Source organism: Strix aluco, chromosome 2, assembly GCF_031877795.1.
Source record: "Strix aluco isolate bStrAlu1 chromosome 2, bStrAlu1.hap1, whole genome shotgun sequence".
Lineage (NCBI taxonomy): Eukaryota > Metazoa > Chordata > Aves > Strigiformes > Strigidae > Strix > Strix aluco.
Window position 1 is genome coordinate 118,208,120 of NC_133932.1, and position 111,183 is coordinate 118,319,302.

General features: G+C 39.9%; 2 protein-coding genes across 9 annotated transcripts; both read left to right on the forward strand.

The window, feature by feature from the left end:
* Window positions 1-5,194: 5,194 nt before the first annotated feature.
* XPO4 (exportin 4) lies at window positions 5,195-91,300 on the forward strand. Of its 8 annotated transcripts, XM_074816041.1 has the most exons (24): window positions 19,122-19,344; window positions 20,722-20,805; window positions 30,571-30,676; window positions 34,315-34,456; window positions 34,718-34,856; window positions 46,602-46,718; window positions 47,485-47,638; window positions 56,031-56,143; window positions 58,575-58,732; window positions 59,005-59,179; window positions 63,841-64,017; window positions 66,189-66,331; window positions 66,447-66,592; window positions 67,872-68,049; window positions 69,768-69,927; window positions 71,588-71,757; window positions 72,700-72,874; window positions 73,973-74,266; window positions 75,148-75,328; window positions 76,271-76,389; window positions 77,339-77,469; window positions 78,209-78,326; window positions 79,584-79,676; window positions 83,072-91,300. In XM_074816041.1, the coding sequence occupies exons 3-24, from the start codon at window positions 30,583-30,585 to the stop codon at window positions 83,267-83,269; spliced, it is 3,375 nt and encodes a 1,124-aa protein (XP_074672142.1). In that variant the 5' UTR covers window positions 19,122-19,344; window positions 20,722-20,805; window positions 30,571-30,582; the 3' UTR covers window positions 83,270-91,300. The 8 variants fall into 8 exon arrangements, 7 of the variants coding, with proteins under 7 accessions (XP_074672141.1, XP_074672147.1, XP_074672142.1 ...); XM_074816040.1 differs by lacking the exons at window positions 19,122-19,344; window positions 20,722-20,805 and adding an exon at window positions 5,195-5,293; XM_074816042.1 differs by lacking the exons at window positions 19,122-19,344; window positions 20,722-20,805 and adding an exon at window positions 20,497-20,597.
* Window positions 91,301-94,856: 3,556 nt separating this feature from the next.
* Window positions 94,857-108,093, forward strand: EEF1AKMT1 (EEF1A lysine methyltransferase 1). The gene is made up of 5 exons (XM_074816047.1): window positions 94,857-94,955; window positions 102,350-102,503; window positions 103,421-103,503; window positions 104,165-104,445; window positions 105,918-108,093. The coding sequence occupies exons 2-5, from the start codon at window positions 102,354-102,356 to the stop codon at window positions 106,043-106,045; spliced, it is 642 nt and encodes a 213-aa protein (XP_074672148.1). The 5' UTR covers window positions 94,857-94,955; window positions 102,350-102,353; the 3' UTR covers window positions 106,046-108,093.
* The last annotated feature ends 3,090 nt before the right edge of the window (window positions 108,094-111,183 follow it).

The window sequence follows — 111,183 nt, forward strand, 5'->3', positions numbered from 1 at the left end:
ACTACAGACAAGCTGGTTCTTTCACAGACTTCTGATTTTGAGTTGGATCTTAATTTATTCACAAAAAAGACTTTGGGGAATAACAGGAGTATCATTCTCTGCATCCTGAAGGAAAGCAAGAGTAAGGGAGAAATGGATGGTGATTGCAGAGAACTCAGCCAGAAGCAAAAGCTGTGAGGGGCCGGGGCATGCTCTGGAAGATCAGACATGTACAGTCCAATCATGTGTGAGAGCTGTGAGGGAAAGGACTGTTCTGAGATCCTCCGTGAACATTAAGATGAATTGTCATTGAGAAGGGAAATCTGCAGGCTACATTTGCTTTATAAAATCAAGTACATATAAGCCTTCTCAGTTTATTAGTTCAAACATGGCCAAACACAAACCGATTATCAGGTATGGGAAGAGATATTTTCCAATCAAAATCTTAATCTTTCTCAAACTTTAACCCCGTTTTCAGGAAAAAAAAAAAGTGTCTTTCTGCAAAAGCCTCAATTCAATCTTTCAACTTTATTTTTCCCTAGCTTTGTTCTCAGAAGCAACTACCATTTTAGCACAAATGTACACATTCTCTAAGCTTGTAACAGATAACTTGCACAGAAACCTACATTCCCAAAATTTTAAACTTTGCCCAACTTCAAATGCAGTGGAGAACTGGGTTCATAATAGGAAGTACTGACCAACAGCACTGGGCAGAGCTACCAACCTGCTTACAATAATTTTGGCAGAAGCTTTTCCTCAAGAGGGTAACAGTGACTTCTGTGCCTATGTAACTTGACTGAGGTCATTTGTATGGAAATCTAGCCAGGGTGTCTGAAGGAATTAAGCAGAATTGTTTGAAGTCACCCTGTCAAGTAGTTCACACCAGTGGGAGATCTCCTGTGTCACTGGAGATGGGCATCACAGACTACCACAACTGGAACAGCTAGTACTGGAAACACTACTCTGAACAGACTTCTGCTAGGTGCTGGTGAAAAGTCAGCAACAAATCGGAAAGTACTGCAGGAATTTACTGCAGAATTTACTGCAGGATTTGTTGCAGAAATCCAGCCAGTGAAGTTGGATGTTTGGAAAAAGGTGCCTGGGAAAGGAAGCAAACTGGATGTCCTGGCCAGAGAAATTAGGTCTACTGAAAAAATAAGTGCAGGCTATATGGGAAGAGATCTCTTCAACACATTTGAAAAACAGGAGGGAAACAGTCTTAAGAACACCAGGAAATCAAGAACAGGAAACAAATCATGAAGCATGTCCTGATAGGAGAGGACGGTTTTGAAAGCTTCTACCTAACCAACAATGAAAGATTAATTCCTCCCGAGCTTACCACTTGCAAGCTTGCAATTGTCATTGCTTTTTCATACTAGTGATCCACTTCCCTACTGACTTTGATTTCCTCATCTCATCTAACTTAGTGCTCGGTCACTTTTATCTCCTTTCCTTAGACTTTGTCAGATGCTCCTGACAACAAATCTTTCCTAGCGTTACTGTGTGCACGCATAGGACTGTCTGATTAACACATATTAAAACAGAACAAAAAAACTAATTCACGACTGTTTTACTAACAACTGTTGGCCATTTTCCTTAACATTTTAATCTTTAGCGAAAACTAGCACTAGTTGGATGTTGGATGCTGTGGAAGAAAGCAAGCTAGAGAAGGACTGCTAAAGCAGGAAGCACAGGCTCCACTACCGACAACACTCTTTCTGGCAGCGAGTCCAAAAGCTTTGAACTATTTTAAGAGTATTAACACCACAAAAGAGGGAAGCGTTAAGGAAGAATGTGACGCATCTTTTTTAGCCAACAGCAGAAATAGCTTCAGCATTCACTCTGACAAGATAAATGAACAATCAGCTTTTCTAAGCCTAGCCGAAAGAGAGAGAGAGAGAATGTGACTACTTGAACACGTTCATTTTTACTGCAGATTACTCCACTCAGTACTTCCACTAGAAATCAGGGCAAGATGCACCTGACAATGATACGGTAAAATGCAAGATTTTGTCTGCACATATTGTATACATTTGTGAAAAAAGAGTGGATTTAATGAGCATGCTACTCTTGAAGTATGCTCAAATAGATAGACAACTTCGGGGGGAGAAGACAAAGATACAGATTGATCAAACCACTATGACTATTCAGGGAGCTGACAGATGGATCCTAAGGTGTCATAGCTTAACCGAGGTGGAATAACCACCACAGCAGTATAGACTGAGGACTGACCGAAAAAGGAATCTGGAGGTCCTGGTGGACCGTGTCATGGAAAACAAGAGCAGGGCCACTCCGCTCAGGAACCGAGGCTGACCACAGGACAGGCAGGGCAGCGTCCTCATCAACCAGGGTGCAGTTCCACAGGATCTGGGCAGGGCTGGCTTGGTGACAGGTCTTCCTGAGAGTCCAAGACAAGGCGAGATAATGAGTCAGGTCCAGGGTCCAGCCTGAAAGTCCAGCCAGGATCAGCTGAAGACAGAGTCAGAGACGAGGTCCACACAGGAGAAAGGGTAGGAGACAAAGCTATGTATTACACAGGTCTACCCAGGAAGGCTAAACGATAAGCCAGACAACAGGAGATGAGACTTGGAACTTGTAAACCTACAGTACTGCACATGCTAAAGTCCCAGGTGAGGGTGTCAGGGCAATTAAGGCCCAGTTGTGCAATTTACTCGTCCCTGACAGGTACCAAGCTAAACATAAGAGAGCAGAATGCCACAGCAGCGAGCAAGGCTACCTTTATAAAGACATACTAGCTTGTTTTTACAGGCATGAAGCCAGTAGATCAAGAGAATTATTAGTCCTCTTTACTCAGCGCTTGTTAGATCATGTCTGGAAAAGTATGAGAAAGCAGTATGAGAATGAAGTCGACAAATTGCAGTGAGTGCAGCTGAGGGCAATCAAGACGGCGAGGGTGATGGAGCACATACCCTGTGAGAAGAGGTTGAGGGAACTGCATTCAGTCAGAAGGCTTAAAGGGGAACCCATGAGCTTCCTTCTAGTACCTGATATTATCAAGCAAATGGAGCAAAACCGTTTACTGTGGATGGCAGCAGGATGAGAGGCAATAGTCACATAGGGCAGTTCTGATTTAAGGGGAAAAAACTTCACTGTGACCACAATCAAGTATTGGCACAGGTTGCACAAGTTGTGCACTCCCCTTTCTTGGAGGTTTTCAAGACCCTGCTGGACAAAGCCCTAAGCAACTTTGTGAGAAGGTTGAAGAAGCAGAAGGTTGGTCTAGAGACCTCTTGAGCCCCCCCAGCCTGAACAAACCTATTCTATTTCTATTGCTCCCGTGGTTATTCAGGTGTGCTGCTGAACACACAAGTTCACAGGAGAATGAAGGACCTTTGAGCATGCCGAAGAAGTTGTTGAAGAATCTCATTTTGAATACAAGCTGTATGTACAGAAATACTCAACTGAAGTAGCCCTTCACTGAACACAGAATTCTTTAAAATAGCTTTTTTTCATGCTCTTCAGGTTTTTTTGACATTACCTCTTTGTACACAGACTTCTAAGTCTTTAGCTCTTGTTCTGCTGTTCTTTAGAGCAAGACTCATTGAACATTGCACTTCAGGACCTAAGTGTGCTGTCACACTTCCACTACCTTTGAATTCCTCCACCTCTGACAGTTGGTTCAACTTTCCTTATACTTATCTCTCCTTTCAGCGCAGTCCTGCTCATCTCCCCACATTCTTCAACTCTGAAACTGAACGGTACCCTGAAATACACTTAACTTTTTAGCATGAATGACATTACCTCCTAGGTAAACCACAAAATCAAACTTTTACATGGTTCTGTTGCTACTCCTAATCTTGTCTAGTAGTGAGCACCGCCATGTCCCCTTCAGCATCAAAAGCTGTCATTTCTTGGGAGAAAAACACTTGCATTCTTCTTTCGAATAGGAAAGGTGTATTTTTTTGCTGTCATCCCATTTCCTTGATCCTTTCTTCTGCCTTTGGCTATTACATTGGAAATGCATGGAAACATTGCACATTGACACTCAGTTTATGTGAACAGTCTGTGAGTGTCCAAGACTCCTATTAGCTGATATGCTCTGAACTTCGCATACATTCAGCACTAGCGGTCAGCTAATGTCTTCTCAAGGTTGGGAGAACTATGGTTGGGAACACCCAAGTGCTGTTAAGAGTAGAGTGGTCTGGCAGGCTCTAGGGAACAAAACAGCAGATGCTGCCCAATGGTCTGCACTGGGAGGGACTTAGTCTGAAGGAGACCTAGCCTGGTCCTATGCACTGAACACTCTTTGGCAGTGGCGGATCTTCCAATCTAGTTTCATCTGAAGGTATCAAAGCTCCAAGTCTGCTCCAGTGTGCAAACTGAAGTGGAAACCATTAGATTTGTTTAAAAGGCAAACTCCTAACCCAGAATGAAATGCCAGTGAAGGCACAATCCAAGAGTCCTTTTGCTCCTGCAGGTGTACGATGTTCTCTCCAGCATATTTTGCAGAGGTGATGCTGTCTTGTAACTGACATCCAATAAAGTGAACTCCAGATGGAGTTACGTGGAAAACAAATGCATTTTAGATCAGTTTTAAACCTTGGCTGTTTGTCTGCCACAAAGCAGTTCCATTTGTAAAGACGCTGGCCACCTTCTCTAGTCCCCACCGCTTTCTAAGCTGTATTTTGAAATCCTTCTCACCCCATTAAAGATCTGCAAGCACCGCCAAGCACGAGGAACCGCAAGCAGCTAGCGCCCGCGGTCTCGCCAGCGCCCGCGGTCACCGGTACGCACCAGGTACACGACTGAACCGAGCAGCGCCCAGACAAGGCGCACACCCCGGTCTCGCCCTGCCCCGCCCCGCCGACGCGACCCCCTCAGCCAGCTCCCCCTGAGCCGGCCCGGGAGGCCCCGCAGCGCTCCTCCGCCCACACGCGGAGCGGGCGCAGCCGCGGGCCCCGGCAGGTGCGGCGGCCTCGAACCGGCGGCGGGCGGTGCCGGGCCCCGCCCCGGGGCTCCGCCGGGCCCGCCTCGGAGGGAGGCGGTCAGCCGGTCGGTCGGCGGGAGGAGAGGGAGGGAGGAGGTGCGCAGGGGTGGGGGCCGTCTCCGGCGGCGCCGCGCAGCACCCCTCGGCTGGCGGCCGGCGGTCACGCTGCGGCGGCGGCGCCGCTTCGCCTCCGCGGCGGGGCCGGGCCGGGCCGCGCCGCGCCCGGGATTGGCTGCGCGGCCGCCTCGTCCCAGAATGCCCCGCATGGCGCGTCATTGAAGAGAGACCATGATGGCGGCGGCCGCGGCGGCGGGGGGGGCCCCCGAGGTGATCGCCCAGCTGGAGAACGCGGCCAAAGTGCTGATGGTGAGGCGGGCGGCGGCACGCGCCGCGCCCGGAGCGGCGCCCCGCGGCCGGGGCGCCCGCGCCGACCACCCCCCTCTTCCTCCCTCCCTCCCTCTTCGCCTCCGCTCCCGCCGCCCTCGTCGCTCAGGCGCGGGGCTCGGGGCGCAGCCCGCCGGGACGCGGCGCCTCCGTCGCCCCCTCCACACCTCCTCCCGCTCCCCGGCCGGCCTCCCGCCCCCGCCGCGGGGCGGCCGCCGCGCCGGCTCGTCCCTGTCACCCCGCCGCCGGGGTCGGCCCCCGCCGCGCACGCCGCGCCAGTCCTCCATGTGCCGCCTTGCTCGCTCGCCCTCGCCCCGGGCAGGCTGCCGAGCTGCCCGCGCCCCGAGCTGCCCGCCCCGGCGGGGCGTCCCGTCCCCTCACGCCCCGCACCGCCATTGCCCCCCGCGGAAACCCTCGCCGAAGTTGCCGGTGAGCAACTCTCCCTCCCTCCCGGCGGCGGGGACCGGGGCCCCGGGTCGCCTCCTGCGGCAGCGGCGGGGCGGTGGGAGGTCGCGCCCGGCCCCGGCCCAGCGCGGGCGGTGGGGCACCGGCAGCAGCGGGGAGGCGACCTCGGAAGTGCCGCGGACCGCGGGCTGAGCGCCGCTCGCTTCCAGAGTTTTCCTTTCGGTGGAGGAGCAGGGAGCAGCCATAGGCTCACGGTGCTGCTGCGGCGTTGAAGCAAAGTGCTTCGCGCCCTGATCTTTTTATTACCAGCTAACTGCTCCTGCTGACGGGGAATGCGCTGTGTGTTACTTTCCGTGTTTGTGTGGAAGAGAAAAGCCCACACGGCAAAGATCAGAAATGGGATGGAGCTGAATACCTATAGCCACCGCTGGTGTTAAAACATCCTAGTCACGCATCCTTGTAAAAGTTTTTTGTTCGATTCAATGAAAAGCTGTATATTAGCCTGTCTCATTTACAGGTCTTCCTTGCAGATCTAAAAATGTCTAGCTGAAAGCCTTCCCCACAAAATCTGCCTCACCAAAATGTGATTCAAACAGAAATATTAAGTTTGTAAGTTGTTGATATTAAAGGGATTTCAAAAGAACCAAGCAAATAGTAGGAAAGTTTGCCTGGTATCGGTAATTGATCAACAGCCAGAGCTGGAACGTTTGTGGTTTAATGTCTAGCTGAAGTGGCCTGACTAAAGCAACTGGCTGTTAGCTTTACTTGTGGGTGTCCTCATCGTAGTACTTGTGTGTTACTCCTTGTGAAATCAAAGCCTGAAAGACGTTGACTATGTTTCCAAACAGGAGAGTAAAGGTGGATAGCTTACCAACAAGTAGTAATCCTTTCAGAAAAAAAACTTCTTAAAGTATGCCAACAGTGATGAATTTTAAGCTTTGAGCTGTTTTTGATTGATGCATGCCTTTGCAAAATGTAACTGCATAGATTATTGGATGTTCTCATGTCTGTGTATCTCAGTTTTAAAAATAACGCAGTTGCTGTAATTACCAGAAGTGTTTGACTACATAGCGGAAATATGTAATAAGTATTATTATGAGACAGAACACATGTGTGGAAGGAAGCTGGCAGTTAGGTAGCTTTCAGTAACATGGTAACATGTGGGGTGGCATCTCCAAAGTTTTGCATCTGTACTAGAAAACTGAATGTTACTTGTGTTGGCATTGTTTCCTTAGCATAGCCCTGCTATCATAGAGAGGGAAATGCAACTTAATGTGGACTTAAAGTAAATAAAAATGTTAATACAGGGAAAAGATACGAGCCTCTTACAGTAATGTTTGTGCTTCTGTTGAAGGATAGGTGCTAAACTTGCTGGTAAAGACATGTTTTGGGTCTCCAAGCATATGTTTGTTAGGATCCTTGTTGAATTTTTAGCTTCCTCCAGCCTCTGACAGTATAAAAGCTGACTTGTTGCAGTCATTAGCTTTTTCTTGTTCTTCTTTTTTCTTTTCTGCAGCTGCTCTTGGAAGTTTCGTAGACAACACTGAACTGACATGAACTAGTTAGAGGCGCTTCCCTAGGAAGCTGCATAAAACAGATATTCACTAAAGCTATGGGTGAGACTAAGGACCCAGAATCAGGCTTTAAGCTGGATTGGCTGTAGAAGAGCTGTGAGAACTGTTTACGGTTATTGTTCTGTGTTTCTTTTCAAAAATCATCAAGTCTTTGGAGTGACGGAGGAGAGGAGGAGTGCAGCTTGCCAGGTGCTTTACAGCGGTGGATGTGAGACCCCAGAGACTGGAAGGGTTATGCACTCTGCTCCTGCTCTTTCTCACTAACAACTGTGGAAAAAACAAGGGCTGAATCGTATTTCAGGACTGCACCTGGACAGTGATGATCTTAATTTAATTTAACCAGAGGACTACACTGTTTGTTAAAATCTGGTGAAAGGTCTACTTGGGAATGAGGTCAGGAAGTAACTCTGTGTGGCAGCTGGGAGGTGTGAACTGATCAAGCAAACTGGGGGGATCACTCAGAAAGGTGTTTATGTAAAAATCTGAGGACTTGGGTGTGGGTGGTAAACCTGGCCCTAGTAACGGAGGTCCTGAGTAGAGGCTGGCATCTTGCAGTGGAGCCATACCTGAAGCCATGGGAAAGGGCAGAGCTGTGAATGGTCTGACAATAGATGTCAGCAAGTTTTAACTGGGCACGGAGTTGTGGAGGGATTCAGCCAGGTTTTCTTATGGCAGTCTGTGGCAGCTGAGACAGTAGCAATCCTTGCAAAATACAGTTGGCTAGGGAGGCATCAGAGGTGGAACAGCATATCTGAGGATGGAGCAGGGAGTGGTGGTGGTTTACGCAATACTTGTCTTGATTTCACATACTGAACCTTGGGGAGAATAATGGGCTAGAGGAAATCAGACATACTAATAATAAAACCTGAGTGTGTTTAACTTTCCTTGAGGGTCAGTGTGGATTACCATGAGCCCTCTAAATCTTTGGTAAGTATTTTCATAATTTTTTTTTTTTATTGCTCTGGGTTAGTTGAGTTTTCCTTTGGAAAACTACTTTTATATGTCAGATAATAGAGATGTTAGTTCTGATCTCATAAATTGCTGATCTTTATGGACTTTACAAACCATGGTGTGCAGTGTATGAAAACTGGAAAGATTCAATCTATTCGCTCACCAGGCTCCTCTACAGCAGTATAGAAATGCTTTTCTGTTGTTACCAGTAACGCCTTTCAACAGGTTCTAGGTAGCCCACGTTCAACAGGCTTAGTTTGGAAAATGATTGAAATTTGGTTTAAGTTGAAGAGTTGTTATAAAAGATGAAACTTGAATCGTCATTAGCTGCCAAATATGACTTTGAATGCTGGTCCTATGACAGTTTTCTTTGCTGTGTGTAAGTGTATTTGCTACATGAAAAAGTACGTGCTTTTTGGGTACTTAATTCCTTTCCAACAAAGCTAAATGGTGTTTACTTGAAGTAAGGTTCCCATAGGGCCTTGTAACTTAAAGTGTAAAATGCTGTGTGGTTCTTCATTGCCACAGGCTGGTATATACCTTTGACCCATGTGACTCTGGCTTGGTGAAGACTGTACACCAGCATCTGTATGAACTGAATGAATTTACTGCTCCTCTATTTCTAGCTGGCATGGCATCCTCTAACCAAATGTATATAGTTCACCAAATGTATATAGTTCCTATCTGTTATGTTCTGGTTAGCTCAGGTGGTAATTAATGCTGAATATAATTAGTACCAGTTAAGCACTGTTTTAATATATGTCTTCACAGATGAGAGAAGACATAGGTTGTATTATTAAGGAAAGAAATGTAAATGTTATCCCATAGGTGAGATGAAGTAGGAAGCATGCAAAAGACTGTTTAGTTATTGCTGAAAACTTATTAAAGCAGGTTGAAATTTTTTTAGTGTATGCTGTTCTGTGACACCTGAATGTAAATTCACAGGTTATAGCTTGTTCTTCCTGCCCCCCCCTCCCCACAAAGGGGTGCTCAGTTCCTACCTGCAGCTCCACTTTCTCCCTTGTAACCCTGTGCTGAACATATTAATATTGCTGAGATGACATAGGAATTAAACAAGGGAATGGATTTCTGTCAGGTTAGCAAGATGAATTGGTTATCTGTGCAGTCATTTAAGTTGCAGAGCTAGCATGGTGGGGGTCTGAAATTAGATTGTTGCACATGGGCTGGTCTGCCCCTATTAGCAGTCGTGAGCTGTCAGGTTGGCTCAAGTGTGTCATATACCTTCACTGTACAATTTACTTGCTAACTCAGGCTGTCTTGATATTGGAAATGCCAGAAATGCCAGAGGTGCACGGTAAAAATACAAGAGGTTACAAGTTTCAGAAAGGGAAATTCCGTCTTGAGAGAAGGCAAAAAACCACCAAAAATCACAGAAACTGTGTTTGGTGAAGGCAGACCAGGCTACCTGGAGGGGCTATGGGATCTCCAGTCTTTGGAGATATTTAAAACTTGACTGTACAAAGCCCTGAACAACCTGGTCTAAGCTTGAAACGAGTTCTGTTTTGGTCAGGGGATTGATAGATGTGAGATCCAGAGGTCCCTGTCATAGAATCATAGAACACTTCCAGGGAGGAGGCATCCACAACTTCTCTGGGCAACCTGTTCCAGTGTCTCACCACCCTCACAGGAAAGAATTTCTTCCTTTTATCTAGTCTAAACCTACCCTCTTTCAGTTTAAAACCATTACCCCTTGTCCTATCATGACACTCCCTGATAGAGCGTCCCTCTCCATCTTGTCTGTAGGCCCCCCTTAAGTACTGGAAGGCCACTATAAGGTCTCCTCAGAGCCTTCTCTAGGTTAAGCAACCCCAACTCTCTCAGCCTGTCCTCATAGGAGAAGTGCTCCAGACCCCTGATCATCTTCATGGCCTCCTCTGGACCTGCTTGAGCAGGTCTATGTCCTTCTTACGTTGGGGGCCCCAGAGCTGAACACAGTACTCCAGGTGGAGTTGCACGAGAGCGGAGTAGAAGGGGACGATCCCCTCCCTCGACCTCCTGGCCACACTTGATGCAGCCCAGGATATGGTTGACTTTCTGGGCTGCAAGCACATATTGCTGGCTCATACTCAGTTTTCCATCCACTACTACCACAAGTTCTTCTCCGCAGGGCTGTTGTCAATCCACTCATCGCCCAGCCTGTATTTGTGCATGGGATTGCCTCAACCCACGTGCAGGACCTTGCACTTGGCCTTGTTGAACTTCTTGAGTTTTGCACAGGCCCACCTCTCGAGCCTGTCGAGGTCCCTCTGGATGGCACATCCCTTCCCTCCAGTGTGTTGACCGCGCCATGCAGATTGGTGTCGTTGGCAAACTTGCTGAGGGTGCACTCGATTCTACTGTCCACATCACCCACAAAGATGTTAAACAGTGCTGGTCCCAGGAGTGACCCCTGAGGAACGCCACTTGTCACTGCTCTCCACTTGGACATCAAACCATTGACTGCAACTCTTTGAGTGCGACCATCCAGCCAATTCCTTATTCACTGAGTGGTCCATCAATCAAATCCATGTCACTCCAATTTAGAGACAAGGGTGTTATCTGAAGTTATTCTACATGGTATGGGTCTGGGTAGCATTAACAAGTTCAAGAATATTTGAGCAAAGGCTTTTGCAGAAGAATTCCCTTCTTTAAAAGTTTATAAATGTTCTTGTTTCACTGTGGTCTGTTTTGCGGGTGGTGGAGTATTCACACATTACTGTCTTCAGGGTGTACTATTTAGTTTGTGGCTTATCTTGCCTTTCTGACTCAGATTTCAGGCTAAAGTTGGGTAGTCTGACAATGGTCATACAATTGTCTCTTTCAGAGGTTGAAATAAGCTTATAGAATAAAGAGCATAAGGGAGCACATTAATATCCTTAAAATCCAAGAGCAAATTTTTTGTGTCATCTACCCTGACAATTTGTATGGTCGGCTTTTCTTGGAGGGTCCGGTCCATGACAATCCTCCTTCCATGGGGAAGTTCAGTTTCTCATTGCAACTTGTCTTCATTGCGGGGCAGTTTTTCAGGCTGTGAAGCATGACTAATAGTAAGGGTGAAAGGGAGAGATGGACTAGCTCTGATTTTGTTATGGGCAGGTTACCTGTTAATCATTCCAGTGCTGAGAAGATTTGTTGGAGTCTTCCAAGTCATCACCCAGCCAAACAAGCTGGGTGTGTGCTATATTATGGCGGGATTAGACCAAACATCTGCCCAGCTGATTTCTGTTTCCAGTGATGGCCCCTAGATGCAGATTTAGAGAAAGGGTCTGAAAAATAAGGATAATCCTTTCACTAGTATATACTTTACCTTATTTGAATTAGCATTTTCAAGAGCCTGAGGTGGCATAGTTGTGTTTAATGATTGTTGATCAACTTTTCTTCCACAAATGTGTCCAGTTGTTTCTAGAATGCATTTCTATTTTTTATTTTCTTAGTTTTTATATTATACTTGGCTGGTAGTAATGAGTTTCACCGGTGTTTTTGGAAAAAACCCAACATTATGTTATTTGAGAGAAGCCTGCTGTTTGATCATTTCATTCATTCTTGAATTAGGAGAAATACTTGATCATTGTTATGATTTTTCTTCTACGGTATCCCTTGTGATAGCTCTCTATCATACTGCATTCTCCAGTTATCTGTTAGCTAAATTGGAGGGTCTTGTCAGTTTTTCATGTGGGAGGTTCCCCATACATCTAATCATCCCTGTACTCCTCTGTAACTTTTTAGATTTATGATAGAATTTTTGAGATGGACTGACCAGAACTGCATTCTTTTGTGATGTGGGTACTTGAAGATTTTAGATGGTTGTGAATTTTTGGTATTCTTCTGTATTCCTTTCCTAATAATACTTAGCATTGTGCTTTTCTTTATTACTTCAGAGCAGCAAGGTGATGTTTTCAGAGGACTATGCCCAAACCGTCCGGATCTTTTTTTTTTTTTTCTGGAGTGGTACTAAGTAATTTAGAGTCCATCATGTGTATGTATAGTTTTTCCTCCTTTTGCTTAAGAACTGGTATGGTTGGTGCATTTTACAGGCACATGGTTCAGATTACAGCTTGGGAGATAAGTACGTGCAGTGTGCGGCATGCTAATGAAACTTTCACCTGGGAGCTGAGAACAAATGTGCATAGAGCATACCCCAAGCACACAGTACTACGGGTGAGGAGTTGAGAACAGGAATGTGAGGATTGATAGAGATTCTCCTGTCTTTAAAAAGCAAACATAGTGTCTGATGAAATGAAAATCTAGTGAAATGGGATTCTTCACGCCTTGGGTTTATTTCCCCTGACTGTTTCACAGAGGGATTATTCATCTTTTTGAATCAAGATTGTGTTTCACACGCATTTGACATGTCACTGTTGCACTGGCATATTTCTGTATTTTGTTCTGAGTCATCAATGAAATACTGTGTGTCTGGTCGTAGATTCATCCGCTGGGGATCTTCATTAGTCCGTAACTCCATCTGGATAATTCTTCTTCAGGCACTACCTACTGCTGTCTTCCCTTTAATCTGCTTCCTAAGAGTCTTATCGTTGTTATGCTAATCTGTGTTCATTAGTTAATTAACAGCTTTCCATATGGAGGGGTAGAAGAAATCCTCTTGATTATTAAGTTGAGCTGATGCTGTCACAAGCAGCTAAGTAAAATATTCCTTTTCAGCAATTTCTGACACTGTTTTGACACTAAAAACTCTGGATCAGGTATACATAAGATCTTCACTTCTGTGTCCCGTCTTGATGTAGGGGTGGAATTCTGGATTTTGATGATCATGTCCTTTTCCATTTTACCAGGGGAAAATGTTTTCTCCATGTCTAGCTCCTTTTCTGCTTTCCTTGGCTTCCCCAGAACAAAACAAAGTGGAACTGATGCCTGTGTTGGGGCTGTGACCTGGTAGAGGGAATGTGGTAACATTTGAAGCAATTTTGATGCATAGTGGGGCATATGAGTGGCATAAAACCACATATGTATTGGGTGATGTGGTGTGGAAGGGAGGGTGTTCAGATCTGAGCTGTAGGAGATGTTGATACGGGTCTTCAGTTCTTTTTCATCCCTTTAAAGTCTGTCTAAAACATCCTGTTGAATAGGGAGTAGTTGTTCAAATGGGGGTTTTAAGAAATGGAGGAAAACTGGCAGGAGGGTATATTTTAAATAGTCTCTCTTCTTCCCTCTCCTTGTCTTCCAAAAATGAAAACCCCAAACTTTCCTACTTCTGAGACTTAATGATGAGTGGCAGCTGTATAGTGCTGCCTTTTGCTCTACCAAAACATAGAGTAGTAGTACACCCACCTGAGTGGCTGCATAGTGAACTGGATTGGGAAGTGGATGCAGGGAGAAAAGGTTTTTTTAATTCAGGTAGTTTTCACTGTGTTGCGTTATAAACCATTTGCTACCTTGACTGAGATGAAAAAGTTCACCTAGGTGCCTAAAAGAAACTTTGGTCAAATTATGCTGTTAAACCACTTTGGAAGTAGCAGATATAATTCTTTTTGTCTTCAGATCAAGACTGATATTTTTTTTTAATGGAAAATACACTTAAAGTTATTTGTATTAATATAGGAGCAAGTGAATAAAGTTTTATTGCTTTTGTTACTCTAGAAGTCAGAAAAGTTGGTTTAGTGGTGCCTACCAAATTCAAAATTTACATAACTATAAAAGTGAATGTGAAGAAAGGCTAAAGATATATCATGATTTGTGCTGAAATTATGAATTTCAGTATTTATCATTGTGCAGTCCAGCTGTGTTATGTGCAGCTGTGCAAAATGGTAGAGGCACAGCTGTAGTAGTGTTGAAAATATGCCTTATGCCAGGGTCTCTTGAAGGCTTTGTGTAATTAATTTGTGGCTGTGAAATCAATAAAATGGCAAAACACCTTTCCGCACGAATTTTACTGTTTATGATGGTGGTCCCTGGGATTTCAAAAGGCTTGGCAAAGGTGAAGAACATCTGCAGTCCCAGGCTTGTAAGCGTGATGCAGACCTAGGGTAGGTTTTCACAGAAGCCTAAACTAGCCTAACAGCAAGTGGCTGAGGAAAACTATTACATGTCTTTTTGCTGGATTGATTATCGGCTAGTTTAGTGAGCTGGAGTGGCTTACAGAAGGACCTGCCAGTTGCCAAAGCTAGCAGCAGATAATAATGTGTGTCTAGGAGTGGAGAGGAATTAGTGTGGTTGGGAGGAGAGTCTCTGTCACTGCATTGCCTCTCTGGGAACCACAGCCTTGGAGTTCTGGAGTAGTTCACTACTGTCAACTTAGACTAGGATCCTCTTGTAATGAAGGAAAAGAATAATACCAGCATCCTTCACAAATGTGTTTTGAAATCATGAGAAGAGCTGTAGAAAAGTTACATGGTATTTGTCTTTTTGTGTATTTTACTGAAGTATTCTCTTTTTCTGGTAAGAGTGGACTGTAATGCTTAGAGTGTTGATCTTTTGAGGGGGTTGCTGTAGTATGGCATTTTGACTGTATGGGATTGGGTGGTATATTCCTTGACTTTGTATTTCCAGTTTTTCAGAAATGAGTAACTTGATAGCTTTTAAGACACCAAGAGGTGGTTGAGCCATGTTCAATCAGTTCTTCTGCTTTGGAAGGACCTTGAATTTGACTTTTTCACATCACAAGTAAATACCCTGGCTGCTGAGGTTTTTGCTCCGACAACAGGTGAAGGAGGGCAGAGGCAGTTCACAGAATTCAAAAAACAGGTTGCAGCATTATTAACGCAGAGTCTGAAAATCCAGTAGCTGGGTGTACTGCAGAGCCTGCTACATTGGCCTGCGCCACAGGGCATCTGTGACTCTGGGACTTAAGCATCGGTTTGTACAGAGATCAGTGGTGCAATTGGATAACAACCAACATTGAGTTATACCATCCTTTATTATAAAAGAATATTCCAACTATTGTTAATTGTGGCATTAGTGATGATATGCAAACAGTGTCAAAGCTAACAAACAGCAGAAACAGTTGTACAAACAGAAACCATACTGGCTCATTTACGTGGTCGTTTATGAGTTACTGCAGAACTGCCATGTTGCTGTCACATTGTACCGGGTCTGGCTGGGCCGGAATTGGTTTTCCCCTGTAGCAGCCCTCATGGTGCTGTGTTTTATGTTGGGAGCTGGCAGGGTGTTGATAGCACACTGGTGTTGTGGCTACTGCTGAGTAGTGCTTACACAGCACCAAGGCTCTTTCTGACATTTCCCTCCCACAGTGGAACGGGGTGGGCAAGATCTTGGGAGGGGACACAACCAGGACAGCTGACCCGAACTGACCAAAGGGATATTCCAGACCATATGACGTCTGCTCAGTATAAAGCTGGGAGAAAGGAGGAAGGGGGTGGGGTCACCCTTGGTCCTCCGAGGCAACCACTACGCGTATGAGAGCCCTGCTTCCTGAGAAGGCCCGACATCATCTGTTCATGGGAAGTAGAGAATAAATCTGTTTTCTTTTTTTTGCTTCCGCGCGCGGACCTTTGCTTTGCTTTGCTTATATTAAAACTGCTTTTGTTTTACCCGCAAGGGTTGGTTATTTTCTTTCCCCTCTTTGCCCTGTTGAGAAAAAAGGGGAAGGGAGGGGAAGTGATAGAGTGACTTGGTGGGTACCTGGCATTTAGCCAAGGTCAAACCACCACACACATGGCAGCACAAGAGAAGCTGTACCTCCATGCCCTGCCTGGCTGGGGCCTGGGGGAAGCTTCCCACACTGGTGATGTGGGGGCAAGCGTCATCCTACCTGGACCAGGATCTACACGTGTAGCTTCTCTGCCTTGGGCACGCAGCAAAGGCAGGTTGTCTTCTCTTTTTGCTGATTTTGTCTGGCTCTGCAAATAGGTGGTCTTCAGGGTTTCGGAATGAACTTCCTCAAACTCAATCTGCCATAGCTTGGGCTTGTATCAGTGATCTTGGCATCATATGGGCCTTCAGTCAGTTCCTCACTCGCCTGGGTAAGGTCATGGCAAGACATCGTTGGCGCTGGCGTACCCTGCCTGCCTGCTGTGGGTTTCGCCTTACAGCTCAGTTAGTTTCCTCTTGTATTACACCCTTGTCTTAAAGCTACATTTTACGCACTTGTCACTTGTAGATTTCATGAGGACTCCTCCACAGCATCTATCTGTATATATGTGTATACAGTAACTGGAGATCCCCAAATGGGAGACCAGATCTGTACCTCTGTTGCAACAGGACTGCAGCCCTGTTGGGGACAGGGGAGGGCAGAATATGTTTCCCCTTGCAGCTATAGATGCTGGTTTGATATTAGGTGCCTTAAAGCTGAGTTTGTGTGCTTTTAAAGCAGTGGCCGAGAAGCATTGCTTTAAACGTTCACCAGTCTGTGTGCAAACAGAGCTTTTGGTGTTATCTGCACTGACCATAATGTTGGGGTTTTTTTTGTTAAGATTTTAACCATTCACATTTAGCTTAGCACTATCATCTCTTCAGTCATTGACTTATATTTGCTTTGCTAATAATGTTGCTGCTACTTGACTTTTCTATCACCCATACTTTTTTGGTAGCTCCCCAGATGGCTGAAGTCTGGCATCTTTACTGAGAAAATGTGTAAATTGAATAGGTTTACAAAACATGTACACTCTTTCCTGGTGAAGAAAACATGAATAGTGCTTTCCTTACCTGTCAACAACAGCAACAGAAGCCCAGCCCAAAAAACAAACATACTTCTTCCTAAGAGAATTAGGGAGGCTTAGCTGCAAAGCCTTTATTTTGTGAGGTTGTTTTAAGTGGGATTAAGAACAGATGTTGGGTAGCTTTGGGATAATGAATTGTTTAGTGGGGAATATATAAATATTAAATTCTAATATCAAGAGAAATGACAATATTGTTTCTGGAACTATTCTGTTCATGTTACAATAACATTCCCTCTAACAGCGCTAAGAATAAAATATGTAATTATGACCACATTTCTTCACAGTCATTTTTCAGTAAGTATGTGGAGCCCTGTGACTCTTCAGAGCTTGAGACTTAGCTAATTTATGCAGGTTCTTAGAGTGAACTCAGGCACTTAACTTTAAGGGAGTCTTAAAAATTGCCTCTTCGAATCAAAACCCAAAAGTATGTGTATATGGAATAAAAGAATAATTTTCTTCATAAAATAAATGCTTTTTAGAAGAGTATTTCTCAAAATATGTATCATGTGTCTGCTTCTTTGTATATTGGACAATGAATACAGAGATGTAACTTCTTTGGTAACTTGGTTCAGGCTGTATCCGCAGGAGCAGGACAAATCAGTGAAACAAGGTAAAAGTGACATCCTACCATCTCAAATATGTACAATTCTAGATATATTTTTGCCATTTCTCAGTAATGGTCAAGATGTTAGGGAAAGGAGCTTTTTCTAGGTGTTTGGTGAAAGTCCAGAATTTTTCCTGGTTTTGAGTGAAAGAGGTTATTCACTTCACAAAATCATTTTCAGTTTTGCAATTCCTCTTGGCTTCCTTATCCTGCAGGCTGGCGTAGGTGATGAGCTTCCTCCTCTGGCCTCTATTCTGTTGCTTTCTTTTTTGCTAAATCTTGGTTTCATGTTCCCTGTAGTTATATTTCTGTTTGCTTACATGATTCAGGTATTGTTTTGTGTGTACTTCACTTGTGTCTGTAAGTTTCCATTAATGTGCTAACAGCTAAAAGCTGTTAATAAAGGTAGGTGTTTTAGGCTGTGCCATTTTGAAAGTATGCTAAGCACAAGGAGTTTTTCATGTCAAATTTAGATAAACCTTGAAAACTTAAAAAAAAATCCTTATCTCGCTTTTAATCAACTCCTTCCAAATAAGTATGCTGGGACAAGATGATTTTGAAATTTTAGCAAGATTGATGGAGGAGGAAGTGCTAAAGCCTGAATTTTGGCAGAGAAGCTGACTGCCCTGTGTGCCTGCCTTTCTTCATTAGCTTGGTGGGAGGAAACACTTTTTTGATAGGAGGCAAAGCCTAAAACTCTTAGAAACCAAAATGCATCATTATCTCAGTTTACATCTTTCACAGAGTGATGGCTTTCAACGTCTCTGTTGGGGGAGAGGTATGCTTGAGGCAGATGGGGCGTTACCCCTGTGATGTCCTGTTACCCCAGTGCTGTCCTCCTCCATCTGCATGTGCTTACTGTAGAAGGCTACCTGTAAGTAAAAGTAATGTCACCTCTGCAAACAATGCGTAGTTATAGCTGTAGTTTCAGCAAGTTTAATTTGAAATTGGACACCAGGAAAAAATAGATACTACAAGATACTTCTTCAGATGGGGTAATACTAAAGTTTCTCTTGCGGTAGGACAGCAGTTAATGAAATATTTGATGTACAGTGAGTCTGATAAATAGGTTATATATCACCTACATCTCAACTAGTGAGCTTTGGAAAATGAGTCTGGCCATTACCAGCATTACTACGATCTACTGTCTAGTAGAAGAGTTGTCACAATGGTTCTTCCTTGACTTAAAACTTCATTTTGAAATTCATGGTCACAGTCCCAGCTTTTTTTGTTAAGCTGTGCCTATACTGTTGTGGTGGTTTGACCTTGGCTAAATGCCAGGTACCCACCAAGTCGCTCTATCACTTCCCCCCCTTTCCCCTTTTTTTTCTCAACAGGGCAGAGAGGGGAAAGAAAATGAGATAGGAAAACAAAACAACCCTTGTGGGTAAAACAACAGCAGTTTTAATATAAGCAAAGCAAAGGTCTGCGTGTGGAAGCAAAAAAAAAAAGAAAACAGATTTATTCTCTACTTCCCACGACCAGGCGATGTCGGGCCTTCTCAGGAAGCAGGGCTCCAATACGCGTAGTGGTTGCCTCGGAGGACCAAGGGTGACCCCACCCCCTTCCTCCTTTCTCCCAGCTTTATACTGAGCAGACGTCATATGGTCTGGAATATCCCTTTGGTCAGTTCGGGTCAGCTGTCCTGGTTGTGTCCCCTCCCAAGATCTTGCCCACCCCGTTCCACTGTGGGGGGAAAATGTCGGAAAGAGCCTTGGTGCTGTGTAAGCACTACTCAGCAGTAGCCACAACACCAGTGTGCTATCAACACCCTGCCAGCTCCCAACATAAAACACAGCACCACGAGGGCTGCTATAGGGGAAAACCAGTTCCGGCTCAGCCAGACCCGGTACAACTGTCTAATAGGTACAGAAATGGACAGTATTGAGATGAGCTACTTGAATCTTGTGATAGACTAACGATTGTGATTTCAGGGGCTGTGGATGGGCTAGGGTCCTATCTCTTGCTGGAGAACCAGGACCTTTCATGGGGATAGTCTACCCTTCGGTGGAGGCTGTAGTATGAGTTGATGCTGAGACCCCTCTCCTTCCCACCCTCTAGAATAACAGACTCAGGACCTGAATTTAGGACCCGTTTATCTTCCATGCCTCCTTGTGGGGGAAAGAAGGAAGCACCTGTAATTTGTAGGAGCTGAGGGAAAATTTGGTCCATTTCCACCAACCCTTCTCCTTGCTGCCAGATGAGGAGGCCAAGTTCATTCCAGCTCCAGGAGATGATCAGAGGAAGGAAGCAGCAGAGCAGGACTCAAGACTAGTGCAAGTGCAGTTGTAGTAAGGGCACTTTATGACTGTTTATATTCCTTTAGTAACATACATTTTTAGGGTTCCAGTGCTACTGCAGTAGTGATGTTTCTTTCCTTCTGAAGTCAAAGCAAGCTGATTTTATTTGTTAACATTAAATGGTTTAGAAAGGTTTGGAACAATGAGGTTTTACATAACTGTTCTGTGTAGTTATGATGTTTTTCTTATATTTGTCCTCCTCTACTGAGTTTCACTTGTTCTGTCTTGACTGAACTTTCTCTGGTCTGCATGGGTTGACTTCTTGTTGCTTCGAAGGTTCATATGACTTCAAGGGACTGTGCATGGATTTGCCTATCGCTATCAGCCAGGCATTTTACAGAAATTACTTTGCTAAACAGAACTGCCCATCAGACCTTGCTTGCGCTTTGAAACATTAGAACAGTGAATGTGGAGATTAGGAAATAAATAACGTTTTATTTAAGGGTCTGAACTGTAACCTCATGTCAGCATTCATCCTCTGGCTGTCCACAGCCAAACTACCATAAGCTAAATATCCATTATAGGACACTTCTCAGATTTATCTGTTGTCAGTGTGCTTAAACTGATGTCCTAACTGCAGTTATGGAGGATACAGTAACAAGTACGTATAAAGCACACACATAATTTTCTGAAGTGTTTTGTTTTAACTGCTATGTTACACTGTATCCTGGTTTTCATTACCTAAATTTACAGAAGGGAAAGACTATTATACACTGAATTTTCTTGGAACCAATTTGAAACATTTTCTTGATCCTGAGATTATGAAGAAAGCATTAAGATTTAAAAAGAAAACCAGATCTTGATCGTAGTGTATGTAAGGTATGTGATAATTGTGTGTGTTTCTATTGTGATTACTTTATATGGGGCTCTGAGTTTGGTCCAACACTAACAAGTTTAAACTTGTAACCCTTGTCTTATGCAAAATTTCCCATGTATGTTTCAGTCACTTTTCCAAAACCTGCTGGAGCAATCCTCCATGGGATGGATGGAGTCTAGGCTGATCCTGTTCACCTAATGCTACCAGAAGGTTGGCACAAGTCAATGTACTGTTAGTTGAATTTGTGGATTTTCTTGTTGAACAATGTGCACAGTGGTCAGGAAAAGAGAAAGTCCTAAATGAATGCTGCAAGGAGACCGACAACAGTTAGAGCTGATATTGGATGGACAGCTTGCATAGATACATAGACCAGCTACAGACATCTGTTTGTCAGGGTCCTACCACAGCTAGTTGAGGGCTATGCCTTCAACGTCCTCTGTTCTTTTCTCTTGCTCCTCTCTGGTCCTGCTTCCTCAAACAAAAATTCCACTCCACCTTCCTCCCTTTTGCCTTTCAAGTCCTACCTGCTCTTCTTCAAGCAGCAGGTCTTGGGTACCTGTTTTGGTGCTGAAAAGTAGACATTAACAGTGGAAGCTGTACCCTCATGCAGTGAGGACAGTTTATGGGCTGGTTACCACAAATTGTATATCTGAAGTGTATTATGCAGGTAAATGAATGTAATTTCAGTGCAGAACCTATAATATTCTATCTTTGAGGGTCAGACTGTTAGTAGAGAGGTAAAATCTTGGTAGGTTGTTTTTGTTAACTTGAAGAGGAAGTCTTATCTGAAAACATTTTGATATTGATGGTAATGATTTACTTTGACTCTTTAGTCAATTAATGTGTATATATAGTATGTTATATAAGACCATTTCAAAACTGAGAACAGATCTTATCAGAAACCACAGTTTATCTGCTCTTTTACTTGCAAAAGACTTAATAAAGTACTTCAGCTCCAAAATACAAAGCAGATTTGATATGAAGAAAAAAAAAAAATCTTTTTTTTTTTCCTATTGTTAAACCTCTGCATGAAAGCAAGACATGAGTGAGTAGATGTGTAGGAGGTAATTCCTCCAGCAGTCACGCATTTGTTCCAAATATATACCGAAAAATACCGGGCACTCTGGGGTTTAAATAATTCAAATCATAATCACTTTTGGGAAAGATTTTCTTATTTTTTTAAATCAAATGAAGTTTTTGTTCAGAAAGTCTTAAATTTTCACCATGTTGTCTCTGTTGCAGGTCTGATTGGAATCTATTGCATCTTTCTTACCCAAGATTATTTCTGAAGAGTTGTATCTTTTTAGTTAGAAGATGAGTTACAGCTGTAATTTGAATGATTATTCCAAAAAGAAAGTGCAAAGGAAGTAATTGGAACATAGTTGAAATTGTTTATTATGCAGGCTAGGTTTTCTGTAGTAACTTAACTATTACTCAGGGCTCTGGCAGTCATATAATGACAGATCTGAATTGGACAGCAGAAGCTGCTATGGATACCAGTTGTCTGAACTGCCTTCTGGCTTGGTGCCTGAAGTGGGAACCTCTGATCCACTTGTGAAGCGGTTGCTGAAAGCTGTAGAGCTGAACATCTTCATGTAGCCTGAATTGTTGGCTGGTAGCATTTGCTTCATGAGTCCATCAGACATCCCTGCATTTTTAGGTGTCAGTCTCTGTTAGAGAAGTAGGGGGAATAGCTGAGAAAGAAAGTGTGGCTAATCATCCAATTCTCTGAGTCTGACCACTGTATTTGATCTCTTTGATTACCTGTTTTAGTAAGACAAGTGACAGTTATTGAATGTGCTGTGATACACTGTAGGAAGAATAAAACACTTGAAAAGTGTTACCGGTAAAACTGTGATAGAAACTTGTTATGGCTTGACTCTACAGAAGTCAGGGTAATGCAGTCTTGGGGCATGTTGCTTGATGTGGCTTTGGTAGAGTTAAACTTGAAATCTCCTTTTCCTGAGAATCTGAGTCTTTTGTATAACTCACCTATATAGCAGAACTGTGCTGGGGACTAATTCTCTTAAGGTGTTTCTTGTTATTTAAGATACAGAAATCTGTTTTTAGGGGGGGTTGAGCATCTTAGTAGAAGAGCACAGTAAGTTAAATTTCATGACCTTTAGGTATGTTTTGCAGCTCTAACAATTGCTTACATGGATAGAGTAATATATTTAGCTGTCCTAAATGCGGTATGTGCAGTAGTTAAAAATTATTGCTTGCCCTTGTGTTTGATTATTTTTTTCCTTTTTTTTCTGTTTCTCCTTCTATTTTTGTCCATACTCCTCTGCAACGTTACCACTATCACATGGTGTTCCCCTGCACATGCTTCTCAGGTTCACTCATGATCTTTCTCCTTTCCATATGCCTCATTGTTACTTGGCTTCCTTGCCTGCTGGGACATGTTGGCGAGCCATCTGGGCTTCCTTTATTCCTTGCTTCTCTGAGCGTGTCTTGCCTGATGGTGGCTGTCAGCAAGGTCCAGACCCAGTGGTGCCACTGCTGTCTGTGGTGGCTTTTGCTTATCCTTGTGTATTGATAGAGATTCAGTTTCTTATTCTTCTCTCTCTTAGGCTTCCAGACTCTCTGCAGCACAGAGTCTAGACACCATTCTGAAGAACAATTAATGTGTTTAATTGTTTTTTCATAAGCTGATAATGGCCCGCAGACCAGAGTTGGGGGACAGTTTTTTGTTTTACCTTTTGACCACAGGGAAGGCAAAATTCCCCTACATATCTGGGGAGGCTCAGTTTGTAGAGTTTGTGATGAATTTTATGAAGTCACACTTCAGTAGAAATCTCAGATTTTTGTTTCTACCCTTGTCAAGTTCGTAATGTACTTTACTTGCAGACATAAACATTGCCTTTGGCAAGAAAGTTCCTTCTTGGCTTTAGTAGTAGCAGGTACAAGCAATTTCATCTTTTTTTTTTTTTTTAAACCCAGGAAAATTCTCTTAGTAGGCATGTTTGCCTTTCCATAATCCTACTAGTGTTTAGCCTGTACTGTTCATAGGGGACCTTTTTTGTAGGTGGGAATACTGTGGGTGTCAGCTTAAAACACTCTGGTGCACTCTCTCTGTATTCTCTTAAGCAGCAAAGTCTGGAGGAGTGCGTGACTGTTCTTTGTGACATGCTAATTTGCAGATTTCCCCCAGTGTAATTGTAGAATTCGGCTGTGTTCAGTGCTGTCTTGCCATAACAAAAGTCTGTGAAAAATCAGAATTTGTGTCTAGCAAACTTCTCTGTCTGCAAGGAATGAACACTGTTCATCCCATCCTTAATTATGTTTCTACGTGATCACGAGTGGGATTTTTCTGAGCAAAAGTATGATGCAGACTTAACAGTGCAAAGTGGTTAACTAAATTATACTAAATAAAAAACTATTCCATTATTGATTTTAATAATAATATTGTCACTTGAATGTTAGAAGTTGTTAATTTTAAGATACTATCACTGTCCACAAGTGACCAATAAGTAATATTCTTTGGCATCAAGAAAATACTGTCAATTCTAATATACGATCAGAAAATGTTGTATTTTGTATGTCTGTGATTATCAACATGAAACTGCCTGAACAGAATCACTTGGGGGAGAGGGGGGATTTGATACTTTTATGAAAAGTGTTTTCAGAAATAAGGGGAAGGAGCTAAAAAAGCAGACATGACTTCAAATGTGGATGTGGTGTAACTTCTTCAGCCTGTTATTGACAAATACATGATTATTTCAGTCTTAGGAAGAGAGCATCTGATATTTGCAACCCATTTGCTACCTTTCTCATGGTTCTATTACCTTCATTGCTTGGCACTCCATCCTGACAAGTCATAATTATATATATATTTTTAAAGGTATGTTACTGAGGTAGGAAATGCTTGTACTAAGCATGTTGTTCTGAATACATATGTGTAGCTTCAGATCCTCTACCTGCATCAACTACTTCTTCTATTTAAAACAAAACAAGACCCTCAAGCCCTTTGTTGTGACCCCTTATGTTTTTCGCATGTACCTTCACCAGATATTTTCTAGTAATGTGTGTATTTTCCAAATGAGAGTTGGTCTAACCCTTTCTCTTATCTATGTCTTTCCTGTTCCAAGTGTCACTATGAATGAATAGTTTAAATTATCTGTATTAATCAATTTCTGCCTAGGTAATGTATGCCAAATTTTTAGCCTTTTTAATCGTTACCAGTTGTGCTTTCCTTTCTTGTAGCATCAGTGAATAATATGATATGATTTAAATTGATGGTGTACCATCAAGGGAGGAGCAGAAAAAAAAGATGATCAAAGTTAGAAATGAGAAATCTGTGTTGTATAAGAAACAAATATGGGTTATTCTGGAGAGGAAAAAATAAGTGGTAATATATAAACTTATGGAATTAAATGGTGCCGCTGTATCAGGTGCTCTTCTTTATCTTTCCATGGTACAAAAGGATGGTTGCAGGCAGTAAGAATGGGAAAGCTAGTTAAAAACCTACCAGTACTCTTGTGGCTGTTTGGGAACCTGGGCTGTTTGGAGGGTTTAATATTGTTAGTTTGTTGCATTTGTGACTTCTGCATTTTTCAGAGCAGTGGATTGCTTGCACCAAGATTGCCAGAGGTAAACAGTTGTACGAACAATGTTGGTGCGCCTCCTGTTTTGTTAGTAGGTAAAGGGGCGATGGAGCTTTGTCTGTGATATGGTTTCTTGTAACATTTTCATAGTGGTAAGAAAGGGGAGAAGGAGAATTTAAAGGAGTTGTGCTGACCTCGAACTCATTGAGGAGAAACTTCTATTTCTCATGGAAAGCTGAATCCAGTTTTGTTTTTATCGGGTTCCACACTGGAAAGAAAAGGTAATTGCATGGAAGTTATGTTTAGATTTTTGTAAAGTTACCTGGTTTAATAGTCAAGGAAGGCAAAATCTGACTTGGAATTAGTTTTACGCAATAGTTCCCATCCTTCCAAAATAATTGTCTCATTGCTGTAACGCCCATGTAAGCTGTGATAGGTTATCTCCTGAGAGTGGGTTGATTTTACTGTTTTTTTAATGTACAGAAAGTGAAAAATCAAACGTAGGGTGATATGTGAGTCGGCGAAAGGAAACTATTAAGAATCTAATCAAGGATATAAGAGCCTAATCTCTGTCTCTTCCTACTGTTGAAGATCACTGCCTAACTTTTGAAAGGCTTGCCTGTATCTGAGATGCAGACTGAGGGACTTGCTCTTGGTAAAACTGATCGTTATGTACAGAAGGAGCTGTAGTCATTCCCTGTGCATTCAGTCTTCATAAAGAAAGTTGGAGCATGCTTACGCTACACCAGAAAAATGTGTTTGTACCTATGATTTGGACTGTTTGGCTCATCTGTGCCAACACATTCCTTCAAACTGCATCTGTCTGCCTGTATCCCAAAATATTAGAAAGATGCTGACTGCTGAGGACTCAGTGCTGTATTTACCATAATATGGAGAACCTCAATTTCCAGCTCTTTTCCTTCTTCTCAGTCCTATTTTCTGACTGTGAGGTGTTAAAGGTGTTTTCTACTTTTGACTTTGCAGGCTCTATTTCCTCCTAAAGTTTAGTGTTTCTGCTCTTTTTTTCCAGTGGCTCATATACTGTTGATGGCCTGAGAATCATCACAGTTATTTGTGTTAAGAGTGAGAAGGGATGCAAAGACCTTGGCTTTCTCATGCTTTTTCCTTGAGCAGAAAAACCACAGTAAAGGTTTTTCACAACCACGCAGAGAAAGTATAGCATTTCTGTAAGCACTTAGATCTTCTAACATATGCTTATTGGCTTTGTTACAGTTTTGTCATCAAATACCTTAATTTTTTTATCTTTTTTGTTCAGATTAGTGATAGCAGCACATAATGAAGTAGAATGAACTAGGTTTCTTTTTTTATAAACTGGTTGACATGAAAGGGAAGGGGTTACATTACTTTCTTATTAGTTGTGCAGGCTTTCAGAGAAGTTTAGTGGTTGTGCTAGTCTGCCAGAGTGTTTCTAGTCTTGTCTTTCTTCAGTTTCTCTTTCCCTTGTGTGAGTAACTGCCATTTGAGTCAGTCCTGCTGTTGCTGTTCCTGTTCTGTATCCAGACAGCCTTGGTAGCTAAAAGGATGTAATTTTATTTATAATACTATGTTATATAGGAAATCTATTCTTATGGGGCACTATCTTACTATGCTGAAACCAGGAAGATGATCGTTGTCCTAGAGAACTTTTTATAGATAACTTGTAAGACAGAAGAGAGCAGATGGGTGTTAGCTGTAACATCAGACAGTCAGAAAGTGCTACAGCTGGAAATAGTTTCAGTGTGCCAAAAGACCCTGGTCGTTACCACACTGGTGTTTAATACCCTGTAAGCTGGATGGTAGAGAAGAGTTTGAAGGAGGCAATTAGAAAACAGTGAATGTGTAGGTATTTTTGGTGAACCTTCCAAGCACGATCAGTACTTGGGGTATGTTTCTAACCCTGTGGTGCCAAAGGGATGCTGGGAACCGGCTTCCAGGGCTCACGGACTAACATAAGTCAGTGTTCCTTTAATGTGAAATTTGTACACAGAGTATGTATATGCTGGGCTTTCCTTTAAAGCCTTAAATTAGTTGGACTTTCAGTCTACAGGTAACTAGTGTTTGAATGCAGTGAAGGCAGTAGACTGTGAGCTTTAAGCTCCCTCTGGTGGCTATATAGCACAGTTTAAAGCTTACCTGTTGCGCTTGACTGTTTTGGACAGTTTTGAGAGTCTTAAGTGTGTAATGTATTACTAAAGTATTGTGATTTTTAAAATTAATATAGGAACATCATGTGCTGTATGCCTTTCCAAAGTGCCAAAGGTCTTCTGTAATCAGACTTCAGAGAAGAGTTAAAATAATGTAGTTAGAGGTATCTTTTCTAGTTATTGTAAGCATGAGGGGGGAATTTCCCATAAAACTTTAATTCTGTCTTTTTTTAATGGTGCAATAACTCACTGCTAATGTCCCTGCAAGTGCCCTTAAGTATTACAGAACATTGAAAATAGATATGATCTCTATATGACAAACTCAAATATGCTTTGTTAATGCAAAATTGGTTCAATATCAGGTAGCCCTAACTTGCTGCTCTTGCTTTAAGAATGTGAATATAAATGACCCCAGACATGCAAAATGTTATGCTTTGTCACACCTGAAGGATTCTTTCTATCCTGGCTGTAATTAGTGAAGCTTCATGAGACTGCAGAGCTGTGAGCTGCAAGGTCAGTACTGCTGAAAGGGCAATGCCACTCCACTCCCTTTCTCCCCATTGTTGCACTGACTTTGGCACTTGTCTGACTTTTTGATGCTTATTAAAGTAACAAAAGAGTGTTCATTCTCCTTTCCCTCTCCTTGCCCCGGGCTAGTTCATAGAAAGGATAATGCAAGGAGGTGACAAGACCATGCAGGTGAGAGCAAGAAAGGAGTGGAACCTCTCCTTCTGGTAGCAGAGACTAATTAAAATGTCACTTGTCTCAAGAAATCTGATTCTTTGTTCTCACAGAACTTCATTGATTGAAGCTGTGTGTTCCTTGAGACTTCAGAGTATTCCCATGGCATTGCATAGCCTACAGAGGCTGTAGATTAAATGCACTTTAAATGGTAAAAAGCAGCCTATCACTAGCCATTAGGTCCTCTACTGTGCTGGCACAGACTTCTGTGCTGGCTTATGGTGAACCAGGCTGGGGAACTGATCCAGATGAAAATAACCTGCATTTGGTGGGATGCTTTTTGGAGATCACTTCCCCAATCTGGTTCTCTGTGCGTTTGCACAAATGCTTGCCCATACAACAGGGGAAAAAAAAGTGGGGACTGCGTTTTTGTTTGGTTGGTTTATTTGCGATAGCACTGACTGAAGTGCATGTCAGGCTGTTGCTGTGTAGGTCATTCCTGCATTTTTGATAACCTGCTCCAAGTATTCTTCTGGCATTCAGAACGGCTGGCTCTGTTGGAGTGAATATAGCTAGAGTCCACATGGAGAAATATTGTCCTTCAGACCGCAGAAAGCCTGGGTGGTTGGGAACAGCTCCTGCTGATGGCTGGCTGCATGCGGGAGAGTTGAGGTTTGTCACAGAAGTGTCATGTGCCCCAGTTTGGTGAGGCTGCTTCTTTACGTGTTCACATTTGCTTAAAAAGTTGTTAAAGTTTGGGTTTCTGCATTGGATTGGAGTTCACTGAAGCTCAGTGTCCTGGAAGGACTCGGGTACTGTCATGGAGCTTACTTCTGTCTCAGTTGTTTGGCAGTGCACGAATGCCCCAAATATCGGAAAGCTTTTCTGTGTCATGCATCTGCCTGCAACCTGCTGCCTTAGCCCTTGCAACGCTGCTCTGAGCACATGGAAGTGCACCAAGGGCACGCTGCTGTCTGTGCATGTGCACAGCCTAACACCAACTGCTGCCTGCCCAGGAGGGAGCATGGACAAACACTGTGGTCTTGTCCCCAGACCTGGTAAGAGCTGTCCTGCATACATTCAAATCGCTGTCCTAGGAGGTCCTGTCCCCAGATTGGCTGTAGAGCAGAGCAGGTTTGTGAAGGGACAGAGCATTTATTCTGCATCCAGGAGGCTTTTTTGCAGCCACCTTCCTCCACTACTTATTTTGCTCCCCTCACAGGCATTTATCATATCTGCACAGGAAAAGTTGTGAGAGTCAGAAATTTGTTGTGTAAGAAGGAACACAGCTGTTTATTAGGATCCCCTTGATCCAAGCATCAGCAGCCTGCTTTCCTTTGCTTCATTTACTCAGATTATTGAGTTTTAATAGGTGGTGTTACTTGCTCATATTTAAATCTTCTGTCATCTTGTGTTTTGTCAAGGATGAAAGATATGTGGCACACACATTCTCCTCATGTTGCTAGGGACAGGACTGGAATTTGGAGTTTGGAAGATCAGCTGAAGTTTAATAACCTACGCTGTCACCTTGACCCAACTCTACAGTTTGTATGCAATCTTGCTACGTGCGCACGTTCCTTTCTCAAAGGCGCATCAGTTCAGCTTACGCTGCCTTGCGGTATCAATCCCATGTAAGAGTGTTTTGTGCCATGTGCTTGTTCAGATAAATCCCAATGAGAGAATATTAGTGGCAGAAGTGGAGAGCAACGTGGTGTTGTGAGCAGCTGATGTTTTTTGCAGGGCTGTTTTTTACCTTCTGGGGCAGTGGGGAGATCTTGGGGTTGCTCGATGAGGTGAGGCTGCAATGCAGGCAGTCTGTAGGTGATATCCCACCTTGCAGTGGTCCAGGTTACTGCGTTGCATAGTTTCATGCTTCACCTGTAGTTGATTTTCAGGTAGAATCCACCGTGGAGCTGGCTTTCAGCAGTAGTGGAGCAGCAGGTGTTGCCTGAGCAGCCAGGGTGCCCATGATGTAAGGGGAGGCGTATATAAGGGGATGGGCATAGGCAGCTGGGGAGCTGCTGTAGCCATCCCCAAACAGCTTACCTGTCTCTTCAGTCAGAGCCCTCATGCAGTCTTTAGGATGTCAGCTTTAACATTAAACACTAGAGGGTAGTATGTTGCTGCCAATACTTTATTTTAGAACGTAGTCATTTTTTAATCCCTTGAATTTATTATACAGTTCAATATTTTAAAACAAATATAAAACTAAAGAAAAAATAGTGCTTTGTTTCCATGACTGTGAGCGTGTGGAGCAGCATTTAGTGGTGTGCAATGATATTTTTGGTTTGAGTAGAAAAAGGATTGGGTTGAATTTAGATCTGACTTCAGAAGCTTCATTAGGAACACAATACTTAAAATTATTCACACTCTGCCTAATGTCTCAATGTTCACACTTCTGTGCACATGATGTAAGTACACAGTGGTATATAAGAAGAGGCCATGACTGAGAGAGAGCAGGCAGTTTTACCAAGAGATACTTGGTTTTGATGTTTAACAATGCAAATATTTTTAAGTTCATGACATTGCTCATATGTATTTACAATTGGGATGGGGTCTTCGTGCTTGACTAACTTTTTTTTTTTAATTCTCTTTTCTTCCAGGCACCACCCTCCATGGTCAATAATGAACAACGCCAACATGCTGAGCACATATTCTTATCATTTAGAAAATCAAAATCACCATTTGCTGTTTGCAAACACATTTTGGGTAAGTTTTAATAAATTAAGTTAAGCATGTACCTATTTTTGTAACTGGAACTGTGCTGTTTTTCTGCAGCTGGGAATACAAACATCAGTTTTGATACTGATGAGGGGAGCTTTTTGATGGAGGGTGAAGCCTATTGCTGCCCTTTTTGGTTTTGTTTCTGGCAGTTTTAAAGCTGTAAGGTGTAGCTTCATGTAGCTAAGTTCCTAAACTGATTTAATAAATTCGGATTTCATCTGCAACATGATTATTGTAATACTGTCTAATCTGTGGAGCTTGTAGAACTGCCTGTAGTCTGATTGCTTGGCTTGATATTTCCCATTAAACTGACCAGTGATGCAATTTTATACACTTTTGCCAGATTTTGCACTGATGCTGAAATTTTCCATAATGAGAATTTATTTTGGGTTGAATGTCTTAGTAAGTTGCTGTTAACAGCCCAACTGTTGTGTTTAAAAAAAAAAAAAAGTTTCTGTCTACCTAGTAGAAGCAATAGAGTATTGATTTGAAGTTTTGTGTGATTATACCTGCGGAGAAAGGAAAGAGATGGGTAGGTATTGCCTTTTATCAGAAATTTCTTGGGTTTTAATGGAAATACTGTAAATCTGGTTGTGTTACAAGTCTCTGAAAATAAATCTGTTTTTACAGGCACTATAGAGACTTATTAGAGTTTGGCAGCTAAATAATCTGAAAATTGCAGGACCAGTAAGCGTGTAAGATTCCTGCTCAGCATCACTGTACTAAGTGTGAGTGTTGCGGGGAGGTGAGGGGGAACTTTTAGTGAAAGCTGACTATGAAACCTGGTGAGGAAAACCTGGAAATTTGTGGAAAAGAACACATGCCAAAACCACAAAAAAGCAAATTTTCTTTCAAAGGATTTGCCAGAATGAGCAGAGAAATACTAGGATTATGTTTAAAAAATTATTATTTTCATACTTAATTCATCCCACAGTATTTTTTTAACAGTTATTTCTAAATTTACTGGATTAGAGACTTACAATTCATGAATATTAGGATTTCAATATTGCAGGCCTACTGCTGTGTTGTTAAATTATACTGTGATATATAGAACAGGGTGTGGTTACTTTCCTATACCTACTCCCCAACCAAAATTTTTTCTACAAATTAGATTCTTCTGGTTTTAATATATTGTAGTAGTACTTCATCTGGCACTGAAGACTCTAATCACACTTTTTGCTTTATGGGTCAGCAAAATTGATGCTTTTTATTTTCACATTGATTTTTAGAGAATTTTAAGTGGCAAAAGAACATACTTAAGTAACTTTGCAGACCATTTTGAGCTCTTAGAAGTGATATACTTGTCACTAATCAGAAATAAATAATGAGAATTCATTAAATCACTATATTTTCTTCTTAAAGAAGGAAATTCAATTTAGCATTAGTAATGAGCTATCACTGCAGACATTCTTTTTTTTTTTTCTTCTGTAATCTGTGTGGTTGGAAGGAATGTGATCCTGCTTTTAACATCTTTTGGATGTCTGGAAGTATTACATCCTTAAACTGTTCATATGCTACCACCATTGAGAAACCAGCATGATTCTGCATGGGGCAGGTTTTTACTGGCAGTGTAGGCAGTTGTGATGCTGACATCTGGAACTGAGACTTCCAAAGCTTCATGCTTCTTAAATAAGTGTCTGGACAGAAGGAACAGCTAGTTAAGACTTTGGAGTTGAGAAGGGAGAGACAGCGAGTATGACATCAGGAACCAGGGAAGGGAAACAAGCTGTTCATGATGAAGAATAAAAGAGTTGAAGTGTACTGAAGGTATATGTACAGGTAAGGATGGGCCGGAAACCAGAGGATTAGAGTACATGGCTTTAAAAAGAAAAAGAAAAAAATAGTCAAGGCAAGAATTGGAGTGGAGGTAGTGATAACAAGGATGTTGATGGTGTTTGTGAAAAGAAGGGTGTACAAGTGATATAGGGAGAGCAGTGGAGATGATGAGCGTAAGGAAAAGGGGAACAGCCACTACTATGCGTTTCTTTAAAAACCTGGAGTTGAACCCATGAAGCATGAGGCTCTTCGTTCTTCTGTTGTAAGCTTATAGCTGTTAAACATACTGGCCAAACTTGTCCTGCCTTTCTTTAGTAACTTCATGTAGAAGATAATGGTGCTCTGACTAGTTATGAGCTTAACACTGACCGCTAGAGGTCTGTGCTGTTAATGACTGCAGTTGTGCATTTGTGGTACTTGGCGCAAAGGAGAATTTCCATCCTTCTCTTTTTTAATATCATTCTCTTTTTGTGTGAGCTTTGTACAGTTTGAAAAGCCAAAGACCCAGAAGTTAACAAGTGCCAGAATTAAAATTCCCATGCAGGAATAATTTGGCTCAGTTTTATGTATGTGTTAGACATACACATTAATCTTTTAATTAAGTGGTTACTTAGTTTTCCAAATTAAACCAAGTAGATTTAAAGGTGGTTTGTTTTGATTTAAGCATGTTTACCTGTATAGGGTTTAGATTTGGAGCCTGACTAAATTAAAAACATTTTAGAAAACTGGTTGCTATCTTAGATATAGAACTTGCATATGAATGAACTGTACGTTATAAACCTGTGTGTATATAATCAAGGGAAGAAAGTTTGATTTGTAGTCATTTAAAGCCCATCATCTCATGACCGAGTTTTCTTTCAAACAAACCCAGTTTTTCTAGTCCTGGCAAGTTGTGCACCATAGCTCAAACTCTGTTTCTTGTTTGGGAATTTTGTTTCACCATTTCATATTTTATGCTTTTGCCACCCTGTGGCTACACCCTTTCTGAATATTCTTTCTGTGTTTTCTATAGAGCTCAGATTGTTTTGAAACTGGCTACTGAGATACTGCCTGCTATTTCTAAGTTAAAATTTTTAAAAGCAAAGGAACCAAAAAAAAAGCCTCTGTAGCCTTCTATCATCATATAAACTAAGTTCAGAGTCTGCTTTTTCTCTTTAAATTATACTTTATAGTCACCCAAACTGTTACCTTTTCCCGTAACATCTTTTTCTATTTCCTTTAGTGCATCTATATACAGAGCAATCAGATATTCAGATAATAAGGGCTAATGATTCCTACACTATGGTCAGAAGTTATATTTTGATTACCTCAAGATAAATATGAAAGCTTGAACGTGATGTAGAAAACGTTAAATACACCAGTCTGTAAAACTTTTGCTTTGATAATTAATGTTATCTTTTTGTGTAAGTGGACTTGCTTCTCATTATCATCCATAAAACACATGTAATTTTATGTACTGTTGGTTCCAAAGGCAAGCACCCAAATAATAGAGGAGTCTTCAGTTCTGGTGTGCCTGTCATTAATCATATCTTAATATATTGGGACTAAATCTGTCATATTTTGTTCCACAGTCGTGTTAGAATTCTTATTCCTGATCTTTGGCCCAGTCTGTTTACACAGTCAGATTTTCTTCATCTGAGTCACTGAGTCGAATAATACTGGACAATTTGGTAATTGGGTTATTGATTGTTTTTACCCCCTCTTGAGTTGCAAATTCTTTGTTTTCATAGCAACAAAATTCCAGTTAATAATAGGTAATAGTAAATTTCCATTAACTTTTTTGTTGGAAGTACATACAAGCTAAATACATGTTTTCTGATACTCAAGATGCCTTTTTTCCCCCACAGAAACTAGTAAAGTGGACTATGTCCTTTTTCAAGCTGCTACAGCAATAATGGAAGCAGTTGTAAGAGAATGGATTCTCTTGGAAAAAACTAGCATTGAGTCACTGCGAACATTCCTTCTAACCTATGTCTTACAAAGGCCTAAGTAAGTATAGAAAAAATACCTCTGAACATCTAGGAATCTGCATAAAGTCTGGGTTATCCTTTTGTTTCTCAGGGTAGTGGTGGAAGCCTATTTCAACAGTTACATATCTTCCATTCTTAACACTTAGTTGACTGCTGTAGAGTTGTCAGCTTTCCTTCATGAATTCACACAAAACGTTTGAAAAAGAAACGTGTTTAAAATTTTATTGAGCATTGATGTTCAGAATTATTTGCAAATACATTTTTGCAATGTTGTTTACAGCCTTCAAAAGTACGTTCGGGAGCAGATTCTATTAGCGGTAGCGGTGATAGTGAAACGGGGATCATTAGACAAATCAATCGACTGCAAAAGCATTTTTCATGAAGTTAGCCAGTTGATCAGCAGCGGTAACCCCACTGTGGTAAGTATCTTTTTTTTCTTCAAAGTTTAAGCAATCTGTATCAGCAGTGTAAGTTATATACTTAGTGACTATAAAATCTTGTATACTTCTCTCGTGTAAAAGTTAAAATTAGTAATTAAGTTGATAGCTGCTCAAGCAATCATTTACCAAAGCGGATATTTTTGAATAAGAATGTTTTGTGACTAGGAGTAGTATGTGTAGTTCTCTGGTACACAATGACACCGTATTTTTTTAGGGAATAGGTTTCTCTGAATAGCTGCTTTAAGTGCCATGGCATTTTTTTTTTTTGTTTCTCTAGGTTTCTTTAGTAAAACAGCATGATCTAAAATGGATTTTCCATTAGCTGGCAGGTTCTTTACACACTCTGTTCCTGTTCCATCTGTGCAGTGCTGCACCCTCCTGTGGCTCAGCTGTCGGAATAGGCTACTGAGCAAGAGGCATAGGCCTCTGCTGTTCTCTGGGAGACGGGTAGGTGGAGAGAAAGGGGTGTGAGGAAGTAAAACATGGAATGGAAATACAAAACTTACTCTAGATTTAATGTCATAGTACTAGGGGTAAGTGTTACCTTCCATACTGAGCTCAAAGTGGAAACAAGGTGTCCAATATCTATCTATGCATTTAGTGAAATTCCGTTTGCTATGCCAGGAGATAAGTTTAGAATAGGTCATAATAGAGGCATGTAACTAGAGATTAAAGAGAGGTGATTTTTCTCCTAGCAAATGCAAATCGAGGAGTATGTAGATTCCATGCTGAAACTTTAACTGAAGCTTTTCTCAAACAAAAAGCTTGAGGGAACTGACTTATAACACTGCTGAGCATTCAGAACAGCAGTTGTACTAGATGTGAGCAGCAAGTGTTTAACTCTGAAAATTCGATCAAAGTGTACTAGAAGTAATGCAGCTCATGTCATGGTCCTAAAAATAGTGTGTCACCTCTGAGCACAAGTGATATCCCTCCAGGGTATGGAAATTTCAGTTACACTTGTAAACCTTAATTTCACAGTTATTTAGCTTAAGGAGAACATTCCAGCCTTTTGGTTATGCATGATTTGGATAGAAATGGGTATTTGTTTAGAACAATGCTGAGTTCCTGCTTTTTTCCAGGAAACATAGCCTTGTTATTAAAATGGAGTTACAACTGAAGTTTTCAAGTCTTATGCATGCCATTGTGTATGCTTATGTAGTTTATATGATCTTTCCATAAAGATACAGAAGTGGAGTAAATAGAAACGTGGATGTTGACAGAGAAGTCTGCTTTGAATTAACTCTTGCACAGTCCAACTTCTACAGTTGTACTCTGTGCATGCACTAACATACAGATGCACTACACTGGCCACAGCATACAGCAAGCTAAGACTGCTTGCTGTAAGTATATCATCCCAGGCTTGCCGCAGAACAGAGCGTGTTGCAGAGGAGCTCTGGCTGGGGGAAAGGGCAATATTTCACTCTTCTCCAAGTTCTGCTCACTGACACCATACAGAGACCAAGTTTGGCTCAGTTTATTTCCCTTTATCCACCTGTCTTCACAAGTTTTTCCAAAGTATTTGTGCTCAGGTTTTAAGAATGGTATTGAACATGTCTTGAGTATATAATTCCTATATGCTAGTATGATTTACTAGCAAAAAATGACATATGATGGAACATACTTTCTGTAAGGTGCAGTATATATTTGTTAGTCTTTGACAATCTGGTTATAAACACATGCCCCCATGTATGTATGAGGTTTTATATTATAAAATAGTTGTCATTCATAAAAATGTTCTTGTAATCTTCTGAGACTTTGCTACAAGACAAACTTTGGTACTGGCACAGCTTCACATGACCCGGGACTTGGCATATGCAATAATAAGCATTAATAAAATTATGTGTTAGCACAGTACCTATCACAACTGAGCTCTGAGAGAGTTCAGGGCATGCCTGTTGTATAAATATATAATAACTTTGAAAGGTTGTGTGAATTAATTCATACAATGAATTATCCACTTACCTTTTCAAATACGATATTTTCAAATATCATTAGTGCCGTTGTAGTATTCACTTGTACCCATCAGGCCAAATGGAACCACAGTGCTGCAGCTGCCTTGCTGCTGTGTGAAGTCTCAGCTCAGGGTGCTTCAGGGTACCGTGTGAAGCTAAGGGAGTGGTACTGATTTCAAGATCTGAAATGCACTATGAGGACAGTGCCATGCAGTGTCACAGGTGTTTCTGCACTTCACTGGAGCTCTGTTTATATTATAAAAACAGGCCTCCATCCACACCAGGGAGAAGGTTAGGATATGGGTGTTGGGAGAGATCGGCAGATATTTTCCAGCACTCCGACTCCTACCACTTTTTTTAACATGTCTTTCCTGTGATGTGATGTGCACTCTTGCCTCCAGCTTTGTACACTCAAGTTTCAGAAGTCTGTCATACCTTTGCAACTCCTAATTCTCTGTCGAGTCTCTTGGTCACTTTCTGTGTCCTTCACAGACTTCTGCTGCATGTTTCCTCTGCCCACCCATTTGTGTCCTCCTATCTGAGGCTCACTTCATCAGCTGGGAATACAACATATGGAGTCAGCAGCAGATCACTTAATATTTAAAAATGTTTAAAACTCTCAAATATGGCTCTTAGCTGTTGATAATGGCTTTCTACAGCTGTTTGTAATTGAGAGAAAGTACTTTTTTAAAAAGTAAAGTGGTCTCTTGCCTGCTTCCCGCTTGCTTTCTCCTCTCTGCTGGCTCCAAAGCTTCCTGACCCTTTTTTATCTTACAAGAATAAAGTAGGTACTTAATCTTTTCCATTCCCTGCAACCCTCCACCCAGTTCCTGTCAGACATTTGTACTAGTTTTGTGTTTGTTAGGCACTCCTGCCCCATGAAATCTTTGGGACTTTTCAGTAACATCTTGTCAGGGTCAAGTCCTGAAGATCAGTGTAATAAGGACAGCAGTGAATGTAGATAGTACTGTGTCTTTTGCATGTGTCCATTTACAGGATTTGATATGCTTAATACCTTAACTTCTCAAGTATTAGTGAAAAATATCTTTAGAAACAGGTGGGTTTTGAGGATGGAACTTGAAGGTATGTTGAGTAGTGTGGCAAACTGACGTGGGAGCAAGACTCATGGATGAACTGTTGCAAATGAAAATATGAAAAGGAGACTGGAAGGAAGAGAAGGGAGAGTAATAATGATGAGAGGAAGAAATTGAGCAGGAGATGAAAAAGATGGCTTTAGTGTCCTAATAGTGGAACACAGCATATGTGTTAAGGAAATAACAAGGCACTAAGGAGAGTGAATACTACAGGGATGGGAAAGATGCACGGTTAGAGACAGGGTTTGGACCTGGAGTGTTGGCTCTCGCTGACACTTCTCTGCCGTATGAGCCTTTATGGGTCTTGTGGGAAAAACCTCTGTCTGAGGAGGGAAAGCAAACCACAGAGAGTCTGGCTGCCTGTTACCTTATAAATGAGTTTAGGTAGTAGTCCTCTGGGAGGACAAGGATTAGCTTTGGAGTTCCTGGTTTTGTTTTTCCTGGCGCTTCCTGTAACATCAATACAAGCCACCCTCCTGCTCATGAAGAAGAACCTGTAATCTCCCTCCAATAGCAATTTCAGGATCTCTTTTAAAAATCTTCATCTCTGAGGGCCAGAGCTTCTGGCAGTAGACCCAGTATCATGGGCCAGTCTTAAAATGCTAAATGCATGTTTTCTATCACTGATTTCAACATTTTGAAGAACTATGTGGGCCAAGTTCCTCTCAACTATAAATGCCTTAAATTCCTTGGCCTTTTCTTTTTGTGTTAGAATATTGTGCTTGTGCATAACTGAAAGATTTCATTTGTCCTTCATGCCTGCCAGAAGGACAGGAATCCTGGCAGGTAAGGTGACTGTTTCTCAGGAGGAAGAATTGGTCTGCATGTGAACACAATCAGATGGACTTTGTTTAAAACTGAACTAGGATATGGGTCACACCTCGATTCCTTCCAGAATATGGGTAGGCAGATGCAGAGGGGTCCAACTGCTGTAGACCTTACACAGGACTGGGAAGCAACAGAATCTGTGTTTTTTTAAGATTTACAACGCATACAGTAAAATATATTCTAATATAAAGCTCCATACCTGAAGCCTAAATTTTTCTGTATCTGCAAGATTTATCAAACTTACTGGAAGAGCTCTGGGATCCTAACAGTTCCTTCTTTTTAAAAATCTGTAAATCTGTTGGTCTGTTTCCCAGTGTTCATGGTTGGGCTAGAGAGGAGATTCAGATACTTTAGGTTACCTAAAACTGGTGAGGAATGTGCTGTGGATGGATTTCATGTGAACAGTGGGAAATATTAGTAAGCAGAACTCTAGGCATTCATCTTCATTTAAATTAATCTATCAATAATAATGGCTGCATAGATAACTAGTTACATTTATTTAGCATTTGTGGTTCTTACTTCTGTTCTTTAAGAGGAATTTTACTTCTGAATCCCTGTTTAGCTGTTGCTGCCTCATGGGGTAGGGTAGGAGTTGGAGAGGCTCTCATGACTTACATTTTGACAAAAATGTGTATATTATTTTCTCCCTCTGCTCTCATGACTTACATTTTGACAAAAATGTGTATATTATTTTCTCCCTCTACCCTCAGCTGTATCTTCTGGTCTAATAAAATTATTACCTTGTCCTGTGAACCTTACTGCCCTTGAGACATGTTGAGTATGAAAACCAGATGGTAAACCAGGATATTTAAGCTGTTTCCTTCATGCTGACAGGTGTTCTATAGAGGCCTAAGTTAGTGTGTTAAAGATTGGTTTGGGAATTTTAGGGATCCAGAAACTACTCCAAATATGAGGTTAAAACTGAGTAATAGAAATGTAAGAGAACTTTAAAACATAAGTATTTTTTTAGTAGTTGTATTAACCAGGGTGCCTTTTAAAGTTTTACAGTTTTTCCTTTGAAAGAGAGCCTACTTTACTGGAGATGCAGTACAGCAAGACTCCAGCTTAGGTGCTTAATAACTGTAATATTAGAATTGATAGCTCCCAGTATTATCATTTACAGTAGAGCCACAGTTTCAAAGATGGGGCTGGGAAGTGAGGAGGCATGATCCAGAGAAGAGATGTGTGCCCCCCTGTTCTATATATGGCATCCACAACTCTTCGTTTCCTCAGTTCTGCTGTCTCAGGAGATGTGCAGGTGTGGAGACCCTTACCTGGAGACCTCAGACTCACTGGGAAGGAAGAAATGATGCCTTTCCATGTGTCACACCTATATTTCTTTTATTACTGTGGTGACACACAAATAAACAGGCTTGAGGGGGAAAAGCCTCTTTAAGAAGTTTGACCGTAGCTACTTGGTCTTTAGGTCCTCTTCCTCTCAGAGGTACTACCCTTCTGAATATATATGTTCAGTAATAAACAGGATCTGTGTGGGAGTCTACTTAAAAACAATCAGCCTTCTCCCTCCTAATATCTTTTTTTTTTTTTTGTCTCTAAGAAGATCTGCTATGGAGCACAGCCGTGTAACACAGCTCATTTGGCATATCTGGCAGTATGGCAGGCAGAGGCAGGCAAAAAGCACCAAGAATGAGTACTGGGAAAAGTGGGGGGAGAGGGGACACCTTTCCTACAAAGAGCACTTGCCAGGATGATGTGTATTTAAGTCTGGATGATATTGATGGAGAGCTGCATGACTACTCTTACTATTCATATTGTGAATTTAATTGGAAGTCTTGGATTTGTTCATGCAACTACTGTGGGAGTGAAGATTCAACTGGTGCCTTTCAGACAAGAACCTGGAGAAGGATATGTTGCCTCTAGATAAATGGTTTTCAGACCTTCACTTTTTTTTAATGAGATTAATTTTATTTTTTTTCTCCTCCTGATTTCTGCTTCACAACTTCGTCTGTCCCCAGAGGAACAAAGAAAAGCATGTTTTGCACCCTAAGCTCCAGCAAACTCTGCCTGGACCTCTTCCATTATTAGTAGAGGCTGCTACTTCCCGTCTCTCTTTGGCCAAAGCCTGCATGCTTCACATGCCACAAGATCATCTTCCTGTGGCCCCCAGTGATTCGCAGAGGAATTGGTTTTCTCTTTCTCAGCTCAACCCTAGGGTTTTCCCTTGCTTGGTTTGTCTGGTTCCCCCTAAAGAAGGGAAGCAGGGTCTCACCTGTTGTGCCGCTGTAGGTGTGGTGTGTTAACCTGGTGCTGCTTGTTTGTCTTTGCACGGTGGCAGAGGGGGAATGGGAAGAAAGGGGTGCGCTGCCCAGGCAGTCCCTTACTGCTGACAGCACAAAACTGCAGCTGTGGGTCCTATTCCTATCATCCTGTCCCTGCTCTACAGCTTTTTTCCACCAGTTGGCTCATCTGGGAAGGAATAAACAGATAAAATCCAGTGGGTTCTTCCTGGTGCTTACTTATTTCTTCAGCATATATTCTGGTTTTCTTTGGTTGGGAACTACTACTTCAGCTCCTGGGTTTCCTGCCCCCTGCCCACTGCAGTACTCACAAATTGAAAAGCTGGAGTGGCCCCAGTTACTCTGTGTACATAATGGTATTTCTTTTGGTCCTGTGGCCATCCTGTTAACCTTTCCATTTGGAGTTGCAGTTTACATTCTGGGGATTTAGATACTCTGAAAAAAATTAGCAAATGCAGTTCTGCTGATTCAAGGAAGTTCGGGAAGAAATATATTACTGCCTTTATCAGGGAAGCCTGGCTTTAAACAATTTATTTGGTAAAATTGCATTTGACACTTTCTCAGTACAGAATTTTATCATCTAGAAGCAGCACAGCAAATGCTACCTCTGATAGCAGGAAGAATCAAAGAGTAAATCTCCTGTGCAAGTTAAATTTAGCTGGTTTAGGGATATTATTAAATGCTTCTTGTGGCTTCCCTTTGGTTTCAGTAACAAGAGTTTACATTATACAGATAGAGACAGTGTCCTCTAAATGCATATTCAGGCTGGCTGTGATCTAATATAACAGAGTAGATGTTATGATTTGCTCTGTTCAGGTGAGACCTTTATTGTTTTAAATATACTTGCTCATTTTTTCTGTAGGTATAAATGACACTTGCAGGGGGTGGGAGGGATGTTGCTTGATAGTTTAGGTTTTGTAGTAGAATGAATGATTTAATCAAACCTCTGACAACCTAACTGTATCTCTGCTCTGAATTTCAGAACAAAGGAAACGGTGGTGGTGTTGTTCATTCTGCTTTTTCTGTTGGCTTTTCTGCCTCAGAGCTGGTGTACCACATGTCCTTTTTTTCCTAAGCTGTATTTGAACTCTTCTTCCTTTCAGATGCTTTGTAACCTAACTACCCTCAAATGAAGCAGTTCACTTATTCCATGGGCAGTCCAGGCACAAGTGTGAAATCCCTTCAAACATTATGGCTTTAACTTTTGTTATAGGGGACATTCCATTTGGAGGAATAAGTTGCATTTACCTCCTACATCTGAGTTTCATGAATGATACATAAATGTTGTTTACTGTTAAAATGGTGCATGGTCTTTCTGTAGTCTGTGTTTTATTAGAGTAATTTAAAAAGAAAACCACTAAAACGATGTTACTACTGGGTGTCTGATTGCCAAGTTAATCTCTTATCACAAGTCCCATTGATCTTCTGTTTGAGCAGCTGAGAGTCTATTTTATGTATAGCGATCTTTCATAAAGTTTATTCCTGGTAATAAAGCTAACTGGGGTGAGTGCCAAGCTATTCTCAGAGGCAGTCCGCTCTGAACAAGAGAAGTATTTTATTTTGTTAGATGGGGTTATTGTTTGGGTATGTACTTGTGGCAGAACTAGTGAAATTGCTAGCGAGCGAGTCAAACTAGGTTCAGAGGTGTACTCTTACTGGTATGAACTTAATGGCATTACTGTGCAATAGACATTCAGATCTGACTTTTAATATGATGCCCAGAGTCACGTGCATTTTCTACTTATGGTATTACTAAATTGGATTGTTAATACCTTCTGTGGCATGGCAAAAACCTTAAAAAAAAAAAAAAACCCACAACAAAAAAACCTCTCTGCCCTAGAACTTTACATGTATTAAGTGCAGTCAATTTTATTATGTTGAAGAGGAAGTAATTTTATTTCACAAAGCATAACTGTATTGGTTTATCTGAAATTATGTTGTTCAGATTTTTGAAATCTTTTGTCTAGTAGCCTGCATTTTTGTTGAGGTACTTAGTGTCTTCATACCAAACATACATGTAAATTTAAAAAATGTATTTCAAAATATTAATAGTTAACCTTCAGTAAAGTTACTTTTTATAAAGCAAAATTTTACTTTTAGGAAAGTTTACTTAAGCTTTATTCCAGACTTTCTGAGGTGTTACTGTGTATTCAGAAGAGTTCAATAGATGGCAGGGCACATGTTCTTTTAAGCTAATTAGTTTGTTAATATTCATATGAAAATTATAATCTTACTGCTATACACAACAATCTATATAAATTCCTATAGCCTTATGGCAGGTTAGGGAAGCAGTTGTGGTTTTGTATGCAGCTTTATGCAAATGCTTGATATTGCAAGGACAGGTTACAGGTCTTGATATGTTCCTCTGCTCTTGTCTGTCAGCTAAACTCCTGGGGGTTGGCACCTACCTTCTAAGAAACCAATCTCAAGCAATCTCAGCCTGTTGTTGCAGCAAATTTTAAATTACTGGCCAATATCTTATCTTTGGTCTTCTTCTGCTCTAGTGACCTGGATATATGGGAGTGCTTCCAATTCCTCATGGGTGCAAGGGGTAAGCGCAGATGCAGGTAGTGACAAGAGGGCATGGATGTGCCCATAATGCACATGTTGCCCTTGGGATGGTGAGGGAATGGGGCAGGATGTGCACCCCATCTATTGAAATACCAAGGTGAAGGTGTTGGTGGGATGCTGGGAATTCAGTGGGAGGGAGGAGAGCGGCAGGATGCTGTGTGCCCTGGTGTTCACTGTGAGCTAGGCTGCTGGAGGGAATAAAGTGGGTGAATCTCTAGTAATACCATGCTTCTCCTTTAATGCTGAAAGCAGGTGCTTATATCAGAACTACCTGAAATAGCTTTTGTTGAAGTCAGGGAGGCAGGTCACTGCTCAAGCTGCTCTATCAGGCTCTTAGCAGATTCAGTCAGCCTAGCTGCAACCATTGCTCTTGACATCTTTGAAGAGATTTCTTTACCATCAATTATAAAATTTAAACTTCCTTTTAAATTTCTCCATGAAATCAGGAGAAGAGCACACAAAAAAATCTGGAACAAACTTTTATCATGCAATAGCACGTTACTATCCAAACAGAAAGGATAAATTATTATATACCATATAAACAAACTGGAGAAAATATCTGTTGTTTCAGCTAATACTAACTATAATCACAGTGGGAACAAACTTTTTTTTTTCTATTTCTCCTTACCTGTCATTTGAACTTTTTTTTTCCAATTATTTTCCAATAATTGGCAACCAGCTGCAAGTGATGGGTGGTCTGCATCACTGCCCCGCTTGTCCTGGGGTGGTCTGGATGGTGACTTGATGTGGAGATCTTTGCGTGATAAAGCAGAAGCAGCTCAGCTTTAGCCAGGCTGTTGTACCATTGTAGTCATCAATACCACATGGTATGGTGTGCTGTAGCGTATCAACCTGTACAGATTTGTAATTGCAACTAATGATGTTCTTACATCATGGCTTCACTGAGCTGAAAAGTATCAGTGTGTCAGTAATTCAAGCATCAAATAAAAGCCTGCATTTTAAAGTATTAGAGAGCCTTGTGAGACTTCTGCATCTCCTGGCACATAATGAAGTTAGACAGTGTTCTCTGGCAACTTTGCATTATTCCTTTAAAAACATGTATTCTTATCTCAAGCATTGTTCTAGAGCCAAACTTTGGGAGTTTTTTTAGTTTGGTTTTTTTTTCACCCAGATTAATTCTTTTCATATGGAACTCTTAATGTTGGATTTAAAACTCAGTGTTAGCCTGTACTAATTTTTTTATATTGGATCAAATCTGGGTTTCCTCTAAATAAAAAATTTATTGTGTAAAACTTAGAAATTTGGAAATACTGAAATTTTGAGCTAATCAGAAATATTTCTAAGTCTAGTATAGAACTGACAAAATTGCACTTTTGCTGGAGTAGTTTAAAGTGTGATGCTGTGTTTCACTGGCTAAATGTTGCTTTTATCATACATGATGTTTGACAGTGGTGACAGTAGAAGAGAAATAGTCCACTTGAAATAAATAGTTATTTCTTTAAAATGGGAAAGCCTGGATTTAGCAACTGATCAACAATATGCTGGTCCACTGTACAGCTGTATTATACTAGAAGAGAAAATCCGTATCTTATCACAAAGCTACTATGTTCAATCTGTCTGGGACTTATTTAGCAAGTAAGAATGTTAATTTAGTGTATACTGGCTAAGATAACTGGTTGTCTGGGGGGTCAAGGTACTGACTTCAGAGGCATTTCTGAACAAAGATGTTGCAGTTGGTGGGTGGATGGCACTGGTCTCAGCTGTTGTATGAGCTTGCATAAATAGTATCATCTCCACTTTAATCTTTCGGGTGTTCAGAGGTAGTGTGCATATTTCTGTTTAACCCCTGGACACTTGCTGGCATGCATGACCCTTTAACAATTCCTATCCCTCTGTCCATCCCTGGCACCTTGGCTCCAAACAGTCTGGGGGGATAGCCAGTAATTTTGAAGTTTTTTGTTAAGAACATCTCTTTAACAAAAAGTGTTTTCATCAGTATACAGTTTCTATTGTGCTTGTTACAGTAGTATATGGCACACTTCTGAAGTACTGCTTGCATCTCCACTGTACAATATTTACTCCCCTTTGTGTGTAATGATCAGTTAAAATTATATTTAAACTGGTGATGATGGTTACTGGACTTTGGCATCAGGAAAAAAAGGGTTTTTTTATTTAAAAATTGGCATCAAAGGCTGGAGCATTGTGTTTCATAAAGGAAAGTTGGCTTTTAAGTTGTGTTTTAGGATAAGCGTTTGATTTACCTTAAATTTTCAGAATGGAAAAGATACTTAAACCTTCAGTCTTCATGGATCTGTCTCTAAAATTAACGTGCCTTTTTCTCACCAATTCTTGTATCACTTCAGAGACATCGTTCTAATAGAGTAGTTTTAAAGATTATTTCTGAGGCTTGTGAATGTTGTGCTTTGGAGGGAAGTATCCAAAAGCTTTCAAGCATCAGAGCTTTCTGTGTATTCCTCTACTTTTTTGGGGGGGGTGGTGGGGGTGTGTTTGGGGGAGGGGAGATGTAGTAGATGGTGTATTGCAGGTGTTGTTTTTGACTGGCTTTTATCACTTTCAGTGGTATAAAGTTAATCATGATCAAATACCAACACGGTAAGTGTAGCAAATGCAGAGAAGGGCCAAAACAAACTTCAGTGACCTTATCTATTGGATCAATAGAAATAAGTAGAAACTGAATCTTCCCTGAAACTAATACCTGTAAAGGCCTGTACACAGGGAGAGAAAGTAAACAGCAAGATTGGGAAATGGATTGCAGAAAGTTTGTTTCCATTTTGTAGTGATGATAGCACAGGTGCTAGCTTTTACATTGTTCAGATACTTCAATTTCGTTTGTAAGGATGGAGCCTTGATGATTCTAGAGATGGTTCACCCAAGGATCTATCCGCCTGAAAGTTTGACTTGTTCTAGTTTTGTGTTAGAAGAAACTGAAGTAATAGTCATAGAAAAATGCTAATAAAAAAATTTCAGGACAATGTAGGTGGTATTACGTTACTGAACATCTTTTAGTTATATTATTCCCCCTTATTTTTTTTATAGCAAACTTTGGCCTGTTCCATTTTAACGGCGTTGTTGAGCGAGTTCTCAAGTTCAAGTAAGACCAGCAACATTGGACTAAGCATGGAGTTCCATGGTAACTGTAAACGTATATTTCAGGTAAACTAGTTCTATATCAATATGTGCTATCTGTCTTTCTAAAATTTAAACATTGAGAAGCAGAAGTACTTTCTTGTGCCAGGTGCATTCAGGTACAATGTGTGCCTAACAGTGTTTAACAGGACAAATATTGTATTGTTAATGCAGATTCTGGCTACTTCAGGAAGGTTGATAATGTATTTTTTTAAAAACTTGTATCAAAAAGGTGCAATCCCTTTTTGCCCATTTTACGAATGTAGCGCTACAGATCTTTATGTGGTTGGACTCTTTAATTCCTTGGCTACCAATTGCAAACAAAACGAATACTCCGTGGAACAATGATAGTCTTAAATATAGCTTTGGTTTAAAGCCAAGGAGAGCTATGTATTTAAAAATATTATTGCAGATGGTGTAGTCTGGTTGTCTCAGATGTATTGTTTGGCCAGGCAGAAATGTTTTTGTGAAGGCATTGCTTTAAACTGACTGTTGTGGAACAACCAACTTTTTTTCATGCCAAAGACCAACCCTCTGCTCCACCAGTTGCTAAAAACATTTTAAGTTTTTCTTTTAATGACTAGCATTTATGAGAAGATTTTTTTTTTTCTTATTCTTTACAATCACAACCTGTTAACTTTGGCAGAAGAGTGGGGGGTGCCTGACAGACAATTTAATGAAAAATAAGGTGAAAACAGTAAATTATTTTCTTTTTAGAAAAGTATTTCTTTTTAATCAACATTTTAATGACTGAGAGACTCTGTTAATAATATTGTGTTCGTCCTGACTACAGGAGGACGATCTGCGGCAGATCTTCATGCTCACAGTAGAGGTACTTCAGGAATTCAGCAGACGTGAAAACCTCAATGCTCAGATGTCTTCAGTGTTTCAGCGTTATCTTGCACTAGCCAATCAGGTCTTAAGCTGGAACTTCCTTCCTCCAAATTATATCCTTTTAATGTCAGGCCCTTTATTTCAACTGACTTTGGTCACTTCTACTGGGTGATAAGTGTGAGGAGAGAAAAATGTGAAACTTATAAGCCTTATATTTAGTCCTTGATTTATGTTTTCTTCCATTAGTGTTCTTGATCACCCCTGTGCTTGCTAACAGATGCTTACATGCAGAAGCTGCTGTTGCTCTTCATTAGATTTTTAAAGTATGTTATATAAAAGGCAAAACTAGTTCAGCAGAGCAGCTCCCAGTTATGAGTGGTGGTCTATCTGGTGGGGACAGGGGAAGTGTAATATGTTGCTTTAGTGCAGAACCAAATAGTGAAGAGGTCTAAACTCTGTTTAATTTTTATGCGGAGATCTGATCTGTCCTACTTTTCTCCCTCAGAGAAGAGGAGGGGGCAGGTAAATGATCTTTGTGATGTGTGCTGATTATGAAAGTCCAGAGAAAGAAATTGAATGTAGAGGAGAAAATGGGAATCTTTAGAAAGAGTCTTAGTGAGGGAGAGAAGAAAGATACAGAAATTCTCAGCCCAAAAATGGACTAGAAGAATATTGTAGAAATAATCACATTCTCTATTTAACAGATAGTTAAGACAGCACTTGCACTAAAACATTACAATGCCTCTTTTAATAGCTAGACCATCTTCAGGATGCTCAGCAAACTTTCCAAGAGCTGGTTTATAATTTTTTTTTTTTTTAAAACCTTTTGAAATTGCCACTAAGTTACATAAACTGTAGGAATCTTGACATTGCCTTCAAATCCTCTGTAAAGGATTTTATTTGCTTTCCTGGTTTGATGGTCAGAAGGCAGTATCTGTGTGTTTCTGTTGTCTTTGACTCCGTTCATTATGCAGCAGGCAGCAAAAGTGAAATTTATTTGAAACTGGATATTCCTTGGTTCAGATCTGTAAAGCAGAATACCAATTATATTGTCTGTATGGAAAGTGCCATGGATTAAAAGTAAATATCCCACTCCTATTAATCACTGGAGTGATTTGACTGGGTTCCAGAGAGGAATTTAGTGCATGTGTCTACAAGACTGAGTCTAGAACCAAATTATTGCATCTTACAAAAGTTTTTGGAAGAGGATTTGGGATTTGTAAGAATTCAGATATGTGAACACTTTTTTTTTCCTCTAAGCTGTAATCTTAAATAGAAAAGAAAAATGCTCTTGTGTTGTGTAGTGATGGTTCCCTCTGAATTTTAGTCTTGCTGTGTGCAAACCTCAGATGTAGTCCTAAATACTGATCTTGTTACAGTTTGAAAGTGAAGGCTCTAGTTCTTAAAGAGCACTTTATCCTAGATTAAGGTTTGCAGTGGTGGAACTAGATATATGCAAGCAAGACGTGAAGCCTTGGGAGTTCCAGCTTTCATTTATACCATGATATAGTATGAAGTGATTTAGTCTATAGGTGCTAGTAAATAAGTGTTAATTGAAATAGCTAAGCAAGCCATACTGCTGATTAAGGTTAACAGTGTTTTCTGCTACTTGGCCTACTTTAGATCCTACAGCTGTTAAACAAATTCTGGCCACTTCTGGATATTGGTTGGACCTTTAGTCTGAAACACCACAAGTTCCCTTCACATGGCTCTATTTCAAATCTTTTCATAACTTCTGCTCCACTTGATACCATATTTTTATTTTCTACCGTTGGACATCTCATTTTGCTGTAAGAATTACAGCACCAGCTTGGGTCTCCCTCTTCTGTGTAGCAACCTGTTTTCACAGAAGTTGAAAAGCTTTAGTCATCCTTGAGAAATGTGGGTCTTAGCTGACGAAGATTCAATAACTGTTGGGGTTTACAGCACCAGGTTGATTGCATTGTGGCATAAATCTCTCTTCCTTAAGAAGACTGGTTTAAAAGTAACTGTTGATTCTTAGCTCATGGGCAGTGAAACTTTAACTTGGCTGCAGTTTCTAAATAGATAGTACATTACGTAAGAATGTAAGAATTGCTGTGTTGATTGATCAGTTGGTATCCTTTTGGTATCCTCTTTCCAAATCTTGACAGTACATATGCCGAAGTAATGGGCATAAATTTAATACTCAAAGCATGGAGTAAAATGATCCATTGTATCCACAGATATGTCTTTTTTCCTTTAGTTGGTATTTCCCCTGGCAAGATAGTATTGATTCTCAGTATTCCCTGCAGCATAACAGTAATCTGCAGCATTTGTATATAATCTTTTAGCAAGAATCTTGTATCTCCAAAGAAAGTAGCATAAATATGCCTTAACTCTACAGTGATCGTCACCAAGAGGCATGTTACTTAAATCACCAAGATGTGAGAGTTGCATCAAAAAAATATCACTTCTCAAGAGTTCTTGTGCTGTTACAGGATAACTTAGTGTGTTGTGTTAAATGCAGTCTTGGACAGTGCTGCCAATCATAACAGAAGAGTTGTAGTAAGTCTGCATTGTCTATTGCTAGCATGAAAGATGCATTCTGGAATAGCCGCCTCATTGGAACAACAAAAGAAAAGAGGCTGGGACCTACTTACTTGCAAGTTGGAACTCTGTATTTTTCAAGCGTCTTGGGATGTAGTGCCTGCAATAGGAAGGGCAGGGCATGATGACCTAGGAGACCTCCTTCCAGTCACGTGCAGTTTCTTCCATTTCATTTTCTAACACCTAGGCAGTCGTCTATTGTTATTTTCATCTCCTACCTCAAGGTATTAGTTCACCTGGTGTTTGCGGACGCTTCAGAGGTTTTTGGCAGTACTGTTGGAAATGACAGTAACATAGGGTTCCTATTTTGCACTAAGAACGTATGGTAGCCTGTTGTGGCATGTTGGCCTCTGTAAAGTTTCTTTTTTCAGTGCTATTACAGCACTGTTAAATATTGTTTACTCAGATGTAACTAGCTTTAGCTGCATCTTTTCTTAAATGAATGCTTTGACTGATCAAGGAAGTGCACGTGATCAGTACCAAGAGGTGCAACCCTCTCCTTTACGATATTGCCTTCAAGGTTCTTGCTCCTAGTACGTTGTCACTGTCAAAAGTCTCCAGTTCAGGTGCTGAGTGTTGCTGGGCTTTAATGCACCTTGCCATGGACATATGTCCTGTGGAGTCAGGATGTAATTGCAATTTTTATTATTTTATTTCCAGAGATGTTTCTGTTTCTAATTTTTTCTTGACTTCGGGATTTATCTGTTCTTAGCAGCCACATTCTAATGGACTTCAGATGAATGTCCTCAAATGTAAAAGTTCTTAAACAGATAAGATTTTTGTCCAGCTGTCTCCCATCTACAAAAAGGTGTCTAGGATCTGTCATTAGGAGCTGTCATAGAAGTACTTACCCCTTATTCATTAACATATAGATTATAGTACGTGAATAAAGAGGAACTTGAGCTTTAGTCCTTGTTTTGGATTTGGTGCCTGTACTTGCTTGGAGGCAAGCTGGCAAATTTTCAAGTGAATGTAGAATAGGGGATTGAATTTAAAATAGAGGTTACGTAAACCTAATGGGATGCACTCCACTAATGTGCATCATTGCTGTTCCATTGAAAATGGTGTGATGGCAATTGCATGAACTGACTGAAGCTTTTGTCTGATCTGTACACTACTTTTTTTTAACTGTGTGTTTCCTCGGCCACACAGTTAAAGGAACTAAGCTCTTAATTTCTGTTTTGAAAATGTCTTTTAAACCTCAAGCCAGAATGAGACACCTTTCTGGGAGATCCTGTGAACCATATAGTTCTGCAGGCTTTCAGGATTTGAACTCTGTCCAACCCAGATTTGTAGCATCTGTATGAATAATGAAAGTGCATGAAAAACACAGAGAATGCTCCAGAAAACTTGAGGTTTGTTTTGGGGAATGATTCAGGTTGACATTGCTGTTGAAGAAACATCCTGCCCTGGCACCTCTGATGAGCATGATACTGAGCAGGAAACCACCTGGCTGAAAACTTTTTTTAGCAGGTTGAGGTCCCCAGTTTGATTTGTTGCACAGCTACAAAAATGATTTAACCTGTACTGAGGAGTGACAACACAGATTTTCTTCAGCAGCAGCGCTGCTTTCCTTAGGCCTTGTGTTTGTTAGCAGCCTGGGATTATCCTGAATTTACTACAGCAGTCTGTCCTTATCTGAAAGATGAAGGGTTGGTGTACTACCCTGGCTATTGTTTGGGATATAAAGAAAAATTCATTGTAACTAAAATTAAGAAATTTAAGAAAGTGCAAAAGAGAGCTGCATTTTACTTTATCAGACTTACCACTCTTAGGTGAAAACTGACCTGACTTTGAAATCCCTGATGTTTGGAAATTATTTCTAGGGTACTTATGTGTTTTCTTGACAATCCTTTTTAGCAACTTTTTAAGACAAAATTGAGCAAAACCAAGAAGATTGGCAGATCCCTGGAATTTGTTCATGATTGCACTAAGCATGTTTGTATTTATGTTGAACTTTTCAACAATTAGTGTTTCATCATTTGGGTTTTCCTGAATTAATTCTGAAATCAGTTTGCAATGTAAGAACATCTTAAAAGCATTAATAGAAGAGGAAAAGAGACCAGTAATGACCCTTTTTATGAAGCAGAACTGATAAAATATATAGATTTTTTCCTCTTCTGGTCTCTTGCCCCAGTGGTTTTAATTTTCCAGTTTTGCAGTGATTTGTCATAGATGGCAGCCAGTATATAGTGGAAAGTGATTCTTGAGCTGTATCTGCATAGGTGCTTTAAGTGTAAGTTAGGCTTGAAGTGATTAGCTTGCATACTATTAGGTATATAACCATAGCAGCAAAACCTAGCAAGAGCTGCAGAATTGACTTGGGTGGTCAGCATGAGACTTGGTACTGGCATGGCTACACTGCTAGTGGCTCCGGAATTGGCCAGTTTTAAAATTAGCTTGGGTCTTCCTACACTTCCTATGCCTGTCGGTGCAATCAGAGTCCAGTGTCTCCAACACAAAGTAGTTGTTTCATTTTCATGACAGTTAAGAATACTTGTGTTTAATGATTACATATTTAAGCATACGTTCCTTCTCCTGAACGCTGGATATGTTTGCTGGGAGTTTTAAGTTGCAGAAAGATCTGTGAAGCATTTCTCCATAGGGGGCAGCAAGCCTCTGCATCAGTTTTAGGCAGTTGCTCATAGACTCATCCCATGTGCTTGGCTGAGTAGCTAGCAAGCCAGAGGAGGTCTTAAAAATCCAAATAAAATCAGTATGTTAGCATTATAACACTGGATGGCAGATTTCAAGCAGTTACCTTTCTAATGCAGTTTTTTATTTGTAAAATACAAGTCTAAGACTGACACAAAGCTCTCCAGGAATGTTCCAACAACAAGGGTAAAGTGATTAAAATAACTTCTAAGAAAGATACTCGGTGCTTAGCACTCCAGGAGTTTTCCCTCCATTTCTGAGTTGTTCTTCACTCCTGTGGACAAATCTGTGAATGGAGTTCTGGCAGAAGAAATCTCAGCTTGGATTTTTTTTTGAGTTGCTAATTTAGTGCTTTGTGGGAGGGCAAGCCTTCCATCTCTGAGGAAGACCATGGGATTCATTCTCAGATACTGGAACTTGAGGGAAGTCCTGAAGTGAACTCACTGCCTTAGGGTATGAAATACTTTGATACTCATCTTCACCCATCAGTCCCTTCCTGGGATAGAGGCAAAGGGTAGGAGGAAAACTGCACATTTGTTTATCTTTTACTTTCTTTTTTAATATGTTCCTCCAAGAAGCATATAAAACTTCAATTTTTTTTTTCCAAGTTACAATTTTAAAGTTACAAATTTATAACTTAAAAAAATTACTCTTATTTCTCTAGCTCATGAAACAAAACCAAGCATAGGGCTAATGTCTACATATATCAATTTAAGCAAAGATAAAATCTGTCTCACACATTAGTCTCCTCCTCTTCCTCTCTAGGCACTAATTAGTGAGCATATGAGCCTTATCATACACGAAGGCATCTAGTTATACTCTTACACTGTTTAGTAGAGCTTGGTACATGTTATTGAATAATCTGTTCTGATTCAAGCAGAAGTTTCTAGTCTCTATAGGAATCAGTGTCCTAAGTCTTGTGAACTTGGTGAAATATTGCCATGCTTCTGTTTCCTAGCTTGGATTTCTGTGTCTATGTTTTATAGTTGAGTGCTTACAAAAAAATACCGTGCTAGTTCTGTACTTTTTGTTTCCTCTCAACTATTGAGAAGTAAATTAATTTTGATAAAAACTGCATTTATCCTGTGTACGTCCATGTGCTAGGTAATTTACTGCCCTTTTTTTCAGGTTTGGCATAACTGGACTGCTGCTAATAAGGCTGAACCATAGCACAGAATAAGTTGAGGTATTTCATGGCAGCAGGCACTTCCACAGCCAACTTACTCTAATGTTTGCATACATCTAGTATGTGATGGAAAATGGGTGTAAGATCTCCATAATAGGTGCAGGCGTAATTTGTATTGTTCAGTGAACAGATATTTTACCCACAAATCTGCTATTGTCAGATGTGTCATCAGTCCGTTAGCGTGAGAAACAGTACTAAAAATAACAGGATAGGGCTGCTAAATACTGAGGCTTGTTAAAATAGTGACAGCAAACTAGCCCTTCTTTCATTCCACATGAAAAGTGTTATGTAGCTGGTCCCCTCTGTAGACTCAACCTAGTGAAGAGCAAATTGGTTTTCAGAGATTGATAATGTATCTATGATCATCTCCTGATACTGATGTATTTCCAAGCCAATCATTTATTGGAGAGTTACAGCAAAGGACGGTTGTCAATAAACCATTTTAAAATAGTGTTTTTTCTAAAGCATTCTAAATGAAAAAAAAAAAAGCATGGCTTAATTTGACAGATAAAATTAGTTTTAATTTTTAATATTACTTCTGATAAAGGATGCTTGCATGTGATAATTTCATGCCTTTTTAATCTGGGAGAACTGAAGCATTTTTGATTGCTTGAATTACATCTGTATTTCAGATGGAAGTAAAATAGACAATTCTATGATTTTTAGTTTTTCCCCATCTGAAATAATGCAGATTTGATATGGTTCAACATCCATTGATAACTTTGAAAATGGTGAAATTGGTTTTGTTTTGCACTAATGTAAAAATTCCTGATTGTTCTTATGCGTTATAATGTGCTGACAACAGTTCTGGACACATACCACCACAAGGTCTGTGCTGTGGAAAAAGTCGCCTTTTTTGAATGTGGTTCTGTACACTGTTGTTAGGAAATTCTGGTTTTGGCATAACTCAGAAGACAAGCGTAAATAAACTAAAATTGTGCATCCTGCTTTGTGCCACAATTCATCATATTAAGCTAGCTGTTTGTTTTATATGTTGTTCTCTTAAACAAAATCCATCAAAAGTTAAGGGGTCTGCTTTCTTGAATGATACCATTGTGAAATTTATTTTCTTCTAGACCTGTAAATACCTTGATACATGTTTTTTATAATACCTGATGACTTTACAGTACAAAAGTTAATGCAGTTCATTACCAGTAAGTAAATTACGTGCAGCTGAGCATGCTGTTACTTATTCTGATGGTTGGGTTCGAAGGGGATCAGAGAGGATAATGAAGGGTTTAAAAAAGGCAAATGAAAACGTAAGTTGCTGAGCTAAAGCAGTTTTACCACTACTTGGATTGGGGGGTGTCACAGAAGGAAGCACTTTCAAAAATCTTTGAAAAACACTCTTCTGTGTGATCAGACTGACAAAGAATGTAACCTTGTTTAAATGATTTTTGCTCATGCCTCTGCTTTTTCTGTACCTTTCTGTAGCATTTACAAAATTCTGCAAATTATGTTATGCCAAAACACATGGTAGGAACTGAAACGAATGCAAAATTATGGCTTCATGGTGTGCGCATTTTTCATGCGCGTCTCGCGTCTCTTGCAAACATGCGTTTAATATGATGATGCCTTGTGGCGCCTTACGCTTTTGTTCTTCACAGTGTGATTAAAAAATGTAGATTAATGCAGGGCTAACATATCTGCATTCTGTGACGCATATTTGGCTATTTAGAAAAATAGGATATAGATTTCAATGAGCTATCTTTAGCTATCATAAGGCCTTTTAAAAAGCTGCCAGGAAAATTTTTTAGAAAATGATTTCCTATTTTGCATAAATTTTAACACCTGTTAATTGCGGTTGCTTTTTTCCCTTCTCGCTGTGTCACATTAGACACCCTGGTTATCAAAGTGATCGTATCACTATGGTATGTCTCATAATTATGATCAAACTGTTATCTAACATTCCTGGAGCATTCTTTTTTTCAATACTTAATACCTTTTATTCCTTGGCCTCATGCATGAATTATGCTGTGTATGTGAAGAGGCTTAAAGTTTGTTTCCATTACATTCTTTCTGAATGGATCCTGTTGTATCTAGGATTTTTTTAAAGCCAAGTAGGAATGTTATTGTTGACCTTGACACCAGATAACTGGGCAGACATTATATAGCTATGTTTGAATCCTCACAAAATGTGATGCTAAAGCCAACAGAATCCTGGCGTGAGACCCTCCTGGACAGCAGAGTTATGGAGCTTTTCTTTACAGTAAGTTTCTTTCTTCAACTTTCATAGTCCAGACCACAGGGAAAGCAGCTCCTTCCTGTTCTAAAACTGTATTGTTGGACTCTTCCTTTTGCATCAGGTAGGACTGATTCTGTTAACTTCAGCTTGCTTATCAAAGCAAACAGAAGAATTGTTTTTTTCCTAGGTTACCAAATATGTATTTTGCCTATAAATTGCTTTGAATTAATGAACATTAACAAAACAAGAAGTTGTATGTTGTGTAGTTATCTAAACTTTTATACATTTAATACTTCTGGGCATGTACTTGTCAAAGAAAACCAAGCACGATGAGCAGTAGTAGAGTGTATCTTTCAGATAAGGTGTAACGTCTTTCTAAAAAGATCAGATGAACAGTGTGTGTTTGCTGATCATAAAGCACTTGCTCAATGGAACAGCTGAAAATAAGTAATGTAGTTGCAGTTTTCTAGCCAGTTTCAGCACACAGAATTATGCATCTCTTTCCTCAGCACAAAGTAAATCCAAACAAGTTAAAATAGATTAAGCTAGGAGGGATGGGGAAGAGGTAGAGTTGGGAGAGGAGAATGTAATACTTTATTTCTGTAACTTAAAAACCCCATTGTATCAAAACTGGATAAAACCAGTATTGTTTTCTCTCAACAGTTGTAGAAAGAAGTTTGTAGTTGCTCAGCTAGGAGTTACTGCAGCAGCAACATACATTGGCTTATAAATTCGTTTATTGTGCTGTTTTATCTTACGGTACATCCCTTGGGACATGAGAATTCTGTATTCTCAGGCTATTTTCGTTTTTGCAAAGGAGAGAAATAATGTGCTCAAAACTTGGACAAAGTTGTTATTAGACAAAGTAAATGTAACTCTTCAGTGCTGTTTGAGAGTTGTCCGATATGTGTTTGGATCCATGACCTTACTTTATGGGGTTTTTTGATAAATTAGATTTTTAAAAAAATTTTTTTTTACTGCAAGTTTATCTGTTCCAGCAGTTTTGAAAAGGTGAAAAAATCGCTGGCAGAACTCTTAGCAGCTATACACAATCTGAACAGCTGTCTAGACTATCCAGACAGTTGCTACTGTCAGCTGTGAACCTCCACATGCAAATAACTTTTTGGCTTACATGTTAACCCTTCCTGGTTTAATAGTATGAAGTTGTCAGAGCTAGATATCTGTTTCTTTGGTTGCTTTGCAATTGCTTATTCATTATAAAAATAATGGTTTTAATAACATGCAGAATTGGTTTAATACATTTGCATTTTACTTAATAGTAATCAAAACTCGCCTGTATTTGATTATTTTTGAATGAATGCTAGCCAGGGCAGTATGCTGTCAGTTTTGGTTTTAGATTCCTGATTTGCAATGGTTGAGGCTTGTAGTATTAGTTTGCTATTTGAAGTAATGTAAGTGAATGATAGTAATTTATATTCATTTATCTGATCTGAGAAATTTTAATAACCTTGCAGAAATTGGCAGGACTACCACATTAAAGAGAACCTTCAGTTCTAATCTCAGCCTAGTGTGGGATGTATATTAGGAGGGGTATTTCTGTTGCAGAGTTTGTTTCTCCTGCTAGCTTGATCTTTCAGAGATTAACTGTGCAGCTAATCCAACTAGTTAGGAGTTGGGTGAAGTTGCAACTGTAATGCCGCAGAGAAATGGTTAGTGTTTTAACTGTACTTTCATGTATAATATTGCTGAAATTATTTAAATTTGCTTCTGGGTGAAAAAGCTACCCTGTATTTATTCATTCAGTAAATCTTATGTGGAAAAACAGGAGGCATGAGCCTAAGAAAATTCTTTAAATCCATACTTGACAATTAAAATAAGTATGTGAGGATATGATAACTGAAATATTAAGATTTGAATCTAGAAAGTCTCACCAGCAGAAGTAATGACATAACAGTTCACAGAAATGCAGGAAGGTTACTGTTGGCCTTGTATAATGTAAGGGTGTGCCGAGGAAGTGATGCATTCATTTTAGTATATGTCTTCAGTGTTTACCTCTGCTAAAGAAGCATCTATATAATCTTGATTGAACTTGTTGACTAACTTTAGCAAGACTCTGTAGCCTAGGCATAGTTAGCATAATAGAGATGACTGTCATTATTGCTGTTTTTAGAAGGAGCAGTATGTCTGACTGGCTGGCATCTGTTTCTCTCTTTAAGACATAACATTCAGTAGACAGTTCAATTTTCAACATGTAGGTGAGACTTAACTAAATATTAGTTTCAGTGAGTTAATTCAAGCCGTGCGATTTTGTGAGCTGAGTCACAATCTTGACATTTACTGTGGTTTAGAGAGTTGTAGAAACCCTTGCATTTCAGACTGAATGGAAGTTATAGTAAGCTTTTTTTGGTGTGTGCTCTTTTGGATTGAGAGCCATGTGACTGTTGTAAGAACACCCTATTTTCCGCGTATTATTAACTATCTCACTTCCTGAAAGGTACATCGAAAAATCAGAGAAGATACAGATATGGCCCAAGATTCATTACAGTGTCTGGCACAGCTGGCATCTTTGCACGGGCCAGTCTTTCCTGATGAAGGTTCACAAGTTGATTACCTGGCACACTTCATTGAGGGATTACTGAATACTATCAATGGGTATGTATGCCTGCTCTCTAAATTTAGATGGCATCTTTTAATCTTTAGTTCGGAGTATAGCGTATCTGTGTGGCGAACTGGTATGGCTTGCTTATTTCTGGATATAATTTGTGTTTAGTGTTGGATTACTGAAATTAAGAAAAGGCGGTTGAAAGCAGGTGGTGCTTAAGTAATATGAAATAGGTTTATTGATTGAAAATGTATCAACAAAATCAATTCACTTTTAGCATTTTTCTTAAAGGCAAAAAACTAACTGCTATTTCTATCTGTAGAATTGAAATAGAAGACTCTGAAGCAGTGGGAATTTCCAGTATTATCAGCAACCTGATAACCGTATTTCCTCGCAATATTTTAACGGCCATTCCAAATGAACTTTTCTCTTCATTTGTTAACTGCCTTGCACACCTCACTTGTTCTTTTGGAAGAAGTGCTGCCTTGGAAGAAGTGGTAAGTATCACTCTCAAATTGTTGTTTTTTGTTTCTCTATTTGTGATAAGCATGAGGGACATGAGAATTTGGCTGTTTTATTAATAACTGTTGTGGATTCAGTGGTTTTCTTCTAGATATTTCTGAAATCACATCTGAGAAGATTTTGTTTCAAACAACATAACGAACATAATTGCACACTGTATGCATCTTTCAGACTTTGTTTGGATTTAAAGCACTTGTCTCATATTTTCATTTTAAAAAGAATTGATTCATTTAAACATATTAAAGTCTTTAAATATGGCTGGCTTGCTCTTGTAGAACTTCTTTGAAAACTGTTGTAGATAATGAATGAGCTACAGTCCTGAAAGCTTAAAATGACTACATGAGCATATGGACAGACTGAAACTTAACTGCTGTCAAGAGTTCTGTTTTAAGTGAATGTAGCTGTTAAGATCTGTTGTTAACCCCATATTTCTAAGCTGTTCAAATCATCCCTTCATTGCTGACGCAGTTCAAATGGTAATTCTGTGTACAAATCTAGCACAGGAATTCAGAGGGTTTTTTCTGTTTGTTTCCTTCTTTCAAACTTCGGTTGTAACATTAAAGAGCAGTTGGGATAGTCTAAGTCATCTGCTTCTAAAAATTGCATTAAAAAAAAACTTCTAAGGAGACCTAGTTTAAGGAAGAAAGCCCACAAGAATTAAGGCGAATAATCTTGCATTTGATCTGTTTATGTGCAGTAGCTATTGATTTAAAATGAGACTATCAAGATATTAGCCAATATTTCCCCATCATCATTAAAAAGTATGAATTTTTACCAGTTTTGCTTTATTGACTGGGTTTAATTACCTGCCTTTGAAAATAATTATACAATAATTACCTATAGTTATACAGCTGATGGACATGTTTCTTTACTAGAGATCACAGGTGTGTTAATTAGCATTCATTGCAGATCATGTCTGTACTTTAAGGTTAAAATGCATTACATTTGGCCCAGTGCTCACTTAAACTTTCAAGTGTGTTCATGTCTTAATCAAAAAATTGGTGATTAAATTTAGAATCTAAAATACAGCTACTTTCTAAACCTGACTGGTCAAAACTTGCCTTGCTTTTGAGATTTTCTAGTAGAAGATTGAACATAAGTTCTGGTGCTCACCAACACATTTAGACATGCATCTGAAGCCTTTACAGAAAAAATTCAGCAAAACCACAGGCCCCTATAATTTAAATTAAAGGGACTAAAGGGATGTTGTTTCCTCAGTTAGCCTCTTGTTACTTGAGAGCTAGAATATGCAACCATGTTTAATGAAAACAGTGCTCAACATAATGCCATTCAAAACACTTCCATCTCTCGACAAAAGCTTCTGGTAGCTTGTACCACTATCTGGTACACAGTTTGTTTTGGAAATGACTGGTCAGTTATGCCTGGTAAACTGTGGCCGCCTACACTTATATGATCCCATAGTTTTTGCTGAAGACAGTATTTTCAGTATTAAACGTAAATGTTCTGAGATTCACCAACATCAGAGAGAATGCAAGATTTGTTTGTTTTAATAGAGAATTTTCTCACTGTCCTTGAATCTTTAAATCATTCTGTGGAAAGCAAAACATTACACTGTCACCCCTTCCATTCTGTCATAGCTCTTACAGATATCTCAACTTCATGCTCTTTCTCTGATTTCCAGGATGATTTGGAATTCTGTGCTGATGGGCCTTCAAAAAAATAATTCTTATACCTTAACAGTGTGTCAGCAGTAAGCCATGCTACCGAGACTTTTAAGTTATTGTTGACTTAATCCAGATGGCGTGATGATACTGTGTGCTGTGTCTGTTGAAATACTACTTTGCATCCCTGAAAACAATCTTTTGGCTTAAGAATGTCCCAGTCAGTTAATGTGTTCCCTGAGCTTCTTGCTTAGACTGCTTGTGGTGACATCTTGTGTGAGCTCATATGCTGTCTGTAATTAAGAGCTGTTGATAGATAAAATCCTGCATGTATTGGGCTCAGAGTCCTCAGATAATATTTCTGGAACTCTTCAGAAATCTGAAGTGCAGCAGAATGCAGGCAGGCGTACTCCTTAAGCTTTGCTGGTCGGAAAAGCTGTTTTCCCCATATTTCTGCCACTTCATATGCCAGCAGAAGGTCTTGTGAATATTGCAGAAACCCTGTCAGGCACACAGAATAAGACCTGCTATGGAAACTGTCAAAATTGGGAGGTCCTGAACCATAATATGCAAACTGCTTCAAAGCAGCTAATACTGATTTTTTCAACCGGGAAAACCCCACAATCCCATCATGTTCAAATGCTGTTTTACATTTACCTGCCTGTTGGGGTTGGGGAGATTGACTGAAGGAAGCTGAAAACATTTGCCTGAACAGCTACACTGGTGGAGGGCAATAACTTTCAGCAATGCTGGGCATTACTTTATGGTGCAAGTTGGACCAGTAATCTCTTCCTTTAATAGGACTGGGTCTGAGAGAAGGTGCTTTTCCACAGCTGTGCATCACCTTGCTCAACACTTAGCGCTTATGCAGAAATAGAAATCAAATAGTCCATCTGAATTAGTAAAGAGTACGAACAGGATGTTGGATGAAAAGTCAAATAGAAATAAAAATTACAGCAAAGGCTTCTTCTCAGAATGAATCTTAATGCACTGTTCCTGTTTCATGATACTTAAAAATATCATGTGATGGGAGAGATCATTCTGAATTTGGTCCTTTCTGTTGTGCTTCCAACTCTTTCCAGCTTGTAGCTACTCGACAAATTTTAGAAGTGTTCTTTCTTCAAAGGGTCAGCAGACTGTGAAGGAAGAAGTACCGATTTTCTTTCCGTTTCCCATACAAGAGAAATTAAGCATCTTTGCTTTGATACTGGTTGTATCTTGCCTCTCCTGAAGATCTGAGTTCTGAACTGGGCTCTGCCGTTGCTTCTGTTGCCTCCATCAGAACGATTCAGCTCCCCAGTCTACAGCATTTCACTTAATTTACCTGTATGAGTATGACATCTTTGGTAGCCCAGCTGTAGCTAATATAAAATGTGGGAATTTCTAATAAGGTTCCTTTGTGACTAAATTTTTTCCAATATGGATAAACTCTTTCTACTATTTGGGCACATACTTTATGGAGGCACTTATTAATCCTAGCTTCCATATGAGGATACCATAAAATGTTAAAAGCATCTTTTTCATGGCATTAACTTCTGTATTACCTTCTCAAATAAATGAATTTTTTCTGTTTATTCATTTATGCTCTGGAATCTTATAAATTATGTAAATGTATTGCACACATATGTCAGAATATTTCAGGATTGAATGTCTATGAATTTATTTGTCCTTTAGCCTTCTAGTTTTAAAAAGACATGTTGTGGTGTCCATCCTAAATTTGTGGCTTGTGCTAGTGTTGAATACAATTTTGCCTCTCTCCTTGTCATCTTCAGCTTTTGTTTTCACACTTGCATCAGTGTGTCTCATATTTTAACTTCTGTAAATATGACCACTTTGCAGTTATAAAATGATGCTGTGAAGCTATCTTGAAATGCTTCCAATGTGATATCAGTTTTCCCTCTTAATCAGTCATCCAGCCAATGTTTTCTTTTCCTTGCCTGTTCATCCAGCCGTGTTTGTAACTTCACTGAAAGTCAGGAATTCTTCTGTCTGGAGCATGATTAAGGCCTTAATATCTCTTTATTTCATCAAGGATTCATTTTACTAAGGTCTGCTATCTCAAAGTAACTTCTGTGAGTGATCCTGTTGGTTAAAACTTGAGAAAGCTTCTTAGAGAAATGTCCTGCTTTAGCAGCATGTTTATCCGTACAGTCAGACTTAAGTTATTTGTAGTTGGATATATTTACTAATGTTCAATTTTTGCATCAAGTAAAGAAGTTTTTAGGTACGCTAAAAATACTTTTAAAAAGAAAGGGCCTCTTTGGTATTTGGTTCTTTAGTTTGCCTGTAACCCAGGACTTCGTTCTTCAGATACGTTAATTCCTTTTGCAACTTATGTACTATGTAGAAACATATATGAATAACTAAAAACATGAAGCATCAGTTAAAATGCACCAAGTAATTGGGGGTACAGGCTTATGTGGAATTCTGCATATTTTTTTTGTTCATAGAATGAGAAATTGCGTATCATCATCAAAACTGGCTACCTGTAGTAAGATCTCTTGAACAATCTTACAGTTATTTCCTCTGGAGCAGAGAATAGTTATCTTTTCTCTCTCTATTTCAGAAATAGTGGAATACATAGAAATCTATATGCATGTGTTCTACATTTGTCTATCTGAAAAGAAATGACTCAGTTTTTTGTTGTTACTAATAAGAGCTGAGATGCTTGGCATCTTTGGGGTAAAATCTCAGTAGCTTCTGTATTTAGGTAATTATTCATTAAAGGCTTAATTTAAGCCTGTTTTGGTTTTGAACATCAGATAAAGAGAAATAGCGAAACACTTTGACAGTTTTTTTAAAGCCTAGCAAGCGTGAAAGCTGCACTGACCTTTTCGATGTGTTGCTTCAGTTCATTCTGATATTTTCTTGACTATCCTTAGATAGGTTTTGTGATTGATTTTTTTTTTTTTTAACTGCTTCAACATTAGAAGAACATTTGTTAAATAATAATATAAGGATGTTCCTCTGGTTTAGGAATAAGATTTTTGTTTTGTTTGTTTCATCTCTTACAGCTTGACAAAGATGACATGGTATATATGGAAGCATATGATAAGTTGCTGGAATCTTGGCTTACTTTGGTACAAGATGACAAACATTTCCATAAAGGTTTCTTTACCCAACATGCTGTTCAGGTCTTTAATTCCTACATTCAGTGCCATCTAGCTGCTCCTGATGGTACAAGGAATTTGGTAAGCCCTCATTGTAGTAGTTCTTAATGATGATATATAGTAACTAGCCTGTGTCTTTTGGTGTGTACTATATTATGTAGCTCATACTAGCTATACTACTACAGCTAGAGTTTACTAACTGTATTACTATAGCTAGCATAGAATTAGTATTTGTGACCTCGGAAATGAAAAATTTGCTGCATTTGTTACTGAGTGGTCATTTTCCAGTCTCTCATTCTGAAGAAGAAATAAAGGAATACAAAGAAATAAAGGAAAACAACATTCATCTTACTATTCTTCCCACAGATGCAATGACTAAAATTCTGACCATCCTTCTCTGAACTAGGGTCCTAGTTAAATTCCCCAATGAAATGGGAAGCCTTTTATACAGTTGTTACCTTCTATACATTATCTTCAAAGTATACTTTTGAAGTATAATTGACATGCATAAATATCTGGAAAAAATGTAGAACGACTATGCTCCAATTAGAAGAAACTTGCAATATTGTGTGGTTCTTTTGGATAAAATGAATTCCAATTGAATTTTTGAGGTGATTGTTCTAGAGAAAACCTAGAAGTACCTCAAGCATCTCTTGAGCCATTGAGAAAGAAAGCAGATTAATCTTTTTGCCAGGAGTCTGGATCTTAATAAAATAGATTCTCATACAGAAAGTTGGAAGTAGATGTTGGATGACTTAATTATTGCATAGATTCAATTCAATAACTGTATAAAGCCTCTCTTTAATTTGATGCTGTGCAACGGTCTCCAAGATACCTAATTCTGAAAAGCACCACATAAAACTTAATTCTGCTATCGCAGTATGTAACAGATGGTAATAACAGTGCCAAAACAGAGAGAAATATTTCACAAGAGAACTTTGAATTCATATCAGGCGGTCTTGACATAACTTGTATACACAGGTTAATTCATGTCATTCTGTGAGATAAGTCATTTATCCCACGGGTAACCTTTTAAAAGCCACAGCTGGCATTTTAGAATGCTTCTTGTTCAATATCAAAGCAGTAACAGGAACTTTCAGTCTCTGAGAGCAGAGGCTCACCCTTCAGTAAACAGCTGCAACTTTGAAGTTGCCAAAAGAGTGATTTGCAGGGTTACATAAAGAAAAGATGGGTTAAAAGCACTTTGGATAAGGAGTTGTGTATGGATTCAGTTTTCCAGAGCCTTTACAGAAACAAAGCAGACTGATAGCTTTCTCTGTCACTTGTATTTTACTTTGTTAATTGTGTGAATTTAATGATTCTTTAGAGATCTTTAAAAATATCAGTACTTAGTTTCTATATATCATGGTTCATATCTTCAAGAGTAAGGTCTAATTATTATTTAAGACTTATAATGCAGCCAAGATAAACTCTGAGAAATCAAATAGTGTAACTTCTGCATCAGCAACAAATAAAACTGAGATGATGATGATTAGTAATAAGTCTAATGTTTTCCTGAGGCTATAGCATTTACTTTTTAAAACTTTTTCCCCTCGAACAATGGGTTATGGAAAATCTTTAATGAAAGATGATTTTCATTTAATCATGAAAAATACTACTTATGTGATTTATGTAAGATCTCAGACAACTGAGAACAATATATTTGATTAATGAATAGGGTAAAGCATGAAGTTCCAGTATTTAAAATGGTTCTTGGTCTGCTGTATATGTGATTTGAAATGTAAATATACTTCAGCAATCTTTTGACCACTGGGTTTGCAGACCATCTCTGTGAGCCGAAGTCATTCGGTACCTTTTACCATACTTCTAGCAGAGGATGCTCAACAGAGCTGATCTATATACCCTGTGGTGTGAAGAAGCTGTTTTGCTATTGTCCAGCTTGTGCTTAACCTATTAATAACATGTATCAATTTTCATAACTCTTACCCCTAACACTTTTCACAGTGAATCTTTTGACTTGAGAGCACTACTGGAAATTGTAGCAAATATATACGATTAACCGAATGTGGCATTTTGCTAATGAGTCTGTGAAGTGCCAGTTTTAAAACAATGTGAAGCCATGTTTACTCCTTGTTTAACTCTTCTGTGTCTAATTTAGTACAAGTCTGTTGTTTGTCTATGCAAAACACCTTGAAAGAAAAAGCCAAAATAATGTAGAAAATTGTGTTGATGATAAAATTTACAAATATAACGCTAACTAGTTACTTCTAATTTTGTTGAAATAACCAAAGACTGCCAATGGTGTGGCCTCTCGGGAAGAAGAAGAAATAAGTGAACTGCAGGAAGATGACAGAGACCAGTTCTGTGACCAGTTGGCCAGCGTTGGCATGCTGGGGAGAATTGCTGCAGAACACTGTATACCTCTTCTTACAAGGTACAAAAAAACCCAGTCATGAATGCAAATCAATAAAGCCATCATATATGAAAAGCCTGACTTTGCCAAAAAAAATTAAAACCAGCGAAGTTATGTTATTGTTATTTGTCCACAGTTTATTAGAAGACCGAGTTACAAGGCTCCATGGTCAGTTGCAGAGACATCAGCAGCAGTTACTTGCCTCACCAGCATCAGGCTCAATTGACAATAAAGTGCTTGATGACCTGTATGAGGATATTCATTGGCTTATTTTAGTCACAGGTTAGTGAACAGCTTTAAATGACACCTATTCTGGTATTCTTATTGCAGCTGGATCACCTTAGGAAAAAGAAATTCCTGTATATCAACTACTCTTAATTGACTATAAATTTTATCCCTTAAGATGCTTTCATCTTACATACACTACTCACAAAGTCTTTGTTTTACTTTCATCTGCCTTGAGTAACATGAATGTTATCTTTAAAAGGTTGATGAAATCTTTGCATAAGGTAATGTCACTTGGAAATTCCCACAACTAATTTTGTTACAGATTTTTTTTGAGATGTGTTATCAGTCAACCCATTCAAGAAATTAGTCTGTTCATGATATCAGTTGTGTTGTCTGGGGACACACGACTTTATAAGGAAATCCACATGAGATCAGGATAACGGTATTACTCAGTGGTGGCAAAGAATCAAGTAAGTTCCAGAATCTCTCAATGCCGATGATCCGCGTCCTGGCATTTTGTTGTGTTTCAGGGAACTTGAATTTAGAACCTTTTTTGGTTTTGATTTTTAGATGGAACTATCTTACATCTGTTTGCAAAACATAATAACAACTAAGTGTCTGTACTTTGTTAGGAGAAATGTATACTTCATGAAATATTTTGTGGGATCTCTTTGAACATCCGATGTTTTAGTCACTCAGATGCTGACATGAATGTGTTTATAATATTTTTGTATCAATGTGGGATGAAATTTGTAGCTCGCATGTGGTTATGAGATCAGACATTGAAAACTATGACTAGAGCTGAAATTAATATTAATTATCTGGACACCAGAGTATCGTATAAAATCCATGTTTCCACTGATCTGCAGCTGCTATGCAAGGAAAACTATTATAGCACATTTACTTGGTGTGTGAAAGCCTCTGGCAGACTTGAAATGTTAGCAGAACAGAAGTCTCAAATAAGATGGAATTGGTGGGAAAGCTGTAAAATAAAGACTTCTTAAATCACATAACAGAAGAAGAAGAAAGTGACAACAAAATGTTGATTTGAGGTTTTTTTCCACCTCAATAGTTGAATTGACTGTAGTACTTTTACATGAAGCAAAGCTTATCTCTCTTTTTAATTTGGTGGTTTCTTTAGGTTTTTCTCTGCGGAATGCCTTTAAGGATTCTAAAGTTAACTTACACATATTTAAACAGTGTTAGTCAGGGTTTGTACAAACAGTTGATTCTGGTGTGATGTCTGCAGTTAAGCCAATGGATTCTCTAATCAAATAGCTATAAGTTAACCTAGGGTAGAAAGTTGTGATCACTCTTTCTTTTTTAATGTAAGGCTACCTCTTGGCTAATGATACTCAGGGAGAGACTCCGCTAATACCTCCAGAAGTAATGGAATATTCCATAAAACATTCAGCTGAGGTTGATATCAATACAACACTTCAGATTCTGGGATCTCCAGGAGAAAAGGCCTCTTCCATCCCAGGGTACAACAGAACTGACTCTGTAATTAGGTAAGGATGCATCTTAAGTATGTTAAATGCTTTTTCAGAGGAAAAAAAAAAAAGAGAAGCTGAGTGGACTTCTGTGAATTTAAAAAGTAAAAAAGCAATATGTAAAGACTTGAACATTCGAAAAGAAACATCTCTTAACTAGTATTAAAGTAAGGATAAATAATTCATAAGAATGGTTTTTATAACAGATGTATTAAGGCAATGCTGTAAAAGAGATTAAGACAAGGCAGAAAAATGAAGTGGTTGTTTTTTTTTTTAGGGTAGACAGAGGCAGGGTAAATACAGATAATATTTCAAGTCAAGATGATCCAGGGGAGGACTTAGAAGAAAAATGAGAATAAGGCATCAAAACAGATAAAACTGAGTGAAGATGGGAAGGCTGAAATGACCAGATTGACCTATTACTCTTAACAGAGGACATGAGCTAAATCTTGGAAATAAACAGAAATGGTTTTATACCTCTACTGAAAACCCATCTTTGATCTATTTGTTAAAGAAAATTCCTAAAATTACTTGAATTACTAAAAAGTGGTAGATCAAAATCTTTAGATAATATACTATATAATTCATTCAGCACACGTACAGCTTAAGCAAACACTTTCCAGAGCACCTGAGCTTGTCTACTTTGAACAGGAGTTACTGCACAAGTTTGGCAGCAGAATTGGTCCTGAGCACGGGAAGAATTGTTGTCACTTATGTACACATATCACTAGTAGCCTATAAAAGGAGCAGGAGAGGGGATTTCCTTTCTCTTTTTGCAAGAAGGCTAATGCCCACAAAAGACTCCTCCATTTGAATCCTCACACTTAAGATTACATTCCACTTTTAACTGACATGAAAGATTCTTCACCCAAGGTCAGTAGTTGTGTACTTAACGTTTACCTGTTCTGGAAGAGGCTAGAGAAAATGGATCTTCATTAGCAATGATGTGCCTAATGTTTAGAAGTTTGAATACTGCTCAGTGAGACTTGGCTGCTTTGAGAAGTGGCCACCAAACAGGATTTCTTGATGCGGTGGCTCGATGGCTATGGGAATAAAATCAGATCTAAACAAGGAGAGATTCTGAGGCTTTCTGGTAATAGCTCTGAAATGTCTTCAAGAAATAGACCACTGTCAACTCCTAAATTCCTTGTGCACTATCACATTTGTACCAAATTTAATTGATATACTACAAAAGCTAATATTTAATTTTATGGATAGGTTGTATTAATGCAATCACTGGGTGATCTGCTGTTTCAGACTGTTTCTCTGCAGTAACGAAAGAGAGAAACAACTAGTCATTTCGTATTTTTTCTTTAGTATGAATCACACTGCAAAAGCTGCACAGTTAGGACCCACTTGGTCATTAAGCTTGACAGTGCAAGGAGGGGAGAATCAGTTTTTCAAAAAAGCTTTTCAAGCACTCCAAGTAGTAGTCCATTTGCCTTCATTCCCAATTCGTCAGAACGCTTGTGAGGATTCTTTGTTGCGGTAATTTTGATGTCGAAGATAATCACCTCATCTTTTAATACATTTCTGACTTTTTGGAGGATATTTGCCGCTCTATCCTATCTCTTTCTCCTTGCATTTAAAGAAACGATAAATTCAGGTGCTTTTTACTTCATCAAAGTTGAACTACTTTGTGTTATTCTGTCTTATTTCATGAAAAATGAAAGTGATACTCGCACTGCTTGTCCAAAAACCATTCTCAGCATCATCATTGTATTTTAAATCTTCAGGTTGTTATCTGCTATTTTGAGAGTGTCTGAAGTAGAATCTAGAGCAATAAGGGCAAATCTCATGCACCTCCTGAGCCCCCAGATGGGCAAAGATATTGTATGGTTCCTCAAGCGTTGGGCAAAGACTTACCTCCTAGTAGATGAAAAGCTGTATGATCAGGTAAGGATATAACTTTTATGAATTAATTGGCGAGTATTAGCAGTAATATTGTCCTGTGAATGCAGATGTCAGAGTAGCTAAAGTGCAATGATAAAGCATTTTTAATGTTCAATGGGTTGTGGTTTATTCTGGAATTTGAAAGTTGATGTCTTCTTCAGTTTTTTAATTAGAAATGTAAGTTGTTAGGGGACCCTTGCACATTTTGGTGCGAATGTGATTTTTTTTTTTTTTTGGTAGCCATTGCCATAGCAGAATAGCATAGTGTGTGTGCTCAGGTTGCATAACAGGTGAAACTCAATGACTACAGCAATTTTATAAGCTACTTCTCACTATCCATCAGATCTTACAGTTCATCTCTAATACAGTGGTTGCCCTTGATGGATGATTTAGTAACCCAGTCATGATTCTGAATTAGATATTTGACACCATCACAAGGTACTATACATCAGCTAATGTCATGCTACTTTCTCTCCTCTCCCCGTTCTCATATGTTCTCATTGTATATATCATGATTTCAGTGATTCGTTTTTTGTAAAGGGCAACTTCTTGTGTTTGGACAGCACTAATCATGATTAGACCTTGATCCTGATTTTGCTTATCAAACTAACTGTAATCCAGCTAGCTGATGGAGGCCACTTATCCTAAAGAGGTCCTGTTGGCTCTAACTTTTGAGAAGGAAGCCTCCTCCTTTCCCTTTTATTTCCACTACTGAAGCAACTAAGAATACTAACGCTTCAGGAGGCCCCTCCTTAACAAAAATAAGTATACCATAGATTTGTAAATGTTTGGAATCAGATTATTCAGCTTGTACTAGCTTGTACTTACAGCAGAGCTAAGACTTTTTAAAGATACCAGTTGGGGAAGAATGAGAGAGCATGTAAGGAGGAGATCCACATGAGAAACAATGTGAAGAAACAAAATAGAGTATATAGGAAATGCACATGTTTAGTTTGTGTTGACATGTGAAAGTGATTGAAACTTCTACTACTTAAACCTTATGCTCAGTCATGTGTATGTCATGAGTTTTAAAGTTAGAAATGTTAGTGGTGTGCTGACAGGAAGCCCCTGCACAATTATTACAAAATCCTTGGATTTCATTCTTGAGAAACTTTTTTAAAGACAGGAGAACAGGCAATTTCAAGGAAGAATATTTTAATGTGCCAGGACCAGAGTGTGACATCTTCCCTCAAAGATGTATAGATTGAAGGAACAATCTGCAGAAAGCAGATGCTGAAATTAAGTTTTTTACAAGGTTTGATCTAGATCAACAGCTAGGTTTATTGCTAACATTTTTAATCACTGAATTTTGAGGAATTTCATCATGAATCAATGGAAAAACACTTTTGGGAGATGATTTTGGGATCTTACAATTTTTAAAGCTTTTGTACTTTTGTTGGCATTAAAAGCTAGACATACTCAAACCTGATTTTGTAATGAGGTTGAAACTTTTCTTTCTTTAAGGTGTTGTGCTTAAAATTGCAAGATAAATTTGGCAAAGATTTTTCTGTTACAGGTATTCTTTGCCTTTGTCTATGTAACATTTGTGTATTTTAAGTAGGGAAGAAGTGACAGCCTGAAAAGAATTTGCTGACAATGATTACCATACATTTTGGGGTTCTGGCTTCTGTAAAACTCACTCATTTTAATGCTTTTCTTATAGATAAGTCTGCCATTTAGTACAGCATTTGGTGCTGATACAGAGGGTTCCCAGTGGATTGTGGGTTACCTTTTAGAAAAAGTGATCAGTAACCTGGCAGTGTGGAGTTCAGAGCAGGACCTTGCAAATGATACTGTACAACTGCTAGTAACATTAGTGGAAAGGAGAGAGCGGTAAGTTGCTATACCTCTGGAAGTCAAAAAATTTCTTTTGCTTCCTTTAAATTTTTTTGGCCAAAGTAATCCAGATACAGGGCACTTCCTCTTCATGTCTCTAAGTCAAATTACTTTAGTAACATAAATGGAAAAAAAAAAAGTCTGACAAAGTGAGGAGTGAGACCTATATTTGACAGACCATAACCTAATTTTTATTATTGTTCACAGGTTGCACTCTCCTTCCCTTACCTTCGTGCCTCACTCTTAAACAGTGAGAAAGGAAAACTCTCATGGTCTCCACTCTTATTGCAAGGATTTTTGCAGTGTTGCTTATTTTTGTTGAACAAGTTCTTCCAGATTAAGAGTTCAGATACTGGCTAAGCCAGTATAAAATGTGTTTTGTAAACATATAAAAACACTTCTAAAGTCCAGGATTTGACAGATTCAGATGAATTTCAAAGTTTTCTTTGGTATTACAAACTGTGAAGTAGGAAATTTTTGAATGTTTTACTTCTGTGAATTGACATGCAATTATACATGCAGTCATGTATTCATAGTCTGCTGAAAGACTGTTCTTGAGGATTTAAACACTTGAGAAATCTTCCTTTTAAAAAAATTAAACCCCATAGGAACTAGTTTTGGAATAAAATGCTTATTTTATCATGACATAATGAGACTAAGCTTTTAATCCATGCAATATGTTCATTAACTCTGTGTGTATGTGTGTAAAACTAAAGCACTTCCCTGCTTTTCTCCCATATGAATTGAGCTATTTTCAGAATATATACTTCAGAAATCTTACAGGTGAGGCATTATTAAGATTAAAGTCAAAAGGCGGTTTAGCCTTAGAATAAAGGATTAAAAAAAAAAAATATCTTCTGACAGCTGCTAGCAACCTGATGTGCTTTGTTCATACAATTTTGTGAAGTCTTTAATGAAAATGTTTTTTCCCTCTTTTAGGGCAAACTTAGTTATTCAGTGTGAAAACTGGTGGAATTTAGCTAAACAATTTGCAAGGCGAAGTCCTCCTCTTCACTATTTGTCCAGTTCTGTGCAGAGAACACTAATGAAAGCTTTAGTTTTAGGAGGCTTTGCTCATATGGATACGGAAACAAAGCAACAATACTGGACAGAGGTAAGCTCTTTTGATGCTTCTGTCACCTCCATTTTAGCAAGTAGTATAGACAAGTTAGTTTAGGGAATTTTATGGTGACACAAAATCAACCCGTATAAAATCTTTTGATTCTGAACATCTAGTATTGATAATTTTTCAAATAATTCTCTCTTTGAAGGTCACTAATTGTATGGCACCCATGAGCTGCCCAAAATTGTATCTAAACTATCACAACCTAAACAGAAACAACTAACATAATTACCTGGAGGATTCTTGAAGCAGCCAGTATAGCAGTACACTTGAAAGAGACTATTATAAAAGGTTAAAAATTTCACTTGGAACTATGTCATTTCTTCCATTTAATTTGGTGATGTTATGAATTACTCAATTATTCACTTAATGATAATGACAGTAAATAAAGAGCTAATATGGAACATAATGAAGAGCCTTGAAAAGCTTTTTGTGCCCTGGCTCCATTAAAGTTCAGATATTTAATACCAGAAAGGTTGGTGCTGGAAAGTAGCTGAAATGGGATCAGAAAGCACCACATGAGCTTGTAAAGCATTGGCCTGAGAGAAACTTGCTGTTACTAGCAAAACTATGAAATTAGTGTTTGAAGGTAAGACTATAATGCACTGGAAGTAATTGGGAAAAACATGTAACTGTTATTATGGAAGTTTCTAAATTCGTTCCAAACACAGATGATTACAAAAAGAGATTGCGCTATTGAGAATCATAATATGGCAAAAATATCTGTGAACATGAATCTTAATACTTTCATTGATGAACTGTAACAATTTTCCCCCCAATAATGAATTTGGAAGAGAATCAAATACTGTGAGCCAGAGAAAGTCATTGTCATTTGTTTCAACACTATAAAATAACACAAAATATTTGTGGAGGTGCTCGTTTTGAAACCAGACTCCAAGTGGTGATGGGTAATGAAAATCACTGATTACTACCACTTCAACTTACATTAATGTGACACAATTGAGCCATTGGAAACTGGAAGTGATTGATTCTTGTACTGCCACACCAAAAGCTTGCTAAATTACTTAAACCTCACATTGCATATAATAGTATGTTTATCTTAATGTGACTTTTCTGAAAAATTTCAAGGTTCTTCAGCCACTTCAGCAGCGATTCTTGAATGTGATAAACCAAGAAAACTTTCAGCAGATCTGTCAGGAGGAGGAAGTGAAACAGGAAATCACTGCTACATTAGAAGCACTATGTGGCATTGCTGAGGCTACCCAGATTGATAACGTAGCAATTCTCTTCAATTTCCTAATGGACTTCCTTAATAATTGCATTGGATTAATGGAAGTATACAAAAACACACCAGAGACTGTTAATCTCATAATAGAAGTCTTTGTTGAAGTTGCACATAAACAGATTTGCTATCTTGGAGAGGTAAGTACAACCAGAAGAGAAAGGAGGGGAAAGAGGGTGTGTATGCACGCATACGTGTGTATACAGTGCTATCCCTTGAACAAAATAAAGTGTAGTGATTTTTAGATTCTATAGAGAAAGAAATGCTATATGGTCACATCTGTTAGAGGAATTCCTTTGTTTAAAAACATATACTGGCAAAGATTAAAAGCAGGACATCTAGACTGTTCTTATACTAATAAACCACAATTCATCACTGGTCTAACTCTATGCATGGGTGGTAAAAGAGTGCAGACTGTGCTGACTACTTTTTTTAACTATATCAGACTTCTCTGAAAGCTAGTCTAGGAGAATTACAGCACTGTTTTATGTGACAAATGCATACTGTAAAGATGCTGCCTTTGTCCTAAACAAGGCATGAAGAGATACCAAAAAGTTAATGGGTAAAATTGAGTCAGTGCAGTACATTTATATCTTTGCAACGTTGGCTAATTTTGCTTTTGCATCTAGAAGAGTTCCCGCCTTTTCCAAACTGGGTATACGCAGTGTATTGTGGCTCCAGACTTTGATAGCTGAAGTGAGTTCCTGATGGATTTTGTTGGTAATCTAGTTTGTGAGATAGTGAGATGTGTCAGCCTGTCCCAAGCCACTCTTGCACTCGTCTTTTTTTTTTTTAAGAATGAGGAATTGATAAAAGTAATGTTCTGCTGTTTCAATCAGTAGCACATCAATATATGGCTATAAGTGTTCCTGTTGTTTAAGGTGTGCAGTTGTTACAAAAAGTGGTTAAATAACTGAAATAAAAACCTTGAGGTATCATCAACCAAGTAACGCCATCTTAAAACAAAGTGTGTCACTTTTAGCATATGGAAGTTTTCTTATTATCTAACCTTGGTTTATAGGCCAAAGCCATGAACTTGTATGAGGCCTGCCTAACTCTGCTCCAGGTGTATTCCAAGAATAATCTAGGTCGACAACGGATAGATGTTACAGCAGAAGAAGACCAGTACCAGGATCTCCTTCTTATTATGGAGCTTCTCACTAATCTTCTATCAAAAGAATTCATAGATTTCAGTGATACAGGTATGAAGGAACTGGTAATTGCTGAACCATAACTTGTGTTCTAAACTGTAAAAACCATTGTGGGGCATGCATTCAATCCACGTAAAGTGAAAACTTAGTAAAGGCTTGATTAGATCAGGATATGGACATTACTATTTAATATGCCAGTAGCAAAGGAAGGACTTTTTACAGTTTTCTAGCATCTGAAATTATTATTGCTGACATCAAATAAATAGGGCGTGTATGAAACAGCTTGAAATCTGAATGTTGCAAGTCTGAACATGTAGCAACAGCAGTTTTCTAACAAAAAACCCATAGAGAAGTGAGAATAGTAAATTACTGCAAAATACTTACCATGAAATTAAGGTTTAACCTAACTAATGCCCAGAGATCAAATGTATTGAAAGCTCTCTGCATACTGTTTCTAACTCAGTGCAGAAATTATAAAAGTAAGGTCACTGCCAGTGGATGGGAAATGTAGGTCTTACTGGAGAAAACTTGACAACGTCTAAACTACAGAATGAACTCTCCCATTTTTTTTCTCCTTGTGTTTCTAAAATATATATAAACATATGTAAATATATATAATATATAAAGTATAGAAATGCAGTAATATTTTGCTCACTATCTGTTTATGTGTGCAGGCATGAAGCAGCTATCACTAGAAACAAATGCAATGTTCTGTAATGGAAGGGAGGCCTCAGAGTATCTGAAGTGTTCTGTTTTAGCATGCCATCTGGTACATGTGATTATGAAATGCTTAGTCCTAATGAATATAAATATAGAGTGATGTGGCAGCCTCCACTCACTAAGTTTCTATTTTAATACAGTGCCTCATGTTTTTGTTTGGGGAGAGGGGAATAGTCCTATTTTTAAGAATGTCTTTATAATAAAGAAATCAGACTCTTCCTTCAATATGTTTAATGCTTCTTTTATGGAAAACATTTTTTGTCTTTTCTACAGATGAAGTATTTAGAGGACATGAGCCTGGGCAAGCTACAAATAGATCTGTATCAGCAGCAGATGTTGTCTTATATGGGGTTAATCTAGTTCTGCCTCTAATGTCCCAGGATCTGTTGAAAGTAAGTATATTTTTACATGTAGCTGCTAGAATATGAAAGCTTTATAGTAGTGAATTCCCAGAATTCATTTCTATATGCATTCCACCTTCTTAAGTTGAATTTTCTGGGCTTTTAAAAATGTAAATAACTGTTCCGTAGTTCTAGATACTGTTTGAAATGAAATGTTGTAAGCTGAGAAAATGTGTATTTGAAGGGCCTAAACAAAAGGTTTTTTCTTTTAGAACTGAGTCCATGCAGGTCAACAGTTGGCCAAACCTGAAATGTGACTTGTGGAATCCTTTTTGTGATTAGTGTCAGGAGAGTGATAGGAAGCATAAACAGTGATATTAGCATAAAAAATAAAAAAAAAAAAAGGGAGCAAGTAGTAATTCTTTAATTATTTTCACAATACAGCTGGCTTTCATATCAGAGACATCAGCAGCTTGTCAGCAGAACAGTGAAATATGAATCAGTGGAATGGCAGTATTTCATTGGGTTGCACTGTGTTAATGTTTTACTTTGAATCAGGAGACACTTCTGAAGTATATCTCAGTCGTCCCCTCTTAACATCATTTCTCATCTGGTAGTGCTTGCTGAGCATGAGAGCTACATCTATTTTAGATGAAACTGAGTCAAAGGAGGTACCCTAGGAGCCCCTCTATTGTGCTCCAGATGCTTGTGAGGCTTTTACCCCACAAGACTAGACTTGCTCATGTCTGAAGTAAAACTCCTTGAATTTGTATAGCGCAGATACCAGACTCCCACCATCAACTGTTTAGCTTTAGTAATCTTTTTTATTGTGCCACAGTGTTTACTAATAAAGTTGTAGCCATTCTAATGACTCTGAGGTTGTCTACTGAAATTGTGTTCTTCAGTGGAAAGCATCAGTCCCGTCTTTTTGTACAGATGGAAATTGTCAGAATAGAGTTATGTGATTGATGCTAAAATTACCATGTTTTTCTTTTGACAGTTTCCATCCCTGTGTAATCAATATTACAAATTAATCACTTTCATCTGTGAGATATTCCCTGAGAAAATTCCACAACTTCCAGAGGACCTCTTTAAGAGCCTAATGTACTCACTGGAGTTAGGGATGTCATCGTATCCTTTATAGAGCTTGGGAGTGTTTAAAAATCTGAGTTGCTTTTATAAGGACCTGTTAAAAATGATTTTTTTTTTGTCCTTTTCCATCAATGTCTGTGTCTATGATTATATATTGGTAACTGACTCTTACTCTCTGCTCTCTGGTGATTTGAGAGTTTCACTGTAGTGTCTACTGAGATTCTAGTATTAGCTGAATTGCCTCTGACTTGTGTTGCTTGAACACAGCCTTTAAGTGGTTTAGCATGTAAGCTTTTTCTGGCAGCCATTCCTGCCTCCTCCATTACTTCATTTCAGAGTGTGTAACTTCATAAGCCTTCAGCTGGTATCCCAAAGCCATTCCTGAATTAGTTTCTCAGCTGGTAATACAAAACATTGCTGCTGTTCTACTGGGCTGGCTCCAGAGCATTTCCTGTCAGGGTGCCAATGGGCTCTCCCTCTCATAATGGGAGTACCATTTTCACTAATCTGTGGCACGTGTCAGAAACAGATGAGCTTGACCATAAGGGACTCTTTCTGAAAATGTTATGTCAGAGAGGGTTATGTTACCTTAGGGCGAGTAGCTAGTAAAAGAAGGCAATGAATTTGGAATTCTTTTCTCCCCTTTTTATAACAGCTTTATAGTAAAAAGAAATCTTGGAACATTACAAGCATTTAAAACATTTTCTAGTGACACAGCTGGGAAGTTTTACCACAATTTAATTGAAATCTGACTTTGATCTTTAACACCCATTATCAGAATGAGTTCAGAGGTTTGCCAGCTCTGTCTGGAGGCTGTAACACCATTAGCAGAACAGTGTGCAAAAGCACAAGAAACAGATTCAACCCTTTTTCTAGCAACAAGGCACTTTCTTAAGGTAAGGCATCTGCGTTTCGTGTTACCTTGGTTTTTTTGCATACAGGTAGCATCGAGATGCCAAACAGTGATCACATCTGACCAGGTTAATCAGAATCACACATACAGTAAGAAACAGCCTGTTACCTAAAAAACTGGTAGTTTAAGAAGAAAGAGAGCATGAACGACTGGAGACGTTGGACTTAGAGTACAAAGGAGGATGGAGGTGTAGAGAGAGGAAATTACTTACGGCCAATCAACAAAAGACCTGAGCCTCTTGGAATGCAATTTATATTTATCCATGCTCTGCACATGAGCTCTAGAATGAACCTGATTGACAATTTTAGCAGTTATGCTTACTGTGAAATAGAAAGTTTCCAGAATTGTGTGAACTGGAGGCTGGGTAGAGTACTAAAACAAGAGGCAGAAAAAAGAGCATAGTTGGGAACTAGAAAGAAAATGCTGTCATTTATTCGATGCATCCACTGAATTATGCATTTTCTTAATCCATTATCATATTTAGTACTCTCATTTTAGGACCATCCACTCTATCTCATTGAATTTTGGAGTGACCTGGTGGCAACCAGGTTCTTGCTAATTGGGAACAAAGTACTTGTGGAATTTGTGTGCGTGTCTTCTGATTTTGTAAAGACTTCAGTTTTCCTTAAGACGTCTTTTCTTATCAAACTGACATTTGAACTTCTGGGGATTGCTCATTAAAAGCATGCATCAGCCAAGCTGAGAGAATGAGAAACATGTTAAATAATTTTGTCTTTATATTTCTTCAATGTTAACCTAGCTTTCTGCCTTTTCTCTAAATTTCCACTTAAAATTATAATACTGTTCTTATTAATCTGTTCCTGTTTGGCTTTTTGTGAGCTGTAGGAGTCTCCAAAACTTGAGGAAAAGTTTCCTTGCTTTATTTTGGAAGAGCAAAGGCTTTTTTCATTATTTCTCTGGCATATCTGCAGCTGTTGGAGAAAAATAAGAGATGCCATTTCTCTCTGAAGAACACATACAAATCAACAACAGGTTTAAATGCATTGAGATGTGAATTTGTGCTGTTAAGCCAAGACTTGACTTCTAAAAGAACCTGGCTTTCCAATTACTGATACCTAGATTATTTTTTTTTAAAGCAACAAAACAAGCAACAACCTTGGTTTTTTGTAAATACATATTATTGCTATTATCAGAAGTGAAGATGAGGTTCAGCACAAATGTTGGTAAAGTAGAAGGTTAAGTTTACGCCTCCGTAACTACTTCTGTTTTGTGATTTCAGATGGTCTTTGATATGCTGGTACTTCAGAAGCACAATACAGAAATGACAACTGCAGCAGGTGAAGCATTCTACACACTAGTGTGTTTGCATCAGGTATGGCATTGAGACACCTACATCCTGAACACCAGTCATTTATTAAATGAGAGTGGTTAGCTACTGTGTGTCTGGCAAATCACAGAATCATTCCAGTTGGAAGGGACCCTCAGGAGGTCTGTAGACCAACCTCTTGCTCAAAGTGAGGTCAACAGTGAATTCAGATCAGGTTGCTCAGGACTTTCCAGCTGTGTCTTGAAAACCTCCAAGATGGATATTCCAAAGCCTCTCTGAGCAGCCTGTTGAATGCTTTATTATCCTTACAATTCATGTGCTTTCAGTACCTGCCAGACAGTCTTGGTGGCCCACCACTGGACTCATTCAAGTTCATCAATATCCTTCTTGAGTTAAGGAGTCCAAGACTGGACACAGTATTTCACATATAATCTAACACGTGCTGTGTAAAGACAAATAATAAATACAGCCCAGTATGCTGCTAGTGTTCATTGCTGACAAGGCACGCTGCTGGCTTCCTTAGCCTGCTATCCACCAGGACCTTCAGGTCCTTTATTCAGCAGAATTGCTCCCCAGCCTGTCAGTTCCCAGTCTGTATAGTTGCAGGGGGTTAGTCTGTTTCAGCAGGACTTTGCATTTGTCCTTGCTGAATTTCATGATGTTCCTGTCAGTTCATTCCTCCAGCCTGACTAGATGTCTCTGAATGTCAGTCCTGCCCTTGAATGCACTGGCTGCACTCCCCAGTTTGGTTTCATCCACAGATTGAGGAGAATGCATTTCCTCTCCTCCTCCAGGTCACTGACTAAAATATTTAATAGGACAAAGCCCGGATGAGAGCTCTCAGTGTCACTTGTAACCAGCTTCCAGGTGGAATATGAGCCGTTAACCACTATCCTTTAGAGACTGATGATACAGGTGTGTTTTCACCCATGTAGTAGGCCACCCATCTAGACAATAAAAATCTCAGCTTGGTTACAAGGATGCTGTGCAAGACTGCTAAAGACTTGCTAACATCAGGCAGCCACCACTCTCTGCTCATCCACAGATGTAGTCATTTCATCACAGAAGACAGTCGGGTTGGTAAAGCATGCTTTACTCTTGGCAAATCCACACTGACTGTTCTCAATCCCTTTCACTTTCACGTGCCTAGAGATAGCTTCCAGGAGTACTTGCTTCATGATTTTCTTAGTCATTCAAAGATGATAGAGAGCAGCCTTGTAATGACATGAGCTGACTTTCTGAACCCTTGGATGGATTCGGTCAGGTCTCACGAGCTTGTATGCATCAAGATTTCTCAAGAGATCTCTGGGTTGATCCTCTTCACTACTGGTAGTTCGTCTCCTCCTTGAACCCTGTCTCTAGTCATAGAGGTCTGGGAAAACCTGCCAGTCAATACCAAGGCAAAGAACGCATTGAGTATTTCAGCCTCATCTTTTGTCTGTTATCACTAAATCACCTGCTCCATTTAGCAGCAGGACCCACATTTTCCCTGTTCCTTCTTTTACTGTTAATGTACTGGTGGAAGCTGCTCTTGTTGCCCTTAATATCCCTTGCCAAATTTAGCTTTAGCCGAACTTTGCTTTTCTGTCATTGTTCTTGTCCAGACGATGTTTCTGTTTTCCTCCTTTGTAGCTGTCCTGCATGTGTCCTCCTTGCACTGGAGTTCAGTCCTGAACTTCCTGCTTAGCTGGGTCCGTGTCCTGACATGTTTATATTGTTTTCTTCAGTATCTGGACAGGCCATTCTTGTGGTTGGAGGAGGTTGTCCTTAAAGACCTGTCAGCTCTCCTGAGCAACTTTCATCTTCAGAGCTCTCTTCCACAAGATCCCACCCACCAGACTCCTGAATAAGCTGACATCTGCTCTTGTGATGTCCAGTGTCTGTACTCAGCCACCCTCTTTCCTCGCTCTCCTAAGGATCCTGAACTCCACTATTTCATGATCACTGTAGCCAAGGTTGCCATTAATTACCACATCCCTGACCAGCTCTTCCTAGTTGTGAGTAGCAGATGCAGTCACCCCTGGGTGACCTGTCTGGCATTTGAACAAATGTCAGGGAGATAATCTCTCCTAAGTCTGATCTGGAAACTTCCTCAAGTTGCTTGAAGATGACTCAGCTCACTACTCACCCTGTTTTGGTGATTTGTACAAGCTCCCACCATGATGTCCTCTTTACCACCTCTCCTCTGATCATGACTCATAAGCACTCAAATAGATTGTTGCCTAGTCCATGGAAAAGCATCCTGAATTTGAGCTGTCCTTTCACATAAATGGCAATCTTCTGTCCTCTTCTTCCCTGAAGAGCTCTAAAGAGCCTCCATCTGTCCATCGGGGCACTCCAGCCATGCCACCTGTCCCTCCGCATCTCAGTGCCTGCAGGGTTGCAGCTCTGCATCTGCATCTGGAGCTCCAGCTCTTCCTGTTTGTTTCCAAAGCTGAATGCATTTCTGCAGACATTTGAGGCTGGCCTCCTTTCAACCTGTTTCCTCCTTCCTGATGAGTGCTCTTAAACCCATCGCACTTCCTTGCATCCTCACTACTCTTGGTATCTGTCTCTTCACTTATCTACAACCCCCAATGTGCCCTTTAAAGCCCTTCCTGCCAGGTTGGCAAGCGTTCGGCAAAGGTGGTCCCAAGCCACTTTGTCATATGGATCCTCTCTCTTGTTAGCAGCCCTCATCCCTCAAGGAGGGACTCATGATCATGTAAGACAAAAAGACCCTGCGACACCATTCACAGGTGGCAACTTCATGTTGTGTCTACCCCCACCCAAGCCCTTCACCAGCAGAATTGAGGGGAGTGCCATTCTGGCTCCCGTGTCCTTCACCCTTGCTCCCAGAGTTCAGTAGTCACTCTGGACTTGCTCCAGGTGCCCCTTGGCAGTGTCCTTTTAGTGATGTTTAACATGTTTCTTTGTCTTTTGTTTCTGTCCAAGTAAGCACGAGAGTAAGTAGAAAACTCTTGGAAAGGAATCTAAGCTCTCTGTCCCAGGGAAGGGAATCTAGAAAAGGGAAAACCTGCGGGAGGAGATGGTTGGTATGGCACGCCGAACACAAAGCAGGCGTGAAGAAAGAGAAGAGTAGTTTGCAGGAGTAAGCCTGTGCTAAGAAAGAGCCAAAAGGCACTTTGCAGGGTGTGCATTAAAGTTTTCTTCTTACTCTGCACTGCAAAGCACTTACCTAGCTCTAAAGGCTTCTTTAGCTTTACTAAAAATCCTGGTCTGATTGAAGGGCTTTAATCTGGCTGGTTTAGAGGTAGGTGAAAGGCTGCGAGTCCATAGTCATGTCTGGTACACACTAGTCAGTGAAACTGGGTAAGAAGTGAAGAGGTACTGATAGTTTCCTGTCACAGCTTTGATTCTGGATTTTGTCCTGATGAGAGAAGTTACATATGTTGTATCTTTTTTTTTTAAAGTTAATAAGATTCTTGTTTATTTAACAGGCTGAATATTCAGAGCTAGTTGAAACATTGCTATCAACTCAACAAGATCCAGTAATTTACCAGCGGTTAGCAGATGCCTTCAACAAGCTTACTGCAAGCAGCACTCCTCCTACACTGGACCGTAAGCAGAAGATGGCCTTCTTAAAGAGTTTAGAAGAATTTATGGCAAATGTTGGTGGACTTCTCTGTGTAAAATAAACAACAAAACTCTATGCCTAATTTAGACCCTTTCTGCAAAATGCACTGAGAAATGCTGAATGCTGACTAAATCTTGTACCTGTCTCTGGGTTCTTTGCAGCCATCTCAGATTCTAGAGAGCCTGGAAGTTTGAACATAACACAATGGAATAGGAGAGGTCAACTTTGAATCAGCTTCTGCTATTATGTGTTAGCTGCAATCTGTCATACTTGTGTGTGGGAGAGAATGAACAGAAAATTTGAATTTAAATTTTTTCCATATATGTGCAAACAGATATGGGCACAATGAAAAATAAATGCAGTGCCTTTCCCCCTGCACTGGTTTAAAATATGAGTGGCTGGATAAGCGTACAGATTTCTTTTCTACCCAAAATCACATTAGAGTGTGATGCAGATACATATAAAGCTCTAAACAGTTTAGCTGATTTTAAGCTTTATTTTTCCTCTCTTAAAGTTTCTGTTTGTGTTCCAATGAGGAAGAAAAACCAAATGGTATTTTAACTTGTGTTTAGTTCTGGTTTTCTACATCAACTTGACATTGTATGTTTAATGCAATGCAGGTTTTTACATTATGTTCTGCTGCCTAAAGTTCGGATTAAAAAAAGGTGTATATTTTTGTTCCCCTAAAATGAACTTTAGGAACTGTAGCCATTTCATTGCCTTAATTTAAAAGAAAAAAAAAAAAGCTCATATACTTTAGATAAGAAACTTAAGGCAAGATTTGACTCTTCAGAGTTGGTTTAGGGTGTTGGCATTAAGCTGCTGTGTACCTGTTGCAGCCCTTCATGTTGACGTATCATTTTGGAATGAGTGTCTAATGGAAGGTTCATGTGTAGTTTTACTTTCAGTATCTGTTTTGATTCATACCCGGGTTGCACGCAACTGCAATGTATTTCTACACTGAACTGTTTGCTTAAGCAATAACAACTCAAAAAGTGTGAATTACTGGCAAACTTTTTAAAGTTGGGGCATTAGCTAAAAAAATTATGCTAGGACAGGGGTGTCAAACCCTTTTACTCAAGGGCCAATTGGGATGTGTAGTGCTGTGGGGGATTTTTGGTTTTGCTGAATCTAGCTCCACTTCTGCAGAGCCCTCCCAGCTGCTCTGCTCTTGCTCGGTTTTTTATATCAAGCACTTTAGCTATTATGACAGCAGAATATAGTGCCCTGAGTATAGTGGACCAACAAGGGAGAGCAGCACATGAATGCAGAAGCAAGGCCTGCTTTGTTTCTACTCATGAGCCAGAGAAAACTAAAGCAAACACAAATGCTGCATGTCTAGTAAAACTTATTTTTGTGGAAATACATGGAGGCAGAAGTGGGCCCTTTTGGTTTAAGACCTCTGCTAGATTATGCTGTTAAATATTTCCCACATGTTTTTAAAATTTATATAAAATGTACAGTATACACCTTTACATGGCTATGTATAGCATCATGTTTGCAACTCTGTGCCATTCTTCAGCTATTCATCTCAAAATTAGTCACAATAGCCAGAATTTTTAAAAGACATAAATCTGTAATACTGTGCTGTAAGTGATCTAAAGCTTTTTTATTTTTTAGTTAAATCCATACCTGTTTCAATCATGGATCCACAAGGCCAAAAATGCCATCTCTTCATTATACTTTTCTCTTTTAATTTATGTGAAAACTGGGCTAGGGCAGATTTACACGTTAAAAAGTGACCATAAAACTTGTTAGATAATGTACCTTCCCAGCTAGTATTTTATTTCTAAGGTAATTTGCATAGTATTTTACAACAGGGGTGTTGCTCTCATTTTTTTTTCTTGAAACTCTAATGCTTTTCTTTAAAAGATTTCTTGACTGTGCACTTGCACAAAAGATAATGGTCCCAGCACATCCTTCTGTTTTTAAGGTGTTCTGATGGCTGGTTTTTTTATTTAATTTGTCTGGGTTTTGCTATGTTTTTGAAACTGCTTCTGAAATTTCTCTGAGTTTGTACATTGGATAGGGCAGCAGTTTTGAAACCTCTTTTTTCAGATGAAGGGCATTAAAGCCTGGGAACATAAGCAGCTGTAGGAGCTGCTAGTTTGTCATGATGTGCTCGTTGTCAAATATCTAGGCCAAAGCCTTCAAAGAGATCATAGCAAATACTTTCAAATTTTTTGGATCTGAATGAATAACTGATATACTCAGTCATTGTTTCTTTTATAACTAGCTCTGTCACTATCATTTTATTTAATCCTAAAGCTGGCTCACTATTTAAAAATTATTTATTTAACATTTTGAAATTCTCTTGCATATTGATGAATGGGAGCACAAATTGAGTTAGCATTCAGGACAAAGTCATGTGCATACCCATTACTTTTCTTATCAGGCCCGTTGTGTTGTAACAAGCAGAGACACGCAGCATCTTTTGACTATCAAGACTTACTAAAGTATGAATGCTTACTTTCAAAGGCTAGTTTTGAAGGTTGCTTAAAACTTTCCTTTGCCCTTCATTTAAAATTAATATTATATATTAAAGGAAAACTGTCCTAGTATGGTTTTTTGGTAATTTTCCTGTTTGATGTTATGCTAGACAACATTCTTGCTTTCTTGTTTCTTAATTTTTCTTCCATTCTCATATATACAACAGGGATCTTTCATGCCATTTTATGTTCCTTTAGAGCAAATGCTAAGATGTCTCTGCTTAGTGACATCCATAAAATTGTTGAAAAAGGTTCTGGGAATAAGTTTTATTAATTCATACTCCTGCTGGCTAGGTGCCTGCTTCTACCTAAACTATTTGGCTTCTATATCCCTTCAAAAAAAAAAAAAAATCCTTCAGTGATCTTCTACACATCCAGTTGCTGTAAATCTAGATGCAAAAGCTCATTCAAGTCCATAGGAGAGACTCATAGATCATTTTTAGTGAACATTGAGAGTTGGCTCTACATAAGTGTTCTGAAATCTTTATAGCATCACTGCATTGATTTTCCATTCACTGTGTGAAGTGAATAATGGTTCTAAAAATGCACCTGTTTTTTGAAGAAAAAAAAACGCAACTCAAACTGAATTGTAAATGCTGCGTGATATAATTGTAACAAATATATTTGTCTAGACTTCTTTTGCTAGAACAATTATTACTCCAGTGTTTTCATTCTGAGACTAGAAATCAGGTAGTTTCTTTCCCATTTTGCCAGCTCCTTCCCCATTGCAATAGCTAGTTCTAGTGCTGGCATAATGATTTTCTGTTGTTCAACCTGTAATTTTTGATGCTGGCGACCATGACCATCTAGTTGGGTCATAAAATTGAAGACCTTCTTGAAAGCACAGATACACATGGACAGGGAGAATTGGACTACTACTACATGAAAATTCTACTTTCGTGTGCATTTATGCCTTAATTATCTTCACTGAATTACTGTCAGAATCTGCTACTTATTGCCCAGAGGTTTGTGTTTCACTGTTTAGTGATAAAGGGCTCACCATTTTCCTCAGGAACGAGAAACTTGTTTTCTCAGCATGTCCAAATCCTACTAGTTGAAAGAGAGGGGGTTTGAATCAGAGTCATCTCTTTGATAGTGCATAGCACTCACTGAAGCCCCAGTGTTTATCTGGGTAAATCCCTTTATATCTAAGCCATGTAGTTCTAGAAAATAAGCTTGCTCAAAGCAGTCAGTTGTCCATTTAAAATCTAATTCTTTAAAAGGTAAAGCAAATTCTAATTTATGATCTGTAAAACTATTCAAAAATAAAAATTGCAGCATTTTTCTTGTAAAACACTTCAAGTAATTTCAGTTTTGGTTAAATAATTACATAAGAAGGGGTGTTTTTATGGAAGTAGCTTGATGAATATAAGCGCAGGAGTAGGAGCCAGGCTCCTCTAATTTTGTATCAGTTTTTCCACTGGATCCTCTGTGGCCATTGGCAAGTCGCTAGAACTGTGTTGTTTAAAATAGCGATAATATCTACCTACCTCACAGGGATGTTGTGAGGATTAGCTTATGCCTATAAAATGCATTGAGGATCTGAGATGCTATGTAAATATTAAATATTTTAATTTTAGTTTTGTGAGGTGTAAGATTTACTGTAATGAAAACAGAAGATTTTCATAATTATAAAGCCCAGTAGAGGCAGCAGTGGTACAGTATTCCCTAAGACTGGTCTACTGCAGTACAGTAATGCTTGCTGTAAATTGTAGTTATTTCAATTACAGCCAATTGAAATGGTGGCTTCTTAGATAAGATTCCCCACCAGTGTGCCTCGGTTCTGGTCTACATAGTGAGAGGACAGTTGTTAGTTATTCAGGCTTTGATGCCTCTACTTACGACAAGTGCCACTTGTGGTGGTAGGGTGTTTGGTTTGGTTTGGTTTTGATTTTTTTACACTTTTCTGCAAGGAACAAACACCACTAATTTCTCCCGTATCTGTTCTAGTTGCTCAGTATAACCAAAGCCTAATGATAACAATTAAAACTTAAAGAGCCAGCCCTGCCTCCCCTGTAAATTTGGGTTTAATATGAGTAGATTGTGCCCTCTTTGCAGTAAGTGAGATTAATGCTTTCTAGCACTAATCATGAAGCAAATCATGAGTGTGATTTGCTCTAGAGCTGTAAGCTCTCAGCTTTCTTACAAAACCCTTTTTTCATTATGAGATTTCTTGGGGCCCTAGCAACTGAGAAATAAGATATTCCTGGCTTTCCCTTCTCCTCAGTGAATTTAAGTAGATTCTGCTTTTTCATTCCTTCTCTTTCCCTATCCTGCTCTTTCTGTCCTTTTAAGCCATTCTTATAAAAGATTTGGAAGACCCTTCCAATCTCAAGGGAAAGCTGTTATCCATGTGATTTTTCCAGTCTATTACAGCTTGATACTTGAAATTGATAAAATCCTTTCTAATAGCATTCCCCAGCACATTTCAATCTCCCATTGAACCATTCTAGAGTTTATAATTAGGAAAAAAATATTATCCTCTTTTATTTGTTCCGTTTGTGCAAAATAAGGAACCTCCATGCAGTGAACATGCAGTTTCAAGGCAATAAATGCTAGTACTGCTGTTGGTCAAGTGTGTAAATATTTTAAATGTATAATTCAGTACTATGTTGAGTTTATATATTAAAAACACAGGGATTGAAGTGCTAGTTGATTTCAAGTTATTGTTTTACCTGTACAGTTGAAGACGAGAAGTTGCATAGAAATATTTCACGATTTGTTGCAATAAGACTTGGGAAATGGCTGTGTAATCAAGCCTTATCACAACTGAATTTTCAATTTTGAAATGAACACTTTGTGTACTTTTAAGATGCATAAGCAGGAGGAGGATAAAATTGTTTTCCACTAAAGACTTTTATTATTTTGTTTTGGCCATGTGTGATTTGTGTGTATTCTTGTTTAATATTTTTCTAAAATCTCACCTGTGTTGAATCCCTGAAATAGCATTTGTTATACCTCCTTACAGTAGAAACAAAAATAGGAACATTGTGAAACCTCAGGCTACACATTGTGCTCTTTGGCTACTGTGAATGCACAGTAATTCAGTTAAGTTGATGGGGTAACTTTAATTTACATCACTGAAGGTATGAGTTTGTCCATCAACAGAAAAAAAAGTGATTAGATGTGCAGCAGGAGGATCTCACACTGGACTACAGTTACCATAAGTGGCTGTGAATATAAAATCAATCTTTTCCCTCACCCTCCAAAAAAAGTTTAATGGTGACTTTTCAGGTCACTATTGTTGGTGGTGTTTGTCTACCCAGAAGGAATACTGATTTCTGGGTCTTGAAATTTTTTTGGTGTAGATTTAATCTAAACAGTTTCTGATGATATCTGGCATGGAAGTGTTCTCCAATCTCGTAATCTGTTCCCATGTAAGTGATTATCTGTTACTTGATGTATATCAGAAAAGTTCAGTTACAGGCAGCAGTTCCTAATGTGCTATAATACATTTGGATAAGCTACAACTATTTTTCTATTGTTCCACTCTTACTTTCATGCATTCACATCTTTTTTTTTTTTTAAAAAAAAAAAAGGGCGGGGGGGGGGGAGCAGAAAAAAGCTTCACAAATCCTGAAAGTAAAACTACGTGATAACTATGGTGGTAACAGCTTGCTATACGTCTTGGCTGTACGTATCGCTAGAATTTTACTGGTTTCAGAACTAAAATTATTGCAGTTATATATTTATATTGGCCTGGTTTAGTTCAGTGAATGTTTTGGTGAAGGACAGAAACATTTAAGGTAATTCTGAGGAAATCCCTGAAAGCAGCTGGTAAGATTAACAGCAGCAGCGTATCCAAGAGCCTTTCATGTAGAAAATGGAACTATTCTGCTTTACCTTAAATATGAGGTCTGGAATAAACTTGAATGATTTGGGTACAAAGCCTTTATTCACACTTGTTTGTGTAAGTGTATGCAAAACACATCAATTTTGCCTTTATGAAACTTACATTTGCTTCGGTCATGTGTGGTGGAGTTGGTGGTGGGTTTCTTCCTTCACTGATTTGCCATGTATGATGAGCAGAAAGGTAGGACAGCTCAACTTTCCAAGTGGAATTTGTCTGGCAGGTCAACTGAGGAGGAGATTGTACATGAACTGGAAGAGGGGAGGAGGAGAAGAAAGTAAAAAGTTTGCAACCTTATGTGGAGAAAAAAATAATTAAGGTAATCTGTAAGAAGAAAAAGAAATCCATAATACAAGTGTTATCCCATAAATCTGTATCATCCTGACAAGGATTAGTAAAAGTCTACCACTTCATCAACACATTTTTTTGGGGAAAAGAGAAAGTGCTATTTTGGAATTGTATGAAATGCAATACTATCAGTGTGGGTTTTGTTAATAATAAAATCTTTATTTTGGGAAACATTCCAGACAAATCTATGTCTCCGAAGAGAACATTGAAGTTACCCATTGTGACTGATAGAGAACTTATGACTAGTTTTTCTCCCTTCTATATTTGAATTTCATGGAACAACTTTTTTCACCTTAACATCTGTCAGATGTTTTTGGATTTGATTTTTCTGACACACTGTTGCCTTTGCAAGTTAGACTAAGGCAGAGCTTTGGGTGTGATGTACTTCTGGTTTTCTTCCCCTCTTTGTCTGGCCCACTGTTCACGGTTGCAAAGGTGTGAATGTTTGATTTGCTTTAACTTACTGCTTTGGATGATGCAGTTTGGGTTTGAGGCATATTCAAACCGCTTCCAATCTCTGTGTTTGGTGTTTACTGAATGAAAGTTGTCACTAGACTTCAAAACAAGTATTGATTTGAAAGCCTCATTCATAACTTGGTTTAAGTTGTCAGGACATTTGCTTTCATTTTAGAACTGCACCAATACTTCTAATGGTCTTTTGTTCATACAAATGATTGTTGTAACTCAGACAAAAAAACCCCAAAGCCAAAACCCCACCATCACACTGTGGAGTCTTTAGGAAAATCACTGATGTCCTCACATAAGATCAACACAACTTTGGGGAAAGCTTACATTCTTCTGCCACTTTAAGGAAAGACTGTTCTTCTGAAGTACTTTTTGCCTGCTTTTAGGCTGTTATGCACTTTCATGATTTCTTAACAAACTACTGTTAAAAATGTACTGTAACATGGATTTTGATAAGCGCACATGTATTTAAACAATTCACTCAGCCTCAGGAAAGCTGGAAAAATCAGATACCTGTTTTGTATCTTGGTTAAAATGTTTGTTACCTACATCCCTTAAGATGGCCAGATAACGTCTAGATCCTGTGAGTGTAACTATTTAAGATACCAGTATAGTCCATAAAAGGAGGACAGTGTAATTTTACTCTAGGGACTGAGAAAAATGGTGTCCTCCTCTTATTTTTCTTAGAGATATATAGTCTGAATTGGAGTTTCAAAAAACAGTGATAAACCCCATTACTGTTCAGGAAAAAAAAAATGTTTTCTTTCTTTAACGTTAGCTTATTTCTATTCCTTCTCCTTAAAAAGTGTGAAATAAGTGCAGAGGTATGTGTAGGAAAAACTGTAAAATCTGCTGCTGTACATAATGTTTGCTACTTGACTGCATTTTCTGTTCCACTTTAATTTTACTGGTTTTGCTAAATATATTTTATATATTTTCCTTCCTGCTTCTTGTGATGGCAGAGTGATTACATCTTGGGGGTGGGAGGAAGCAAAAACAACTGTGAGAAGGCTCTGGCCAGAAAATTCCATCAAGTTTGTATGTTAGTGTGTATCTCGGGATATTTTTTGAGAGAACAGCATAAATTGAGAGCAATATGGCATAATAAAATCAATGGGGGTATTAAAATGTATGAAGGATAGATGCTGGTAATTCTGTTTCAGGTGTTTTGGGTTAATTACTTCAAAAATCCATTTAAAATGTCAATACCACTAGGTGGTATTAAATGACTAGTAGTCACTTTACGTATTTTTCAGTCTGAAGACTGTAACCCTCTTTGTGGTCCCTGAATTACTTCCAAGGGATCCACAAAGCCAGGCAGAATAGAAAGAAGTCACTGTGATCATGTATCTCTGTAATGTTTCTAAGATTTGCATCTGCAATAGAGTTGGGAGTCTATAAACTGTTTGAGGCTGAAAACTTACTACTGTACTCGAATTAGAGAGCGACTGCAAGCTTTTAAGAGGCTGACTGATAGTCTGTCCTACCGCATGACCCAAGGTTGCAGGAAGCTGTGATGAGCCTGGCGGGCAGAGCCACCCCACGGGGCTCTAATGCATGTTTTATCCTGCATCTGTAGGAGAACAGCTCAGTATTGGAAGAAAAAGTGCAGTAAGCCTCTCTTGCAAAGATGAGATGTTGCAGGTTGTGCTGCAAGTATTTCCACTTTATTATTTTCCATCTTCAGAAGTAGGATTATGTTGACATTCACTAGAAGTAATCCTTGTATGGTTGTAAAGCATTGCGTGTTTGGCTGCCTTCCAAATGAACATCCAGTTGGTTTGCCAGCCCTAAAAATGTTGATATTTTGGGGGGAAAAAGCTATTAAATTTTTTAGACTGAATGGCAACAGCAGAGATTCTACAATTGGAATTTAATAATCTATTTTTGTTAGTTAAAACTGATTATACTTTTTCATATGGCTATGACTTTGTGCTACAGCAAGAGGACTGAAAAGTATAGGCTTCCTTTAATAAAGAAAAAATACAATAGACTATGAAAGAAAAACACCAAACCACAAAAGCCTTATGAGTAACACATTGCTATTACTTTCCAGGGTAGAACTATGTTTTTTAAAATGTTTCATGCTCTGTTCCTAATCTGGTCTGACAGAGTACTAGCAGACGTATTAGTACCTTAGCCCACTAGCAGTGGTCTATGCCACCAGTGTCACTGCTGTGTGGTATGGGTCTGTCAGTGAAAGGATAGGGGAGATAGCTTAACTAGAAATACCTTCCTGCAAAAAAGACTAGGAAACAATAAAACCTAATTATTTATAAGAAATTTCTTGCGGGGTGCACTTTACAAATGTGGTTTGTTTGTCCTCACATCCCAAAGAAATTGCATTGCAAGATATGACCTGTTTTCCTTCCTACAGGGTCACACAAGCTCCTCCTGAGCCTTCCTCCTAGAACAGTCTCGTAATGTGGATTCAAGCAGGGTCCTAAGCTGTCTGTTCGCTGCCAAGTAGTATCTGATATCATAACCTAAATAATTAATGTCACCCTGCCCCCCCCCCCCCCCCCCCCCCCAAGCCCCTGCACAGCCATGTGCCCTTAGGTGATCTCTGTAAGCCTCCTGACGAGGAGGGATCACTCGTCACAGGGGTGACTGTTGCTCTGAGAAATCTAGATGGAGAGTGTGTGTCTGCCCAGTCTCCTTTATCCTTCAGTTATCAGCCCTGTGAAGAACATTTTTCACATAAAATGCTTTACAAGCATGCATGAAATAGGAAAATTACTGAAGTGTCACTTCTTTGTAGAATCTAAACCAGATTTCTTACTGCACTTGGTAATATTATGCAGGTGTCAGGTAACTTGTCACTTTGCAACAATGCAGGGAAAAGGGTTTTTATTTTAATTTTAAATTACAGAATGAATGGATATGGGTGCACTCCACACAGGGCAATCTTCTATGCTGGGATGAAGACCTTTTTTGGCAAGACCTTTCAAAGACAAAGCAGGTAATGTACTGAATGCCAGATCCAGACTCCTTGGAAGTCTTTTAAAACTAAATGGAAACGCCCACGGTTCTATACTCTCATGCAAGGCCTTGTTTCTGAGTGCAAGAGAGAGGTAAAAGGTATGGGGATCTGAAGAAAAAATCAGCCTATCCCTACATCCTGTGGTGGCAAGGGAAATTGATTCTCTGCTGCCTACATAAGCTGTGCTGCAAAAATATTTTATGAGAATTTAGTATTTCTGTTGTCCAAGGAAATAGCTCTGCTCTGCTTGTAGGTGCTCAGTGCTGAGTGCAAGACTTTCTGTTCAGCCACAGGGAAGCGTTGCAGCAGATACATGTTCAACAGGTTGTAGGTAAAAATAGAAGTTTCTTATTCAACGCATTGCCAACAGAAACATCAAGCTCTGGAGAACGATAGAGTCTGCTGTTGGGTTGCTTATAAATATGATGAGCAACCTTCTAGGAGTTGGTTTATAGGAGAGTCACTGAAAAATAGACAATGTCATGAAAATGCTTTTTACAAATTATGAGACTTTATAAAGAAGGAATGAAAAAAACAGTGCTGAGGAAGTTGTTAAGCTTTTTTGTTTTGGGGCAATCTGGGATGATGCCTGCACAACATAAGAAAGGGGGAGATGGGAAGTTTTTACACCCAAAGGGAAAGATGCAATTAATTGAAACAAGGAAGGTACTTTAAAACTTGCTATCTTTTGAAACTAAGCACCAGCTTGACTTCTGTCTGTATGTAAGAAAGGGCTAATTCAAAGGGAAAGACTGGACAGGAGAGCCCGATCAAAAAAACCAGTTTGGGGAACTAGGCTGGTATTGAAGCTCATGGCTTTTGAACGCCGACATCGAACTCGAGATCCCTCTGAGATTTCCACCTCTGACATGACTGTCTACCCTCGGGTGTCTAACTTGAGGTATACCCTATCTCAGGTTTCTGTACCTGTTGCAGTAACTACCGGTACGGCGGCAGGCGGGGAAGGGGGGCGGACGGGCGCGTTCCCCCGGCGAACGGCGGCGGCGCCGCGGGCTGTGAGGAAGCGGCAGCGCTGAGGCGGCTCCCAGCGGTGGCTCCCTGCGCAGGTCATAAGGTTTTATGAAGCTCATACTTAAGTTGGAAACCTTTCCGCAGATCGCTTTCACATCAGTGGTGGAAGGCGGAGCGAAGCGAAGGTTTCCCTCCGGCTGCCGGCGGCGCCTCAAGGCGGCTGCGCCCCGACCGGGCGTGCCGGGACGGGACGGGACGCCGGCGCAGGCGGACACCCGCCGCAGTGTGTGAGGGCCCGCGAGGGGCAGGTGAGGGCACAGCGGCGGAGGTAGGCGGAGCCGCCCCGCGGGCCGGCACAGGCGCACGGCACCGCCTCCGTCCTGAGCGGCGCCCTCAGGGGCGGCCGGCGGGAGCGGGAGGGCGGCGGGAGCGCGAGGGCAGCGCCTGGCCCCGCCCCGCCCGGGGCCGTGGCGCCAGGGGCGCCCGTTCCAGCCAATGGCGGAGCAGCGCGAGGATCCCCGCCCCGCCCCGCCCCCCCGCAGTGCCCAGCAGGAGGCGCGCGCCCCTTGGCCGGCACCGCTGCGCGCGGCGCTGGGGAGGGGCGGGAGAGGTCCGCGTGCGCGGAGGGATCTGGCGGTCGGTGAGTGGAGCGAGGAGGCGGGCTCGGTTTGGGAGTGGTGCGGCCCGTGAGGTCGCGTGCCCATCCGCCCGCCTTTCCTCCCCGCGAGGGCGGCCGGCGCTCCCCTCCCCGCGAGCGGCGGGGCCGGACCGCGCTCTGCCCCCGGCCAGGGTCTCCCGTAGCGGAGGGGCCGGGCCGGGCGCCGCTCCCAGCGGGGCGGCCTTTAGCGCCCCGGGCCTGGGAGAGGCGGAAGGGGGTCGCGGCCCCCGCGGCGAGGACGCGCCGCTCCCAGCTCGGAAGGGGCTGCTGAGGTGGGGGGCGGGCGGGTCCTGCGAGCGGCTGCTCTGGGGGAGATGGCGGCCGAGGAGAGGGCTGGCGGGCGGCGGTGGGCTCACCTCTGCAACAGCGTGCTTGCCAGAGTAATCCTTCGCGCCCGGAGGGGCGCGGGGGTTAAGTGCTTGCAGCAGTGGGCGCAAAGTAATTAAATACAGAAGGGAACAGGAAAAAGGGCCTTCCTCAGAAACTGCCAGTGTTTTGTCATTCACATGCAGGAGGATAACAGCGGTTCCGAGTCCAGCCTACTCTCCCTCTGTGTGCTTATTTAAAAGAGATGAGAATTGGGCTAGAATACATCATACTTTACTTCTGCAAGTAGCCACCAGGCCTTCAGACCTTACTTTTCAAATACAATGCTGTTTCTAAATATTTAGTAATCTGAGAGTTGTTCTTCTGTAAACTTCACTTTATCACTTTGAAGCACTGTGAAATATCATCACTGATGGGTTCTGTAGCTCAGCAACACCTTGTGTCAAGAACCAGCTCCTTTCAATTTTTTTTGAACCAGGCTCTTGCAGTCTACACTTGTTGCATTCTAGTTCTTGCCTTGGAAAACAGTAGTTGGTCTCTGCCCGTGGTGTTCATGCCATTCGTGGTTATACGCCCTGTCATACCCCTTCTCAGTTGCTTCTTCCTCGTACTCATTCCCCTCCAAAAGCTATCCTAGTGTTTGGATGTCTCACTACCCATATCGAAGCTTTTCTAGTTTAAGTATTTTCTCTGCTTTTTGTTGAGATGAAGGGACGAGAACTGCTGTTTAGTTTTGTTCTGTATGTGCTGGTATTTTGAAGCTCTTGGCAGATCCTTTTAAATTTCTTTGTAAATTCTACTTAATCATGTTCTCACCAGACAGCATTACCACTCAGGCAGGAGACTTCAGGATTATCATATATGGTTCTCCAAAAACATTATATCAGTGTTTGGTGGCAGCCAGAAAAGCACATCAAACATTAGAATTTTTGAGGAAAAGTAATATTCTGTAACAGAAAACATCATTAAATTAACATTAGCATCACCCATATCTTGAGCTATTGTGTAGAGTTCGAGCCTGATCTCAAAAAAAGGGTACATTAGAAGCGTTTAAAAAGGATGAGCAAATGCATGGAAAGACTTTTGTCACCCAGTCAGTGGAGTGAGTTAAGACCCTTCAGACTAGAAAAGAGCCAACTTGCAGAATGAGGGAAGGGGGATGACTTACAGGTGTCTGAAATGACTCAGAGTGGTTTGGAGAGTGTATAAGGGCTCAACCATTTGTTTTTTCTTCCAATACTTGAGGTATTTGCATCACGTGAAGGTAGTAGCCATGTTCACAGCAAGAAGAGGTAGTTATTCATAAAACAAAACTTCTTACCAGCTGACATTATAGATTAAAAAATTACATGAATTTAAGGGATACTGGACAAATGTCTCTTAAGATAACTGCGTTCACGGAATAAATCACTTCAGAGGCAGAAACAACTCCTTTAGTGGAAAATGGTTAAAGTCTGGGAGGGTATAGAGTAGGGAGGCATCGCATATACTTGCCTTATCTCACTCCAAGACAGCTGCTTTTGGGCACCTTCAGGACAGAAGAATGACCAGTATCAACCCTCCAAGATAGAAGAAAGACCAGTATCAACCCTTGATCTGAACTAGTGCAGCTTTCCTCTTGAACTATTTGCCATGGATGTTAACAAAAAGTTCTCCAGACTTAATCCTGAAATGGAGCTGTTCTCAGATCCGTGGCAGATGAACTGCTCCTGGTCCACAAACCCTGCCTTGTCCCTCTTCCCCTACTCCACAAAACCATTAGTACATAAGAAAATTGCTTCAGATTTGTGTGCAGGTTTGTCAGTTCTGCTTTTCTGACATCCCCCAGCTTGGCCATCCTGTTCAGAGACTGTTCTGTTTCATGGCACCTGGGATCCAAAAACTTGAGGTTTTGAGTTTTTCCCAGTTGACTGCAGGGGAACAAGCTGGCTGCCTGTGCTTGAGGATGACCTCTCAGATGTTTGAGAAGTTTTGATTTGTATTAGAAGACTTTACAAAACAGATGTAGGTATGGCCTAGCATTTCTCAGTTTCTTCTGACTAGACCACGCTAGCTAGCAGGAGGAGTTTTTTGTCTAAATTGCTTTAGAGTGATGTATTTCATACATACTGCTCTGTCAGTCATTCCTGTGAAAGTACGTTTGGCAATACTCCCAGTATCTTGTCAAATCACTGACAATCAACTCCTTCTTAGGATTTAAAGATCTGAAAAATTGTTTCCAGTAGAAGAGAAGGTTTCTCTGGGCTTTTACTATGGTTGGGACAGACTCCCTCAGCACCTATGGGTGGGTTAGTTTGGCCACCTGTACGCATTAAGAAGCTGAAGGTTGAGCAGAGCACAGTACCTCCCTGTTTTTAAGGTAGTAGGGCACGTGTCAAGCCTTTTAGTAACTTTCCAGTCCCTCTGATGGGGACTTGTTCACCTCCAGGCAGGTGGTTGCAGCCCCTTCCAGGTGATTTTCATAGAGTTACACACAATTGTCCAGCTTTTCTTGATATGTGTTACGAACACCGTAGATGATGAGCTGTTTGTCTCAAATACTGACTTGGGTTGCTTGGGAAAAACACAACTATATTTAACTCCATTTCATGCTATCTATCTGTAGGTCCAAGTTACTCTAGAATAAGATGTTTTCTGAAGTTGCACATGTGCTTTTTATATTCTTGGTAAAAGGGGCAAACACCATCCTCTTCCTCCCCCTTCCCAGCGATGAACAGAGTGACTTTCCAGTTGTATTCCTATTCCTTGGCCTTTCAGTAGTCTCTCCTCTCCCTTTCAGCTAAGGGACATTTTATTACAATGAGATGACATCGTTAGGGTACCATAAAAGAACAAGCACTGGAAACTGGCAGAGCAGCAATGTGTGCTTCTGCTTGTACACTTACCAAATGCTATTTCCGAGTTGCGTGGGCATTTGGGAGGCCTGTCTTAAGACATGAGTTAGGTTGACACTTCCTCTTTGAGGAAGCCAGTCAGCTTTGGTGCAATCTATTGGTAAAAGCTCTGAAAAAGCAGTTGTACTTCACAATGAGAGTATTTTTTGAGGTGGCTTGGTAAATATGGATCCCACCTCCTGCCTGCCTTCCCCTACAGAAGAGGAGCTTCCTCTGGAGTAGTGCTGTGGATGTAGAAGGATCTGACCTCTGGAGCAAGCTACGTTTTCTGTCTTCACTTGCCTCAGCTGACCTGGTGACTGCAAGTTTCCAGACTTCTCTGGATGGGGTCACACAGTTAGTTACATTTGGGCATAGAAGCTGCACTCTATCTCAAAGACTACTGGTTTCCAGATGATCACAATTTCATAATTATGGGTGGACCAAATGTACAGGGGGCTAAAGACTGTAGGAATTTTTGAGTGAGTTAATTTTTCCATAGTGTTCCTTCTAACTTGGGGTGGGTTTTTTTTCTCCACTTTAGAATTTGGCTATATAAAATTAGAGTTTTCATACATGACAGCTGGAAACTAATGTTAAATAGGTATTCTTGTGTAAACAAGGCCTTGGAGTCTCATGTGCTACTGTTTTCACTTAGTATTATCTCTTTTCATTTATTTTTTGTTTTCTTTGAAGAGCTGTCACTCTGTAGTGATGACATTTACCTGAACAGTTCATCAGCTAATAGAGAGATTGAGCTGTGCAGAGAGGGGAAGGGACTAAGGAGTCTACAGGCATCTCCAGTGCCTTCATCCTGCCTGCTGCACTGTGTGAGCTGTAGGCCATGTGGTGTAGTTGCAGTCACCTCGCTTTTCCCATTTTATGGTTAGATCTGGCCCTTTAGAGGCCAGTAGCATTCAAATTTGCCATTTTACCCTATGAACATGACCCTGCCTGTTCATGTTCCACTGTATCTGTGGGAGCTTGCCCCCTTTTTTTCCTGCTTTCCTTTAGATGAACTTTGACTTCACAATGAGTCTTATTTTCCCAAACTCTGTATGTAGTATTCTTGAGCTGTTATTGGAAATCTGATTTCTTTATTGTTTTGCTTTTTAATTAGGTGCAAATGCAATACTTAAGCTAAGAATTAATAGTAAAGAAGATTTGCCACGTTGGTAGTTTTAACCCTTGTATTCCTATTAACGCAAGGTTTTAATGTAGGTAATATGACTGTATCAGCACCGTATGTGTTATGGATGCTCTGAATCCCAGGGCATTCCTAAAATGCAGCCCTGTCCCCCCATGGGGCTCTCGTAAAGAGTCTGTGTGAGGACAGAGCACAGGCTGCTCCTGGAGAGACCCAGGGCCTGGGACAAGCGCAGGTGGGCCAGCTGGAGCCTCAGGGCTCAGGGGCCTTGGGCGTTAATAGGGTATAAAGGTTCCCTAAGAGCCAGAGGCACTGTGGGTTCCTCTGCTTCCTCCCATCCGCCCCCAAAACTTTCAGGGTTGTTTCTGGACTTGAGATCAGTGAACTGTCTGGGAGGGGTACAGAGGGACTTTCAAGCAGTAGAACTTCCTTGAAGCCAAAGGAATTTACAAGTCTTGTTCGCATAAACTCCCTTACTTTAATAGTTTTCTGATGATGTAGTTCTTGAGCATGAAAACGTCTTCATGTTAGTGACCTAAGTCAGTATATGTAGACAGTATATGTATGTTCAGAAAAATATCTTGATTTTTGAAGGTCTTCTTAGTAGACGTACAGAATATTTCTGCCATATGTTCTGAGTTACCTTTACTTGCAGCCTCACAGTTAATTACTGCTTGGTTCCTAAGGCTTTAATTTACAAACCAAAAGGAAGACTATTAAAAAATCAACTAAAAAAAAATTTATTAAAAAAAGATGTCTATGGGTGTCTGCCTTTTTATCTACTGAAACAGTGGGTAATGATTCATCAGCAATTTTATCTGTGAGGGTTTCATTTCACAGGCATGGATTTAGTCCTTGCAAATGCCTGTACGAGCTCACTGAACATAAAATCAGAATTTCAGCTTTTGACTTAAGAACTGCAAGTTTGCATCTGTTTCGCTTTCTTAAGTGTCAAAGCATAGATGTCTCCTTGCTTAGGGGATAATAGCAAACCAGATTACTACATGTATGATGCACTTAATGAAAAAGAAAGTGTGAGATGAGGAGTGATTTTAAACTTCTAACATCTGTCCTAACAAAAAAAGTTCTTGTATAGAGCCTAAAATGGGTTGTAGCATTGCATATTGTTAGATCATTGTTGCTAGAAACGATATTATCTGTGTGAACTTCAAGCAATTTTTGTAGTAAATACTTTAAATAATACATAATTTAACTAGGGTTTTACTAGATAGCTGACTCCAGAGTTCTCCTGTTGCCTGAGGCTAATGGGATAGGTGGGTCTTTAGGTTCTGAAGGATTCCCTATTTGGCCAACCCAGCCTCAGAAGCCAGCAAGTCAATTAACGATACTCTGGGAGAGCCAAGTGCTTTACTCTTACCATGTATAGGTACATACTGTGTCCGTGAAATGGCAGAGTAATTATTCTAGTGAATACTGATGAGTTATCTCACAGGGGCAGGTTAATGGTACCATTTTTCCAGCAAGTAGTGAGAAGCTGTGTTTTAGGAAATGTCTGGAAAGCTCTGCTAGGGTGAGCAGCATGGAGGGAAGGGTGGGAACGTGAATTTTGGAGTTCTCTTTGCAATGCAGGGAATGGGGAGAAGAAAAAACGTGAGCAGCTATACTTGAAATTATACTTAACTTTTGAAGCTGCACACAGTTCAGACGGCATGCAGTTCTCTCAGTGACTTCTGCACAAAGGCAGGTGTAAGCCCGTTTCCAAGTTCTGTTAAAGTCATTGCTCGTGTAGTAGTTCTTGGATCAGATGCAGAGAAAATTAGTTTCTTGAGAAAAGAATCTTTTCCAGTTTTCATCGAATCATAGAATGGTTTGGATCGGAAGGGACCTTAAAGACCATCTAGTTCCAACCCCCCTGCCACGGGCAGGGACACCTTCCACTAGACCAGGTTGCTCAAAGCCCCATCCAACCTGGCCTTGAACACTTCCAGGGAGGGGGCAGCCACAACCTCTCTGGGCAACCTGTTCCGGTGTCTCACCACCCGCACAGTAAAGAATTTCTTCATTATATCTAATCTAAATCTAGTTTAAAACCATCACCCCTCGTTCTATCACTACACTCCCTGACAAAGAGTCCCCCCCCCAGCTTTCTTGTAGGCCCCCTTTAGGTACTGGAAGGCTGCTGTAAGGTTTTCTCCAGTACTTTTCACATGCTTGGGTTCCTGTTTTGATCACCTTCGTTCCACGAGGTGGCACTGTCTCTTCTAAGAAGGACACAAACGCTTCAGCTTGCAGTCTGGGCAGATGCTGCAGAGCTGGCGAGGGTGAGCCTGTTTCAGTGATACTGTGCAGCGTAACCCAGTTCAAGAGTTTTCTGAAAGTGGTGGTACTTTTGCATTAGTATATACCATGTCTTTTTGATACGAGTTAATGTTTTTATGCACAAAATACACAATTTTTCAGCCAAGTGTTATTTTAAAAAAAACACCTTCAGCTTCTTGCCCGCTTTTGTTTGTAGGTTTCTGGCATTCAGAATCTTTTTATGGTGTGGAAGTTAAAGCCAGATGATGCAGATCCTAGAATGCTAGTTTACTTCATTTTGAGTCAGAATTGTGTGACTTTTGAACATGGGAAGGAATGACCAGTAGCTATCATTATTTCTAGGAGGGAAGGGAATAATTTCTACAGGATTTGCCAAATCCACCAAAGGTTTTTTCTTCTGCAAGCTGATACAAAAGTGTATGGATTCAGGAAATCAAGAACTGTAATGACAACTTCCCTGTAATAATACAAGTCAAATCTGTGTTATATAGCAAGGGAACAGTGTTGCTGCTGTTCCTGAAGTCTCTCTGGAGACATGTTATTTCCAATCTGCCTCTCACTGGTTTAAGAGCTCCTAAGTAGAGGGAGTATGTTTTCTCTTGTTAGGAGGTTTTCCTGGTTAGCTGTTAGACTAAGTCTGCCTTGTCAGTGGAGGTTGTTTTACCTCAGGAGACTGTGCCATTATTAAAAGCATTCACCATTGAAAAGGGTTAATTTAATTATTTTTTTTTCCTCTGGTTGACGTCTAGAAAAATGGATGATGATGATGATGACATTCCCCAGCTTTCATCCCATACATTGGCTGCCCTCCAGGAGTTCTATTTGGAACAGCAGCAGAGAGAGGGCATGAAGACCTCCCAAGGGTTTAATCAATATTCCATTGGCTCAATAGAAGAAGACTGGGTAAGAAACTAAACTTCAGTGAATGAAGCACAGTTAGAGGAGTAGCCTTTACCAGGTTTCTTTTGTGGATGGATAATGAAATGAAATTAAATGAAATGAAAAAGGGGAACACTCAAGATGTTTCTAGAATAGCAAAATCAAACTATTCATGGACAGTAACACTGTAGGGATATTTGCTTTAATATTAAATCTGGGTATAGTTGTCTGTTCTACATGTGTGTGGGGGGGTACAAACTGAAATTACATGGAGAGGGAATAAAGCTGCCAACAGAAGCACCCTTCTGGAAATTTTAACTCCAGCCTGGCATGTGAAGGTAGTAAAGAACCTTCCCTGAGTTTGAGACAAACACAGTGTAACATCATCAAATGATCTTTCCTTTCATATAATTTTTCTTTCTGTATTTTCTTTCTTTGGTTTTGTGGATGGCTGCTTTGCTCTTTTTTTTCTTCTGACAGACTGATTTTTGATTTGCCTCTGGACTGTGGGTTTTTTTACTCTTCCTTTTTCTGATGTCTTCTGATTTAGTGCTTTTATCCTTTATTTCCTTCTATACTGTCACTTTTCAACTTCCTTTTTCCTCTTCCTCTGAAGAAACTCAATTTAAGAGTGCCTAAATATTGTGCATCTGCATACTGGGTTTGAACTAACCTCATCAGTGGTTTTGCATTACTTGGTTTTCCTGATACTGAAGTAAATGCTTTGCAAACACACAGTGTAAGCTGTCTGTGGCGTATCACTGGATTACAGAAGTAAAAAGACTTGTCAGGAAAATAGTCACCTTTCCAGTTGTACAGTTTATGAACTGAGAAGTTGCTATGGATTTTGGTTTTCTTCAAATATGGCTCACCACACCTAACTGTACATAGCACAGTCAGAAGATTTGATGTTGTTTGTAACTGTGCATTATCTTTCTCAGCAACTGAGCCAGTTTTGGTACAGCGATGAAACTGCATCATGCCTGGCTAATGAAGCAGTTGTGGCAGCTGGAAAAGGTGGCAGGTAGGTTTTAATAATTACGTTGTAGATTTAACACGTCCTGTTTGTAAATATTTCATTTCTACTAGGCAGACAGAGCATGCAGTTTAATTAATTACTCATTGTACTTCACCTTTCTTCAGTTGAGATATTGCAGAAATGCTTTGCTGCTATTTAATTAATAGTTCATACTGATTTTACCATTTAGCATTTCATTGAATGTTGTAGGCTCTGCCTTGTAAAAGTTTACTATGAATATTTTTATTTTTTGCAAAATACAAAGAGATCCAGAGCATATTCATGACTTGTAATTCTTTTCTCTGTTTTCATATAACGTTTCTGTAGAACAGATGGGAAAACTTGGTTTTCTTCCTATTTCTGTAAGGGGTTGGTTTTAATTTTTAAGTTTTCAAGTATATTTCCTTGCTGTTCTAGAAGAAGATTTTCTCTGTAGTTGAGCTTAAGGTCTTTGTGCAGCACGGAGGTTGAATGGGTAATGGCTTTAATATTTAAAACTCTGTTATTAAAGTAATTATTTGTTAGAATGGAGGAAGAATGGCTTACATTTTTGGGACTGATGTTTAAAATGTTTTCCTAAAGCAGTCCTGAGGACTGCTGTAGGGGTTTTTTTTTGTTGTCGTTTGCCTTTTAAATTAATATTCTAAGTTATTGCCTCTTTTTTCAGGATAGCATGTGTTAGTGCACCAAGTGTGTACCAGAAACTGAAAGAACGGGATGGTAAAGATTTTTCAGTGTGTATACTGGAGTATGACAGAAGGTTTTCTGTATATGGAGAAGAATTTATCTTCTATGATTACAACCACCCTTTGAACTTACCTGAAAATCTCCTGCCACACAGTTTTGACATCGTAATAGCAGATCCACCCTATCTGTCTGAGGAATGTCTTCAAAAAACTGCAGAGACCATCAAATACTTAACAAGAGGAAAGATTCTGCTTTGCACAGGTATAATTAATAAAAATATTAGGTCACCATTAAGCATCTTTTTCTCTCAAAAGACAAACTCAAGTGAGAAAAATACTACTCAATAATACTGATTATCATTAAAGCAAGAAGGAATATGCATCCTAAGCTTTTTATTGCAATATTTTAGTTCAACGTTTATTTTAAACTGAACACGTGTGGTTTTTAATAGTTGAAGTCAGTACTTTTTTCATATGGCATTATGAGTTTTACTAAATTTTTGAAGACTTACCTGCAAAGTTCCATAAATATTTTTTTCTTGTAAAAGGGCCACTCTGAGTAATTGCAATGATTGAAATCTGGGTACGACAAACATAGATGCAACTTATTGTTAATGTCTTATTCAGTAACCTTAGAAATTTGATTTTTTTAAACGTGTCAGTAGCTGCAGGATTTCAGCTGCCACATACTACTTAGCATCTAAGGTGAGCTAAGTGGAAAAAATGACAGATAGGTTGGAATGGCCTTTGCTGAGTAAAGTGGGATGATTTTAGCTAAGTCTTGAAAAGAAAAACAAAGTCAACCTTTTTTTCATGTTACTTGTCCTTACTGGTAAGCATAGAAACTGTAACGTGAATGAATGTATGAGGGGACTCTGCCACTGTGGTCCAAGTAAGGAGATCTTAGACACTAAAATACAGCAGGAGGAATTAAAAAATCACTAGTGACAAGAGCAGTGAAACTGAATAACTTACCAGCTGTACTTGCAGGTCCTTCTTTATGAAGATGCAGTTGCTGGTTTAAGAAGCGATGAGTATCTGCCTTAGTCATGGTGTTTCTTAAACTGTATTCTTACTACAAGATATCTGAAGACATCCAGGAAACTTTTGAAAAAAAACCCCTCTATACAGACAATTTGAGGGAAGTCAACCAAAAGGCAAAAATAAAGAAAAAATAAAATTATATGGCCATAGAAAGCCTACTTCTTTGTTTAATTGCAAATGGCAGTCATGCACAAGGGTGGCTCTCAGAATTTTTTCCCCTAAAATGGATAGGTGGTCCTTCAGTTTACAAAGTTTGAGAAATACTGCTCAAGGAAATGGTTTCTCAGTGTGTAGCTGTAAATATCGCACTGTGGTTTATTTAAGTGGAAGAGTATATGTAATCTGTTTGCATTTCCCATGGCTCCCTACCATGTAATTTCTTTGGCATGTAGCAAGAAGATTGAGTTCAAGTTTCTGTTTTCTATAAAAGGGGCACTGATCTTACCCTCTACCTATTTTTATGAAACTTCTAGGGCATTCATTTCCTTAGGGCGTCTTCCATTCTTTCGTATTTATTTTAGATTTCCCTATAGATTCATTTGTTAAAGAGGACTGACAGTGTAGCTGCTTTACACCTTGCTTCCTTAAAAAAAACAGGCTCTGTATATATGCATTTGGGAGGAGCTATTAAAAAAGCCCAAACATTCCGTTACTGTTTTTCTCATCAAATACTAATTATTTTTGCTGCAGGTGCAGTCATGGAGGAACAGGCAGCAAAGCACCTTGGTGTGAAGATATGCAAGTTTATTCCAAAACACTTGCGAAATTTAGCCAATGAATTTCGATGTTACGTGAACTATGCTTCTGGACTGGACTGATTCTCATAAGAAGTTGTATAACTTTTTCAGTCAAGCTCCTTTATGTTTTTTTATCAGTGAATCCACATTTCTCAATGCTGAAATATTCAGCTCCAAGTACTGTTTTCTGGGCTAGCTTTAATCAACACGGTGTGATAGCCTCTCTCTTTTAAATGTGTAAGCATTTGCAGTTACTGTGTTTTTTATCTTACCTATTAGGTAAATGGGGACCAAACAATGCAGATGCTGGATAATGGGAACTTCTCTGTTAATAGTTTCATTCTAACTGGTAGTTTTTACCATTCAAGGACTCTTCATTGACCTCTCTGAAGTGGTTTTAGCTGGTTGGCTTGTAACAACACATAGGTGCTTGCCTCACAGACATCAGGATCGTCATTGCATCAGAACTGATGACTTGGTAGCTAGTGGATGGTTCAAAGAGCATGAATACTGGTCTCCTTTCAATCTTGAGAGATGCTCCCTTAGTAAGAGGACTGAGAGATGTTTGTTCTGAATGTGTCACATGTTTTCAGATTCATTATCCAGCAGGGTGATATTTTTATAAAGGTTAACTAGAAGAGAAAATAGGTCTCCTTCTGGGGAGGCCTCTACAGTTGTTTTTAATAATAATCAGAACTACCTACCAGTTGCCAAGTAAGATAAGACCTGCTATCCACTACTGTTGCCAGACTGGCTTTTTAAAAACTTGTGGTTATTATTTCACCTTTTCTCTAAAGCCCAGACTTTCTTTTTGTAACAGAAAGATCTATTTTGTCATCACTTACCACCATCTAAACTTGTGTATGTATGAATGCTGTACTAAAAGGTAATCTAAGTTGTTAAATGTCTCTTTGCAGAAGCAGTGCATTTATTTTGCGATGATTATGTGTTAGCGCAACAAAGTCATGAGCTTTTAAAAGACCACACAACTAGGCTGTTCGATTTACTAGTTAAGCTAATCTCCAGAAGTGATATAAACCTGATGTCTCTTTGAAAAAAGCACAATAAGGATTTCCCCATTAGAGAGAGCTTTAGGTTCATTAAGAATCCTACCCAATAGTCAAGCCAAATCACCTGGAATACAAAGTAATTACTAAATAAAAATGCAACACATCAGCCAGTCCTTGCATTAATGCTTCAGACTGTGTTCATGGGTTCTCACTTGGAGTTATTCTTACTGTTGGTTATGAGATACTTCTGTAGTAATGTGACCCATACATGTTAGTCCTTTAAATCTTGAATCATGATGGATCTGATTAAATATAGCACCTGCTTTTTAGTAATTTAAATATCAAGCTAAAAATGATTTACAGGTATGTCAAGTTTGTAGTTACAAGAACAGTCTTTTTTTTCCAATTGCCCAGTTTTGTCTTTGCCTCCTGTTGCACAGACAGCAGCAGAGCAGCAGAAGCATCATCTTAGAAATCGTTGAATCTTACAAGGCCACTGAGGTAGAACATAATGTATTGATAAACTCCCACTGTTTCTAATAGACAAACGGAGGAAGAGCTTGCACGGAGAATGGAGACCGGGCTCTTCTGGCAGTCTCTCAGCCCATGGCCAAAACAGTTTTGCCTTTCAAACCAGAAGCCATCCTTGCTGCTGAGCCCAGTAAAGCCAGAATCCCCCCTCGAAAAGGACAGTCCACAGGTGACATACAGCTGGGTTTAGCTGTTTTCCTGGAGGCTATACCATTGCTTTTATGTGGCCAATTTCAAAATAAAGCGAACGAGAATGTTAAATGCACAGATACTGGCAGAAATCTATACTTCACAATTGTAAACTGTTTTATGTTTATTACCTCAGTGCCTTGCACACCAAGCAGATGGAGACAATGAAGTAACTCCTGAAACTTTTATTTTTACCTACATAGAGGCTTCAAGTGGACAGGTATGACTGCCAGAAGGGATGATATTCTTCCCCCTCCAATTAGAATGTGCAGTTCAAATACAAGCTTCACCTATGTTGCTGCTTTGCTATTAATTCCTTCAGTTGTCTGCTTCATTTTGGTAGATGTGTATTGTTGGGCTCTCTATATCAGAATTAAAAGACAATTTTGCTAACTTCATCAGAGACCTTTCTTAAAAAAGTACACCATTCAGCTGTACCAAGAAATTCAGTTCACCAAGAAAATAACTGCTGCTTCTCACATGTAGGTTGGGCAGCTTTGAAAAGAGGCACTGTGAAGATGCACGATTATGAAAATGAGGGTACATGTAAATCTGTGTAAATGCACTCAACAGAGCAGCCCGTTGTCCACCAGCTTCCCTCTTAAAAGCCTGGTGAGCACAGGCGGCTGCCCAAGCAGAGCTTGACTAGGGGCATTCACAGCCTTCATCAATGGTAGGAGGTAAACTATTTTTGTCATACTTGTTTCCAAGGAAGTAGCTGTGTGAAGGCTACAAGTCACAAAAATGCATAATGAATCTGTGCTTTGTGCCATCGTAGTAACTTTAAGAAATACTATATGACAGCAAAATCTCTCTTCTTTTCTGTAATAGGATTATGAAAAAAACCTTCAGTGTCAAGCAGTGATTGGCTTTCTTTATTGGGATGTCTCGGATGGACTTTCTATTAGAACAGACTGTACTGCAGCGTTACCACCCTGCTACTTTTACAGTGGCACTTAGGACTGCAGAGTCACGTGTAGGCTGCACTACCTTGGTTCAGGCTGCACTGCCAGGCAGTGTGCAGCAGCTGGGCATCTCAGTGTCCTGCTGCCGGTGTCAGTGTGACACTTGGCAGAGGAAACCTGGGGGGGCTTGTGCACCAGGTGAAAGAGAACATGCTGCAGCTGCCTGCACCTCAGCCCAGATGACAAAACATTTCTAGCAAGGTACTGCTTCCATTAAGATCTGTACTTCCCGTTAAAACTGGTGTTGCTCTCAGCTCGATGCTGCACAGTGAGCCCATCTCTGTACCACACAAGTGCCTTCACCCCTCTGCCCGTGCCTCTCTGTCCCAGAGCAAGTGGGAAATATCTCTGATGGTTGGTTTTATCACTCCCCCTTGGCTACCTGCTTGGCACAGCCCCAGGGCGGTGCAGTGAGGTGGAGAACAGGGCAGCTAGGTTTGGGTTGCAGAAGTCGCTCATCAGCCGGTGGCAGAGCTGTGCTGTTGCTCTGGGTCTACCTGTGTTCTGCAGCCCCCTTAGATGCGACTACTGCAAAACCAAGTGGTAGCTCATGCCACTACTCAGCAAAACACGTAGGATTAACTAGGTCTCCCTCATATCACAGAATCACAGAATCATTCAGGTTGGAAAAGGCCCTTGGGATCAGCAACTCCATCAGCCCTACTCTACAAAGTTCTCCCCTACACCATATCCCCCAGCATCTCATCCAAACAACCCTTAAACACATCCAGGGATGGTGACTCCACCACCTCCCTGGGCAGCCTATTCCACTGACCGACCACTCCTGTGAAAAGTTTTTTCCTAATGTCCAGTCTGAACCTCCCCTGTTGCAGTTTAAAGTCACTCCCTCTTGTTCTATCACTCATTACCTGTGAGAAGAGACCAGCACCAACCTCTTTACAATGTCCTTTCAGGTAGTTGCAGAGAGTGATGAGGTCTCCCCTCAGCCTTCTCTTCCTCAAGCTAAACAGTCTCAGCTCCTTCAATCACTTCTCATAGGATTTGTTCTCCAGGCCCTTCACCAGCTTCGTTGCCCTCCTCTGCACTCGCTCCAGCACCTCGATATCTCTCTCGTATTGAGGTGCCCAAAACTGGACACAATACTCAAGGTGTGGCCTCACCAGTGCAGAGTACAGGGGGACTATCACCTCCCTACTTCTGCTGGTCACACTATTTCTAATACAAGCCAGGATGCCGTTGGCTTTCTTGGCCACCTGGGCACACTGCCAGCTCATGTTCAGTTACTTGTCAATCAGAACCCCCAGATCCTTCTCTTCCACACAGCTCTCCAGCCACACCTCCCCAAGCCTGTAGCGATGCATGGGGTTGTTGTGGCCCAAGTATAGGACCTGGCACTTGGCCTTGTTGAAGCTCATCCCGTTAACGTTGGCCCACAGATCCAATCTATCCAAGTCCCTCTGTAGAGCCTCCCTATCTTCATGCAGATCGACACTCCCGCTTAACTTGGTGTCATCTGTGAACTTACTGACGATACACTGTATGTCCTTATCAAGATCATCAATAAAGATGTTGAACAGAAATGGTCCCAACACCGAGCCCTGAGGAACACATATGCCTCAGTCCAGGTAGTTACGGCTGTTCCCTAATCCCAGTGAAATTAATGGGTGTTTATACTTTCTGATCACATCATAGCCCTTTTCCTTTTTCCCCTTGCTGCTTCCATGTTTGTGTTCCCCCATGCGATTTTATGTTTACTTGCAACTGTAGACTTCCACCTATTCGGACAAACACCTTCATGTAATGACTGGCTAGTAAACCAAAACTAGCATCTCAGGCTTCTCTCAACCTTCCTGAATGATACGGATTTTCCAACCTATCTTAACTGATACTACACTTAAAGAGAAAATAATCTTTTTACCAAGGATATTGTTCTGTGTTTTGTGGCTCCTAATGTATTCCAGGGACAACCTCATTGAAGGAAAAGATTTTCCTGGCACAACAAAAATTTTCTCAAATCAGCTGCAGCTGCCAGATAGTTTCAGCTTTGAATTGTTTGGATTTATTGGGCCTGGAGTTGGTTCAATGAGGCATTTCATGTCTGCCTTGTGTCAACAGCTTGTGAGCCTTGAAGCAACTCCAGTGAACCCTCCCTCCTCCCATGCAAATTAAAGGCAAGGCTGCAGCAGCTGTAACCAGAGGGCTAGAAGCTGGAAAATGTCACACCACAGTTGAAGTGAAACTGATATAAATCCATGATGTGATGATCTCTTTAAAAAATAAAATTCCAAACAAATGTAAACTACATTTAATACTCAACCTTTTCCACATGAGTAATGTAGACAGGGGTTTATAGAGGGAAGGATATTTTGAAAGTTAACAAATGTTTGTGTGGCTAATAGTTCATGATGTTAAACATTAACAAACAGTTGTTCACTAACAAATTATTATCAAAGTTGCTCACGCTAAAATGTAAACATATCTTTTAAGAGACACCTAACTGGAAAGCTGGATCAAGAAGCAAATTGGCTCAGCTAAAAAGTCTGTCACAGAAGGGTGAGGATTA

What these genes read in the sequence shown, in the direction of transcription:
- XPO4 (XM_074816040.1), top strand. Translation starts at nt 5,216, where the DNA reads ATGATGGCGGCGGCCGCGGCGGCGGGGGGGGCCCCCGAGGTGATCGCC. An exon ending in GCAGCGGTAACCCCACTGTG is followed by an intron (nt 34,857 to 46,601) that starts GTAAGTATCTTT and finishes TTTTTTTTATAG; the next exon opens with CAAACTTTGGCCTGTTCCAT. An exon ending in CACTAGTGTGTTTGCATCAG is followed by an intron (nt 79,677 to 83,071) that starts GTATGGCATTGA and finishes TTTATTTAACAG; the next exon opens with GCTGAATATTCAGAGCTAGT.
- EEF1AKMT1 (XM_074816047.1), top strand. Translation starts at nt 102,354, where the DNA reads ATGGATGATGATGATGATGACATTCCCCAGCTTTCATCCCATACATTG. An exon ending in GCTCAATAGAAGAAGACTGG is followed by an intron (nt 102,504 to 103,420) that starts GTAAGAAACTAA and finishes TATCTTTCTCAG; the next exon opens with CAACTGAGCCAGTTTTGGTA. An exon ending in AAAGATTCTGCTTTGCACAG is followed by an intron (nt 104,446 to 105,917) that starts GTATAATTAATA and finishes TTTTTGCTGCAG; the next exon opens with GTGCAGTCATGGAGGAACAG.